Below are 125,572 nucleotides of genomic sequence, written 5' to 3'. Positions count from 1 at the left end.
ACTATATTTGATAAAATAGAAATAGTAAATAAACAATAAATCCAGCTAAACCCAGGTTCTGCCAAGTTGGAAATAGTCTTCCAGTCGTTCTGCGGCAACAACAGAGAAAATTGCAAGAAACCACAGTTGTTTGGGCTTTTGTTCCTGAAGCATCTCTCACAGGAAAGATTGGGGAAACAAAAAGGGGCCCAGCATCATCTTAGCCACTTCATGATATCAGTGATTAAATTCCTGTCAGCCAGCAGACTAAATGCTTCTTCAGAGGGTGGAGTGCCGCTGATAACCATGATGATGGAGCTTCAGGGTCTGATCGGGGCTCCTGAGAGCTTCACCACAACAGAGCGTAGTCCCAGAGCTCTGACAACATCGTCCTCAGGCAGACTCATCAGTCAGCCAAGTGTCTCTCAGGCAGTGCCCAGCCCCAGGCACAGCCGCTCCTCCTTACTCAAGGAGACGTCCAGTATTTGATAGACTCTGCACTTGACTGAGGAGAAACCTGATGAGCAAACTTGGTTCTGTTTGTTTCTCTTTTTTGTTGTCAATATCACAGAAGCAAAAGTGGAACATTAAACAAAACAAAGGAACATATTTACCAATTCAAATGCAATCAAACTGTTAACCATAAACCCAAATAAAAAACAGCAAAACAAAATCAAATGTTCTCTGCTCTACAGTTTAAAACAGTTAACTTTTTTTTTTTAAATATATAAACAAGGTCAATAATACATCATACAAACATGTCTCTGGGCACGTCGGCATAAATTGTTGAACAGAAAATGTGCCACACAAACACAACAAACAAACATTTAACACCTGGTTAATTTATGCTGATGGTAAACAGCTCAATTTTCTGTTTGAAAAATAAGAGGTGAATTGCCGTGGTGTACAGAGAGTAAAAGAACACTCTTTGTATCACATTAGACATCACAAACACAGGCTGCTAGATCACAACATTACTTATGTTGATCTCCTGCCATGCTTTTGATTAATGAAAAGGTCCTGCTGGTTCTGACAAGTGAGTTAACAGTTCACAGCCTCACATGTCTGAGTGTGTATAGAGCGAGTCCAGTTTTAGCAAGTAAACGTCTCATTCAGTTTCACTAGAGATGGGTCAATGAGGCCTCATGAAACATTTTCATAGTGAAGCCACTGTGTCATGAAACAGTGTCTTACCTTTAAAAGGCCACTAGATGGCAGTCTAAGTTTGAAAATGATGCCAAGTTTCATTGACTTAGTAGATCAGAGCCAAAGATTTTAAAGCAGAGAGTGACATCTGGTGGCCTTTTAAAATGAAGACACTGTTTCATGACACAGTGGCTTCACCGCCAAACTGTTTCATGAGATCAGCGCATCCATCACTAAGTATCACTGAAGTAAACTTGCACTTTAGTATTTTTTATTTAACCACATCCCGGCTTCACCAAGCAACACGTACAAACATATTGTGATTTGTGTGGGGGTGTAAGATCTGTGATTGCATATGCTGATTGTTTCAAAGGAGGCCGACCCACTGATTGCAAGTTCAATTTAAAAGAGTTCCAAAGTTTTGTATACAAACCTATTTAAAATCCCAGATTGATCAAGAAGTTTCAGCACAGAGCCTTTGTTAAGACTTGAATTGAAGGAAGTATACTTAATAAAACCATATTTTATGACGCAGAAACATTTTACATTTTGTATTTCTTCATATTTCATAATTAGATTTTGCTTTTTATTTTTATTTCATCTGGGCGAGCCGAGCAGAGAGTCTGGGAGTGTCATGTGACCACCAAACTACTTTACAGCAGTGAGTCAGAGAGAGTCTTTATATATGAAGAACTAAGGTTATGAGTGGATGAAGAAATTGAAAGAAAAAAAGTATTTATTTTGTTTGATAAACAAATGTTCATTCATGCAAAAAGGAGATAATTTACGGAATTTAAGGTCAACTGTTCCGACTAAAAAAGGGACCAAAAACATTCACAGTCATAAAAGAGAAGTAGTCGCCATTGTGCTGACATGATATATATATTTATCAACCATTTTCACATATATTTGTCACTTTAGCAAAACATCCGTGCAACCATCAGCAGGAATGCAAGGACTCAGAGGTAGTTTAATCACGCTGTGACGCACACCAGAGACCAAGAGTCCAGTGCTGCGCTGGTGCTCTCTACCCCTGTCTTTTGTGTTCCTACCAGCTGAGCTGAATCGCTTCCAAATATATAGCCATGCGAACTGAACATTGCAGCAGTTTTCTCAAGAAAATTGTTGGTTATTGTCATGTTTTAATAATTAATCACAGAAATACCTGAGAAGAATGTCCCTCTGTGTCAAGTCTGCTGTTCAGTGTCTAATTGACTCCCATGAGGTGCAACTGTCCTGTGATGGCGGCCCCCACCACATCCACCCCCTCATTTATCCCTCCAATAAACAAAGCAGATGCGCTCAGGTCCCCAATCAACTGGTGTATTTTCCACCGCGCCTGTGATCAGGGCACCACCAAGGTGAACCTTATTATTTTTAATAATCGCCTATTTTGAATGTTTCCTCAGCCCCGGACGGCTCAGTCCTCTGTCGCATTTTAGGATGATTGGCGACAGCAACGCAGGAGAAAAGACATTTTGATATAAACTCAGATGTACACCACAGACAATAATGAAGCTCTTATAATGATCATTTGTATCTTCAACCCACTCGTTTATTCCGTCGTCTTGCAAGGTTCCACTGATCATCCAGCTTTATTGTTCCACTGAGATCAGTGCTTTTTTGTCATTAAGCATAAAGATTTACACACACACACACACACACACACAGACAAGTGATTCAATAAACACAATTTTCAATTAACATTTTGAAATGTTGTCATGGTTATGTTGATCTTCTTGATTTTACAATGCTTTCAATTTCTCTTCCTTTTTACTAATTAACTTTGTCTTTGTTCTTCATTTAATTTCCTCTCAAACAGAGCTTATATCTACTCTACACACCAAAATCCCCATCTTTAATTATATTTTACCTGCATCATAGTTGCGGCAAATATGTCGATGTCAACATTTTTTCTTGAATAAGTTTGTGAAAAGTGAACTGATGAGTTGTTTAGTCTACTCTCTCTCTCCCTGGATGTCATAACATAGATTTCCTAATGCTCTCAAAACCTCATTACTCCCAGAAATTCTTCTTAACTTACAGAAGCTCACTGGTCTACTTTATCCACCTGGGTTATTACGTATGGACGAGAAGATGCAGTCATTCATAAGAACTGATTTAAATGTACTTTTAAGCCTCGTCACGCCCTCAATGTGAATATCAGCTTTACTATTAAGTCTAAAATGATAGTGAACCATTTGCAATTAAGAAAGCTCAAAGAATCTACTTGTCTACCCCGACATCTAGTAACAGTTGCAAACCTGAAGTTGATTTTTTTTACTTAAACTCCAACACCAACTCCACCCAAAGCAAAACAACATCCATATTTTCATGATCTCTAGATTAAATACAATAATATCCATTATAACATTTGTACATTTTGGCCAAGCCTCTTAAAATTTTACCCTAGTGTTGTCTCAAGGTGACCTGGAGGAAACACAAGGGATACATCAAACACATTTGTTTTTGGGCCATCAGGTCACCTTGACCCAGAGCCAACACAAGGGTTAAAAGTAACAAGTGGCATCTTTAAGCACCATTTTTCTAAAAAATTTTCTCTCTTTCTTTATAGTTATATTTTATTAAACATGCATTGTTTTAACTGTGCAACTGATCATGGAGGAAAGAATGACAAGCCTGCTGAGCCGGATAAAAAAAGTGTATGTGAAGAAAAAGGATGACACGCGAAGCATGCAGATGACTCCTGGGTGGAGGTAAAGGCATTAAATAATCAATAGAGCAGTAAGTGGGTGAAGGCAGATGAGTGCAACATAAATTGAAGCTAACGCTCACCTTCTTGTGTGAAGGTGAAACTCATGTCCAGAGAAAACAAGCCAAGGTGGGTTTCATTCCCAAAGAGGGAACGAAAGTCACCTCTGTCCAAAACTACATGCACGGAGAATTACCTTTTCTTTTGTACCCTCGCTGTGTGAACTGAAAAAGTCACTTGCTCACGGTTTGCGAGGCGTAAATGTGCAGCACGAATCTAAGTACATATTGTACTGGACAGAAGACCATAAAAAGAAAACTTTCAGAACATATTGGTTCACCTAAAAATCACAGGGAAATCAATACAAACACTATTTTGTGAGAAAGGATGTGGATCTGTGTTAGACTCTTTATTAGACAACACATCCCATCATTCAGATGCACTGATTGGTCTGGCAAGACATCCACTGAGATGGTGAGTCATGTGACAGGGGGCTCCTTTGCCTGTAAATAACCTGTCTTACCCACAAAACTGACTTCAACATTCAAGCCATGAATAGAAGTTAAATACTATATCAATAAAATAAAGAAGCAAACAAAGATGAAACTCAAATAAGTGTCTGTGCTCCAGAACAACTGGAAAAGGTTTTGTCTGTTAACATAAGGACAACCATTTTAATGAAGCGATGACATTAAAAGCAGTACGAGAAAGAAAACAATCCACCTGTTGTGTTTGAGCAACATTTATTTACATCACAAATCAGCATCAGTGTTAACGTGCACTGAAGACCCACAAACCACCTGCAGTCCACACTCATTACAAATCTGCTATATTCACTTGATTTGAGGCAGGAAATAAGTCATGTAATATTTATCTACTCTATTCCTTCAGAGTAAATCATAGTAATGTGGAAAACAAGCAATTAGATTCCGAGATTGACGCCGCTGAACTTTCTTGGCATTTGCTCGCCTGTGGATGATTAGATTCTACGTCAGTGTATTACAGTCTGAAACGCTGTTCACTGTGACAAACAGCCTCAGTTATTTGAAATAAAACATATTAAATATTATAACAGCAATAACCTCATCCTTGATAGGAAATATCGAGAATTTGTACAGAATGAGAAAAGCCATATTTGTTCGACAGCTTTCCTCCAGCCGTGGTTCAGTTTAACTGACACTGAAGAGAATACGGTTGCATGAAAGTCTGATTTATATTTCATTATTGAATTTTCATTATATATTCATGCTGTTTTTTCTCTGTAACAATCGAAACTGCCTGAAAGTGTTGCATTCATCACTGCTGTGAAGTTTGCAGAGCGATACACGAGAAGAAGAAATGACAGGATGAAGAGTTTATAATATTTAATGTAACAGCTGTTGGGAGTGACACGCAGGAGTAGCTGGAGAAAACTCTTACCTGTTGCATTTTTTAAGCTATATTTTTTCTAGTAGAAGTGTGTTGACAATGCACTCAATGTGGCAGCGATAAAATACATATTTTTTATTTTGGAGGGCTACTTCCTGTTTAGTAAAATCTGCTGACACCACTGATCATCAGTCATCAAATCAAATCATCAGTGAATGAATTCTGTGACCTAGTTCTGCTTGATCAGCATTTATTTTCAGCTTAAGAGTGGGCTACAGAGAAGGATAGCGGAGACATACCCCACTATCTATGTGTTTTTGTTTAACAATAAATGAGTACTATTTTACAGGGCACCGGGGCTGATTGTGTTTAAGCCTTAGGGTGTACATTGAATCTAGCACACAGTAAATGAGCCTTGTTTCTGCTGGGTGACGACAAAAAACAAACAACAAAAGCAAAATGAAGTCATCAGTTTTCCTGTCATACATCTGGTACGGTGAAGTCCTTGCACTCTTAGTTGAGCTTGAGCCGAGCGGTCCAGTTTTGAAATCCCAAACAGATATCTCAGCTGGTCATGAGGAACCTAGTGACAAGAAAAAATATATATATATATATTGTATGAAAGAGTCTTATAAAAGATTAAATAATGATTTCTTAAAAAGGAAACAATGGGGTTTTTTTTCACTTTTGAAGCAATAATAATAATTTGATCAAAAGATGACGCACAAAAAGATGACGCTAAAAAGACGCACATAAACACATGAGACACACATAAAGAAATATGCTTGTGTATAATGCAATTTGTGCGTCACATTTGTGTGTAAACATGGTCAAGTATCTATAAAACAAGCAGAAACACATATGTCAATAAAATAATAATCTAAGGCTCATTCTGGGAATATTCTGGGATGTTTTACTTTTTTCAGTGCACCTAAAAAACATAATCAGAGTGGTCAATTCTGCAAAATAAAAACACATTTACGTGAGCATTGGCAGGAGCAGGTTTAGCAGCAGGAGAAGAAGCTGCTGCTTCTGCAGGAAGGACTTGGCTGCTGACGGGACAGGTCTCTTCCTTTTGGGACCGTTACACAGTGGCGTGTTACAGCAGGAAATGCAGACAGAGTTGAGCCTTCCAGTGCAGAACTGCTGGTAGCCGGAGGAGGCGATGAGACAAGCCCCGGAGGACGCACACGACTTCCTGTAGTGTATTCCTGTGTAGAAACAAACACGATTCCCTGTTTTTTTTTATTGGTCTGTCCATTAAAAACAATTCCTTGTTCACAGATTAAAATCTATTTATATATATATATACATATATACATAAATATATACATCAAAACACAAAACTAGATACACAGATATAATTATAAACATAAAAATAGACAAACGCTTAACCACTGTATGATCCACTAATCAAGTTATTCCAAGTCATATCACTTTCTCAGTCATATGTTACTTTCTGAGGCCTATTTTTCTCTCACCATCTCTTTTTCTGCGTGAATAAAATAAAGACATACATTCAGAGGTTTGTAAAAAGCTATAAGCACTTTCTAAGGCCATGAGAGCTGAACTGTAGAGGGAAACTTATTGTGTTGACTCCTGATGTTTGAATGTGTGAATGCAGCCTTTCTTTTAAAAAAAATTTGCATGAAGAAATTAAATAATACAGAAAATGTTCTTTTATACCATTCAAATTGCCCAGAACTCTGGCGTGACTACATAACAAATCTATATTATTATATTAAGTCAAAATTATTTAATAAAAACACCTTCATACTTAATGCTGTTGTAGTTTTTATTTTATTTAAAATAAAAACCAACAGAGATACATTATGTCAACTATAAAGAACACATGAGATTACAAAAAAAAAAATGCATTAATAATAAACAAATATTCATCAAACACATGAAGAAAATGGAAACATTGTAACTATATTTGCTATATAAGTCATGCTCCTTCTCTCCACACCTCCAGCACAAGAATATGTTTTATCAATTAAATCTAAATAAGATTAACTTCAAACTGCCAAATGATTATCTGTCCAATTATAATCAAACATCCCTGCTTTCAACTTCAAATTTAACTTCCTGGATATGAAGTCATTTGCTAATTATGTCATTTTCAGGATATTAAAAGTAGACTTAATTACTTGTCTGGATTCGTTTTTTATCTTCCTGCCCATTTATTAAATTGTACCAAACTACATCTCCACAGATAAGAGAATATTGAGCTATATATCAGTGATGTTCATCAATTTTTTTTTTGATTTTGACTCATATAGAGACTCTCAGTAACTACCTCTACAAGACATATATACATTTCAGAATCAGAATCAGAATCAGAAATCCTTTATTTGTCCCGCGAGGGAAAATTCAGTTTAAACAACAGCAAGCGCAATACCTCAAATAAAACATAAAAAACACCCAGAAATAGAATAATAAAATGAAAAGAAAGATCTAAATAGAATATAATAAACATCTGCCCTATATTATATATACACTATCATATTTACAAAAATAACAAGAAGAAAATAACAAGAAGAAAAGGTGCTGTTAAATATTTATCTGGCTGAGTTCTTATTGTGGAGATCTTATTTAACCCCCAACCTAACAAAACAAATGAATCCATTTTACCACAGATTTCAATGTTTTATCAGTGAAGAATCAGTTATATAGTTTAAATCATTGCTCACTATATGTTTGCTTATTTGTGTGATCTACTTTAGAGAAAAGGAAATATTGACAATGGGAGAACGAGCAGATACTATTTTGTTGTAATGTGTTTTCATCTGGTTCCAGGAAGGCTTTGAAGGATTCATTAACAAACACCTTCTTACAACTTCTTTTATAAAATATGACTTAAAACATTATAAAACATTGATTCATTAAATTGTTCAAGACGGGCACATGATCATGTAACTACAGCATCTCAACCCTAGATATTTCCTGAGTAATCTATTTTAACTGTAGCACTATTTTTTAACACTAGATAACAGTTATACAAAACAGTTTACATACTTATTTGTGACTTTTACAAGAATAGTTTCCTTATATACTCATATGTTGCATTACTTTCACTGTGTAAACACACATGTAAGTACTTTATTTTTAGCAGAATGTTTAATAATTAAAGTGAATTGTGTCTTTGAACATGATTAATGTTTTTTATAATAATTGAAAACTGTTTGTATGCTGTTTGCATCTCATTGGAAACATTTATTTTAATTATTTACATTTATTGAATCCTTTTAGAGAAAATAGTCAATAAAGGTTTACCCTCCTATCAATAAAAATAGTTTTAAATAGTACATTCACAAATCTGAGCGTGCGTGCATGCGTGTGTGTGTGTATGTGTGTGTGTGTGTGTGGGTGTGTGTGTGTGTGTGTGTATGTGTGTGTGTGTGTGTGTGTGTGTGTGTGTGTGTGTGTGTGTGTGTGTGTGTGTCTCTGACCATGGTAATTACTGCTTGATTACTGTTTTGTAATTAAATTACACTACAGGTAGCCATTACTTTCAATTTCAACTATTATTTATCACTGTTTTTGTTTTGAATGTGTGCTTTATGAATGTATTGTTTAGCATTTCCAGTCATCTGACATCACATTCTAGTTACTGCAGAAATCATTTGTCATCTTTTATAATTTAATTCTCAATGATCCCAGACAGTATATGATCACACATGAAATCATTTACTCCAGAATGTTTATATTGTTTTTTCCAACTCTCAATATCAATCATATTTATTCACATTATGTTAAGAGAAATGTTTTAGTCTGTGTCAAAAAATCTGTCACCAGCGAGAATATTAGTGTGTCGGTTTTTGTTTGCATGCATTTGTGTGTGTGTGTGTTTGGTACATGCTTGTGTGTGTTTGTGCTTGTGCATGTGTGTTTTTGCCCAGGACTGGCCAATATGGTTCCCATATCAATGTTACACGTGCATGTGGGGTAACAAAGTACAGATACTCCAACGACCCCCAAAGTCGCAGAGGTAGTGGTACTGGATGTAGAGGCTTGGCAGCCTCGGTACAAAGACTGTAAGAAGAAGGAAAGGTGCAAACGGATCCAGGAGGAGATCAGGGCAAGCGTGAAAGTGGAGGAAGGAAGGTCAAGCAGAGTAGCCGGTCTGACAGGGTCTCGCTACTTTGGTCATGTCAGGAAGAACAAGGAACAGAGCCATCACGGACACCTCAGATGCAGCTAAGAAAGCCTCGAGATGGCTCTGGCTTCGGAGAGGGGAACCATGGGCCACCTGAACACAAGGCCCAGCCTGATCAGCCAGTCGAAACAATCAAAATACCCTCAGTCTATAGATGTGTCTGTAGATGTCTTTAACTAATGTTAAACTATGACACAGACAAAAAGCAATGTAGGATTTGACAGAGCTGAAGGTGCTCAGCTCTCATTCTCATCTCTGGTTCTTGTGACTAGGATGAACAAGATAAAAACACTTTTTTTTTTCTATTTTCCTGCTAAATTCCTTCTGGTTTTAAATGTTAATAAACATTTGTAGTAAACAACATCCATAGTTTATTGTGCCGATTGCCCTGAAGCTAAACTCAAGCAGACCACTACATATCCTTACTGGAAAGCATTCCTGCTCTCAACAACAATAAACCTGGTTTAATAACAACACCTCAGACTCGACCTTCCAGATCCAATTTCAGTGAGTGATATTTTATCAAAGCTCTAGTCAAGGGAACATTTTTGTTTGTTTTATTAACCTGTCACAACCCTTCCTCTTACCTCACCATGTCCATCTGCCAATGCTTACCTGAGTGTACAAAAATCAGCGCAGAAGTCCTTGCCTAACAGCTGAACGATAAAGATTTGTCACCAATTGGCTGAACCTGACATCGGCGTGGAGGACGCCATCATCTTCCTTCTCCACCGAGCACTTTCTTACCTGGAGTCGCCTGGAGGCACTGTGAGGATCCTTTCCTGGATCTAAGCAGTGCTTTCAACACCATCAGGTCAGACATCCTGAGGGACAAGCTGGAGCTGTCTGGAGCGGACACTCACCTCACGGACTGGATTGTGGACTACCTCACCAACCGTCCACAGTTCGTGAGGACCCGGGATGGTGTTTCGAAGACTGTACTGTGCAGTGTAGGGGTCCCCCAGGGAACGGTGCTGGCACCGTTCCTTTTTTCACTGTACACTGCAGACTTCCAACACCTGTCTCCCACCAGTCACCTGCAAAAGTTCTCGGACGACTCCGCCATCGTCGGCCTCATTAAGGACGGGGATGACGGGTCGTACCGGGGACTTGTCCAGGACTTTGTTGACTGGTGCCTGGAAAACCACCTCAAGATCAACTCCAGCAAAACTAAGGAGTTGATTGTGGATTTCCGGCGGTGTCCCTCCATCTCCCCCTCACCACTGAACATCCAGGGACAGGACATTGAGATTGTCACGTCTTACAAGTTCCTGGGTGTTCACCTCAACAACCGCCTGGACTGGGTGGATAACACTGCTGCTCTTTATAAAAAAGGGCGGCGTAGACTCTACCTGCTCCGGAGGTTGAGGTCGTTTGGTGTCCGGGGGCCACTCCTGAAGTCATTCTATGACTCAGTAGTGGCCTCTGCCATCTTCAACGGTGTGGTCTGCTGGGGGAGCAGCATGACAGCAAAGGATAGGGCTAAACTGGACAGCCTTATTAAGAAGGCCGGTTACGTCCTAGGGCGCCCCCTGGATCCTGTGGAGGAAGTGTCTGGGAGGAGGATACGGAGCAAGCTGGGCTCCATGAGGAAGAACTCACCCTCTCCAGCACACACTGAGGGCATTGAGGAGCTCCTTCAGTGATAGGATGCTCCATCTCCGGTGTGTGAGGGAGAGGTACCGCAGGTCCTTCCTCCCTGCTGCCATCAGACTCCTCAATAAGAACACACCAAGATAAATATTTAACTGCACCTTTCTTGTTATTTTTGTAAATATGATTGTGAATATATAATATAGTGCAGATTTATTTTCTATTCTATTTAGATTTTATTTCTTTTTCTTTTTATTATTTTTTATTTCTGGGTGTTTTATTTTCTTGGTACATTGCTCTGGCTGTTGTTGAACCGAATTTCCCCTCGCGGGACAAATAAAGGATTCTGATTCTGATTCTGATTCTGAACCTGCACGCTCTGTCCAACACGACTTGTTGTCTAACTATGCCCAACTTTATTTCAGGATCAACTGCCTGACACCACCTCCAGCATTTGTGCACCAGTCCTAACCATCCATCAGTGATAGAAAATCACATCTGCATCTCACCCTTGTCACCTGAACAACTTTGTTCTCACCTTTGATTAAAAACTTGCTTTCTCACAAGATTGTCTTGTGGTCTGCCATTGAGTTCTTGTTTCAATGTTTGTATTTATCTATACATCTATCCAGCCATCTATCCATCCATACATCCACCCACATATACAATTATATGATATTCCCATTAATTATCAGTCATCAATTCTGCATTATACAGTCAATTATAGATGACCAGAATTGATATTGTGTTTTGTATTGTTTTTGTCAGGATGAAGGTTAGTTGATGCCAATATTATGACAGGACTTAATAAAAGTTTGCAGGAAATAATATAGACATGAAACCTGCCAAAGTTAATGAACATTGGCAACAAACTGGAGTTGATTTAATGACATTATGTTTGTTGATTTCTAGGCAGAGCGGGTGGTTAAGGGCCACATCATCTCCAAACTGCCACCATCTTTCGACCCGTTCCAGTTTGCGTACCAGCCTAAGCGCTCCACTAAGGATGCCATCTCCACTGGTCTCCACCGTAGCGAATGCTGTTCCTGGACTTCAGGTCAGCATTCAACACAATTATCCCCCAGGACCTGGTGACCCTCTGGGCCTCAACACCCCCCTGAGTACCCAGTCTTACCGTGTGGGTAACAAAACCTCAAGTGTCATCTCTCTAAACACTGGTTCCCCACAAGGCTGCATCTTGAGACCGCTGCTATCCACCCATGACTGTTGTCCCAGGTACAACACAGACCACATCCAGCAATATGCTGACGACACAACAGTCGTGGGCCTCATTCAGGACAACAGCAAACTGGCCTAAAGAGAGGAGGTGCAACATCTGGTGGACTGGTGTATGGTGTACAACCTGCTCCTGAACGTTGACGAGAAAAAAGAGATCATCATCGACTTCAGAAGATCCCTACACAGCCACACACCACTCCTCATCAATGGCACCGTCAGCGGCACCAAGTACTTGGGTGCACATCACAAATGACCTCAGCCGGACACTTCACACCACCTCCCTCGTGAGGAATTATCAGTGGTGCCTGCACTTCCTGCGACTTACGAGACGGTTTCTCTTCCCCATCCTCTCCACTTTCTACAGTGGGGCCATTGAGAACCTGCTGACCACCAGCATCTCCGTCTGATCAGGGAGCTGCAAGGCCTCCGACTGGAAGTCTCTACAGAGAGTGGTGAGGACAGCAGAGATCTGGTGTCCCAGAGATTATTGGGACACCACTCCCCCCCATCGAAGAAATTGCATAATCAAGCTGCCTAAATGAAGCTCACAGCAGCTGACCACACCCACCCCCACCCCCCACCATGGACTGTTCTCCCTCCTGTTGTCTGCTAGGAGGTTCTGCAGTATCCGCTGCAGAGCAAAAAGATTCAGCAACTGCTACTTCCCTCCGGCCATCAGACTGCTAAACGCAATATAACGATCTGTGCAATATATAAACTGTTATTTATTTTTCAAAATGTTGTCTATATCCGTCTATAGCTTTCATTTTCACCACAAAATCATTATTTTAACTGCACTACTTTTAATTTATCTATATTTATATTTGTATATACATTCACTCAATGCTGTGCATTTTAACGGTTGCCAAGGAACAACATTTTGTTGCCAGCTTCATTGCTGTGTTTTCTGTGCAATGACAATAAAAGGAAGTCTAAGTCTAAGTAGGCTGTAAAAAGGTGTGTCAATAAAGGTATCAATATAAGTATTTCAAGACCACTATAACGACACAAGACCTGGTGAGATGAAGGGAACCTGTGATCAAGACTAACGACTGTCATCGCCAAGACAAGAAAGAGACCACGAATAAGTGGTCTCGAGGCCAGTCTGAAGAACTACAACACTAGTGTACAATATTTTTATTTCTCTTTGTGTGCAGTCACGGTAGAGTGCGTTGCAGCAAACAATCTTTCTGCATAATATAAATCACATAATGAGAGTCAGCATCTGTGTCAGCAAAATCAAAACAGCAGCAAGGGAATCTATACAGTATATATAAACAGGGTGTGTGTTCCCAAATGAAAAGCCAGTTAAAGAGATGTTTATCTAGTTTACTTTGATTGTTTATTTACAGTTCAGCATAGGCCTTGGAGAAGCATGCATTTCTCTTGTGTTTTTGAGATCGTGTTTTCCTGTGCAACGTCTCATATGTGTGAAGTGAACTGAGAGCCTCAGCAATGGTCGTAGAGTTGTTATTCATGAGTAGACATCTCTACAGATCTATGCTACCTACAGATCTGCTCTTTCAACACCTTACTCTTGAATCCCAACAGCATCTGTAGTGACACATCCATTTATGCCAGGACAGTGGTTGAGCGGAGATTTTAACTGAGATTTTAGGGCATGTGTTTCCTTCTGGCACAAAATTATTAACGCTCTAACTTTGATTTACATCCTGAGCTCCAGTACAACACATGTTCTACAGTGAGAGAGCCTTCACAGGAGAGTCATTATTAGTTTAAAGATGAGACTGCGTTTATGTTCCTGAGCAGTTCCCTGATGTACTCTGTGTGTCCCTCTCATATCCCTAACTTTTCTGCTGACTCTTCCTACCTCAGCATCCTGAACAAATCTTTCTCAGCTAACTTGTCAATGTAGTCTCTTGTAGAACTAGCTGCAGGCCTTGGTCTTGGCTATCTATCCTTGCTTTGTGTGTACACTCCTAAGTATTCTTCTCTCCTTTCTTTGTTATTCTAATACTTTGTCCCTTTTTCTTTTCTAGTATTACACACCTAAGACCTTCCTCCCGGTCTCCATCAGCACTTTTGTTGTACCACCAACGTTTGATTACCAGCCAACGTCCAAGTCAACTTCTCCCTGAACTTTTCCTTTCTCAACTTCCACCAATTGATCTTGATCTCTGCTTTTATTGTATTTCTCTTTTTAGTCACTTACCTCATCGTACAGATCCGTGTACTATACAGCAACACTTTCTGGTACCTCCTTGTTATGTACTGAATACATTAAATTCAATCCACATGCGTAGACAATATTATTTCACTCCTTTTGAAATTCTATGTTCTATCATGGATCCTTGGTTCAACGATGATGTCACATACACAACTGGTTACACACCAATTTAACTATCTTCCCACAATGTACCAGGGTGAAATATTTTATAACACTTGACTTTTGATCATGTTCCTGGTCTGACGATGGATCAAGGATTGGCTTCAAAACTATGTCACGTCAAAAATACTTTGTCTATGGTCCTCACTCACACAGAACTACATTAGTCTGGTTGAGAAGGGGAAATTGACTTCATCTTGGTTTATAATCAATTTTCAAATAGTCAAAATGTCATCCTGTGAGAGTCTTCTCTATATGATTTATAAGAAGCAACTCAGACACAATGTTGCTGTTGTATTATGAGTCAACATAACACAGAGTTGCCTCATATGGAAATTAAAACACTTGGAGCTGTTATTTATTGACGGCGTTATACAATGTGAAGGTTTTACACTGCAGGGAAACATTGGCGTGGGACCGTTCATGCCGAGCGGGTCCATCCACATATTTTTCTTTCTTTGAAGCAGAACGCAGGACTAAAATAACAGAAATCACAGGAGATCTGTTTGACCAGAGACACCTCTTCAGAAGGGGCAGACGGCCAGACGTGTGAGGATTTGAAATAATTTGGGAGGATTGTTGGCAGAGATCAACAACACATTAAACATAAACGGTTACACAAACTCTAATGTTACACAGTTTTGCCGCTGCAGAAGTTTTTTTGCATTTATATCAGCATCTTGATTATAACTACTGCTACACAAACTACACTTTATTCATGTGAAATAAAATAACAAATATATATTTATACACATGTAAATAAAACAGTACAACTACATTTTAGACTGAACAAGAAAAGACAATTCAACATTGTATTGGATATTCAATATTGAATTTCATGCCTGATTCACAGCAAACATTCATTTTTAATGTGTCTCTTCTAACACTTACCATCTGATTTGACCAGCACCTCCTTCTGGCACATGTCCTGAACGTTGACAGTGCAGTTGACGATGTATTCCGGTGTGGAGCAGTCATTGTGCTTCATCTCCTCACACTGGAAGCACTGAATCTGAAGAGCATCTCCTGCAGGTCACAGAACAGCAGAATTCACATGACATGTCTTCAACCTTTATTTCTATGAAGACTTACAGAGCTGTGAGGGACAAGAATGTTTTAGATGACACTGTAACTGCAGAATGTACAATATCAATCTCTGCAGACTATTACTTTATAGCACAAGCTTTACACTCTAGTCTACATCTGACAGCTAATAAGCAGAGTCTTGTTAAGTTGTTATGGTTTCACGGTGCCAACGTAAGAACTAGTAATAAAGAAAAACAACTCACTCAGACAAAGTGGTCGTAATACCTTTAAAAGACATTTAAAAGGTGATGAAGATGGCTTTAGAGATGCTTTTGCAAAGTGTCCCAATGAATCCAATAAACATTCTGTGTTATGGTGTGAATAAAGGCGTCAAAAAAGCAAGTATGCCCCAATAAATACATGCTGTATAAGTAAAGAGGAAGTCACGTCTTGGCCAAATGAAGGATTTATTTGTTTCTTCTTATCCACAGATGAACCAAAAAATATTTGTTCCAACAACGATGCATTTTATAGTTCGCTGAAGCCTGTAAACACATCTTTCTTTCTAAAGCTACACCATTTGGTCCGTCTGTCCATCACTATGACAACAGCAGCAGCCTCAGATTACATCCTTTAAAAAATGCTCATTCTGGTAAATATTTTACTTCAATGTAGTCTGATTTTTTGTTTAACCGACAGATAGTTTAAGAAAATGGGGTGATCACAGCAAAATAAATTTAGAAAGAGATACATTTAATAGATAAACAGTTTTCACTGATGGAGACTTTAATGAATGTGATGTCTAGTCTAAAGCCATAAAAGACTAAATCATTAACATGTTATTTTTATATTATAGTTGTGGAATTAATTTGTATCTGTTATCTAAAGGGTGAAGATGAAAGCTTAGCTTTGTTCAGAGCTCAGTGGGTGGCACTGTAAATGTTGGGGGAATTGAAAATTTAAAAAAAATCTTTGAACCTTCTAGATTTTCATTGAATTAAAGGTTGAGAGCTAAAGATTATAGAGCAGAGACCGCCATCTAGTGGCTTTTAAAAATAAGAACACTGTTTCATGATACCTCATCAACCCATCACTACTAGACGGTGTAACATTTGGATTTATTATCTTCTGGGTTTGTGGAGACAACGCGCCGCACACAAGACTGATGTAGTGTCAACAGAAGGTCCACCAGGTGCGTGTGGACAAGGTCTTCAAAGCCTTCAATACTTTAACATTATCAAAAGCACTCACTTACATTTATATTACAAATTTCTGCCCAATGAAACTGCATTAATTGATATTCTCTTCATTGTGCGGTAAATCAAATTGAGCCTCTAGGTGTCGCTCTGCCTGGACATTCTAACATGACCAGCATAAGAGAATTTCCGGCAAACATAGATAGCCCAAACGCAGGAGTACAATGAGGTCATTGTTTCTGCCCTCTGATTGGATGATTACTGCTTAAGGTCACATCTACAAACATGTGTTTTGGATGAATTATTAATGGCCTCAGTGTCTGGTTGAGAAGAGAACATTTTCAATTTTGAACAAATAGTTGACATTGTTCAAAATGAGAATAGCATCCCTTAATGCTAACAAAATATATAAGTCACTTCCAATCCAGTGGCTACAAGTGGCACTATTGAAAAAAAGAACCATTTTAAGGTTTTCATTTTGTTGTTCTGTGTTTTGAAAATACATTCTGACATTTCAATCATCAACTGGATAAAGTGCCTTCTGTCTGTGAGTGTTTACCAAACACACAATTGTATTCAGATGCCAACCGTGAAATAACTTGTTGGTTCCTGAACACAATTTGGAAAAAAACAAACAAACCATGAAAGCTTTTTTTTTTAGCATTAACAAATGGGAATGATCACTATTGTGTTATAAAGTAATAATGTCTCTATTAAAATAAATTAGATTCATTATAACTGTTAGCTGCTTATGGTTGCGGCTGACATTATGTTGAATCTAGTCATCTATGTCCTTTAGTCATGAGGTACGTAGATGCTTCTGCTGGTTTATCAGAAGCTGTAGAATAAGTTCAAATCTTGACACATGTTGGTTTTTTATATTGAATTATATTTTATTTTGTGTTGTTGGTTTCCATGATAGGAACTGTACTAAAAGGTTGATCGGGTCTGGTACGTCCTTGATGAAGTCCCAGGTACCAATAGCACCGGCTGTCCAATAATGTACACAATTTCTAAAGCAAATATTATAAACTGGAATTACACCGGCGCACTCGAATCGCTAGCCGAACAATAGCTTCAAGTTACTGTTGTGTCATGGTGAAAAGACTGACGATCCAAAGATGTTCTAGACAAACATCTGATTTGATAAATTGTTTTACACATTCTTGTCAATTTTACGGTTTGTGAAAAAATATGTTTTAAAAGTTGAAATACTGCTTTGATGCAAATTTGGGCAGATTTGCAAAAAAAATTCTTGGTTTAAATGGACAGCAATATATGTTTTAAATCAACATTTATACTTAAAATAAATGTTTATTTATACACTTAATAGTCTTCTGCCTTTTTAATTCGCTTCAACTATACTTCTATGTTTTATGAATTCATACATAATAAATTGGGTGATCAAGTGCATCACGCAGTTCTTTAAACAAACGCCTTAAAAAACACCAGGCAATAGATTCTTCAACACTCGCTGTGGACTATTCATCCCTGCGGACAGATATTACCGGTGTAATTATTAAAATGGCACCGCTCATTAATCTCAGCTTGGGCAGAGCCATCAAACACCGCTGATAAAGGTACAACATTACAAGCTCATTACTTAAAACCAGTCAAACGCCTCAAATCTTCATCCATCATTTGAGTAAAGATGCTGGGCTCAAATACATCTCAGCCTGACAAATAATAATAATAAATGCAGCAAAAGAATGGATTTGCTTTGAAAGTTAAGCAAGCCATTTAAGTGATGTTATTATTTAAATAATTGTTCAATTTGTTGATTAATCATTGAAATAAATGGATTCATCATGGGTCGCCGGAGACGTTCCCACTCGAGTGTGCGATGACGATCTTGATTTGTTTCAAGGAGGCTCTTGCTGTTCAGCTGCGGCAATAAACTACTGCACATTCAATTAAGTGCATCATAATGATCACTTAAAATTACTTTTGTAACATCCAGGTATACTTAATATATAATAACATTAACATATATACGACTTTGTTTACAGAATACAAAAGTGTTGGGTTACTTCTTAGATATAATGTTAATAAAAACACATTTAATAATAATAATAATAATAAATTATTGCAATAAAACTTTATTGAACACCTTTTGGAACACCGTTCACAAAGTGCTTCTCAGGCGACATTAAACATATTTTTAAATATAAATATACCAAATGCAAATTCTATTTATTCATTTGCTATAATAATAATACTTAATACATAATATAATAATATAATATAACAATTAAATTAAATAAAAAAACGTTCCTTGATTATATTAGTGCCTAAGGCAGAAAGAAACATGTTCTTATTGTTTGTTATGTTTCATATTGTTGTCTAAATCTAATTGTTTAAATGGGGATGATAGACGACAAATCATAAAATCATAAACCATCTGTGTGGGGAACAATAATAGTCTGGCACCTTTATCTGAGGATCACGATCCGCTTGGATCATTGGACGTGGAGACGTTGTTGGAAATAAGATAATATAAATAAAATAAATAAATAAATAAAATATTCTTTCTATGCTCGGTCGGCGCTCAATTTGAAAACGAATTAAGATGAGCTGTCGTGGATTTGATCAACTTTGGGGAGTCTGAAACTGTTTTCTTTCTTTGCTTTTAAAAAACGTCTCTGTTTAATTGCGTTTAATAATAAATAAAAATAAGTTGCACATACCTGCGTCGAGAAGGACTCCAAATAAAGTCGCAAAAACAAAAAGACGCATCCTGTCTTAATCGACACTCGTTGGGGAAACATCCGACCCTGTGCGCCCGTTCATGCGGTTGACCCGAGGAGGCGCCGGCGCGGAGGAGTCCTGTTGCCGCTCATGATGCTGTGCGTGTCGGCGGCTGAGGTGCGACTCTCCGCTGGAGCTGCGAGCGCTTTTGGAGCGCGCCAGCGCGAGAGGGCTGTCACGTGACCGCGGCGTGTACTTTCCAACATGTGAGTCAGTGATGGCCTCATCGTCACCAGCGTGGAGGACAAATTACTCAGTGTTGTCCACGCATGATTCATGCGAGCGTAAACACAGATTTAGAGCATTTTAGTAGGAATATTTATATTGTATAGTCTTTTATTTGATTTGGAGTCAATACAATGTGTTTCTCCTCTCAGTGATGTGATATATTTTCATTGTCTATTTAACTTGAATCACTTTTTTAGTTCATAAGCGTGTTATCCTTGTGTTGTTGGAAGCTTCATAGCTCAACCATCTCCTCAGTAAACCATAAGATAATTCAGGTAATGAAGGAAAAGAAGGTACCAGTAGATTGACCATTATATGAATCCCCAAAAATTGGGACACTTCCAATAGCTGGAATGGCTTTGTAAGTTGCAAAATGTTGAGGGTTTTTGGGGTAAGGTCGAGTGTTTTTTCTTTGCTTCTGACTCAAATAAATGTTACATTTATATTCTGAATTCCTAAAAATACACTTAACCTGGCCTCTTGGAGGACATACATTTGTTTAGGAACTATATGTCCATTTATCCGAAGCATTTCACAAAATTATGAGGTAAAAATATATTTTTTAAAAGGAGTAGTTCTCTTTAAATATCCAGATTGATATGATTAAACTGTATACAAATGAACTGTGGTAGTGAATTCTTCAGAATAACTTATCTAATATACAAAAAAAAAAGATTTAGTCTATTTAAAAACATTTTTTTTGTAGAAGCCATTCTCTGCTTTAAAGTGAGGATGTAGGCTTGAAGTGGTTATTCAATCGATGTAAGGATACATGATGCAGTATAAAAAGACATTATGGAGTTGGTACACAAGTTGTGTAACCGGAATGATACTTTACTAAATAAAGAAAGAATCACGGCGAACGGTTGTCCAACTTCAGCCGCAAAACCCATCACACATTACCTTTCAATGCCGATTACAGAGGATCAAACCCACATCCGGAGTTTTCTATCAATTAAGCTATCCTGGCGAGTGACGAAACAAAAGTATATTGCAAGATATCAACAAAAAAAACCAGGACATCTGAAAGACTTTATAAAAGAGGAACAGTCGCCCAAAAGAGGACATGTCGTGGTAAAAGACGACCTATGGTCAACCTTGGTACCAGGTTCTAAGGGCACTCAGGAGGTCGATTGCTGGCTTAACTGTTCACAGGTGAGAGTTAACAGTGAAGATCGATAAGAAGTGAAGGACGCTAACACAAATCCTACTCACCTCTGATCTTAATTAGATGGAGTGCTGCTTAGAAAGAACATGTCACAGAGTTTGATGGAGCTGCTGACGTGACAGAGAGAGTTTGATAACCAGGTGACTTTTCACAGCATCGTCAATGACATTCATGGATATTTTTCTTCCGAGAAATCGATTGAAAGTCCTTACTTTACTTTATTAGTAAACTTGACTTAAATGAGTGTGTGACATGTTAAGATTCACAGGATAATGTTATTTCAGAGAAAATAGAAAATACCATTAAAAAAACACTTTTCAGACAGTTATAATCAATAAAACAAAGGTTGTATAAAGATTTTTTTCTTTCCGTGCAACCTGATAAGAAATACCTCACAGACAGGTACCCTACACTGTTGGTTGAGAATCACTGATTTACGTGACTGTATTGCATTAAAATTTTCATAAATTGTGAATTACATTGTATAAGATCAAAACAGCCAAAGATTTTTAAACGGGAACAGTATAAAATGCAGGTGTACATTCGTGATTTCGCTTGAAAAAATATCTTGTGCATGAATATAATAAAAAAATATATAAATGTTTATACAAGCCAGTGATACATCTAAATCCGTTTACAACACTAGCAATAAAAGCTTCTGATTCTGACTCTTCTGACTAAGAAGCCATCAATGAATAATGGTGTAAATAATTTCAGTCACTTAAAAAAACACAAACACACACACTTGACTTATTTATATATTTATTTAGGAAATAGATACATAAAATAGAGCATTAAGGTTTAATGTAACAGACAAAATTGCACACTGTAATAATAATAATAATAATATTAATAATATAATAGTAATAATTACCAAAGTAACACTGCTGGTAACCATTTCTCTTGACAAAGGAAGCAGGAAGATTTGAGGAAGGAGGTGAAGCAGGACAACCACACTACAGTTCGACAGTACAAAATGTGGGTATAAATACTGCACATCTAGAAAAATACGCAAGTTTCTCTTCAGACTTTCTTCATACAGTATTAACAATTTCATAGAAAAGAAAAAAGAAAAATAATCAAAAACAGTCGGCCCTTTTGATTAGCACCAGCCGGTCAAATTCCAGGTAGACAGTTTGGCATAATTCACCTAAAAACTCCTCTTTACTAAAAATAAAGCGATTAAATATTTCTATTTGCTCTCAGCCATCAAAATAAAGATCTCTTTTAAAAACAAAAATACCCAAAAGAAAAAGACATCATGTTTAAGCAGTTGACTTAAAACCCGCAGTTGAATTATTTGCAAATTTACAAGATGTTGTCTGACTTTTTCTTTAATGGCATTTGCCAAATCAGCAATGCCCATAATCTGATATTAACATATAGCACATCCATATACACAATAATCATAGAGGAATGAGGTTTGGAGAGGTTCTGTGTCGTTTTGCAGCAATTTGACTATCATGAAATCAGAAAAATGGATGAAACTAAACAAGTGTTCTCATTGCTAAGGACACTGACTCAACTGTAAGGAACCTTAGACACTTTTTTACTAAAGGAAAAGATCTCAGTTCAGACTGTGAGGAGCTCAAGCTCCTTAGAAGTAGGAGGAGAACAGAACGAACACTGAAAAAACCTCAGACCCCCCTTTTTTTACCCTTGTCAGACACTGTTGGAGTGTGGGACATACTTTGTTGAATTATATTCTATATTGAAATCAAAAGGCTGCAAAAAGCGCACAGAAGAAAGGTATGCTAAGACAAAAAAAAGTCGAGACTGTGGAGGAAACACTCAACTATTTCTCTTCTTACAATCGCTATTAGTTCAGCACATTCCCTGAGCTAAAGAGGTGATGAACTAGAAACCACTGAAAACCAAAAGTGAATTAACAAAACTGATATTTTTGAATTCCTTGGCCACCTGTCAATAAATTAATAAATATGAATGATAAATACAACACACGTGGCCACCGTTATTTTTTTTGCAGACATTTCAAATACAGCTTCATAGAAGTGCTGATCCTTTGTTTCATTATTGTTCCAGCAGTGCTACTCAGCATCACTCGTCCCTCCAGGTTTAATTGGCTCCAATAACATAAACACACACAGAAAGGCAAAAGCTGCTTGGAAAATTGGCGCCGGTGTACGTCGTATTGTGATTCCACATGGGTGTCTTTGATAGCAAACATCATTTAGCAGCGACACATTAGCAAGACCTCGGGTTCTTTTCGCAAGTGAAGAAAGTCGCTCACATTCTGTACAGTATTTCTTACAGATGCTCCACAGCAGGAGAGAGAATCTCCACAAAGTGCCTCACCTCATCGAGAGCTGGTCCGGTCCTTCTCTCCGCCACAGAACGGCTGTGATTCAGGGTTTCTTGTCCAGCTTGTCTAAGTGCTTTTGTTGATTAGTCCAAAGCCTCGCTTGAGGGCAACAGAGTTGAGAGTCAAGTCTGGGTCCAAAGTTTGAATTTGATGAAGGTAAAATCAAAACCCAATAAATGAATGAGGTTAAGAGATAAAACAGCGTCGTACAGCAACAGTCCTGCTTCATCCTTGTGTTTAAATATGTTTGGTAAAAATATTACCGGACCACATCCCAGACTAAGAAATGACATTTGAGTGATCACATGATAATTGCTTTTTCTTTCACTTCCCACATGCAATCTATTTAGAGTCTCATCCTCCGATCTGGAGCCAAGTTGCCAAGCAACAGTTTTAGAGGGGACAAGAATTAATACCTGTGACTGTTCCCATAGATTTTCAAAGTATAAACCAAAATCTGAAATGTTTGCACGAATAAAAAAGAAAGTGTCGCTCAAGCAAACTTTCATTTCTAGTTTCTTGACTCTATTGTGACCAAGACTTTCTCTTGGCTTTATTATTGACCTCCAGAGAGCTTCCTGGCTGTCAATCAAGACCCCAAACACTGATGTCCCTGGACTACCAAGCGAGCTTCCTGTGCCCATGGTTGTCTAACTCAAAATGACTAAAACTATTATTATTTCATCATAAGGGGCTACCTTACTGGAGTTGGCTAGGAAGTCCAAAGCTCTTGAAGTTCCCTCAGACCACAGATGTTACTGTAAAGCAGCGTCAAGCTGCTGGTAGATATCCAGAACTGGGTCCAACACACTTTTTTCATCAAATGAGTTTGATGTTGGAATCGAAGCTAATATTTTAGATTGTCTCAAGCAACGCATCAGGGGTATTGGGAGGAGAAAGGATCCCTGGTGTGTTAGGGTTGTTTATCTTAGTGTAAGTGTGGAACAATATTGAAAACATTATTCAGATGAAGCATTCATCTTCTTCTTCAAAATAATTCGGAAAAGGAAAGTGCCCACAGAGCCTTATGGATGCAAATTCAAACCAGTTCACAAAACTCCAGAGTAGAGAGTATCATCTGCATTTCTCTCTCCTTATCTTGACTAAAAGATCACTTTTAAAAACCAGACTTGACTCTCTTGCCCCGGCACATCGGTCCCCCTACACATCGTTGGAGACTTGGCTGGTGCAGGACGAAAAGCTGTCATACAGAGAGTCACTCAGGGAGCCCACAGGATTGACCCCAGGCTTCCTGGAGAAGGTGGACGAGGCTTCATCCATCTTGTAGCAGCCCTCACGGCTCTTCCCTGTGTCCGAGAGGCATTCACTGCGCCGGTTTACTGACACGTTCTCCGGGTAGATGCTGCTGGAGCTGCTGTGGTTCAACTGGTTCAGGGACTCCAGAGAGAAGTTGAGCGGCTGGTTTGTGATCACGTTCTTATCAAGAGGATTGTCCACCTGCAACCACAACAGAACGCGTTCTTAGTTACAATTTCTCCGGACACTGGTATAAAAATGCCTTTTTTTTTGTTCATGTTCCAAACAATGACCTTTCCTGTGAGGCATTTTTTTATATCATGAGCTAACTTTTAAGTTAGAGAAAATTCAAATTTCAAGACTGACAAATTAGTTCAGAACTATTTAGCTGGAGGAGACATTTGTTGTTCCAGATGACTTGAATTGTTGAGCAGCAAAGCAATTACATGGACGCCACTTGAGATGACATGAAACCATATTGAGACTTTAATCACGCTCAAGGACCGAATGTACATCTCGGGTGTGTGTAAGCCAGGAGCTCTGAGGTGCAAGATGGCCACTAACACCTCTCTGACGCTTCCACAGTAGCATAATCAGGAACTCATGGGGGACGTAACATCTGAAAAAGCGGTGCTGCGTTGACACAACTTCGTTGAGCAGGTGTCTTTCAGAGGGTCGGGGTGATTTCATCTGGACCTTTTGAGTGTTTCACAGTGCTGACTGCAACGCAGCAGTGATTAGACTCCACATAAAAGTGCAACACTCTGCATTTGCCTCCTGCTACTTTAGTGCAGCAGGATGACGCTATGATACATCTTCACTAATGTATGCAGAGCAGAGAGCTGTATGGCCTAAAGCAGACAATCAACCTTTATCCTAGTGGCCCTAAATGGAATTCTCATGGTATTTCAGCCTTATCATCTTCATCCAAGATTATTCAGAAGATCACACAATCCCAGTTAGTTGGGATGAGAACCGAGTGACACGAAAATGTAGAAGTATATAGTGTCAACTAGTAAAATGTACAACTTTGTATACACATGTATGTCGAAGCGTGTCCTAGATCAGAAGCTAATTTCTTACTCACGTAAGAATAATGATGCAGCAGATGAAATAAACCAAATCATTGCAGGAGCCAATACCTCAGACGGGCAGGTTCCTACTCTATTTAATATGTTAAAAAACGCGTTTCTTCTGTGGTTAGGTAGAGCATGTTAACCAACCAATAACATAAAAGCTGGTGATGGTATTTTTCAACCAATGCAAAATGAAGAAAACCAATACTAAAAGGTCTACTTGCTAGCTTAACACATTGACAACAGTATTAGCTCAGGTCAGTGAGAAGTCAAGTGTTTATTCCTATAGTTTAACAGGGCATTACAATTACTTTGTACACAAAATTATATTAATAAACAGTGCTTTACGTCTGAGTGGGAAACGTTTTCCAGCATGTCTTCCACATTGTCAGTGACTTGAAAAAAGGTTTTTTTTCCGAGCTCAAAAAAGATGAGCACCAATTGTTTTTATTTAGATTCAACATAACATCCATGTACTCCTTGGACAACCTTTGAGGACAGATGATAGAAACGACCAGCATCAGATCAATGGTGTTCTGCTGGTGGTCATTACTGCTGGGTGAAAGGAGTTATATCAAGAGCTCGAACAATTCCTCCTACACTTGCCTTCATCGCTCTCCCAGGGCAGATCATAAGTTGAGATCGCTTCACATTATTTCCCAAACTTGGACTAATGGAAATACATTTTTAATTGGCCGCCGTCTAAAGACGGTGACGCGCACTCATCTCAACCCCTTGTGGCTTGTTGACAGCGCTGCTGGAAATGAAAACCCAATTGGTTTTTATCTCTGACTGAATCAGATTGTTAAGGGAGGACAATTACGAGCAGATGAGAATGACCAGATGAGGGTCATCTCCTAATGACTGTATTACACACTGCCTGGCTTCCTTTCACCTTTGACTGCAATGCTGCCTGACCCAGGTCTACCTGATACTACCTGCGAGATGGAGCAAGTTAAGAAGTTGAACTTGAACAGGTTGTTCCACCATATATTTGGAGCACCTTACAATAGTTTAAAGTTGTGGTCTGAATTATTCCTGAAAATATTACTATAGACTTCCAGCTGATAAGAGGGAACCTATATTCTCAAAGGTTAATAACATAAGCTGATTTTTTAAAACTGACATCTGATCTAAATGTGTTATAGCCTTTTTCTTGTAGACCACTGTTAAAACATATTTAATGTAGGGTTCGGTTATATGGGTTATGTACATGCATTAACGTGTGAGTAAAAAATAATCCCCATTTAAAAAAAAAAAAATACATATGGGAGGTTTTTTTTTCACCTTCTTTTTTATCTGTGACTTCTCTGCAATCAATAACTTTTAACAAGGAAAGTTGAACTATTACTATTATGATGACTTAAGGATAAATCAAATTGAAAAGGGAAATTTAAACATTTTTAAATTTAAAAAGCCTATGATAACATTATTAAGTTTTGCCTTTTTGAACATGAACAACCGACATTAACATCATGTGACAACCACCTATAAATACTGTATAAATACATGTTGGATATGCCAGGTTAGTATCATGTTGGGCATCAATACTTTATTCAAACCTAATTGGCAACCTGAATTTAGGAGATACTTCCAAATTCATCTTACAAGGAAAAATAATTACTGAGAGGGCAACTGATGTGTGGATTAAAGTGTCTTACATTGATCTTGGACCTCTATTGTACTCATCTGTGTCTGTTTGAACAAATCTCTCTTTTAATTGAAATATTTACATTAGAAAATTAGCCCTAGCCCACCCACTGAAAACAGTTGTTTTTCTGGGGATGAATTCTTGTTTACCATAATCACATAATCAGCGTCATTAATCATCAATAAAGTCTCCACCTCCAAGGGACTCGTGTGAACAAAGCGGGGTACATATTGTCAGTTTCCACCGAAAGCTTTGTCTGGTGTGCATCAATACGACAACCGCCGCCCATATATTGCGGTGTCACCTTTCCTCCACCGTGTAATCACAGCTCCAAGTAAAATCCAGCTTCACGCTTTAAGACGCTGCTTTATTCTTCGACTCCAGGGAAAACTGCAGGAGTCTCCCGCTTTCTCTCGTTTCAAGCTAGCAAGCTCTCTCAGCCACATGCGGAATAGGGTAAAGAAAAATCAAGAAAAAAACTGTGACATTGGTCTGGAAAGGCAAATGAAGGAGGGAAAATACATAGAGAGGAGTCAACAAGTGGAAGCGATGGAAACGGAGAGCAGCATAACTGAAAGGGAAAAGAGGATGGAAGTAGAAGGGGGCGGTGGGCGCCGTTAGCAGGCCTGTCAGCCGCTGTCAGAATGATGAATGGGAGGCCAGCGCGGCCACTGAGGGCTCTGATGGGAGCCGCTGAGCTTTACATCACTCTCTTGAGTGTTTGTGAAAGGTTATTAAAGGTGCTTAAATCACAAGAGTCTGACACCGGCCTGCAACCAGCTGCCAAACTTCTCAAAACTACCTGCAATGACATTGTCACGAGAAGAACGCAGTGAGAACAGGTGCCAGAGTTGACACTTTGGAGGGCGCTTTATCTTTAGAGAACCTTTTTTTTATTTAGTATTTCTCTTACCACTTGACTAACAATGTTTTTCTTTAGAGATTAATGTTCACAATCTAGTTAATTAACATTATATTTGAATTATATTAGGTTTCAAGACCTCAATTCCAGAGGAGATCAAACATGAAACAGGCTGTTGCCCATCATATATTTCACGCACATTAATGTGTCTGAGCCAAACAAAACTTGCGTAAGAGCACAGTCCCATATTTGCAGGATTACACTTTCTTCTAATTGTCTTCCATTCTAAAAATTTATTTGCACAAAAATAACCTGCTATTTCTGTTTTCTACATTTTCTTCCATCCACCTTATGTATTCTGCCAAACAATTGCGTGATTCTCTCTTCTGCTGTTTTCTTCAAAATTGATGGAAAATTGAGACACAGAAGCTTCTCTGGGTTGACACATCAAAAAGCAGACAGAACGTCTGGAGGCTAGAGTGCATATCCACTCACAATTTAGTTGCTTTTGGTCATGGTAAAGTGAGATATATATATTGGATGGAATAGTGGATATATTTCCCACTCTGCAAGACAGAGACCAAGACCAAACTAAGACTTGATCTTTTTTTTTTGTCATTAAATGTAAAAAAAACCCTGAAAAATGATAAACAATACTTTCTGTATTAAGAAGCACATCGTTTTTTTTTGTGGCAACTTTCTGTCTCTCTTGATCTCTGTGGAACAGGCTGTAATGAGGAGTGTCAATGTTTGTGTCATGTATATCATTAAAAGGTGTGATATCAATTACCGAGCTAGAGTGTGTTATCACATCTACAACAACCATCACATATTATCCTGTTCAATCATTGCTTTTGTTTAAATCAATGCTTGGTTTGAGCAGGAATCAAGGACACTAACCATCCTGTCCTCCATCTAAAACCAGCTTTAATTCATTCTAGTCTGGGTTTTTTCGGTTGAGACCTTTGTCTCCCGGACCTACCAATTAAATGTCACAGTTCCAAGTATGAGAAGGACTGAGCTTTGTAGTGCATGGGATGCAGTGGAGTTCATAGTTTGGCTGCACAACTATGATTGTGCTTCATCAATCTCCTTCGGGACTCAAATCCCCCTAAAAAAATCATACTTCATTTCGGGGTGAAATAAATAATGTAAATTCCTCCTCTATTTTTCAACATTGTCGAGCCTGATTCTTCACTATTTTATTGTGGAGATGGATTTTTGTGTCAGAGACCGGGGAGGCAGCAGAGGTCATTCTAGCTGTCCGGCTGAGCTGGAGCATTGCCGGCTGGAGGCCATTTCATGCTCCGTGATTCTCATTTGTCATTCAGCAGCGTTAAATACTCGTAGGCAAATGCCCGCCGACACACTGGGGTGAGCCGATCGAAAGCAATTAGGGAAACTTTTTTTTTTTTTTCCAGGGAAAATCTCCAACCAATCTTTCACCATGGAAAGCAAAAACCTTCAGTTCTGGATTTATGGAGATACCAGGAATGTCACAAGGGTGATAAAGTCTTCTGCTTGCATCTACACTTTTCAATACATTGTAAAAAATGTATGAATGTCAAACCAAATGCTGGGCATTCACATTGAGATCACGTTTGTTTTCTTATCACTCACAACAGTCAATTATTGAGTACTGAAGTCCGTCACACAACATGTCCTTCACAGCTGCAGAAAATACCCCAGCATTAACCTTACTAAATTGCAACTTTGATAGATTGAGGCTGCAGCTCAATATATTTATCATCCTGAATTAATATGGTGAATTTTCTCAGTGAAGTAAAACCAGAATTGTTTATCACACTTTGTTGAAGCACCCAATGTTAAAGGACATCTTAAGGTTAATTACATGTTTGTTTTCTTTCCCAAAAAAGGTTTATTCAACATAAGACAATTCCAAATATTAGGCTGTGTATGGGTGATAATCTAAAACTATATTTTTTTCAGGAGTTTTACTGGTTCTGTTTTTAAAGATAAATGTTGACATGCACAGATTAATATATATAGAACCAGTGTCTGCATACTCACACTGAGACCAGCTTTGCCATCCAAGCCTGATTTGTACTGATGGATCCTCCCACTGTCGGTGTCCAGTTTAGCGTACATGTCATGTTGGTAGAAGTCCATTATGGACAAGGCTTTCTCCGAACTATGTCTCTCCAGAGTCTTTTCATCGGAATCCACTGCATGTCATTAGAAAAACAGTGAGTATATAAACACATCACATCACATGTGTCTTCACAAACAAAGAAACACTACTCATCAAAAGCTGACCTGAATATTGCTTTCTGATCAGAGTGTTTGGTGATGAATCCACATCGGTTGCATCAATTTCAGTCTCAGTTCGACCGCTGCCTGAATACCTGCACATTCTCAGAGCTCTCTCATGCTAAAAGACAAACAAAAAGAAGAAAATAGGTTAAAATTTGTGTTGGTTAGACCAGCAGACAAAATATCCTTAAGTGAGATCAAATAGATATAAAACGAAATGTGACATAAAATAATACAGTATTTATGATATAATTTGAAAACTCTTAATTTATGAAACAATTATAACTGAAGAAAAAAAATTGTATGGAGGACAAAATACAAAATTTAAAAAAAGGGTATTTAAAATAAGTAATAGATAACACAAGACAGGTTGACAAAAATACACCTGATGAAAATGTTTTTCATGGAATCTTTTTACCTATTGTTTAACAATTTCATTTATTGGTGGCTTCTTCTTTTAAATGTTGCTACCATTCACTATTTTATTCACTCTTTTTTACATTTTTTTTGAGTAAAAAATGTTTACGTCTTTGCCATTAAAAGGTCCATGTTCTATGCTGAAGTGAGAGTGTTAGTTTGGGGGAATCTATTTGTGTACAGAACTTAGACGGACTTAACATTTAATATTTAACAAAACCAAAGTTAAATGGGGATTTTGTGGTTATGAAATATATTATTTCTTGAATATATAAACCCTAAATACATATTTGGTCGATATACTAGCTACACATAAAACACGTACATTTATTTTTCAGAATAACATGTTTTATTATCTTGTATTGAACTTCAAATGTACATATATTGTTTACTATTGCGTACATGAATGTTGTGTTGCAGCTGCAGTCTTGAAAAGTTGAGGTTGACCTCAGCAGCAAAACTACCTTACACAAAATGCATTCAAAATGCATACTTACTGCAGGTAAATCACTGTCTTTAGCCTTCATCTTGTTTTCGCTCCCCTCTAGCCTGTCCTCAGTTGAAGTGGATATGTTGCTACATGGAGCACAAAAACTCAAACGCGCTGTCCTCATTGCATCTGGAGGACAAACAAGATTTAACAGGATTAGCATAGACACAAAAAGGAGTTTTTTTTCCATCAAACATGTGCCCCTGCATGGTCAAACATGTCAAACCTGTCAGTTTCATCTCGTCGGTTGAGCAGGAGAAGCTGATTGTTGTTACACATCAGTCGGCTTGTTTGAACAACATCAAGAGACACTTTGTACATTTTGGCTTTTTAATCAAACACATAGATCCGTCTCTTCCCATAAATAAATGGGTTTGATCATTTGTCTACTTGGCCTCTAATCAGCCATCGCATGCACTTTGTCATCTTTGTTTAATTACTTTCATCCGTTCGCTTTACGCCCTCCACAGCCATTTTACAACAAACTTTGTCTGCCGAAATATACTGCTGCCAAACATGCGGGAGATATATACGGAGCTATTTGGATTTTATGGCCTTGATTAAAAAAAAGTGAAACATCAACTATGATAAAAAATACGACTGGATGACATTTGGTAGTGAACATGTCAACAAGTCCAATAAATCTAGAACAACTAAAATCCCCAAAACAGTGCTAAAGTGACTTTACACACCCGGTTTAACAGAACTCAAGACAAAATACCTCACAGGCCAAAATAAAAGTGACAATAAAATCAAGAAAGCTTCAGAGAAATGTAATGTTCTAAAAGTCAATACACGGGTACGTCAATGTAGGCTGATCATAATTACGCACAACCACAGGCTCTAATCTCACTCATCATAAACCAGTTATACAATTATCAGGTCATCGGTGGAACAGTAGGAAGGGTTACTTTTTTGGTCTGCCTTTTATTTGCACATCTCAAATGTAGGGGAGATGGAAATCAGTATTTCGGACATGAATAGGATTATGATATTCTAGGACCGCACCTGCTTCTTGATGCTAAATAAATCATGACATTCCTAAATAAAGGAGTATTATTGTGTCATTGTTGCACCTGTTTAAAAAAAAAACATGAAACAATGTCACCAACATTTTGCACTTCATTTCATCTGCTCACACCCTTTAAGTCGACCATTGAGTGATAAATCACACCGTGAACTGGAGTGTGTTGTTGAGAGAGGTACTTTGAGAAGAATGGTCCTGTTGTCGACTCTCACCTTTACGTGGAAGTTGTGGATGTTGGCTGTGGGGGTCCTGGATGCTGCTGCAGGACGTCAAAGCAGGGTCAGACAGGGAGTGTCCAAGGCTGTTGCGAGCATGCAGGTGGGATTTTTCAAGGGAAGGCACTTTGACACTGGGTTGGGAGTGGACTGGAAGAGATAAGGCAAGCTCTGGATCCACCTCGGACAAGCTGGTGGTCACCCCATCAGGGCTGGATTCAGATTTGGAAATGTGGCGACCACCGGTGCGGGTGACAGAATCAGGGAGAGGGAAAGTGCCGATCCCACTGTCCAGGGTTCTCATCTGACAGGTTGAGCCTGGAGTGACAGGGAGAGGAGGGTGATGAAGGAGAGAGCAAGGATCACGACAGACGGAAAAGACGGGGCTCAGATATTCACATGCAACGAAAGGGGTGGTGAGTAAAAAGGACATCTGTGGCGGGTGAAGTCACACAAGGCCGGTGAAGAGAGAAGAAATAAACAGTTCGATTACACACAATTCAAGTCATTGCTTGTTGTGACAGACACACAATTCCACGCCAACCATTTCTTTCATACAATTGTCCACCTGCTGTGAGCACTGTTCGGCAAATTGAGAGACATCCACAGGAGCACGGTTCCAAGATTCACCAGAGATCATGCTGGGTTGTAATCATGAGGAAGCAGAGCCAACAACAACAGATGGATGTCATTTAGTCAGAGCAGTGTGCCGAGCTTTGACTCAGAATACAGCAGATGGACTGATGAGTGGTACAGACTTGGTCATTGAAGCTGTGATAGGCAGCGGCCAAACAAATAAAAAACAAATATAATTTGCATTTTATGCAAGTTTCTGACAGATAACGGTGTATTTAGATTGTATTAACATCTGCACGTCCATATCCAATGAGACATAAGGTGGTTACAAAAGCAACCGCAGGAATCCAGAAACACCTCTTTCTCTGGCACTGTTAGCTCAACACTTGAGTGTCCCTTGGCGACGCAAGTCCTTCAACCCTCAGTTATTAAACCAGCCTTATTTGGTTCACGCAAGCAAGCAGACCACATCTCCACTCTCACAGACGACTAGCCTCCTTGTTTGAAGTTTAAATGTGTTGTCATTAAAAACATTGTAGTTGAGAAATAGCTTAATTTCTAGTAAACGTTGTTATTGTAATATAGATATATTTTTTAATAAAAATATAAATAATAATTTGAATGGTGCAGGAGAGTAGCAGATTTTGATTTTGTTTTAATTTTTTTGTTTATTGGTATTTAGATGCTAAATAACATATAAGTATGTTGTGAAGATGAATCACATAACAAGCCACTTTACTGACATCCGGTTGCTACTGCAGAGATGTCCCTTTAATTCCAACACACATTGGCTGTATATCACTTAAGATGCTTCATAAGGCTTTTTTAAAATATATACATACATGGTTGCGTATGTGACTTTGTGCATGTGTGCACACCTGTGTGTGTCTATGATAGAAAGACAGAACCATAGCTTACACTGCTGTATAATTGAATGCCAAGGCTGAAAGTTCAGTAATTCTACCCAGAGGCGGCCACAGCAGGACTTAATCTATTTTTTCATGAGCTCCATATAACTTCAGTATACAACCTCCAGGGTTTGAAGGGAGAAAACAGGTTTGTTGATACCTCCACAGTGGAAAATTGGCTAGCGCAATAAGGAGGCATCAAAGAGAAGAGAGAGACAACAGCAATGCTCTTTTGGGATTTCATTCTTTGCCAAATTAAAGGGCCCAAATAATACATCTTCAAATTTTTGAAAAAAATTAAGCATTACAGAGACAATCCTGTAATTCAAAAATGTGTGTTACAAAAGCGCAGATTGGGAAAACCAGCATATGACTTGGTAACCAGAATGGTAAAACATACTCACTCATCATTCAAGTCAACCACGCCTCTTATAGTGTAAAAAACAGGAATATAGTCAAAGCAAAACGAGGGGCAAATGTATGTTGCCCTTTGGTTTGAATTTAAATCAAAGGGCAAAATACACTCTCACCAAGTCTCAAACCTGTATTATCACCAAATCAACCACACAAATTCAAAAGCATTAAGATGATATCAAGCTAATGAGCTAAAGATGTGATCATCTTTGAGATAAACCTAACCTTGAAGATCCAGCACTTTAAGTAAGAGCGGTCCAATATTGTGAGAACATTAGGTCAAACTATGATAGGCACCTATAAATTTGATCATTTAATCAAAATGGAAATTCAGTTTTAGAAACTTTTGAGGAAACATTGAAAAGCTTAAAGTTTATGTTCATAACCCAGAATTGTGCGGGAGCGGCTGCATCATAAAATAACTAGATGTAAGCTATTTGTGTGATTGATGTGCTTGTCTGGAGTTGGGCCGTTGAAGGCTGCCGTTCTCAGTGACGTGAAATTAAAGCACTGACGAGAGAACCAAGAACCTTTAGGAAACATTTTATTAATTCTCTTGGGAAAAGGGCTTCATTTTGCAAAGTAATGAAAATCTAATCTTATTCTTGTATCAGAACATTGTACCAATTATGTGGTTTGTCTTTAGGGCAGTAGCGTCAAAATAGAACCATGTAATAACTGGATCGACGCAGTTGTTAAAGTTAATAATATTGTTCGACATCAACTATAATTGACTATACTGGCCAAAAAATCAGTGGTGTGTTTTGTTTTACATTACTAATACAGATGAAAAGACTATTTCTGTAGAGACAATGAAGTTCAATTGAAATGTATTTCAAAATCCTTAGTTAGACTATACAGTTAAACACACTTTGGTTATAATAAAAACCTGACAATAACAGCATTGATCTTAATAAATCTTAATAAACATTGTTAATCGGAAGAAGCATTTCAGCTGCCATACAGACATATACTTACTTTGACTGGGAGACATTAAACACTAAAACTAGTCAGAGAAATGTCACTATATGTTGTTAACTATAACAAAACAATTATTATTTGGACTGACAAGAAGGATCAAGTTAATAATGACAGCAACAAACAGTGATGTCTATCCTCTTTTTTGACATTTTACTACATATTTAAAAAGTGTGAGTTAAGCAGAGTCTGGCAGGAGATGAAAATGTCACTTTATTGCAATTGTAACTCTTTGTTGGATTTTTTAAATAAAAAAAAAACATTACATGAGGCGCTAACATCCTCCCAGAATGACAACTTCATAATCCACGCTCTGTATCTATGCTGACTCATCACCGTCACAACGCCGACTGATCTTAATTTCCTTTATTTAGCTGCTCAGTAAAGTACACACTCATCAATCTACCAACTCCTCTGACAACGTGCTGATCAAAATCTACAGTAATGTGTGTTGGCTAATCGCTGTGCTGTCGTTCGACAGTGACGATGCTCTGTTGCTCTGATTGACTTCCCAGTGACAGCGCAGGCACGGGTGGACTACCTCATCCGCGATGGTTAAAACTCAGCATACTCTGAATCAATCTATATGAAGGATGAACTACATCAGCTTACCCATCATGTGATCTTGACAAGCATCTGGAATGTGTGTCTCTTTGTTGTCAGATTTAAAGTTGATCTTCTGGGTCATCAGGAGAGTCTATGTTGAAAGAGGACAATGATTTTAACAAATATTAACCTGAAGATCACAACAGAATCTTAAAAACAGTTTTAAATGTCTTTCATTGACATAGTTGAATCACAAGATATGAACCTGCATGTGTTCGCAGTCCTAAGCTGTTTGTCACCAGTTAACACCAGCTGAGATCAAAGATGAAACAAAATGTTTCATCCGATTAATCCATTTTTTAGTTGATCATTTAGACAATCGAGCTGATCGTTGTTAAAAACAAACAGAAAAACTAACAAATACATTATATTCACTTATATAACCCAGTAAACACATCTCACTTGTAAATAATTGAATACTAGAATAAACTTAATGTTAAAAAGTAAAATATGAATGCCTCTCTAAGTCAATGGTTTAGTGTTTTTGGGAAATATGTATAATGTATATTGTCTATATTCCTAATTGGACTATTACAAAATTCATAAAATAATAAACAACATTTTGGTTACTAAAAAGTCAGCTCTTAGTCATAGGTCATGGAGTGACAGTCTTTTGTTGCACTCTGTAGGGAGAAGATAAAAAGGGAAGGTATTAAATAGCCTTTTAGTCAAATAGAGATAAGAGCCCCCTCTGTGTTATCAGAATTCTACATCGTCTGGATTACAATTCCTATACTGTCTCTTCCTTTCTGGTTCCTTCCCTCAATCATACTGCTGCAGTTTCCAAATTCTATCTTGATTATACAGCCATTGTTTTTAAGGTCAGCCATTACAATCACCCGTTTTCATTAAATGACCTTTTGATGACTTTTTAGTGGGACTCATAAATAAAACAAGCACACTGAGTAGTGGAATTTAAATGTTAGTTGAGGTTGAATATTTGCAAAAGAGCAGCGAATAAATACCCTGAACCTTGATAATACAAGCAAGGTTGCAGGTTCAATTATTTTCTGTGACTACTCAGTCAAGTATTGTTTTGGCCTCCAGGGATGCAGGTACACTACGCCCCGACCAATATTCTGGACAATAGCATCAGCAAAACACCCAATTTGGGGATTTTCCATTTTTAAATGTTCACTGTCAAAAGTTATGTTGTTGGTAGCTGTCTATAAATAAACTTTTGATGTTGATGTTCCTTAATTCTTGCTTTTATGATAAAAAATATAAAAACTACTGTCGTTTTTAACTCTTGTCAGAGACTGAGATAAAATTAAATCATAACCATTCATATGAGATGCTGTGAACGTCTGATATCAAAATCCTCAACAGCTTGTAAGCAAGTGGATAGTAAAAGGTAGGCGCTAGCTTGTTGGCGCAACATAAATCAATAGGGATCCTGCAGGGATTTTGAAACTGAAGAAGCAACCTTGTTGTGGATCTGTTTTCTGAGTATATGAAGTGTGAAAACCTATGGGAACAAATCATCCACACACACGCAAACACACACAAGCTTAAAGTTGTTGTACAGAAGCAAACTCACAGCCGTATCAGGACAGATCTCCATGTCTGTTTTTATTTCAGTGCCTTTCTTCGGCGTGGACATCCCTGGTGGCAACGCGGACATTGAGCTTGTCTTCACAGCGCTCCTGAGAGGGAAACATTGGTTTGGATTTGTTGATGTGTGAAGCAGAGAATTTAAATACAAAAATATGGTAGACGCATCACATTTGTTTCACTTCCTTTCATAGATGCCAATAGTGTTTACTTTTGAAACATATCCTCTCAGAAACACCCCATGTGACAGTGATGATTAAATTCTTAGAGGTATTGCAGCACTTCAGATTCAAGAGCCGAAAATGTCTATTTAAGTGTAATTTCATTAAATTCAAAACCAAAGTAACCTTCACTTAAGATGAATTACTTAAGAATAGATTATTTTGATCTTCGCAAAGAGGTAATGGTTCTATTAAGAGGTTTATTTAGTTAGACAAGTCTCTGCCAAAAGTCCAGGTATTAAACATACTGGCATCCACTGTAACTGTAATTAAGTTTGACTTGCAAGCGTACTTTAGAACCTCTTTTACTTAACCATTGTTCAAATTATGTTAAGAGACACTTTGGAAATTATTGGATAGTGGTAAGTTAATAAAACCCAACCACTGAGAGCCATGAAATAAAAGTAAGTGCATCAATAATGTTCAGCCTTGAAGATGATTTTGCCCTTGCCGGCAATCCTGTTGGCTGTCATTTTTCTTTTTGTCCTTATTCCACTAAGATGCATGAAATAAAATGCATCAATAATGTTCAGCCTTGAAGATGTGGTTTCAGGGTAAAATCTGGACATGAGTGTTGGACTTGATTAAAAATGCAACTTGCTCACTCTGTGTAGTGTTTATGTCAACAGAAAAATCTATGGAGATGAGATGAACACATCTGTTCAGTAAACAAAGCTCTTCATATAATTCTGTAAACAAAAGGATTTTGATAAAATGGCTCAAAGCTATATTCTGTAATCACTTCTTCGTAACATAACCACTACTGGTGGGTTGATGAGGTCTCGTGATACAGTACCAGTTGCCTCATGATACAGTGTCTTATTTTTAAAAGGCCACTAGATGTCACTTTCTGCCTTATCATTTTGGCTCTGATCTACTAATTCAATGAAAACTGGCATCATTTTCACTAAGAGTGACATCTAGTGGCCATATCTATATATAGATAAAACTATATTTAATGATACAGCATCAGTTCCCTTATGAGGCCATCACTAATAACTAAGATTATGAAATATCAAAATTAAACACAATAAGACAAATATCAGACTCTTATTTCTTTATCTTTAGTAAGTCTTATATTAACAGCGTCTTTATATTTAAGATCTATTCAGTACTACACATGTCCATATTCTATACTCGTAAAACAAATGGCATAACTATTCATATTTGGTTTTAGGATTAACACCTCACTCACCTGCCAAGAATCTCTTTCACAAACTGGTCTTTGCCGAGGAAGGCAGTCGAGCACTGGATCTGGTTTGCTATCTGTCCCATTTGGTTGTTGCAGTGGTCCATGATCGAGGTTAGCTTGTTGCTTACGTCAGACTGATTTTGCTCTTGCCGGCAATCCTTGTGTTGGCTGTCATTTTTCTTTTTGTCCTTTTTCTTGTCAGGCTTCATCTGTATGCCTCCTAGCACCGATCCGATCTTGAGCTCTCTTTTCTCTTCTTTCCCTTTGGGGGAGTCTGCTTTCTTTCCCGATAGTGCTGGAAGTTTACTCTTTTTGAGACCAAACCAGTTAGCAAGAGATGGGCCAGTTTTTTGCTTCAACTCACTAGTGGCATTCTTCTCTTGTCCTTGGGATTTTTGCAAGTTCTCCTCGATTCCCAGCATAACCTTTTCCTCTATGGTGCAGATTGTGGCGCTGATTTGTGTTTCTTGAACATCAGGGGATTTGTTATAATGATCTGTCTGAATGTTATCTTCCAGGCTTAAGCTTGGTCTGCCGGGGCTGGTGGCTTTCTCTGGGCTGTATAAACTACCTGGTGTAGCTTGAAACTGTGAATTTGGTGCAATTCTTCCTGTTTTATGGATTCTGTTTGAACCATCTCTGTCACTGATAGGGAGGTTAAATGCATCTTTCTGAGGTGAGTTGATCATCGTGTTCTTGGGAATCTCCACTCCTTGTGTATTTAATTTGGGTGTGTCAGGGGGAATGATGTGGGATGAGGACCCAGTCATTCCACCATAGTGACTCATTCTCATTCGTGGTGAATGAAGTGGACTCTCAGTCGATACAACCGAGGACACCTCCAAAGATGTTTGTCGGGATAACGAATTCCCTCTTTCACCAGAGTTGGTTATTATCTGGGTTCTTATTTTTCCAGGAACATCAAGAACATTGATTTTTGGTTTTTCAATGTAGTTTGTGCTAAAACTCTGGCTGCGGGCTTTAGCTCCGTTCATACCCAACGCTGGCTTCAAATGGGGTTTTGTTGTGACAGATATGGATCTGGAGAAGAGTTGACTTCCTCTTTTGTCTTTACTGCAAACTTCCTCTTGCAAGTGGCAAACACTTATTTCCTCTTCCACTAATCTGTCCTGGACTTCACCTTTCCCTCCATTGCCCAACATCTTAGGTGGTGAATCAATACTCAGCACAGGCTCTGAACTGTCACACTGGGTGGAGACATTTAAGGTCACTGTCTCCTTTGAGACCAAGTTGATATGATCTTTCTCTAGTTTGCCTGGAATTGATGTTAGATGTTTGTGGCTAGGAGGAGATTTTAAAAATGCTTTGAAACCCATTGGGATTCGAGTCTTTGCCGCTTTATCACCCATGTTAGGTGAAAGCAAACCTGGGCTTTTTAGAGGGCTTAATGAATCTTTACCATTTTGTGGCTCTGCTTTTACCGGAGTTGCATCTTGAAGTGTCAAAGGTAAACTAACAGAAATCTTTTGCACTGATTGGTGGCCATTTGCATGGGGAGTTCCTCTCTTGTTTGCAAATGAGTTCTGAGCTAATGACCCACTTACGGAACTGTATGGAGGTGGGACATTCTTTGAACTTTTAGATGCATTTTCATGTTCATGGCCAGACCCTGAGATTGCAGTAGGAAGGTAGTCTTTTGTGGTTGTCCGCTTAAAAGTTCCTTTATTTGGAGTATGACTCATTGCAGGGGACTTGAGAAGGTGCTGACTAGTTTGTGAAACCAGTTTTTGAGGTGCAAGTGCAGTCCCATATCCTGCATCATGTTCCTTGTCAAATTGATCTTTATCTTTAATGGGTAATGTAGCTTGTAAATTGTGTGTATGTGAGTTGTGGTAACTAGGAGGAGGTCCCCTCATAGTTACAGGCTGGGCTTGTTGAGTCCCCCCAAATTTCTGAGCCTGAGGTGATGCTTCATAATTTGGTCTAATAAGTAAAGAGGTGGTGCGACCAGGGGGCAGGGGAGGAGAAGGGGACCTGAGTTTTTTAATGGATTCACAGTGTTTGTCCCTGATCGGCTGTTCAGTTTTGTCAGCGAAATCCAACTGCTTCCTTGTGAGATGAGAAGAATTGGAAGGTGGGTTCCTGTTTGAAACCTTGGAGTTCACAGCCTTTACACTATGTGAGGTCTTACTAAATCTGGAAACTTTGGCTGTTGGGGATAATGGAGATCTTTCCTGCCCAGAAGGTCCTGACATACCATTGTTACTATGTTCAGTGTTGGAGCCCTTTGATACCCTGAGGGGAGACGGAGAATGTTTACTCCGCCCTGGTATTTTTGATCCCCCAGGTTTTGAACTAGCAGAATCAATCATTGGAGGGATGGAATGTCCTCGACTGGTTTGACTGATCGGAGGTTTAACCAGCTTTCTCTGTGGGGTGGATTGCATTGACAATCTTTCTGTGCTGTCCCCTCGTCTATTGCTTGCCTTGCTAATGCTACACTGATATTCACATGGCTTTTCTGGAGATTCAAGAACAGTGTAGTTCCTTGAAGACCTCTGACGTGATGGTCTTTCATGGTGTACCACTTCAGTGTAGTCATCGGCTACATTGCACCCTGCAATACTTTTTTGAGATCCTTGCATCATAGTTGTCATTTGAGAACAGAGTTCAATTGGTTCTCCCTCTGCATCAAATATTGCTAAGACACTTTCTTCAGACTGAGTGTGTGTTCTTCCTTTAGGTTCCTTAATCAGACTGAAGGGTCTCCCATCCTCTGAAAGTGTGCGTACTTGCTCCCTTTGCAAACACCTTTCTGCAGGATGCTTGGTTGGATCTCTGGACAGTCTCTGAAATGGCTTTTCTGGCTGGTTAAAGGACAGTCGATTATTGGTCTCCGAGTTGAGTTTTTCTGTATCCCCCTGTTTCTGAGTGGAAGATTCTAGTTTAGAAGCAGTAATCCTTTGAGTTGGTTTAGAAAAAGCAGATTTATGCTCTCCCATGGGGAGAAAACTATTAACGAAACTCATGAGTTTCTCGGGATGCTCCTTGGGGTCATATGCAGGAGGTTGTTTTGTAGCCGGTGAGCCTGAGCTGCTGTCACCATCAGTCACATTTTCCTGAGTCCCCTCCCAGCTACATAAACTATCTGAGATGCTTCGAGAAAGTCTCTTACAGTAAAACCAATTGTCTTTCGTTGGAATTTTATCTGAATGACGAGAATGTGCAAGTTCATCATCTGCATCATCAGACTCATCCGACAACCTCCTACTTCCATGAAGCAAATTCCTTGTCAAATGGGTGGGTTTGGAAACTCCTTTACTGCTACTTTTGATTCCGAGGGAATATATTCCCTCGTTGGAGTTCATACAGTCCTTGGACCCCATCTTGGAGATCTTGGATACCGATGACGATCTGTGTCTCCTCCTTTGCAGCTTACGCAGTCCCTCGAGGATGTTGCTCTCCTTGCGCCTTGTCCTCTGGTCCTCGGGTAGAGCACAAATGTTACTGGGGGCTGATGAACCCAAGCTCAGCCGGGTCTCCCAGTTCAGCGTTGCCTAAGGGAGAAAAAAGAAAGGACATTTTCAGAACTAAGTTTCGCTAAACCCTTTTCAAAGTGCTATGGATGAATTACCATTTTGCTACAGGAGCGTCCATCATTCCAGGTGTATGAACCACTGGAGTATTCACTGCAAGCACTTGACAAAGACAGTTCGCTGCTGCTACAACTGCTCCGCTGGTACAAAGGTGCTGGCACCGTAAGACTCAACTGGCTGAGACACTTTGTCAAATGGAAGCTCGGCTTTCCACATCCCTGGACCTCCTTTGTCATAAAGCAAATTTCATAATATTATTGGTTAGTTTTAGATGAAAAATCAAGATAGATCCCTCTCAACTATTGTTTTTCTCATTTTTTAAAAAATGTATAAATACTCACAAGAGTAACAAGGTTCAACAATATTTAGTAAATATTTATCATCACACCTTGTAAACCACATAAAAAATGTAAAATCTTAATGCTATATTTATTTTCTTAGGCATTATCAAATTAAAATAACTATTCTATAGCCTTTTATACTGAAACACAACCAAACATGTTCTAGTCTCTCAGACACAAGTTCAGATATGATGATACCTGAATCATATTACCACTTTTTAAGTCATGTTCTATTGAGGGAAAAGGGATTCTGCAATCCATAATGCATAAGATGACTAATGTATTGCACTGTCGTGTGGAGTCGTGTTTACTGACTACCACTTTCAATCGATGGTTTTCTGGTAATATGACAAGGATTTAGTTCTCAAGGAGCCAAGTGATACTGCCAACCTTCCCTGCTCAGAGCGGATGAGGGGTCACGGCATCACATATTTTGGTCTGTATTTTAATATCTGTTAATGATTTCTAGAGTGAGTGAGGGCAGTTGAGGTCCTGTCATTTTGACGACTTGTGGAAATCACATTTGGTCAAAGTAGGGCTCCACTTACAGCAGGAGGAGACTCAGTGTTCCTGGAAAGTAAAAACGCTTTGCTCTTCTCTGGCTCCAGAAGCAAGTCAGCTGCAGACAAATCCATTATTCTAGAGTGAAGTTTCTAGAAGAAGAAAAAAGAAAGAAAATGATTGTGGTAAATAATAGACAATCAAAAATTATACTAGAATACAAACAGAACTAGCACAAAAAAATCGACTGCTAAATCAATGTTAGCTTTATTAAATAGGGGAGTATATCATGATTTCAATAGTTACTATGTTAGTAAATATTTTACTTTGTTTCCAAATAGTTTATTATTTTTAATCAACATCTCCTGATTTCTATGAATATACTAAATTCAGATGGATTTACATTAGGGTTAGATATAATGAACAACTGTCAGGTGCTTGCACAACATAACACAACATGTAAGGATCAGGATGAAGGATCTAAATCCATTCTGTGTTTGGTACACGCACAAACTGAGACATCGCAAGCTTTACCCACGATGCACAATTAAATGTTCCCCATCTGAGAATCCAATTTTGTTTGACTTTGTTCTTTCTGATGGCAACAAATCTATTCTCTATTTCTTGTAATTCATTCTGTGTAAGAATCCCTCGTAATGCATGCTACTGTTTGATGTGGTCTGCTAACCAAAGTCTGAGCCACTAAAGGTACCCAGCACAGTCCCTCCACTATTGCCGCCGGAGTCCTGATTCGCACTCCGGCTCAAAGTCATTAAAGTCATCAGCTGAAGGAAATGGAACCAGTGTGAATAAGAAATAATTGCGTCAGGGACTGTGGGATTCCTTTGATTTCTCTTTCAATTCATCCACTCATCCGTTATTTAGCTTCCACGCATAAGGGCAACCGAGACAAACCCAAATACACTTCCTCCTATTAATGTCTGGACTCAATTATGCCTTCTACCTGCTGCTGCACCAGGATTATTCTTTGGAGAAGAGTTGATCTTCCATCTTTTGAGATTTTATTCTGATATCTCTGTGTAACGTTTTATCCGACAAGGTGAACCTGTGTTAGTAGGTGCCGAACATTTTATTACTTTTTGAAATACAAATGAAAAACATTTTCATGGCTTGACTATGAATCACCGGTGTCAACTTTAAGGGGTTTAGACAAGGACAAGATCATCTCTACAAGGATAGAGGGATGATGTGACAGTTGCTTCTAAACCAGAAAAGGCTGACGGACACCTGTGTGAGGATTAAGATATAAGATATAGCAGTAAAGAAAATAATTTGGACTTCAGCAGTTAAAGGAAAAAAAAACCCTCCCCAATTTAAGCCAAAAAAATACTTTTTACATTTACAAATACTTTTTGGGTAAATAAAAAGTAATAAGGATTAAACAAAGGTTAAAACCTTTTGAAACAGGAATAACGACTTTAAAGGTTAAAAAATACCTTCACCAAGACATAGAACGTCAAGATATAGAAATATTTTTCTTGTCGCACAGTAAAAATGTGGGCCGAGGGTTGAAAATATTAACAGAATAAAGACACTCTTTAACGTAGGAGCTAACAATAGATGGAGGAAGAGGCACAGCAGGGTGAAATAAACCCACAGGAGAGAAACTAAAGGAGCCACAGAGGAGGACTTTTCATGAGGTATAGTAGCTGCTGAGTCTCGGGAGTAAAGGCGTACAGCTGTTTATCTCCTATCCTGATCGGTTTTGTGTGTCCTTCGGCTGCATTTCAGCTTCATGATCTCACTATCATGAGCCACAGATTTGAACGGAAGGTCCCAAATTATAGTTTCAAGGGCTTGTAATTTGAGAAAAATTAAGCATATTATTATTACTTGTTTTTTTTTAAATAGGTTCCTTAAGTTATTTTAGTGAGTGCAGGATCCTTCTTTAAACCACAAAGAGATTTAAGCTGGAACCTATGATATAATCATTATCAATCATATTTATTACTTAACATGATATTCAAGATATTTTCTCCGCATTATTGTTTGTGTACTTTAAAATAAGATTTGCTTGGGTGGCACTATTCAATCTTAGAAAATTGTTAAAAAAAAGAAAACGAAAAGATGCTTAAGAAAGACACAATATAAGCCAAATCAGAAAAGTTATTTTTGCGCTCTATGGGCCCTTTAAGTACTTGGGCGCCTCGGTGCACGCAGGTTGGGAGTGGCCTTACTCTGATCTTATCATAAGGGTGCAGAATTTCACCTCCTCAGCATCCTCATCAAGCATTCAGTCAATACTGTCACAGGGTCACAGGGGGGTGGAAAGAGAGAGCAGGAGATGACAAGTATGGATTTTGGACTGTTTTAAAGGGTTCAAGGCCAAAGTCAAATATGTAAATAGAGATTATATATTTATTTATTTTTATGTTTTTGAAGTATTACGTATGATGCTTTGGTTTTCGGCAAAGGGTGGAGCTCAGTGACAGAGAAAAATATTCCAGTTATTATCAGGGTAACTGAAATGTTCCTGAAGGAAATAGAGAACATTTAATTACTGATAAGGAAAAGGGTTCAGCGCGAGATTGGAAACTGAAAACCCATGGGTGATGGAGATTCCCTCGGCTTCGGGCCGAACGCAGAAAGAGAAAGAGAGGGAAATGGTCTGTTCGGCTTCTTATGTTGGATGTAATGCAAAGACAGTCTTTATGTAATCATCTCTCCAATTTTAAGCTTCTATATAATTTTTTATTGGTATTAATCTGGTTGCAAACAAATAATATTTCAATAACAAAAACTAATATAAGACTGACATAAGTGGGAAAAGTGAGTTTTAGCAGATGATGACACTTAAAAAAATGTAAACAAATCATTAGACCATGAGTGCATCTTAAATGTTTTTTTCCTATATTTTCCTATATTTTCTATTTGGTTTAGAATTAAAAACTGAACGGTAGGTATGGAATTAACTATAATAATACAATTATTCTCTGTTTTATAGCAAAGGTCTGATGTAAGTAAATTGTATCCTTTGAAATCAATATTATTAAATAATAACACATGGTCTATAAGCTATAAGTTCAGATAGAAGTTTGTTATGTCTATTTTTGTGTTTGATAAAATGTATTTTTACACTTCTTTTTGCATGTCCAGGACAAACAAAACAAGCTAGTTAGCACAGCCTTTCATACGCAAAATAATGTGGATAATTAAGGAAATAATTTTCTTTTCTTTGAGTCAAATCGTGACATCCTACCAAGATATAAATATCCTCCTCCTACAAGCTTAAAAATAGATATTTATCACTGTTCAACTGAGAGCTGTAATAAATTAATTTAACATCGTGAACCATGTGACCACAGTGAGTCACTCTCATAATGAATCACTTGTTGCTGTTTGAGGACACCATTAATAATAGAATAAGCAATAAACTTTTATAATTAGCTCTCTGAGAAGAACCTGCAGGAGGGAAGATGTCACGTATTTTGCGTCAGCAGTACGACGTGTCAGAAATTCTCCTTTCGTATAATCCGACTACATCACACAACCCAACTGGAGCCGACTGATAAATTCCCTACTGCATCACACTCATCGATTACACCACCAACGGTTGTAGACCTGAGATGTGCAGGATCATATGTAACACCCAGCTGGGTCAATGAAACACATCATATTTCTAAGTGGCTTAATTCACATCTCCAGCAGATTGCAGCTCCTGGTCCCTGCAGCGGTGTCATCAATATCCCTCTTCTGGCCTTTTATAACACACTTGTGCTTGACAGTGTCTGATAATGGCTGCAGCTGAAGCTTTACAACACACCCGCAGCAATGTGGCCTTCTGTTTTTATTATCCATCTCCTGATGGACTTTTCTTTCTTTTTTTTTTTTAAAATCAATCTTTGCTCTAAGCTTACTGTGATGTCTATTTTTAAGCGTATAGGTCCTTCAATATTTTTGAAAAGGCAACTAAAGTGAGGATTACAACTCTCCCACTCTCTCACTCAAATTCAAAGTCTTCCCCATTATTTTATGAAGATCTCCCCCGGCTGAAATCTTGGCGAATGAGAGGTTACGAGTGTGAAGCCCATTATGGCTTAATAATGGTCTTCTCCCCTAACCATCTGTAATCACACCCTGCTTTGTTTATAGAACGAGTCTCTTGGAAGTGGAGACTTCGATCATGGAAGTCTCCACATCCAGTGATAAACCTCAGTGTTTGACCAATCACAGCAGAGTGGGTGTGGCTATGGTAAACAAGATGTGAGCTGTAAGCTAAGTGGACAGGGACTAAGCACATTTTCCAATGTAAATATTTTGAATCATGTGAGATGTGAGTTTTGTACGATACTGATATATACTAAAAACGCATACTGATAAGTACAATAGAGGTCTAAGATCCATTTAAGATACACTTATATCAACACATTAGTTGCTCTTTAACTTAACAAACAAAATACCTCACACACTTACATATTCAGTCTAAATTGTACATCACAATAGTTTATTTCACATTATTGTAAAAAAAATCATGACAAAATTATAAATTGAATATCATGAAAATGTCAAGGTAAAGGTTTTTATTTTGTTGGAGAGTTCTACTGTTGTGTTAAGTCGTTGCTCAGTCCAGAGCTTTTTTAAAGTCTTGGCCACAAGGGGAGCTGCAGTTTTTTCCGAAGACTTAGATGAAAATTTGTCTTAATGTTTTGATTTATCTCGCTCACTAACCTGAAGGAGCAGGTCTGAGGCCGGCTTTATCTTCTGCTGGAACAAAATCCCCAACGCCCGATTCTGCTGCTCCAAGTCGAACACCCGGGTCCGCAGTTTCAGACATTCCTCTCTGAGATCCTGAGGGGCAACCAGAAAACATATTTCACATTGAAACAAATAGAACATTGTTTTTATTTTACTGTCTTATATTGAGATACAAACCTTCTGGGTGAGAAGCGCCTGCACCACTTGATTGGCAACCTTAAGGACGAGGAAGCAGAAGAGAAATGAATGATCCCAATACGTCTTTTAGGCTCAGTGAAGACCCTTATAAGTATGAGAACCCTGCACTTAACAAGACCTCAATTCAAAACCCAGCACATGATTAGACAGGCAAACAGTGAGAATATAGATTTTTCCAGCGTTATGTGTATTTTCCACCCACTCTCAACTCCCACATGGTAATGTTGTGTATTGACAGCTGGAGGTGGCTGTCAAAGCAGAGGTGCACGCTTCTTAAGTGTTGTTGATCCTGCGCTAACACACCGACCGCAACGCCGATGCAGAAGCGCCTTGTATTACAGCGCATTGATTGCTCATTAATAGCGTGTTAAGCCACAATGGCTCCTCTGGAGTTCACTTGCCCTGGATTATTGAGCGAGCGGAGATGTGAGTAAATATGGTGAAATGAGCCTCTGCAACCAGCCAACACAGTCAGAGGATCAAACACAAGCACGATTGCTGGTCGTGAACTCAAGGATCTCAACTGATTTACTGGCTTTCTATAAAAAAAACTCCAGGGTTTGGTCTGTTTAAAACATAAGCTCACAGAGTACTTTAGGGACCTGATCCTGCAGGTCAGCTCAAATCGCAGTTCTTCTTTTAACAAGACTGATTAGGGATAAAATATCTTTATTGTCAGTGTTGATCATTATACTACAAATAAACATCACACGTTGATAGAAGAAGTCGACGGCATCGTGTCAGGCGTCCTACTCACCTCATCGAGACAAAGTTCGTACTGCTCCCTCTGGTTCTCATTCTCAGAGGCCAAGACAAGATTCTTCTCCTGCGTAACAACAAACACATTCACTTAGATGATCAATCTCAATGTTTAACATCCAAGAATTAAAGCAGCAATCACGGCAAATCACCAGGAAGTGGAGCCTCTCAAAGGTCACATGTCATCGCCAGACCCTGGACGGCCAATCAAAAGCACGGCTGAGAGAAAAAGGTCAAGTGGGTAAAAGCTATGATGCTGAACTTTGGCATGGCAGATATCCATTTCCAAGTCGGCCTCTAATAGGAATATCTTGCCCAGGAGTACGGCGACCCCCTTATTGATCAGCCAAAGATTCCAATTTGTCAAATACAAGCAGCACATTAGGAACTTCTATTCTCAGCCTTTGACCTTTGAGAGAAGCTTCCAATCAGATCAGATCAAATAATTACCCACTCAAACAGTCTGACTTCATAGATCCAAGGAAGTCCTCAATGCAGATGGATTACAAGACTTCGATTCTACATGTGAAAAAATTTGTGCCACAAAACATCTCCAAGATGGTACTACATTTTCCAATTAAGAGCTCAATGAAAAATATCAGCATGTGATGTAACTTGTACATGTATTTCCATCAATATAACAGGACAAGCAAGTACAAGGATGCCTGTCATGGACAAACAATAATATGGTTTTAAAAATAGTGTTAAAAGTCACTATAATCCCAGGATAATATGGAAAAGAGATTTCTGTTCAAATATCTATTCCCTGTTCTATGCAGCTCTGAATTATAAATGACATTATAAATGGTTTCTTGTGATTGTAGTATTTCCATTTTAATTCTATAATTAAAATGTCATTCTTTGACACTACTGCAGTGCTCACGGGCCAAATGAAGACAGCCAAGCTACAGAAGTAAACGCTGGACGGAGGAGAGGAAAGCTAATATAGACCAGTGATGCATCACCACTCACTGCATCAGCCTGCCCTGCATTAATCACAGCCCAGCTAAAATGGAATTAAAGCAAAATACCTATTGATAATGCCGCTTTGAAAGTAAGTTCCAACTAATGTGCCTCATGAGATGGATCACCTGGACGAGGTCCACCAAAAACACCTGCTTGTCTTTAATACGAGGGTCAAAGCAACAGGTAAACCCCTACTTCTTGATAAGTGATGAGTTAATCACAGAGTGTACTATTTAATCACAGAGTTTACAGAGTTTGTTTGTAAAACATGTCCTTCTTGAATTTTTTTTAAACCAGCCTGAGAGATGATGACATACTGCTTAGCGCCAAGAATTGCAGCTATTAAAGCTAAGCAGAACAGTAATATTGTAAGGGATTTAAAACATCTAATAACCCAATGAGTGATTGAGCATAAATGCATTTTTTGGAAACCATAAGGCCCCTGCTGACTCCAGCCACCCTTAAACTCCTTGCTAGTTTAATCTTCCTTAGATGATCAGCAGTCTGAGCATCTTATGTACACGTAACTCACTCACATATTGCAGGATTTCCAGAAGACCAACCTCTTGTTGAATATTCTGGCGTTGATAATCCTATAGATTGAATGATTTAATAACTTTAATTTCCTTTACCATCTTCAACAAATAACTAATTAGTCGACATGGAGTTTTTATTCATAAATATGTGACTTTTCATGAGGTTGTCCGACTTCAATATGGAGAGAAATAACAATGTAGTGAGGTCATATTTTCATAGCTTTACTTGGCACAAGACAAAAGGTTGTAAATGACAGATTGACTTGTGATAAAAGTTTGAATAAAAGAATAGAATTGTCTGTATTGGCATTTTACCAATACAACAAAGTTAACCGTACAATCACTTAAAGTGCAGTAATAAATAGGAAATTAAAAAGCATGAGACCTTTAAATGACATTAAAAAAATAAAAAAATTAGGAGCCTTTCTTTTATTATTCTCATTCTTTAAATGTGACCTTTCAATTTTTGTCCAAGTCTCTCTATAATATAATTTCATCAACTGATTTTAAGCAATACTTTATAACAGTTGCCTGCGTTATTTACGATATGATTACAACTTCAAAAGCACTACGACAGCACCTCCCTCCCTAATAGACCTAATTTTAGATTTTCAAATAACTACCTGAAGAATCATGACAGTACCTGCGTATGATAGCAAACATTTTGTCATTATAAAAACATAATTATTTTCTTTTGTGATTTTAATTGTATTTTGTCATTTTTGAGCTAAGTTTCCATTTTTTTTTCTCCTAGAGGGCCATTATTGTTCTTACTAGCACCAGTGATAGAAAAGCCATTCAAGTAAATTTTTAAACATGTGTTAATCCAAATGGAAAATACACAACTCAACCCAAGTTTAATCATTTGTTCCCTGAACCACTAAACATTGAATTGAAATATCTATTTTGCTAACTTAGACAGCTTTAGGCAGAAAAATACCTCCTTGGTGGAGGATGTTGAAATTGAAAGGATGTGAGTGTGGTGAAAATATGTTCATAACATGATTGAGTAAACATGCATCACGGCTGACAGTACACAGCTTACAGGGGCGATTTATTAAAGAGCCATCAGCTGTGAATATGGAGGGTTTCTAGATGTGCTGTAATCTCAGTAGACTTATGTTTAGGCGATCCAGAGTTTTGCTGGGCTCATAGTGAACAGGGACTCTGGTCACAGAGGTAAACAAAGCTGCAATACAGCCTGAGGCATTCTCTACTCTCAGAGGACAGTTTTTTTTTCTCCAAACAGGAAAGCGTTTGAAGATGTGTCATGCTTATGGACAGAGGGCCGCTGACGGAAGAAAGGTGGGAAATGAGGTTGGAAGCGATGACTAGGTGGAATCCAAGCACACTGTGAATGTAGTTACCTCCAGAGCCTTGAGGCGTTCCAGAAGACTCTCGGCTTTGCCTTGTTCCTCTTCTGCCAGGCAGCCATCTTGATCTGAAGACGCCAGCAGCCCCAACTCCAGCGCAGTCGGAGGACCGGTCTCTTCGGACACGGTGTGCTGTTTCTGCCCTTCCTCTGACAGTTTATCCTGACACGGTCACAATGGAAGAGGGTTAGCAGACCAAATTGAGAGTTGCCAAGGAAACAATAGTTGGAAGAAGAATTCTCTGAACGATAGAGAGGGCAATATTTACAAAATAAATGATAGAAAGAGGCAGATGGGACAATATGGTGGCTATCTTAACAACAAAAACATCCCGAAATCCCTAATCCAGTCTGCTCGTTTCCCAATGACCTTGGTTACTTCGCCACTTACTGTCTCACTACATGAGTATCTTCACTTCCTCCTGCTTCTACTCAAGTGGTGAGCCCTACCATCTGCCATGCCAAATGTTCATCTCTACTAGCCTCGTAACTGCCGGAAATCAACCAGAAGCATCTTGACGATGTTGCCACCTTTTTCTCTGGAATACATGAACCCTCTTTCAGACCCACACAGTAATGTCACTGTAGGGCTCTAACAAATATTCTTGTATTCGGCCGTAACATATTTGTGATAGAAAATGAATCAAAGAAACAGACCTATTTTAAGATAATTAAAGATAAGAGCAGTAAAAACACGTATTTTTCTTAGACTTTTACAGTTTTAGTTTACAACACAAATAAATACAGAAACACACACACACACAATGAAAGAATACATTCAAATGAACACAAACACCAGAAGGCTTTTAAAAGAGACTTTAAAAAAAGACTGTCTGCTCACATGAAAAGACTAGTGTGTAATGTTTAGTACAGACTAGTCTTAGACTAAAGATTTTACAAAGACTTAAACTTTTAAGGTCACAAGTTACAAGACTACAACTAGATTATGTTTGCCCCAAAATAACTCAACAAATTCAAATACAAGACATGTTTTGTTTTTTTTGTTCATTTTTATTAATATATTTTTAAACTGACACTGTAAAAGACACTGTTTCATGAGACCTCATCACTAGTTGATATCACAGCTGCTCGGCCCACAATGCCATCATTTGTGTGTTATCTTATTTAAAATGTACTTTATTCTGTACTCACAACACAAATGAATCCTATCTTGTGTTCACTGGCGCTAAAAGTTTCTTTGCTTGCCGGCATTCGACTTTACATCTTGTTATACAGACAGTCAGGTTTCCCGTTTCCGCTTTCGTCAGTACTTATATATTGTTTACAGGATGACATTGGTTTGTTTGGATTATTCCATTGGTACAGGCACCACAAGTAAGACTCAGTACTTTGATGTCTCAGCATCTTAAAGTCAATGGGTGCAATTAAAATGGACTGTGGACGTTGACCACAGGCGAGCGTCTGGGTTTAATTAAAAGTTGCGTAGAAGCCCATGTGGTGAAGTAGAAATCCTCCCAAACGTCCCTCTGCGGGGTCCTTTCATCGTTCCATTTTGACAGTAGGTATTATTTTATGAGCTCATATTCACAGCAAGAGTGAGACTAACTTTTAAACGGGCTATTCTTTAGACAGAGAGGTATTCAACTTTCCGTGCGTGATATATCACAGCGTCCATGTGCGACATTTTTCATTTCTATCCAAGCTCTGACAGATAATTGTCAAACCTGACGATGCCTAGAGTTAATGTGGTGGACAAAGGCAGCTCTGATGGATTGCTGCAGCTCTCCTTTCATACCCAAATGCAGTGAAGGAACGAGCTGCCGCTCACTCGGAAATTCTTCACAGCGCCTTGTTTTTCTGCTTGATCCAATCTCCTCTAAACATATATTAGGTTTTCAATCTTGTTTGATTCCATCAGACAATTGTGTTAGAGCCAATACTTTGTGGTCACGCGTTTCAGCGAGCTTTTGTTTGTGAAGTCCGCGGCCGGTTTTGAGTGAGCGCTCATCAGACGCTGTTTAAGGGGCTCGTAATAACTTCCGCTGAGGAAAAGGGGGACCGGACGGCATAGAGGTGGGAACCTTGTCACTCTCGCTGCCCTTTCAAGTTATTAAGTTTATCTGCTGAATTCACAGAACGCGCTGTGAATGGATGGTTCACTTAAGTTAAACACAGCAGCTCAGAGTCAATACCGCCCCCTTTGACAGCCTCCACCCACCACTGATCACACCAGTCTATAGATGTGCTCGCACACACTGACTCATCTCATCAAGAACTGACAGGAACTCAACATGCAAGTACATCATCAGGTATGTTAGCATGTTGATTACATCTGAACATTAAAGACAACATCTTTTCTGAACATCCTGCCACTACAATAAAAACCTACACACTACAACTAAAATTGTATGTACTAGTTATTGGTTGATGAGGCCTCATGATGCAGTGTCTAAATGTTGAAAGGCCACTAGATTACATTCTCTGCTTTATAATCTTTGGCTTTCTACCAATAAAACCTGGCATCATTTTCAAACTGAAAGTGCCATCTAGTGGTCTTTCAAACTGTATCATGATACAGCATCAGCAGCTTTATGAGGCCTCATTAACGCATTTGATTTTTCCTGCAAGAGACACATGATGATGTCACATCCTGCAATTTTGAATAGGTTATCAAAAATATTTTACAACTCAATGATTATTGTCCACATTTTGTTTTGTTGCTTTTTTGTCTGTTGATGCTTCAGGATTGGCTAACATTGTTTTATATGTAATAAATTCACTCAGTTTCGCTTTGACTTTGGCGTTGTATTCTGTAAATACAGTACATTTCAAACTTTATTGACACTACACAAAACATAGGTTAAGCTTTGATTGCACTAAGTTGAATGAACCAATGGGTCGCTTTCGTTATCACAATACATTTCATTTGGATCAGTCAATTGTCCATTAAAACTGGTGCTTCGGCAAACATCGCTGGATTTAACTAATAAAATGTTCAGATTCCATCCAGCCAAACCGGTGAAATGCCGGGAGTACTAAATACCAGTTCAGCCTTGATGTCATACAAGTCAAGTAAATGAACAAACATGTTCATGGAGGGATGTGTGTGCGCATGCACTTCGGTCAAGTACCATTTGGGTCCAGGCCCTTCCTACGTCATTATGTCACATGCTGCAATCACCAGTGACTTAAAACATTTTCTAGCTGAATGATTGGAGGGTACTCTGTACCCTGAAAGAGCTATTAAAAAGTTGTTTTCAGCGTGTGACTTCAACATGTAGGAATAACATGGGAAATGTTAAGGGAGACTTAAATGGTACTTTGAACTGATGTTTGAGTTTCAAAGTTAAACGATATTTGATGTCTTTAAATGTAACTTTAAGTGTTACTTTGTAAACAAACTAGATTTACTTTACTTTAATGGACTGATTTCCTACATGAACGATCTCCAGCTTGACACGACACCGTACTAAAAGGAAATTATGTTTAGTGGGTCATAAAGTTTCATCTTAAAGACAATCAAGTCGATCCCTCTTTTGACCCAAGGATACCACAGAATTTATGTTCTTTCTCGACCAGTGTTTTCTTCACTCTTTTGGACCAAGTGCTTGCAGGACCACTAGAGGGTTTTTCAATGGTGTGTGTTAAGACACTTCTTCTTCATACTGTCCTTCAAAACTTAATAGTTCCTCATCTCCGTACATCCACTGTCCTCCATCAATGACATGAATAACAAGAATAATCCGGCAAATAATGGTTTAGTGCCACCACGGCAACACTTATCTCTTCTCTTTATCAACATCGACCCTTCGTCTCAATGCTTCAGAGTTTTGTGGAACAGAGGCCGGATTAGTGAGACAGTATTTGCATACGAAGACACTGTATCTATTTCACATAGATTCCTCTTCATATTTTCATGATGAGGCCTGAGCACCCGAGGGCAGCTTTAAGCCGGAGACCCACATCATCATGGCCGCTAATCTCACATTTCAATTCCATTTATGCTCGCAGGGACACATAAGCCTGCACACATCTCTGCCTCCTTTTATACTGCTGCTAATTTTATTGTTTTTATGCACAATGACGTGAGGATCTCTTTATTGTGCCTGTGTAGGATTTTCCCCATTTTCACTATAACACAGAAATATTTAGGACAAGTTGAACCCATCAAGAGCTTTTTTAAGCCACGATTATATGTTTGCTTTTGAACAATGCAAAAATATAAAGAAAACATTGTTTGTGTTTGACTGAAACCTTCAGAAATAAACGTAATGATTGGATAACCCAAGTTGCAAATTATTCTTTTTTATAAAATAAAAAAAACCATTGCATGATGAGCTCTGTAAGAAATATCACTACAATTACTATAGACAACTAAATTTAGACTTTGATAAATGAGAATGTATAAGTCATTAAAAACTGGAATTACTTTGTAGGCCTTCATGATGTCCACCGTGTCCACAGCAGTCTGTTCCAGGACATCCTGGTTCTGCAGCAGCGAGCGCACCGTCTCTTCCATCCTGCGAAGAAGAAAAAAAGATTTAATACTTGAATGCTGTTTATTCTTCTCACAGTTCTGTTATGTCTTTTTTTTTATCCTGACACAAAAAAAGTATCTGTCAAAATGCTTGACAAATATAAGTATGCCTTGAGAGTGTTTTTAAAAAAAAAAAAGGAAAACATAATTTATGTGTCAGACAATATTTTCCAAAGGTAGTTTTGTCAAAAATGAATATCTGACAAGTTGCTGAGGTCATTATGTAAATGTCTGGTGAATTAAGGGAGGCGGTCCTGGATCTTGTCCTAATAACAGCCTACAGGAGCTGCATGTGAAAGATGCTCATATTTATATTTGAATAAGCCATTAATGCGCTGTCTTTATCCCACAGGCTAGTAAGGAACTCTGACCCAGCTTGTATCAACTCAGACAGCTGATATGCATCACTATCATTTTCTTGAAATACAATTGGATTCCACAAAAGTGATGGGTTAGGTGTGAGAATGAAAGGTTAGTTTAGGGATTAAAGAATGGACAATAGACAGTCGGACAGACCATGAAAGCAACATTTGGTGGTGAGCTGAGCCACCAGGGAGAGAGGAGAGAGAGAGAGAGGGGTGTGGGGGGGCAAACCACAACACTGGTGTTCCTCTAAACAAGCAGCAACTCACTGCGCAGAGGAATAAACAAAGACTGCCCCCTGCTGACACCAAGTCATCAGTGAAAAAGAGTAAGTAAGTAAGTAATATTTGTAGAGCGTCGAAGTTGAGTCTAATTTTCACTTTGAAATCACAATTAATGAGAAAAAAATTCAATTTAGGTTCAGTCATTTATTAGCATGTGAGTTGTGAAAAGAGTTTGGCAGTTTCACTCTTGGTGTTCTAGCAGCATAACCAGCAAACACTCACTGCCGTGGGTGAGTGCTGGACGATGTCCAGAATTTCTCAAGGGGGTTTGTTTAAAGCAGGACAGTAGATTTCACAGACGAAGGTTGACATCAACACATGTTTTCAAATTTTCTTAATTTCTTACGTTATATTTTTAAGAATATGTTGCTACAAAATATCTGTAGGAGAACTAGATTTCATGAATCTCGTAAAAAAAAGCTAAATTTTTTGTTTTATATATGAGTAAGTATAAAACACTATTTACATTGACAAAACGCAGCATCCCCAAAAAAATGTGCAAACAATTGTTTGAATATGATTAGAATGTAGTTGTGTTTTTTTATTATTGAAATTTTATGCAAGTTCATATAAACTTATTGATACATTCATCAAAATGATTTGCATTCTATTTATTCATTTGTGTCTTTAATGTCATCTCAACTTGAAGCATTTTATCCCTTGTGTCGCTCCTGGGTTGAAGTGAACGACCTTCCTGGCCTCCATAAATTCATATGCAGTGGTGGGGTGCTTTTATAAAAATTTAAAAACCAAAGATAAATAATGTATAATCACACGACACATAGTTATTTAGATAGAAAATCTAAACTTTTTCAGCCACAACATCTATTTCCCACCTACGGAGAGGACAGAGAACTAGGGAATGGAATTTGCTGCATACAGGAAAAAAGCTTTTGCCATTAAACTGTCTTCAATCAAAGTGATAATTAATCAAAGTTTAATTTAATAGGGAGGACATTAAAAAAAATCAATCCAAATGTGTGTTTCATAATATCGATTTAACGTCACGATAAATTCTGCCATCTGAAGCCCATTTGTTTGAGAAAATGTCACCAGAATTCTTAAAAAATGCACTTTTCCTGAGTGAGCAGTAAGCTGCTTATTGGAAGCATCACTGGGTGAAGGAGATTGAGTAGAAAGGGCAACTGTGTGTGTGTGTCTGTGTGTGTGTCGGGGAGTACGCGGTGGTATAAGGAAATTGTGACCCTCACGACCCTTGTGGTTCTGGCGCTGAATTTCAAACGCTGCCGTCCTCGGCAGTCCAGGAAACACAATTAAGGGCCCAATCAATTTTCCTGTGCCCCGCCCGCCCTACCTCGTACCCCATCCCTCTCTCTGTTTTTCTGTTTTTGTAGCACCATGCACTACGCACCATGAGAGGCAGCGAGCTCTGATGTGCCGAGGTAAACAAAGTGATGCATCAACACAACTCAGCAGGGCAATTAAAGCTCAAGTCTAGTCTCAAGGTGACTGTTTTCTTCAAATCAATATCTTCTGTGGCAGTTCTCGTCTCATGTGTGATGTGGCTGTCAAGAACCTGCTCAAGCTAGGCTGAATTATAAAAGAAAAAAACATTTGACATAAACAGTGACTCAGCGGTGACAAACCTGGGACCGCTTTCAATTGATTCACATAAAAGCATATACAGTATATACATATACGGTATATAGCTGTGAACAATTGAATGAAAACAGATAAAGTAAAAAAGGTTCTCATGTTTAAAATACAGTTTTAAAAAAGCAGTATAACTAGAAAAGTGAAGTGCTAATGTGGAAATAAGAGAGTGAAAGTTGTATTGGTTACTCTGTTAATGTGCTTTCTCTTGCTGGATCCTCTCGGAAACTATGAAAAGTTTGATCAGTTGGACCTTGAATAGTTTGGACATCCAGGGACGACTACAAAATCACATCGCAAAAAGTCCCCTCAGACTATTTTTTCAAAACCACACACACTCATCTCAGCCCATCTTGAGCTTCTGTTCATGCTTAACTTCCACACTGTTGTAATAAAAAAAGCCCATGAAAAGTGCACAGACATCCTTTATCTCCAGATGCAGCGACATCTGAGCGATGGTGATGCACTCAGTGTTCTGACCCAGACTCAGTGGCTGAAATGTAGGTCTCTGGGTGGAAAGAGGTCATGCAGACATATAAGCCAGAGTGCACTTTTTTTCTCACTCAACCAGCAATGAATGTGGTCAGCTTCACGACAGGCCGGCCAGAAAGTGCCACTCATCTTCTCATTTCTACTCGCAGCATCTGCTGTGTGTCATCATCCACCACTAGCTTTGCAGAGATCGACCAGGCGGAGTCTTTTCCATGTGTCCCAAGAATAAGTGTCTGCCACGGAGCTGCACTCCAGTCCGTATGTAGTGTAGGGTCAGACGGTGACTAGGAGTGTCTTGTAGGGATCAAGTGCCTCTCTGTGTAAAGATCATCCTCTGTATTGCCAGTATCCCTGTACACCTGTGAAGATTCTCTAAATCGATGCTTTAACACTCCCTTCAAAAAAATAAGACATGGGCAAAGAGCAGGCGCAAGAAAAGGCCTTTTGACTGTATCTATGCGGCCTTCAAGTCAGAGTAGAACATGAAGAAAATATGTATGACCCGTAATTTTATTTTGGCATTTATTATATTAACTCTAAATACAGCTTTCTGTATTTCCTTTATTTTTGTCCTTTTAAAATATTTTTTGTGCACCCACCCCAAATAATTTAAGTAAATATTGAGATCATATTTATCAAAAAGTATTTATTTTCACCTTACACAAGGTTTATTAATTTTTTTTAACCTATTTAGGGATGATGATTGAGCAGAACTCATGTCTGCTGCTTGAGCTGTTTCTAAGTAGTGCCTTTGCCTAGTGAAGTATGTATTGGTTGTGTTTTTCCCATTTACATTATTTATAAATTATAAATCTTTGTTTTTTTTCAAAAGCTTTTGATAAAACTACAAGGTAGTTTCAATATCGAAAAAAACACCACGTATTGAGAGTCAAAGTGCAAAAGATGTACCTCATTGTTGCCTGAGGTCAGTCCTTGGCTGCCACATGACTGTTTGACCGCACTAGCCAGGCGTTACCCCGACGTGCCCCCTGATGCAAATGTAGATCTTGGCTCCGGCATAGTTTCATTCTTCCCTCCGCGCTGCCTCTCAGCAAATCACTCATGTTCTCCTGCTCGATGATTGCCTGGCTTAACCCATTGCTAAGCCACTCTTATCCTCTTAGAGCAGAAAACATGCATGGGGACTCTTTCTTCAATTGTGACCTAAATAAGGGTGTTATTTCAGTAAGAACTACAGCCTCCTTTCAATCCCCTGGGACAATTCAGAGCTGTAAAAGTCAAACACATCAGTCATGCACGTTACAGATGGGTTGCCTTTCAAAAGGTCATCTGCCTTTTGACCACTCATTCTTTTCTCGAGGACCTTTGACATTACCAACAAGACAGAAATGCTGGAGAGAGGAGATCAAGAGGCCAACATCTTTAGTTTGCCCTCGCACCCATATTTCACTGCTCTGAAGACTTTTTTCCCAATGCGTTGAAAAACTACTCTGACAGGCGTAACCTCGCACAAGATGGGAAGTATCAGTGAGTAGAGGCGGCAGTGGTGTTGACACTCTGCGCAAGAGCCACAGGGTGCAATCGAGAGATCCTCTTTAGAAGGAGTAAATTAAAAGAGACACATGGAGGGAACCAGATTTCGGTTTCCCCTCCAGCTGCAACATTTGGAAGGATTTAGTGTGCAAATGTGCCACATGTGTACTGGTAGCCAGAGGAAGCAGTTTGCAACTAAGTTACTATCAAGACTTTAAACGTTTGGAATTTGGCGCCCAGTCAACTATTTTGTTGAAAACACCAGTTAACTTGCCCAAAAGAATACACTCTTTCTGCACAAATATACTTCCAGTTTGAGGCTCTTTAAACCATTACAAATACTGTTTTTACTTTGTTCAGTGACTCTCATGAAAACTTTTTTCAGTTATGTGTGCATTATAATCATTTCTTTTCAGTTATACTTCAATTCTGTTCAGCCTTTCTGTGTGGATGCAGGACATGTTTTGGCATTTGACCTCGCCAATATTGTTGTGTGATATTATTCAGTGTGCAAGAGAGTCTCGACATCCAGGGTCATCTAACTTTTTGTTTGTATGAACTAACAGACGGAAGGTGTCAACGCCGTTGTTGAAAATGGTCACAGTGAGGTTCAAAGAAACTTTTCTTTATGATACAAAAACCTATCATGAAGGCTGTTTCGATGCTCTTGGCTGACCCCCAGCAGCTGTCCGTCAAACAAATCCATACAGCAATCATGAGGTCAGCTAAATGACGTGCTGTTTGGCTTCAGGCACAGATCTGTGCTTCATAAGCCAGCGGAAACCGTTCAACTACTGCTGTGTATATGCCCTTCAGCAAGAGCCTGTTATCTGACCTCTTTTGATGTGACATTTGTCTAATCTGAGTTTAAAGTTGGGACTGCTGGTGATTTTAGAACACAGTTGGAGTCACAATACGACCTAAGAACCCAGCTGGGTGCCAAGTCTGCGATCTATGATTTAAGAAGGGCGACTGCCACCTAAGCTCTCTGGTTGGTTACTAATCTAACTGGTTTGCTTCCACCAGATGTAAAGAGGCAAATGAAATGTTAATTTACTTTCTAAATCGAATGTTTCCCCAAATATATTCCAGGTCCAAATTATCTACTTAACACTCATTGTCCCTGTTGGGCAAGTGTAAGAACTTCAAAAAGGACTTTTATCTGGGTAATGACCCCAGATGTTTCATTTAAAACAGGGGTCTGATTGATCTGGTATGGTCCTGCAGTCGCCAGTGCCTGGTGGGGGTCCAAATTAACACACTCGGTCCAGGCCTAGCAGGATGTATGGGTGATTAAAAGAGGGGGCATGGATCTGCAAACGCGGGGTTTACTCTCTCAGCAGCTGTTGCATTAGCTAACCATAAGAATCTCTGCCATGTAAATTCATAGAGTGAACATCAGGCTGGTTTAGAGCGACAGCTTCAGCCAAACTCACGTGACAGGACTTTTCGTGACTCAAAGAATGCTGAATAAAATGACAATAGCGTTTCAGCCTGACTAACAGCACAACACGTCTGGGCTTAAACAACATTACCATTCTTGTCTGTTTGCGTCACCCGTCGTCCTCCCTGTCTCCCATGCTGACTAATGCTTCGCTGTAAGCACAGACATCTGCTCTTGTCGTCACCAGTGCTGATAAGTCACTACTCTGTGAGACTGAGATGATTCAAGTGAACCAGGTCAACCCTAAACACAAAAGTTTTACACAACCAAATACCCATCAAACCATCACTTAAATCACTAAATATAACATAGTACACTTCAAAGAGTCTATAAGGAACCTTAGTTACTCCTGAAACTCTCTGCAAATGGAGGCGTAAGACAGAAGTAGTTAATTAAAAAGTCATAATTTAGTCTTTATTCATTAAATTTAGGCCTGACACACAAGGTTTCAGTCATAGAGTTTGAGTTGTATGTAACAAAACAAACTATATAATGATAAGACAATTTTTAGATATATCATTACATTAACCAGAATTCATTTTTATTTATGTAGCACTGATTACTAACGATTACGGAAGAAGGTGGTGGGCATACCATCATGGTGGGAGGGTCACCCACCTACCACCTAAATGTTCAATTGGTTGCATACGTTTACCCTTCAGAGCTAAAAGAACCATGCTAGTATCATTCACACTGAATAATGGTTAAAATATAAGTTTACACTTAACTGACAAATACAGAAAGATCAAAGTTTATGAATACAATAATAATGGGTGCAAATGCTATCTTAGTATCAACTAAGAGCGTGTTTTGATTTACAAATACATACTTTCCTTGTCACATCTCTCTGATCTTGCACATAAGGTTATAAACAAGAAAAGACAAAATAGTAAAGTAAAAATCTTGACCAAACAATAGAGCAACACATATCAAAAATGCCACTGAATTAGTCAGTCACAGCATAATTGTTTAAACCATTACCTGCAGAATTCCTCTCTGTTATTCTCAAGAAGTTTTAGGTTTGAGTGTTCCCCATCTTATAGTCTGCTCACGGGTCGTCCCGTCTGCATGTGGTGGAGAAGGCAGAAGAAGGGGTATGCAACAGGCCTTGCGACGGCTGCTTCTCGTTTCCATCCATGTCCACCTCCCTGGTCTTTCCTTGAAATGCCATACACATATGGAGTGGTGGGCTGTCCTTGGTGGGCTAAGAGAGCCTGCTGGGACTCTGGGCTCTAGCCTCCCACTAATCCCTTGTATTTCTAATGACCGTAGCTCTACGCCAAGTGTTGGTGAAGCCCTGGGGTGGTGGGGTAGGGGGCTGACCTGAGTCAGGAGGGGCTGGGCATGTGACCCATAACGGGCTTGATTGAGGAAGGCAGTGTTTGGGTATTGGCATGCATGTGTACCCTTATGTCTGGAGCTAAGTGGGCAGTCGCTGTAGTACTGTAGACACTTTTTCAATCAAAAGCACAAAAACAAGCAAATTAGAGTTTTTTTCCCTGGTATCTGAGAATAAAAGGCAGTTGTTCCAGTTTTGGCTGCCTCCCAGTCAACCCCTAATAAGAAAAAAATAAGCACTCCACATAAGAAACACACACGTGGACTGCTGGCTGCTGAGTTCACAACCAAATATTTTGACCAGAGTCTGCGAGTGAAATTAAGCGGCTCCGAGGTATTCTAACACAAAAGCCAACTTATGTTCAGTAATTTGTGTGGCGAAAAAAAACAAATACCAAGAATCAAGTGATGTGATGGTTTCTTAAACCCCTTTGATAAATGTTTAAAAATGTGTCAGCAGCTCAAGCACAACTAATTTCTAAAAGGCCAATCAATTGCTGCATGAGGTCAGTGACGCCGCTTTCTATTCAAAGACTCAACATCCACGCCACCTGATTTGCTGGTGAGTTCTTTAACCACACATTGAGTTTATTCCCACAGACAACCAGGAACGAAGGACAAAGAGAGGATTGTGCACAGGGGCTGAAATGAAGTGTAAAATGGTGGGAGCTGTAGTGATAAGCCAATAAGTGAAAGCAGCAGTTTCAGGTTAAGGTCCATGAGAAGACGCTTAGCAATAGCCTGGTGACCGAGTTTCTGTTTTTTCCACCAGCTTCTAAGTCGCTAATTAAAGGGACCACACTCCCATCTGCCACAGGAACACCGCACTGCAGATTATGGGTTTCCATATAAGCGGTGTAATCCACTGATGAGCCAGGTACATGTAAACACAATCCAAAGACTCTTTGGCAACAGTCCACCAACTCACATACAGACAACACTCATACGAAGATTAGAACTTGGACGGTGAAATCCTGTTAGCTTGTTTGTTTAGGTGAAGGTTTCTTGGCATGTTGAAAGACATGTTCACTCAGTGTCCAGACTGATTCAAAGAAATGTAGAAATCGACCGAGGTGAGGCTAAGTAAACACACTAAAGGCTTTTTTTTCATTGTCAATCGTAGGGAAAGAGTAAGAAAGCCTTCACTGCAACACCTAAGTCAGATTTGATAGATTTGATCCTAAGACAATTGGGATATTTATATTAAGCAGATGTCATTCAAGAGTAAATAAGGACAATAAAATATTTTCTTATTTTGGTTATCCTGGCTAGCTGGCTATTTTGTAGAGATCGGTCTATGAGGCTTCATGAAACAGTTTCATAGTGAAACCACTGTGTCATGAAACTGTGTCTTACCTTTAAAAGGCCACTAGATGGCAGTCTAAGTTTAAAAATGATGCCAAGTTACATTGACTTAGCAGGTTTTAAAGCCACAGCTAGTGGCCTTTCAAAATGAAGACACTGTTTCCTGACACAGTGGCTTCGACTCCAAACTCTTTCATGAGACATCATGAGCCCATCACTACTATTTTGACTATCTTTACGTCTAATTGGCTAACAACATGTTACAATCATACATTTTTATTGAATTACTTAAAAAAAACTTTTTTTTGGATAATTATTTAGCTAAAGCATGTCTTTTTTACACTCAAAAAACTCAAATTATAATTCACATATATCTTCAAAATGTCTGTGATGTTGAATCTACGTGTTTTCAAATGGTGAGGGTGTATCTGTTGGGTTTCTGTAAACTTTCAAAGACATCTAAACTTTCAAATGGAGGGTTTTTTTTAGAAATTGAAGAAGGCTTTTAAAATAAATCTATTATGTATCCAAGGTAACTGAGGATAGCAAATTTTAAAAGTTTCAACATCTTAAGGAAGGCACTTAACCTCACTAGCAGGTAAACTCTGCTATCACGCACATTTCAACTCTCCATTTCTGTCTGAGAACAAGAGTTTGTTTTTCACCAAAATGGGTGTGAGTCAGCGGTGAAGAAATGAAGAACACGATCACGCTTAATCCTGTAGCCTCAATGGAGCGTTTTAAATGTGATAAATCTTTGGAATAGCTCTTAAATATTTCATTCCTCCCTGGGCAGTGGATATGCCCCCATCTGCCGTGAAACACCAGGATCATTAAAATGTGAAGGGCTTTCTCCGCCAACTTAATGAGAAGATAAGCAGTCAATGTGGGATCGGCTGGACCTTTTCTTCTGCTTAAGTAAAGTACTGCGTGTCTATCTCCTAATTATGGCCTCAATTCAGCTGGAATACTAAAGTTGCTGTCCAACACTCAAAGTCATCTAGAGGACACCTTGAAGGACAGAAAAGTTGATGTCTAAGCATAAAAAATATACATGCAACACATTGCACAACAGCTTGAAATTAACAAGTGACAAATGTTGACTGGATTACTATTACTGAGGCATTTAACTACACAGATACGAGATCGAACTATCAGAGAACAAAAGCCGACATTAACATCACTTAGCCTTGGATATTATTAGCTGAAATCGCTGTTCCATTCATTGAGTTGATCTTTACAGTTTGATTGAATTCAACAAAGTATGTTCTTAAAGCAACAATATGTAACATTTAATTTGTTCCTAATTTTCTGTAATGATTGGTTTTATGTTGAAAAGTCATGACTCATGACTTTCTAGTTGTTATTTTAACAACGTCCTTCTCGCTTTGTGACCCTGGTCTGGAAATGCGCTATATAAATAAATATTACTTACTTACTTACTTACTAAGCGAGTGTCATGTGACCACCAAACTGTCAGAGACAGTGTTTTAATTTGAAATATTGACTGATAAACTGACACAACAAGAGTATCTATCTTGTTTTAATGTAAAGTCTACATGTGGTTTGTGATAAATGCTGAATAAGGGAGAAACAACACTGCAATCCCACAGTTCTGACACATGGGGGAACCAAAAACAATATTTTACGTTATAGAAAACAAGCTGTCCACACAAACACGAGAACTGACATGTTAACCAGTGAAGATACAGTATGTGTGCATTTTTAAATACAATTGTATAAAAAAAAAAACATGAGTTCTCAAGATACCTGATGAATTGCTGCTGCAGCGAGAGCATCTGGGCCCGTCCCTGCTCCGACTCCTCTGTTACTTCCCGGAGACGCTTCTCGCTCTCCAGTCGCAGGCGTCGCTCTTCCTCTAGCTCGTGGATCAGCTTTTCTCGCTGTGAGGACAAAAAGAAAGACAAGAAATATATGAATAATTGAGGCGTTCACTAACTTAAGAAGCTATCAAAGGCCTGAAGCAACTAGATTGAATTAGGTTTTAATCACTATATCAGATCAAAGATTATGGAGCAGAGAGTGACATCTAAATAATGACAAATCAACCCATCACTAGTTCAAACACTTAAACCTAACCTTTGTGTAAATGGTTACTCGGCACCTGTAACCGGTCTCGGCCATTTCAAAGACTCAACATAACAGCATTAAAATAAATTGCTACAAAACGTAAAACGTTCTATGCACAGTGTACTTAATGACACAAATTACAGTTTTCAGTTTGAATAGCAAAATAGTTCTGTTGGATCATTTAAAAAATGAACTCTGTTTCCGTCCCTCTGCAACTACACAAGTTGGAGCTTGTACAAAAGTTGCCAAATAGCTGCTGACAGTATTGCTGGCACTAAGACTGCTTCAGTCTTTATCTGGTTTTAAAGATCTGTCATCACAGCAATCAACTAAAATCACTTGGGGCTGTTTAATTTGGTGTGAGCGACATAAAAACTAAGTATGCTTCAATGGAAAAGTCATTTGGTCATAGCAGGAAATGGAGGGATTTAAGTGTGAGTCAGGAAAGAAAGTGTCTTGGAGGCACAGACGTTCCAGCAGTCGCCATGCTCAGGCACACGGCTGTTACATTTGACAGTAAAAATAGATATTTCTTCAAAAGTGATTAAAATCCCGGATTATTCCCTCAGTTTTGGACTATAGTTTATCCTTTGGCGTGACGGATGAGATCGGAAACAACCGTATGAGTTTCCAGAGTCCTTTCAACAAGCACTTGGACGACATCTAGTGGCAGGTGACATGTTAGTCTGTAACATCATAAACATGGAAAGTCACTGTTTCTCCTGCTCGTGAATATATCTAAACCCAACACTTGCTGTGTTTCTTACATTCAAACAGCTTCAATAAACACTTGACAATATTGTCCAATCCTCTCATGGAGGTTTTGTTTCTATCAGACTGGCTGCAGGAGGAGAGAACATTAAACCCTGCACCATTAAAACCAGCGCTTGTCCAGCGACCATAAATCCATGGATAGTATGTGGAGCGGCTCTTTAGCACAACAGGGAGTCTCCGGCTGTGGAGGAGAGCGGCTGCTGTAAATCCAGCTGTACAGAAGCATAAAGCAGAAGAGCCTCTGCCAGGAGCTGCAGCCATATATCCGGGCACAAAGCAACTCACTCTCACTCACACCCGCGTTGCAGACTTCCAGTCCTTGAACATAAAGTTGTTTTTTATGTTCGTCAGACACCTCACACAAACACAAAGGCCTTTTGATGCAATGTACTATATTGTTGGTCCACTTTTTGCCCAACAGCAGGGACTTATTCTGTGGCCTCCTTGGCTCAACTAACACCCCCCAGCACAATAAACCACCAAGCACATACACAGTCTGGCCAAGAATCTTAATAACAATGCCAGATTTATAGTCTGTGTTGCAGTGAAAAGCCTTTATTGTTCGATACATTACACACGATTCAATGAAGACTGCCAGGCTATTAAATAAAGCATTAAAATAATACTACCCTTATCTGTTCTTACAGATATATTTACTTTCTCTGCATTGTTTGATGAACATTCCATTTTCTGGGCTTGTGAAAGAGTGACAGCACACCTTCAGTAACGCCCTGGGAATACATATGAGTCACGCAAACACACGCGATGCGTTCTTCTGTGAGAATATTTGCTGAATAGCAAGAGATAATCCTTCCCCCCCCCCCCCCCCCCCCCCCCCCCCCCAAATCATCGAGTTGCACTACTCATTCTCCCCTGTAGAGGTCAGCCTCTCCCTGAATAACAGCCAACAGTAACATTTCCACTCAGTCAAAATGACTAAAAAAAAAGAGAGCAAATGGGAAAGGCTTTGTAATCTATAACAAACGATCCAGCTGTGATGGTGGAGGACATCTTACCTCTGTCATGGTCAACTGCCGTAATGTCCTCTTTGATAAAAGCATCCATACCACTGGATTTATCACCCGCAACATATGAGATTGGATTAACTGCAGGATGCAATCGATTTCAAAATGTATTAAATAAATGGATAAGACGGATCCGGGGGTCTTATCGCAGCCCCTGGTGGAGAGCAAGGTTCCACTAGAAGCCTGTCAGTGTAATTGGACAGCATTATATGGTAATGATATTCACTTGAGCTGCACTACTAGAAGACCTGGACCCCCTTGATACCAGCGAGGACTCTAAATTAATTAAGCTTTCTGTTGTCGAGACTGCCCCTGCATGTAGGAAAAACTGGTTATCAACTTGAGTGCACAAGAGCGACCTCTGGTTCTACACAAGGACGAGCCAACAAGTCTACACGTGTACTAGGGAGGTTTGATATGAAGAAAAAGGAGACTAATGTTCAATACTAACCCCCACACTGAACCCCTCCTCGCAGTAGGAGCTCTTTCCCTAATCAAAGCTCTGGGAGCGAATCCTGGGCTCAGCTCTACCACGGGGAAGACAATACACGCATGCAGTCTCTCATTAATAAATAAAACATGGCTGTGGGTGTTTGTGCGCCTATCAGCGGAGAGAAGAAAGTGTAACATGAGCAGGATTTGGCTTCCTGGCAGGCGTGATGTTTGTTTTGGAAGCCTCACAGTAACAGCGATTTTAAGACAGGTATTCAGGTTATGGTCAAAACAATCTTTTTGGGCGTGACATATCTGTAAAGTGATAAGAATTGAAAAGTACCTCATAAAAACTCTGCAGCGAGAATTCTGACCCGCTCTAGTAGAAGACCTCACATTTCCCTGATCCTTAATATCTAGTTTCACAGCGATTCATGGTCAGGCTCCACCTTACATCAGTGACCTGATCCAACGTGTTCATTTCAAGTATTAAGAGATGAAATTTTATTAGGCGTTATATATCCTCAAAATCTTGCTGTATCAAAGTTTTTTCTCACATGCCACTTAACATGTATCCAAACTCAAAAAACAAAAACATATGTGATGAAGGTATGAAAAATTATGACCAGATATCTTAAACTTCCATTCATTAATATTTAACTTCTTTGTGAACCAAACCTTGAATATGATTCATAATGGAATAAATTCTAGATAAAGAAAACATGACAGTTGTTTGGATACATTTATATCATAGCAGATCATTTTTTATAAATACCTTCATTTAAAGGGATTTTTAATTGCTAATATTCCCAATGGAAACAAAACCTAACTTAGCTAAATATAAACAAGCTGTAGTTATTTGTACAAGCAACAATGTTAAGTGTAACTTAAGCAGAAGTAGTTGCTTGAGGGTAGAAATGAACTCTCTCACTGTGAACATTCAGTGTCAACAAAGAGTTTAGACAGCTGGGACATGACTAAAAACTAAATGGTTCCATAAATAGCCAGCGCTATTGAAGGGTTCCTCAAAGAGCAAATAAACTATAACCTAGGTGTTGACGGTATAACGTATGAACGAGGAAAGTAAATGCATCAATGTAATGAACAAGCTGATGACAAGCTAGCTGTGTAGCATACTATAGGTGCTGAGTGTGAAGTGTGAAGGGCAGACAGGTTTAGCTGCATTACTATTGCTAGTGCAAAGCTGTAAACAACTCACATGGACTTGGTGGAAAGAAGAAGATTTGATATTGATTTTAACTCATGTCTAAAGCATTGTGTGGATGCTTTATTATTATTTCCAATGCTAAGTGTGTGAGGAACAGTATTGTATTGGTCCCGACGCAAACTCTATATTTATATTAGCTTCAGGTTACCACTTGTCTGGCCTGCTACCATTGTTGATGTAACAAAAGGCCTGTGTCCAAGTTGCTCTTGGGCCAGTTATTAAAATATGAGAGAGTCTATGAAGCCGAACAATGGCACATATGTTTTATGGTGTGACTTATTAAAGAACCAAGGTGATTGTTATTCACTTAATATCTACGTCCCTTGTCCCCCAGGGACACATCAATTCAATTACCATGCAGAGCCACTACATTCAGTGAAGCACTCGCCGACAACGCCGCAGGCACTAAAAGCAAATAATACAAGCACCCCAGGAGTATGCTAACTTATACTATAGAGCATTTATCATTGCCACGAAGGACCCGTCCACCTCCACCACCGCCACCCTCACTCTGAAGTGGCTGAAGGCCGGGGTGTGAAGATGCGATTTGTGCCTGGCTGTCAGCGCTCATCACTGCTCAATATGCAGAGCACTGTGGGGACCCCCAGCCCCTGGCCCCTGTCTGCCTGTGATAAGCCCAATCTGCAGGGACAGCACCTGAGTCCCTCTTGGTTACCCCCCAAAACACTTCCATGCTGTCACTCCACAAAACAACAGCTGTCATGACCACTAAAGAAAGGTTCCTTCTCTCTTGAAGTTGAGAGTGGTGAATGCATTCTGAGGAAACTTTTTCTTGGTTGAAAGTAGCTGTAATGTTGCTAACATTGGATAGTTTGTGTAAAAACAGCAGTTTTTTAATGACTATATATTAGTGATATGACGATATCTTCTATCATTTTAATCCCCATTTTATTCATTCAAGTGAGTGAAAGCTAGTGTAACCAACACTTTGATACCAATGTGTTAAACATATGCAAAAATACAGCTCTTTTCAGCACCTCCAGTACCAGATACATCAGTCCATTGTTGGCAGAAGTGACTTTCTTTGAATCTTTGTTAAAGAAAACAAACAATACCATCATCACTCTTTGAATGTAAAATGATTGATTGTTGGTACGGTTCCTTAATAAAGTTGTGTACTTAAAAGTACAAGGTGTTTTCTTCAAATCACAGTATAGAAAGGTTAGTGTCGACAAATTTACTAGTAATGGTAACCACTACTGAATTTTTGGTTTTGTGACAGCATACAGGTAGTTACAATATACAGCAAGAGCAAGCATCATCTATAGTATGGTTTCATGTTATTCTATTAAAATATATATCGTGGTATATCGGTATCATAATCATCTATAAAATCATCTATATTGTGATAATGTTTTTTTTTTAATATCGCCCATCCCTACTAAACAAATCTAAGATATAATGCTCCCAAAGTCAATGCTCTCCATAAATGAACATAGGCTATCAAACAGTCTTCTCTTCCCACCCCAAAACTAAACAAATACATACCAACCAGCCACACAGACAGGCTTGTTTTACTGCAGCTACAGATGCCGTTATTAGAATAGCAACAGAGAAATCCCCATTAATTATAGGTCTGGATATTACTCTTGTTTCCCTGCACAAAATCTAATGTTTGTTTTTCATATGATGAAAAGGATGGACGGTTATAACATTGTCGTCGCTCAAAGTAAATAATAAATATAATGAAAGCATTGGCAAGTAATAAAGTCAATGCGTTATGGTCTCTTACTGGCCAAGGACCGCTAATAATGCAGTGGTACAATTCTCTGTCTGGTAGGAAAAAAGTATAAAAATATTCTGTTATCATAGACGAAAATAGCAGATTTATTATCTCGGCTCAAGGGCATGTTTCAACGTTTTATGCCACCTACTTAATATTCACGCTGGCTACCATCTTTTTCTGGATCAGCAACATGAAAGCTGCTGATATTAAATAAGAATAGTGTAACGGATCGACAGAGGGGAAGGAAAGTTCAAGTTGGTGGTACCGCCAAGTTAGGCAGTGGCATGAAACACGGGTGGGAATGTGTATGTTGTGTGTTTGTGTGTGTTTGTTCACAGCTCGTATCTGTTAAAGCTCAGATATCACAGAGTGTCTGACTAGCTCAAAGACAAATAAAGCAAGCCTCTCTAAAACCAGAGTGTTTGCTTTCACATGTTGTTTAGACAGCCGTCTCCAGCACTCATAATCTTACCAAACGGGTTTATATGCCCTTTTTAAACATCCCCCCCGCTCCTCTCACAGAGCGGTCTTTACGAGTCAAAACGTGGCTTGTGTGTTACGGTGCCTCTACAGGAAACTCTGCATCCTGCCCCTGATGGACTACAGAGTGGCATCAAAAGAAAGTGGCAGACTGAGTGCGGTCCCGCCCGGTACCACGCCTCAGTGTTGGGGGTGTGAGGAATTCCAGAGAGAACCTACAGCAGCGACAAGGTCGCGAATTAGCGGTTGGACTGGAGACAGCCTTGCTGGCAAAATAAGTGTTTTAACTGGGATTTTAAAGGCCACATGCACACAGCGGTCAGATCTCATTGGACCGTATCTCTTCATACTTAATGCATCTTGTGTGGCCGGCCTGGATTTCATCTCTCCCAGCTGATCCATAACCAGAAGTGTTGCGACCTTACACTGCCAGTAGCGCTTATTTCCCAACAGGGGATCCAATTAAAACACACAGCCAGCAGTAAACTGGGCTGTTAATACAGTTTCATTCAGACCCACGGCTGTGTAAACCCTGCTGAGGAGACGAGCGGTTTTCAATCCTGCCAGTCAACTGAAACATACGTATGACAACGTACTCATTGTCAAGCCCCTATATGACTGAACGATAAGGGATTAAACAGCCAAGAGTATGCCAGTTCAGATATCAGGAACTTGAGATGTTTACAAATTATATTTTTCACCACTAACCTTGTTAAGATGAATGATTTATTACACCTTAAGCAAGATAAGTTTTTTTAATTAGAGGCAAGCACATTTTTTAAATACTTTAAAATTGTATATATTTAGTTACAATCAAAACAAAACTCAATAAAATATGTACTTAAAAGGTCAAGATAACACTTAGAACAACACAGGAGTTCCAGAAAATCAAGGAAAAGCCTGAATAAATAAAAATGTCTTAAGATGTTTCTTGAAGGAGTCAGTAGATTGTTTAAGCGGTTTGTGACCCTGATCTACAAAAGCGCTCTATTAATATAAATTACTTACTTACTTACTTACTTACGATTTAAAGTATTACTGCGTTCAATTATGGCTAATATTTCTGTTCAAATTTTGCTGCCTCAAGATATTGATGGTTTTTCTGGATACTCCACCAGATTGCTCGATTAAATGTTTAATTCATCATTATTTTTGGCTTCATAAACTTTGGCCAAATGCAAGGTTTACAGGGTTTAAACGATGAATGCTACTTCCTACCTACAAATTGATCTTGGAGGATCAGTTTTTGGAGCTTCTCCAACAAGTAAAGATGTTGTCATTGCAGCAAAACCTTGTCTGACAAGATAAGTGAGGGAGTGGAAACACAAAGACCTGAAGAAGAGTTCCGTAAGTTTGTGAAAATGTAGAAATGTTGATGAATCATATGTACTATTGAGCAATCGAGAACGTGTGATGAAACCTTTTTGTGTCTTTATGAAATGATGTGCACGTAATGTATCAGGGTTAATCTGTTCCAAAACTTGTTGTCATAGAAGTACAAGAGTGTTATATATTTCTGTACAACAACAAAAAGGCATGGATTGAAACTGGTGACGGGAGAAAGGTAAGGAAATATCTACGTAAGTCTAAGTAGAAAGACAAATAGGAACGAGTACAATAACAATTATTATTACTATGATTATTACTTTAACAGTTTTCTAGTATATATTTTTTAAATCATTAAACCCAGAGAAAAACAGTGGAAAAAACAATTTCCAAGTGCAAATTGAAAGTGTGTATGACCATTCAGTATTTTATTAATCCAACTCCTACAATTACAAGTCTGTCTTGTCTAGTCAAAGTAATGAAATAAATAACTATAATAAATGGAATCAGTGAAGCCACATAGTTTAATTGTTCATGACATCATGTTGCAGTGGCAGGAACAGTAAATGTAGAGCAGCTAGATGGAAAGTTCATAATATCACTAGGTTTGTGCCTTGGCATGCAGAGATGGGGGCTGGGATGGCGTGTGGGTATATGAAAAAGGAATGGGGGTACGAGGCCGTCTGTCCCAGCCAGCAATTTGACAATTATCTTCTTGATGCAGCAGTCTCTTTTTCACTTCTATTGAGGAGCAGTAGCGAAGCTTCGGAGCCTCCCAGGAATGCCATGATAGTTAGAGAGTGCAAGGGGGACTCCAATGAGGATAATCCCAATTTCAAATGGAGCTTAGTGATATCCCCTCCTCCCATTCCACCTCCATTCACCCTCCTCCTGTCTGACACAGATAACTCATCCCAGCTTTCTGAAACCCGTACAGGCACAGACACCGGCGTTTTGCCCACCCCTTGAAAGTCATAATTAGCATGTCATCCAATCGCGTGAGGAAGAGAACTGACTCGGGTCAGGACCCAGGATGAGGGATGTGTTTTCCTATGGTGTAGGTTGAAAGATGCTGAGGTCAGCAGAGATAAGAAGACAGGGAGAGGCCGATTGACATTTCTATACATTACCAGGATGCCTGTGAAGACGTTGCTCTTTATTTTGGTTCAAAAATAGAATATTAAAACAGGGAAAGAGATTAAGATCAAGGGGATGTATGCTAAGGTAGGATATTGATTGAAAATAATTTGATAATTGTAATGATATCTATACCTTTACTTCGATATTAGTTTCTGAATGATGCTTTGTTTCCTGACCAATTTCATTAGATCCATTCTAACAAAAATTAAATTACGTTACACAGTCTTAGATTGTTCAGCTTCAGTTAATTTCCACTCCAAGCGGTTTTCTTACAGATAAAATAAATGTAAAACATTTTTTGAGCAAATGAACACTTGCTGACAGGTAACAAACTAATCTGAAGTTCAGTGCTTTAGTCACTTTTCAGTTTCTATCACACTTGCGTACAGAAACTCGACACAAGATGACGCATGTTTCGATATAAAGCATTTCGGTCGGTACAAGTTTTTTACCCAGCACAGTTTTTCCGGCTTTTTGCTGAGCTTGCATATTTATCTTTGCGATGACTGTTCCCTCCCTGAACTATTTTATTTCTGAACACTTTCTGAACATCATAAAACTTACTAGGGCTGCACATAATCTACATGACCATCTCTCTAACTGATTTGGTGGATCACCTGAAACCAGTTTTGGCACATTTGCAGCAAGTAAACTAATTGAAATCAAAATGGGGTCTACTATAGTCTCTAGTAGACTCTGTGAAGACTTTCAAATGGGAACATGCTTTCAAATGGCCTTCAGCTATACACAAACTTCCTCATCACCACTTGATTTCTTTAAAAGATTGGTTAATCACAAGGGCATGTCTGATGTTGCTCTAGGCCCACTGCAAGTAAGTGTTGATGGTGTGGTGGAGCAGCTGCTGCCTCCGGTCGGATTTCTGGCTCCGCGGCTAGAATCAGCTGAGACGGGTTTCTTCCTGTGCCTCATCTACACTTCTCACTGTCTGACCCTCTGTTAGCAAGCAAGCACGGAAGATCAACACCAGAGCACAACACACATTTCTGATCTGCTCAAAGGCTGCTCATGGAATTGTATTGTGTTCTATATACACTGGGTTGTACCAAAATGGTACTTCATTGTGATTCATTGTTTTGGGACTGGATTAGGTGAACGATGACATTAGCGCTTACCATTGTTCCTTCACTCTTGCTCCGTGTGACTTCCCTCTGCAGACGAGCCACGGCCAGCTTTTCCCTGGTGAAAGAACAGAAGTCAATAAGAGTCATTTGCACACACACACATGCATGCGCGCACACTATAACAATACAAGGCAACAACGCCGTCCGTGAACTATACAAAACCTTGAGCTTGTCGTCGTGTCCAGACAAAAATAGCCTAGTCCAAAAAAAGCAGCCTGCATCAGCCAGATCCTCTCAAGCTCGCTCGAAGCACACACAAGCAAACAAGACCAATCAAAGAAACAGAGTGTGCATGTCCAATCCCATGTGGGGGCATTCCAGACGTTAATGGGATAAAACTTGGCGAGCTCCCCTGAATAATGAAACAATGTTTTACTGCCTCTGCAGAAGAGTCACAACAACCACTTCAGGAGACAACACGCATGACTGGAGGGGATGTGAATTGCCTGTTGATTTAGTGTTTTCCTCCAAGTCTTTGCCAAACGTGTCCATAAAAAGTCATGCTTACTGGAGATCGGATTTAAGAAAGGCATGTATTTTTGATCACAAATAAAGAGGTAGGTTAAGTTGTTTGTTGTTGGCTCAGGTTTAAGCACTGGAGGATCATCGATGTAGCAGCAAAACAACAAACAAACAAAAATATTATCATAATGATTAACTTAAGACTGGATTGTTTATCGATTATCATTTTCTTGTCATATCGTATCTTGTTCTTATAGAAAATCTTGCAAATTCAGCATATTATATTCCAACTTAAACTGTATGAAACAATTTAGCATTGGACCAGGAACTCCGGAACAAGCACAGGTTGGCTAATTTAGTAGATAAAATACTATAAATATAAAGTGATGGTTTTAAGAGGTCTCATGAGGCAGTTGATACAGTTTGAAACGCAACTAGATGTCATTCTCAGGGAAAATGATGCCAAGTTCAACGAATTAGTAGATCAGAGCCATAGATTATAATGCAGAGAGTGCCATCTAGTGGCCTTTCAAACTATAGACACTGTATCACAAGGCCTCAGCAACGTATCACTAATGTTTCTACAGTCGACAGTTTTTAATTCTGTAGAGATCATGTCACAGCACTTTGCCATATGTTTTAAGAGATTGTGTTCCAGGAGCACTACTTGTTTTCTAATATGTAATACTGTGGTAAAGTTCAGGGTGTTGAAAAAGGGAACACATTCTGATGAAGTACAGGGTCATAATATTAAAATCGAAATGAAGAACTTCTTATTTAGGAATTAGCATCCACACAACTCAGCAGTCAAGTCATAAACTAACTAATAAACTACTAAAGTCCTGGTATCAGATACAAACACACCACCACGCTCGCACAGCTAGTAAACAACAGTACACAACAGCAATGACAGCACTTCACATTACTGCTGCATACCTAAATTCACTGTCTTTGAACTCGATCATCCTCCTGCTAAAAGGAAAACAAAAAGGTATGACTAGCGTCTCGTTAAAGTCTATTACAAGACATTCTTATTTCTTACCTCTTGGGGGGAATTCCCAGCTTTTTAGCAGACGCAATGTTGATTGAATCATCTGTCTAGACCAAAAAATGATCTATTAAAGAGCCAAGAAGGCTCCTGCCACCTAGACTGCCAGTTGTGTTAATGACGGCGACAGACTACAAAGAAGGTGAGCACATGAGAAAAGGTGTGTGCGACTGTCATGAGTGAGGGTGAGGCAGAATAAAAAAAAAAAAAAGATCATGCAATGCCTCGTGTAAAAGTGTGACTACCGTTCTCATGTTCCAGTAACACGATGTGTCACTTCCTATTAGCACATGTCTCGTCTACGTCATTACACTACCTGGATGAAAAAAAGTGTTTCTGGAATTTCTCCGAGCAGATAATGTTTTTGTTAAACCGCACCAGGCCTGGGATTCCTCCAGTCTGTGTTATGGCTGAGCGTCAAGCTTGGAAGGGGTTAAGTTTCAGGGCACTTATGCACAGGCATGTTCCAGAAGCAGCCGAGCATGAGGCAACTGCAAAAATCATCTCCAAATATAGATCAATTCCACGGCGTTAAACATAATTATAGTAATTGGCACAAGTGTTTGCCTCCAGAAATGCTCACTGGTGACATTTGCATTCCTGACAATGAGGCATGATCCAGAAATGAAAATACATGCAATTTTAGTTTAGTTTACTTTTTTTTAAATAGATTAGGTTAGTTTAGGCTACTTAAAGCTCTGTGCGATTTGAAGTCGAGCAATGCCAGTGGACTAAAGTGGTAGTGTTTACCCTGACGGGAGACCACATTTCCCATGAGCACTCGCTAAATGTCGCAAAAGTTGCCATGTCCCGGTTTGCAGCAGTTAAATGAAGGATGGATATCGATGAGGATAATGAATCAGATCATGGATAATGAAATATGATATACGTTATGACGGCTTTGTAAATAACATCATTTTAACCACCTCATCCAGCGCGATATGTTGCATGTTCACACCATCCCCAAGAACTTTTACTGTGAAAATAAAAAGCTCACAAAACACCTCAAGTCACGGTATACAAGCCATTCAACTAGTTTTAAGTTCATGTGTATTTTAAGTTATTTTAGTACATAAATATGAAGGTACCCAAAACTACCCAGAGCTGCTTTAAGATTGTTGTTTTTTTTAAATAATCTAAACTTGATAAAGATAAAGGAATCTAAATGAGTTAGAGTAAACAGAAGTACAAAAAGTGATCTGCACATATTGGAAGATTAGGTAAAAAAGAGACCATTAAATCTTAATTAAATCTTAAAATATTCACTATTCTTAAAGTTGGTGCCAGTTCGTATTTTTTCTGCCAATCAAACATGAAATTGTGAGCAGCTGCACAAACTTTCTTAAGATTATGTTGGAATGTCTTTTTTATGTTTTCTGCTGATTCAAAAAACCTTTTTTGTACAATTTTCAGTCTCAGTTTATCAGTCAGTTGATCAATCTTACTGTTGAATAAATGAAAACTAGCACAAGAGCTTCTGAACAGCCAAAATCGGTTGATGTCAAGTGTCTCCTGTGACAACAAAGATGGCTTCTGAAGTGGTTTCTGTCAACCAGACAAATGTAATTTCTAATTCTTGACAGTCAATGAAAAGGAATACAAGTGGTGTTTCCAAGCATATTTTCCCAGATAAAATCAGGTTATTGTTTAAAGCAGCAAGTAAGCATGTCTCAGATACTATGTCTTCTTTAGTCATTTTTTACTTTATTCTTGACAGTCTGTCAGATATTATGTTAATTATTTACCGGACATGCCACGGTAAGTTTGTCATGCTATTGAACTTTGGTCATTTATCTTTACTGACACTGACCTGTAAACAAATTAAAGATTGATGAATGATGATGATTTTAATGAATGGAAACTTTTTTCAATGTATGATACAAAGTAGACTTAATGAGTAGATGCAGAGAAGCCCAACCTCAGTAAATCAAGCTTTTCAAACACTATCTTCTAGGTGAAATACTCGCCGACAGCATCCGGTCCCATGAGACACCCACTGTGCTGGAGTCACAATGAATCAACCCCTCATTCTCCCTGCTCAGGAGCTGTGGAAGCCTCATCCTCCTCCTTCACTGTTTCCTTCAACAGCGATGTCTGTCAGGGCAGAGGGGGGATCAATCACAATGAGGGAGCTCGCCAACCTGAGCTGACATGTTTCCACCGCCTGCTCCTTGAAGTGCGTTGTGGTGGGTGCAGGTACATTTTCATCACTGTCATCAGTCAAGCATTCACCTTTATCTACTCTGCCTGTGTGATGAATTAAGAAAAGAGTCTTTAGTGTTTTTTTTACCTCCTACGGGGACATCGGCTCGATTTGTGGTTAATCTCTGCACTTACACTTGCTCTGAAACTTGAAACAACAAATCTAAAGCACCAATAAGACTGTGTCCCAGAGCTAACATAAATTCTCAATCAGGACAGGACAGAGACGGATTTGCACCAGGAGGGTCAGCAGTTTGGAGATCTTCCAGCTTTCTTTGTGAAAATGCAGGTTGACATAGTAGGTGCCTGCACAGAGGAAATTGGTTCACAGTTTGGCAAACTTCTGGACCATTTATTCATAACCCTTATCCCTCACACTAGTTATGTAACTTTCTTCTCTGGTCCAAAACCCTTTCCCCTCAGAACAATGTGCTCAGCGGGGCATTTGGACATTGGCACAGCCAAACCAAACCGACAAAGATTCTGAGCTCAGATAGCAAATCCTTTCCCATTTTACCATTAATTGATCAGAGTCTACTTTTCTGCTGTGTGCTGCAGTGCCACAGGAAGATGGTGCATAGTTGAAACTTATGTTTGATCTATGCTGTCAAAGCCACCATCATTCAGGTAAAGCAGAATTTTATATTACTAGGCTATCTGAGCAACAAGGACATATTTGAGTGTAAACTAGCAATTGCCTCGATATTCATCAGGTGGACCTCTGTGGGTTATTAACTACCCAGGATACACATTTACGTTGGCAAGTCCAGGCAGGTTCTAGGACTGTAATCATCAAGCTACATCTGAGGTTTTTTATTTGGTCACTAAACACGAGGAGAAGTAGATCTGATAGAAAACTGGTAAGCATAGGTTACTTCAGCTTTAAATTGACTGACTTCTTTTTTTATTACCTACTCTTTATTCATTATTTCTGCAGATTAAAAAAGCTATTATCGTGGTGAACTACTGTGGGCATTGAGCATTTACAGCTGCTTCAAACATCAGAGACTGTATTCCCAATATCTGTGACCAGTCCTTTGGTCCCAACAGAGGGAGAAGCAATCAATCACAGAGAAGTCGTAGTATCCTGGCTGACCACCACACACTCTGACCTGTTCCTTGCACCAGCCACAGCTGGTTTCTGACCTCCTGTCTTCATCTGTAGACGCCGTCTGTACTGGCAGGCTGGTGGAAAAACCGGGAGCCGCATGTCAGCGCCTCGCTTACTCCTTCACCGCCAGCCTTACCTCACCAGGGCAGACCATTAATTATTGACAAGGTGAAATGTGATGAGGGGTGCCTGCCAGCACACAAAGAACACACGCCTTTCCATCCCACTGTGTGGCCCTGTGATGCCGTCGATTTACAAAAGAAGAACACCAGAAAACTAGTTTTCCTTAAAAATGTTTCATAATCAAAGCATAAAAATCCAAATCAGAGTTTATTATTTTAAAATCTAAAACCCTGGCATCAATAACAGCAGATTACAAAAGATGGATAACAAATCAAAACAAAAAAGAACACTGTGGAATACCACAAGGCTCAGTGTCCTAGACAGGAAGACTTTGCCAGGAGCCTATCGTCTAAAGAAATGCAGTTAAAAGTGTTTCTCAATTAAAAGAGCTTTATGTGTTGTGACAGATGGACAAACAAACTTAAACAAAGACAGATTTCTCTCTAAGAATCATTTATATTGTGGTTACAGAGATCATGATATCAGGACTACTCAAGTCACAAGATCCTGAAGAAAAACAGACACTGTTAGTCATATCAAAGTCCAAAAATAGTGCAATTCCAAAAGATGTTTCGAACAATCCCCAGAGTCAAACAAATTTAAACATTTATTTCTTTAAATTCCACTCTGGTTTCATGATGTATTTTCCACAAAACAACGCTTTGAAGCCTTCCAGATCCACGCTTATCAATACTTATCAGACTACAGGCCTTGTAGATTGAATTATCGCCATCAGATCTAATATTGCTTAGGCTGGCATTGATCTCTGCAGAATCTTAACATGATGGTTTGAAATTCAGGAAATACTTTTAGTTTAAATTTAAATTGTGGAACTTATCATGCAGTTCTGCTGGGGTTTTTTTAAGCTACTAAATGCAAAAAGAATATTTAAATCAAGTTCAAGAAGAACCTCTGTAAAGGTGGAAGCTACAAATTAAGACATTACCGTCACCCTTCCGTCTTTCAAACTTTTTTGATAAGCACTACTAGCTTTGGATCAGGTTAATAATCATGGCTACAGCATTGTCCAACATAAAAGGAGCCCTCATGCTGATACTATCATGCTCTTCCTAACAATGCTTTCAACTCCAGACAAAGGTAAACAAATTGTGCGTGATCGGGGGGAGACAGGGAATATCTTCAGAGATGAATCACAGACAAGCAGTTCAAACAAAACAAAGAAACAAATCAGACGTGAGGAGTCGTTGGAGATTCCAAGGAATGCTGGGATCGCCCCACCCTGTCTGTTCCGTTACATGTTTTCTTTTTCTGTGTGATCCACATTCCTGAAACTAAACATCGCATGTGAGCAGATGTGTTTTAAAGATGGCTGCTGTAGCCTCCAACACACCCGTCTTACTGTCTGTCTGTCTGCCATGAAAACAGCATGAGACACTTGCCGATCAGCACATGCATGACTTCACATGTGCAAACACACATTAAATAATCTGACGAGCTCACACTCACTTAAAGTCACTTTTTATTATATCATATCCAACCTCTACACAGAGCATCAAATACAAAATACACCTAATGATAATATTAATCAAGTTCATATTGTGGTAGAACAAGGTTGTCGTCCAACAGCCTTCACCTGTCAACTCTGCAGAATGAGGTCTTGACCTTCAGAATCAGCTGACTGGGATCAGTGATGAAATTAAAGTGCTTGCCTGGCATCTAGAAGCATGTACATTGCAGTGAGGACTGGAGTCACACTTTCCACACATTGTGCAGTGATTCACACACCAGGTCGGGCTGCTTTGAATTAATTTGGAAAACTCTCATTTACAACTGGACTGTAATACTAGAACATTCTGCTGAGTCAGGGAAACTGCATTGGAGTAAAGGGTGTTTTACAGTGGCTGTCAACGTGCTGTTCTTTCGAGAGGTGAACAAACACACGGCCTTTTGCCTAGCAAGACAAATGACTGGCGGACATACAATAAAAACAAAGGTGGGTAAGCAGCCATACTTGAGCATTGTCTCTGTTGTCTGTTGCTCTGAAAGGTTCACATGAAAAAGCCCATTTGAGCTGTATTTTGCTGTAGCACTCTCAGTGTGGAGCATCATGCTACTGATAAAAACTGATTAAAAAACACATTCAGTGTTTGGAAAAGAGTTTAACTACACAAGGATGAGCTTTTCCAGCTGTGCCAACACCTTCAGCTTCTAGACGTGGTCCTGCATGTTTCTCTAACTATTATCCAGTGATTTACAGCCCAGAAAGCCAGAGGGGGTGAAGTGTGTTGACATTCCCTAACCCTCACAACTTCACTTATAACACTGATGCCCTTTCCTGCCTCAAACATCCTTCCCGTTAAATGTGTCACTGTGGCAGGAAAGTAACAATATGAGCTAATCTGCTTTATGATATTTCGCTATTTAACTTTTGCACAGTCTGTGGAAGCTTCTGTGACGATGCACAGTAGCAATTCCTTTTTACTTGGAATGTGGTGTGACCTACAAAACAAATCCAATTAGGCAGATTTTATTATGATAGAAACTGAGAGGCAGACTTTTCAGAGTGACTGAAAGCCGCTTTCACAAGAGGTGAAGGACGAAAAAGGCCAAAACAAGTAAGACCTGATATAGAATTGATTGTTAAGTGCAAAACAAAACAAAGTTTTAAAGAGATTATCTGACACGAGGCAAACCTGTCCGATGTGTCATCACGCTCCCACATTCAACATTAATATAATGTTGTTCTACTTGTACGTATAAAAATTAAAAAAAATAAAGCTTCCTTTGACAACCTGTGCTTCCTAAAAATATATTCTAATGCCACACTTGTTAAAATGTTATTGAAACTTTTTCAGTTAAGCTTACATTTCCATCTGGCAGCTTCCATATGGTGACCTATAAAAGGGATTATAAAAACAAAATGGAAATAATCCATCAGAGAATTTGAGAAAATTATTATTTAAAACCAACAAGCAAATCAGCAATGGTTGATAATTTTACTTTTCTATAGAGTGTCATGCAATAATAAATAATACAATCCCTAAGAGCCTCCACAAGACTGAATCTTACTCGATAATTGGCATAAGGAAGACTGTTCAGCTTAAAAGGAATGATAATAGCCAGTACAACAAGACAATCACTGACATGGTCGCATGCATTATACCCTTCTGTTTCACTGCCTTAGGGTTGGACACCATAGTTGTATCTTTGTTAGACATCAAAGAGACGCAGAGCTCAATTAATGGGCGAGGAACTGTCGACAAGAATTCAGCAATAATAATGGCAGTGCCTGTTCTTTGTGTATTCTGTGCAATAATTGAACTAAACTCTACAATATGAAGTTGTATATTGAATTGCTTCAACTTCTATAAATAATATCTATTTCCACTGTATTGAACAAGTTCAGGGAAAATGTGTCACTTGGCAGATTATTCTAAGCGCAGGACAATATATAATATAAGAATCATATCACCCTTCTGAAAGTGTTCGATAACCAGGTGACTTGCTTTTACAAATAGAGCTATTGTCACGAAAGCACAGCTAAGTGACACACAAAAATTTGTATGAGCGTGAACTATCTTGGTGGTGGGTTCAAAGGTTTTCTTAAAAACAAAAAAAAAACACCACAGAAGATAAGCAAGTCAGGACAGCTGCCAAAATACACTATAATATGTTATCTATCCAAGAAATCTTTGTTCCGGAAGACCATCTCCTGTAGAGCAACTGCAAATCATAAACCACAAAAGTTTATATTAATAGCATAGTTGGTGACAGCATGTGACTTTCAAACCTTCAGTCGTTGATAGTATTTGAGAATACTAACTTAACGAATACTTCGGTTATGGTTTGTATTTAAAGTTCCCACTTTCTGTTGATGTGGAAGATGAATGTGGGGGTAACAGGGGGAATGTGTTCAGCCTTAATTGAGGTACATGGCCTGCAGTCATAGAACTAGTGCGTCTTAACAAGGCTCCGGCTGATGAAAGTTGCCTTACGCGTACACATCGTTAAACTAGCTGCTTTGCCCATGGCTCCGCCAGGCCTGCTCAGGCAGTTTGAATTATATGGGAAAGTTGGAAGACCCCCCACCCCCTTCTTTTCCTTAAAATGAAAACTGTCAATGAAGGGGAAGTGCCTCCATGCTGAGGCCAACCAGGCTGACCATTGAACACAGGAACATTCCTGAGTAATTCAGTTTGACCTGAACCCAACATGTGAGTAGAAGACCCTTTAATACCAAATAGGGGGAGGACGAACTGTGAGGCAACAAATAACAAAAATAGAAAGTTACTATAAAAAAAAGTGGTTATGAAGCTAATAAAAAGCATTCCTCTTTTTAAACCCAAGATCTTTAGCCTCATCTAATGAAGTTTCTCATTCAGTGTCATAGCAACATGGAAATCATGACGGTTCCATGTACTTCCAATCAAAACTCATTGAATGTAGGACATGAACCAGCAGGAGGAAAAAATGTAATGTGGTAAATGGCATCACTTTGGCGTGTCCTGGACGGAGAGAATTACAGTTTTAACTCTATAAAATCAAATCCTTGGCAATCCTCTTATCAACTAATCCCCAGGTACGTTTCAGAGGGTGGCAGGCTCAACTGCCCACCGCCGCAACACATCTGCGCTGGTGGTGGGATGATATCCGTTGCTGCAACCTCACTACTGGACGAACATCATCTACAGTCAACAGCATCTGGAGCAGGTGACTGAACAACAGCCTTTGGTTTGAGTGTGGTGAATGGCCTGAGGTCAGTGACACACAGACAAGAGCCAATACACAATATGTGAAAAGGATTAAATTGTAAGTTTTTGAAAAGTCAGTGTGAGGGGAGCTTGTTAATATGTGAACTCATGCTATTATGATGGCATTAAAATAAATAAATATTGAAAACGCGTAGGTGTTGATTCTATAAACCACATGATTCATCCCCGCTGTGCACAAGACAATAAATAAATATTCCCTTTTTGAGTTTGGATAAAGAATTTTTCAGGATCAAAACACCAGCACGGTTATAATGTGTTTTAAATATAGTAGCAACTTCATTGTAGAGCTGTTACAAATGTTCCTTTCCGTTAAATATTCTGATCAAAAAACAATTCAAATGTAGAATACAAAAAAAAGAAGTAATAAAAACATTTTGATATAAATCTCTGCCTGGCATGAACAGACCGACTACAAGATTCTTGCATTCACTTCTGTATTGAGAGTAAACAAACCCTGTGAGAAAAGGAGAACTGCTGCTTTGGTTGTAAACTGTGGGTTTAAATATAGCCACGTGCCGGGGAAACTGCTGATATGTTTTGACTTTGACAAAAGGACGCTTGTACTGCAGCACTTAAGGAGAGATTATGAAGAAGCTGCAGCACAACTGCCCATATATCCAACAGAATCTCTTTTCAATTGGATTCACACCCAAGTCCACAGCAGTCACTTCAGCCTGGGATTAGTGGGCTGGTCTGAAAAACTATTAATCTGCTGTGGAGAGTTAAACAAGTGGTGGGAAGGAAATTGAGCATTCCTGCTCCATTAAACATCGCCTGTAATAATGCCTTGAAATCCAAAACAAGAGTGGTACAACACAGCACCCAACTACAACATGCGGTTGCCACTAGCAACAGGGCACACGAGTGCCTCTTTGAACTAATGTGTGCCACGAAATGATGAGCTTGTTGGACAAAACTTCTTCCACCAGACGTCGATATAAGTGACAAAAAATGGAGTAGTGTCTGTGGCACCGCGGGGGATGAGGATCCGCGCTGTGGATGTTGAGGCTCACCCTGATGGAGACGCAGCATCCTGGTGCGTTCAGAGGACACACATGGTGATCCACCGGCTCCTCCTGCTCAGCAGCTGCTGCCCTCCGATCCCGCAGATGATAAAGTTTACATCCACAACGCACTCTACTCCTTTCCCCTCCTGTCCCTCAAGCCCTCCACAACATCCCCGTCGCTCCTTCTAGATTCTTGACAACATACGCTGACTCTCGACCTCCCTCTTCTTCTCTCTACTGACGTGCTCTCCCCCCTCAGACCTCTGCTCACTAACACGAGCTCAGAGGCTCCTCTCCACGCACTGAACGCCTCTCCTAGCACCGCCTCCTGGCTCTGCCGTCCTCCATAGTAACTCTCCCTCCTCCCTCCCTCTCTCTCTCTCTCTCTCTCTCCCTCCCTCTTTGCAGGACATTAAACATGTGTTCACTGCGAGGACTGCCACATCTCTGAACGTGGCTCTATCCTCCAGGGAATAAGACAAGCCAGGGTCAAAGTAGGGGTTGGTTCACAGGAGGAGGAGGTTTTTTTTAGGGTGTTGAAAGGGGGGGAAGCAAACTCCAGTGGAAGGTTTCCTAACCAGTACCCATCAGCTTGTGATGTTCAACTAACTAGGACATTTTAGAGACAGATATGGGGCAACAGATCAATTGTTAACATCAATGGAACAAAAGAAAGAATGATTGTTTGCTTCCACATGTTTCGATTTCGGGATTTGTTTGTTTTGTTTCCTGGGGGTTGTCTTTAGAGCTTTAGAGATAGGGTTTTATTTTTTGTGTGTTGAATGTTCTTCTTGAGGTGGTGCATTACCTTGATCTTTATTTTATTACGACCTTGCTTTACTGCACAAAAAGCTGTTTTATCTTTGGTATGTCTTATTATTTCCTGACTGTGCTTTTTATATTGGGGTCTTGTGTATGTGTCAATGTTATTATTTGTTGCATTCACTTTTAATTACTTTTTGTCAAATGAAAGCTGGGCTTACTAGTCTAGGGCTGGTGTTTTCTCTATGTAGTACCCCTTTATTGTACTTCTGACTAGAATTTAAATTCCAGACAACTATTTCTCAGTTACAGATTTAGACATAAAGCTACACATGTAGATAGAAACTATATGTCAGTGGACACTAGGGGTGAATATTGCCAAGTATCTGGGCAATATGATAAGTATGACAATAAAGGAGCAATGATACGATATATTGCGATACTGTAGGAACAACAGATTTGTAGTATTGTCCGCGTACTTAACTCTAAGTAATTTACAGACCATATGACTCTCGATGATGTAGTAACTGCTTTCATTAGTCTTGAAACCAAAATATGTCCAAACATCAGCTTTAAAATCTGCTGGAGATTACTGTATCCTCTCAACCTAAGTTATTGCTGGAACCTCGAGGAACTTTTTTTTTAGCTGCGATGGACATAATGGCTGCTGCCATCTAGATGCTGGAATTGTAATTTCAACACTATAATAATTCAAATGCTGTAAATATTTGCATGGTAATTATAATTTAAAAAAAACATTCAACTTTAACTAATCATTTCACACGTTTCACACGTTTTGAAATACAAGCCATAAAAAAACTTTGATTAAAATTGACACAGTGCTGTGTAATATTGATACAGTATTGTGTAAAAAAAAAAATACAGTGATGTATCGATGTATCAATATTTTATAACACACTAAGTGGCCACAAAGGTATTCCTTAGGCAACATTGTGTTCTGGGAAAAGAGAGCAAACATTTTGTAAGATGTCGTCATCTTCTTATTGTACACATATTTTCTTTGTAATGAACAGACCAGTACGCTCAAGGCCCAATATCCTTTAAGTACTTAAGTACAGCTTTCTCGTTTTAATCCTGAAAAATGTCCATCCTGTTGTTGTAGAGGCCATTTCATGCCAATTCAGGATTCTTGCTCGTAGACTTTGGATGATGCAAAATAACATTTTTAACAACAACCAGGGAAGAGCTGGAGACTAAGCAGGGACCGCAAGTTAAAGCCAGTCAGGAGAAAAGAGTGAGCAAAAAAAGAACTCTGGTAAGAACAGTCCAAGTGAGGCTCCTGGTTTCAGCCCATCTGCTGCAATCACAATCAGTCTCAGCTGAACGGCTGTGACAAACTGCAGCCTAGAGCCCACATCCTCGACCAGCCAGGACGCTTCTGAGCAAGAGGGAGATGGAAGAGGGGGATGAGGAGGCAGAGAAAAGGAGGGGGACCCCATCTATTGTCTGCTCCCCAATAGGACCAGTGCAAACTGGAGGGAATGCACTGGGTGAGGGTGAAAGGGGGAATTCAAAGGGTTCAGTGACAGGACGGCTCAGTTAAAAAGGAAAAAAGAAAAGGCCAACGTGACTTAGAGCCGGAGCCATCGTTGCCACTTTGCTCCACATTCACTGTTGCTAATGTGCTAAATGATGGCTAGAGAAGAGGGGAGGCAACTTGTGAAGTTGTAACAGCTTTAAAAAAAAAAACAAGTTGTCATTCTTTTGTAATCCTATATTCCGCAAATACACAACATTGTTGTCTACTTTTGTCTCAGTGGACAAGGGGATTTTTTACTTGACAAACATTATTCCCTACTTGTGTGAACGTATGAAAACGCATTCTGAAGCAATACAGGAAATGACAAAAATAATTCTACTAATGAATTGCTTTTATTATTATTTAAAGTAGGGAAGATCTAAACAATAGTCCTTTTAACACTATAATGACATGCATTTAATAAAACATGTCCAAAGCTAATTCCAAACTGGGATTGCTGCAATAAATGTATTTCCATCCCCCGCGCATGATTCTAGATAGTAAAAAATAAATAAATGCAAACTATGAGTAAAGTAGATTTGCGCCTCAATATCAGCTGTTCACCAAGCTGTCCTACAAACTCCATAAAACCAGGCAGAGGCCAAAGAAAAGCATGATAATTGTTTAATCATAACTGCAGCTGCCTCATATTCTAACGTGCAAGTGTGATTCGATTCCTAGAGCAGGTGGCCACCAATTTGAAGCCATTGTCCTGGCTGGGTAAAAAAGACAAATGGACTGCTGAGTCAGCACTAATGCACACATATGTAGAGTAATCTGGAAATATTGAAGGCAGGGTAACGTTCTTATTTACTTAACAGTTGGTAGATCGTTCAGCTGTCACTCCTGGCGTCTGTGTTTATTCAAATGTGTTTCTTTATCACGTTAGTGGTCATTGATCATCGCCTAATTATTTTATAAATGAAAAATAAATTACATTTAAATGACTTAAAACAAATATAACACGGCTTGAACGATTTCTATTTTTATTAACTTTAATTTTATTGTATATAATTGTAATTTTAAATCATTTTATTTAAATAAAAAATGACAAAGAACTATGTAAATATGGTATAAAGGCATTATTTCCTTTTTTTTGTAAACTTTGATTCATTTCAAGGCAGCACAAATGTTCAGATGGTAAAATAAAAAGAGAAGAACTTCTAAAAACAAATTTCTTTCACAAGTTACATTCAGAACTATTGATGAATAACAAAATAAAGCATTTTCCAAAAATATTTAAGTCTGACCCCAATGCAATAAACTTTGCCTAAGTCCGACTTGGATTAATTGTTTGACATTAAGGTTCTCAGAATAATGAGGTATATTTTGATAAAGATACAATTGATTGTTGTGCATTATATATTGTCAATTTATTTGAATATAATTCACCCCTTTTTTTGCGATGTCAATGTCCTATCCATTATTTCATTAAGGATAAAATAAGGCATAATTTCAAAATCTTTCTCAAATGTATTTTGCACACATCTCCGCCTCATTAAATGTACGTACTGTGCATACTGTAAAATAATATAATCATATTATGCATATGCATGAACTTACTTTGCATGAACTTACCAGTGGTTTTTGATTTGTGTTAATGAAATTGAATTTAATTGAAGAGTGAATTTAACCCAGCCAGCCTTGCTCCACCACAGTCACACGTACTTCCAGGTTAGGAGTCCATGGACTGTGTCTATATTGGGGTTCATGATGGGGCGCAGGGTGGTCCAGGAGTAGGGATGTGTGTGATTAGGCATGCTTGTGGTCATGTGACCACTCGTCATAGACGCAATCTTTAATTGTGGTGAAGAAGCAAAGAGTAGCAATTAGAAATATCTCTCTAATTTCAGGACTGTTTCCAATAATGAGCATGTGTAGTGTATAAGTAAACACAGCTGTTCTGTGGATCTTCATCTAAGCATCTGTAATATAAATTCTACTTTTCAGAAAGAAAGTGCCATAGCTTCATATTGATCTATCAAAATATTCTGATTATTTCATATTTAAATGTTAAGAACTGTTCATTAGTGTGAAATAGCAGTGATCAGGACAGTTAAGTACCTGAAAGCATCTTTGTGCATTCTCACCGTAGGTGTAAACCATGTGTAAATGCAGTAATTGTTGCGAGTGAAAAGACAATAAAGGAAGACACTGTGAGCAAATACGATAGTGTTTCTTCACGCCTTGAGCTACATCTGAGTTGTTAGACTAGTGACTGGACGTGGATAAGACACCTGTGTGGAACTTTCTAACCCTGTGTTTACTTTGTCGTAGTAGTAACTGTCAGGTAACGTTTATCTTGTACTGCACATTACCTTGCCGCCCTTACAATACAAAAGTCCAAAATAAACCCTTGTGTTATCTCAGGGTAAAGGAGACACAAATGCCTGAAAACAAATGTGTTTGTGGTATCCCTTGTCTTTTGGTCAATGTGAATGACCTCCCTGGCTTCCAGTAATACATATGTAGTGGTGGAGGTCGTCAAAATACTTGACAAGTGCACGCCAACAGTTTCCCACCACTGCATTAATCCCTATCAGTTTAATCTCCAGTGACTGACCAGGGTCTTGCACGGGAGACCAACTCACATCGCATGAGCTCATTATCCAACCCCTGGACTCCACCAGCTAGGTGTGTGTTCCCAGACAGACATTTATCACACGATGGAAGACGAAAAAGGTTGTTTCCCTCACGTGTCTCCAGCCCTGCAAAGGCGATTAGCGCGTACGTAGTGTTTAAGCTTAGCGTTGCCCCCAGAAACAGCTACTTATTGTCTGACACCACTGGAGAAAAGTAAGGGGAGTAAAATCATTTGGAAACACATCAGAGGTACCAGGGCTGGTAGCAATCCATCAAGGAGATGTTTAGCTGTCAACAAGTCCAGATTCTTTGGGGGGGAAAGGGAGGAGTTTGGTGTTTTCAACAGGGATGTGAGCAAAGGAAATTCCGAGCTGTAGACAAGAGAGCTTGTTTGTTTGGCCAACACGAGACTGTTCAGGATCAAACTCAAACTCCCAGACTGATGCGAATCACATTACAGGTCATACGGGAATACTTACCAGTTAGCAGATGATGGCAAGCTTGTTGTGTAGTGGATTGATGAAGTGTGTAACACAATATAAGTGATAATGCATCTCAGTTTTGTTCCATTAGGCAGCAGGATTGGGGGTGGAACGAGACGCCCCGGGTGGGGGTTCAGAGAGACTTTATATTTGGCAGGGATTTACTTTCTCAGGAAATGCTTGGAATGAGCCACGATTAGGGCTGATTGAGATCATCTTTAATTACACGTGTGTTTGTTTTTTAGATGAGTTTGACATTTCACATGACGTTATAGTAAACAACTAGGACTCTGCGGTCCTCATAATGACTGTTAGTGGAAGTGTTGGACCAATTTAAGGTTTAGTCACAGAACCCTGTTGAAATGTCTTTTGCGTAATCACTTGCAGAACAGCAACAGCAACAGTAGCTTTGGTAAGTTAGCAAATAATGACTTCGTTATCAGTGTTTTATAGAAACTTCTATATTTTTTCAATCCTATAGGAAAGACCAGCCGGACCAATGATTCCAGTTGCTGTAATCAGTCAGGTTCACTGAGGCGTGTGACTGGAATGTGTCATGAATGCTGAACGATGAGGTCAGGAAATAATCAGCTTAATAATTATGTAATATTTTCAGTCTTTTAGAGAAAGAGATTCAAAGATCATTGTTAGAAATATCATTGTTGTGTTATTATTTATTTGATTTCTGGGGGAAAAGAAAAAGACACAGGATGGATCAACTACTGTTATTACTGTCAGTTAGTCAATATAAGGTAAAGTCACCAGTTTCAAAATTGTTCTTTGGTTTGTGGAGTAGTAGGCACAGGCCTTTTTTGCCAGAAATGACTTCCTTTTTATGTGAAATCCAATACAGGTAGACACTGGCATTTATAACTTGGCTGGTGAAGACTTAGATTGAATAAAAAAAAGAAAAGAGTAATTCTTATTGGGGCATGTGTCTAATATGGTGCTATTAAAACATAAAGAGCTTCCCTGTCTATATGAAAATACAACAGTAGTACAAAGAGTAAAAGTAAAATCTCAAAGAATTAGAACTGCCGTAGTAGTATGTTGCTTAATAAACGTAAATCCTTTATTTTTGAATTTCTTGTACTGGCTTAATTCAAAGGTTACTGTATTGAGTGATTGATCGACTGACTATGAGTTTTCAGACACTTTAAAAGAGATAAAATAAGAAATTAGATATTTACCTTCAAGAGAATAACCTGATTAAATAGGTGTAGCTACTGTACACCCTGAATGAGCTGGTGATCACTAAGAAAGTTTCAGTAGCTAGTAACATGTATTCCCAAAATAGAAGTCCTCCTACCAGATCTATGTCACATATTCTTTCTATAAATTAAAGTTTCAACATGATGCTTTTTCTACTCTGGTTCAAGAGGGTTTGGGAATAATAGAGCTCTTAATCCTCTCTATGCTTAAATTTAAGAGTCAGCAATGGAAAAAGGGGCTGGTTCAGCTGGTTTCTAGGAATTTTAAGCAGAATAGTGGAGGAAAAATGGTTTTATTCAGGCTTAGCTTTTAAATGTAGACAGTTAAACAATGGTCCCAAGCCACCAGCATTTAGGAGACTGGCATCTACTACTGATTTAATCTGTGGTCATGTTAACATGCTGGTTAATTGGCTGCGGCTAATTAGCTGCCTAGCATGCAAACTGTTCCTGCAATGTTCTCTACTTGCTGACTCAAGTGGAGGCTTTCTTCCAGCACGACACTTCATGGATTTATGTGTTTAGTGTTTTAAATCCATCCTTGTGGGAGGGCCATGGAAATGAAGAATATGAAGAAATGAAGAAATGAAGAAATCCAATAAAAAGTTAATTTTAGCGATGATATAATTCTGCTAATTGCTCCGAGGATCGAGGGATGAGCGAGACCTCATTCATTGAAAATGAATGGGATGTATGCAAATAGAAAGAATGCTGGTAAACATTTCCATCTCCGGGATTGAATTGTCTCTGCTGGGAAACATAGGTATCCATTATGTTTCGCATGCCTCTCTCCTTAAGAGCAACTGTTATTAGGATGAGTGCAGTACAGTGTCTACGACGTAAGAGTCTGTAGAACAAATCTTTTTCACTGATTGGATCGACCTATTTATGAATGTCATGCTGCTGGACTTTTTTGTAGGTGTGAGGTTGAGCGTTAAGCAGTTACAGACAAGGGGAGAAAAACACGTCTGTGAGTAAATCTTTAAGATTAACTGGCAAGTGTTGACCTGTGTTCAACCACAAGTAATGTCGCGTTCCTCCGTTTAATGCTTCAGGGAGTTCATAATTTCAGTGTATCGGGGGGGCTATAGGAAAATCAACACAGGCATGTGTCTCTTTTAACTTAAACTTGCTTCTCTGGCTTTTTTTTTCATTAGTCTTTGTAAACAGAAAACAATCATTAGGGTTTAGACCAGGCTGGTCCTAAATAAATTACAGTGGTGAGTTCCAGGTCTTTTTTTTTATAAACCTAAAATGTCCCTGGGATATTTTGAAGTCTGGACTGTGAAGTGATCCCTAGTGGATGGATTAGACCAAGTCATTCAGTTCTGAGGCCACTCGAAAATACTTTGAGGGTGTCTTAGATCTTTGGAGCTTTGCATGATCAAATTGTTACCCTGGATGGGTCAACTTATCCCATTAAAAGAGCAAAATACATGGTCTGTAAGGCAGATCCTTTGGGTGCTCCGGAGTCTGTGGAAGCCTGAGTCATTTCCACCTCCTCGTCGACCACATACTTGGCAGAGGGATTATGGTCTTTCATCTTTCACAGACTGCCGCCAGCACAGTCTTTAGGGCTTCATGTGTCTCATAGTCAAATCACAGAGAAACACATTTGCTTTGCTGTTATCAAAGTGCAGCAAGACGTGATCCTAAAGTAAAAAGCAATGTCATTCAATTGATAAATCTATACTGTATATACTCTCTAAAGCCAAACTCGGTGGAGGTTTTTCAATGTCACAAAGAGAACTTAATGCTTTGACTGAAACTTATGTTGGACAGACATTTGTTCGTCTTTTTTTCTATTTAAAGATCAGTAAAAATACTTTGACACGTAAAACCAATCAGGACAAAGTTTGTTGTGTGATGAGTTTCTAGTCTAGATTGTTTAACTAGAAGGGCTGGAAGAGTCTCTGAAAGTTTGTTTCTCACCTAATACCTTTCTAACTGGAAACATGGTTTGACTTTAATACATACAGTTTTATAATCGACTGCATGGTATGGTTAAAACCTATGCGTACATTTAGTTTGTGTCAAGGTATCAATGCGCTAGCATACATCTCAGCATTGGTCATTATTTAAATTTTATTTAAGTTTATGACTATTTTTTTGGCGTAAAAACTATTAACATTCTAGTGAAGTTCAGAAATGGATAAAGAAAGTAATTTGTTGTTTGTAATGAATCCACTGTTATAATTAATTTGATTGATGGTTGATTGGGAACTTTAAGAAATTGTCTGTAGGTATGAGTGTGTGTGTGTAAGCACTCATACCTACAGCATAAGCTTAGATGAATGGAAATGGAATGAATGATTGAACAGAAAAGTAATACAGTTATACATTTGCATTCTATTTACACCTTTTATGAATAGCTGCAAGTGACTTCCATTCAAAGTGACACTGATGAAGGTAGGTTTACAGGCCACTGCATCAGGTCAGGTAGAGTTGGTTTGTAGACAAGATTGCCAATTTCAATTACCTACAGGAAACTCTCACCCTCGCAGAATTGCTTTCCCTATAATCCTCTAAGCATGGATCCCTACGACCCCCACCTTCAGCCCAGTTGCTCTATGAACATGACAAATGGTTTATTGATCAGCAGATGTCGTTTGCTAATGTCACCTCAGCATGGCTGCAGCTGCTGCAACGGCCTCCACACGAACCAGTGGACCTCCAGCTAAGTCACTAGTAGCCCTCCTCTTGTGAGCCCTCTCTTCCCTAAGGTGTTGGCAGCAGCAGAGACCATCTGCTCCAGGCAGGAGAGAAGTGCCAGGTGAGGTTTTTCTCCAAAAAACCTATGCTACCCTTCAATAATGTAAACAACCTATTAAAGCCAAGATCAAAATATGATTTGAAAAACCTGAAATCAGGACAGATGTAGTGGCTCAAACCCAAAGAACAGAAAAAAAAAACTCTGATCTACATTGTTTTAATCCATAGAGAAGATTACACAGTGAAAGTCTCTTGACACAGCAGCAGTCAGAAAGAGGTCACGCAAACAGGCTCTCTTTGTGTCACACTTTCTTTGCACTGCAAGTCATCAATGTGTTCTATCTAGGGATGAGCATCTTTTGGATTTGAACCATTCCGTTGACTCTGTATTTATTCTGATTTTCAATAAATCTCTTTAACAATACCTTATGGGATTTTCAATCATTTAAAACTTCACAGAAAACTCGCATTTTGAACACCTTCACATTTCAAATATAACTGAACTGCAAAAATGTCAAAGTCATTCAGAGTTTAATGTGGATTCAGCAATCGTACAATTAAAGGATTGTTGTATTTGGTAATTAAAGTCAAATCGTTTTTTGTCTGGAGTAGAATTTTAATATTGTTTTTTCAATAGAAGCTAATTATACCAAAACCACAATAGCCTTCAGTGGGTTATTTGAGACAAGTGACAATCAGTTTGGATGTAGAACTTGTGCTGATTCAAACATCCGGGTGTTTCAAAACAAGTCACTATGCAATAGTTTCATTCGAGTCCGACTGAATATAAGCAACAATGAGAGGTATGTTTGGGTCACTAGGTTGTGATATGAGGAAGCAGAAAAGTAAAAGAATCACTTAATAATATTTTGTATAATATTTTTTGGCCAATACAATTCTTTAATCATGGAAGTTGTTTTGTTTTGTTCATTCTCTGATTTTTATTATCAATTCTTACTTTTACGTACACAAATAGATTGCTAAAGCCAACCAATGTGTCCCTGTTTTCTCCTCCAGGTTTTCTGAGCACTTGTTTTGACAGGTCACACTCTAGTTTTGACACCAGTCTAAGTCAGTCTAATAAAGCTTTAGCTATAAAATGAGACAATAGTCAAGACTTCATTGTTGTTGTAATGAGAAAGAGTTTTTACAAGTTCATGGCTTAGATAGCACTTTGTCTTGTGTGGTCAGTCTCTCGCCTCTTTCCACAGTTGGTAGGTCACACAGGGTGAAGCTGAGGATGCGTCTTGTGACTTATAAAGAGGGGCGTGGCCGAACTGGACAGGGGGGGTCATTCCTTTACACAGCACCTTCTTTATTAAAGAGCAGCCCAGACTAGTAAAGGGGGTGGTCAGTGGTCATCCATCCCCCAACCATCCACCCCTAGACCCCAATGGCCTATGTCTAACCCCCCACCCAGGCCTTCACTGCTCAATCAGGGAGAAAATTACTTTTGAGCCAGGGGAATACTGCTCCATTGAGATGGAGAGAAGGCTGAATAAAAGGGGTAAAGTTAAAAAAATTGTCTCCCTTTTGTACAGAAGCGGTGCATCACTCGATTGGAGAGGATGATCGGTGCATCGAGAGGACAAGGTCGTAAGATTGGCATCTCCATCAGTGTTTCATTCCCATTGTCCGGGCAAATCCGTTCCAATGGACTTTCATGAGAAATTCCCGCGGTCAACCACACACTGGGCTCAGACACTGCGCTTTTGTCTGGCACTTTTCAATGTTCTTCCAACGCAAAACACATTTCTCAAGAGGAAACAAAGCTTGTCTTGGACTTAAAACCAAACAACATTGTCCTTTTGCCTCTGATTGCAAATGGATCGGAGCCATCTGCTGATATCAGTGTTTTTAAAGAGTTACCTCCTCACATTCCGTCGTTCATCCTCCAGCTGTTTGAGCAGCTCGTCGATGCATTTGTTGGCATCCATATATTCCTGCAGGTAAACGGAAAGAGATGAGGGTGAGTGTCAGACATGAGAGGGTGATCAAATCTACATGAGAGAAAACAAACCCCATGTAAGACATAGAACAAAATCCTTCCTGGCCAATGTTTTGTTTTCAACCTGTGGTCCCAAGAGTGTGGAGAGCAGTGAGCTAGAACTGCATGTGTAACCCCAGAAGCACCTCCTCAAGGTTGGCCCACCACCAAGCCAGCTGTGTAATGTCAGCTGGCAATAGGCCACACTTGAAAACGAACATTACCTAGTTGCGGCAGACAAAATAAGACGAGAAACAGAACAGAAAGAAACCGAAGTAACAGATGTCAGGATATCTGGGCAAAGGTTTACCTTCTACACAAGGAAAATGAATCTAATGTAAACAAATTTACAACTTGGGTATTAAAGCTTTTGTCCCGACCGATTTATCTAAGCACAAAGGTTTAAGATTAATTAAAATTACGTTGCCTCGCTAGATCATGACACATGTCTTAGGGAAATGGTTATCTCCGTGGGACAGATGTTTCACATCGATCCTCACACACTGTGGTCACCCATGCAAAGCATGAAGGGATAAAAAAGACAGATGATGAAAGATTGGAGAGAGGAGGGAAAGGGGCTAAGAGGTGTTGATCACACCACGATGCTTCAGCAAAACAACTCTGAGGTACTAATGAATTATAGCGATAGTTATTCATTGATACAGTTTTAAGACAAAAATGATGGCCAATTATATTCTGAACCATGTCTACCCCTCCTCACATAGTCTCTGCAGACTTTAACAATCTTTGGGATCAATAGCTTTTACAAGTTCAAGCATGGTTTGAAACCCAGGAGTTTTATGGGAACTAAACATTATATTTTTCAAACAATTCCTGATCAACATCTGTAACTACCATTTAGAGGCATGGCAGCTGGCACAGATGCCAGAAGAGTGTAGCCCCAGTTCAGGTCCCCTGCTGTGCTGAAAATGATGGGTACATGGCAGAACCAAATAACAGATCGATGACGAGCAGCATGGTGCCATATTTGTTGGATTCAGTATTTTGCACCAGAATGAAAATGTAGAACTTCTTGATAAATATCCATATTACAACGTTTCATTTTGAAGTTTTAATTACTTGAAATACTAAAGAAAATTGTCAATTCAACCTTACAGTTCAGTTCTTCACAGAGAAACATTTGATGGCGATATTATTTGAAAGGAGGAATATTAAACCCAACACAATGTCTGCTTAACAATGTAATAAAGGTAAGTGTTTTAAAAAGAAATTAATCTGTTGTCAATTGTCTCTGTCCGACTGATCAATGGAACACAATCTCATAACAAGTATGGCATCAACACAAAATTGGTCCTTCTTTGTGGAAGCAACATGTCACAGGAAATATTTACAGGCCACATCAAACATGAAGTTAAGCCGTCTTAGTCTGTGCTGTCATCACATAGGTCTATCTAAATGACAGGGCACAGAAACAATCCTCAGCACTCATAAAGGAATGCATGGAATGCTGCATGCATGCTGTCATGTGAACCAGGAGGGTATTTAACGCCAGATTTAAAGCCTGACTAATGCATGTAATGTTGTGTTATAGCTTCAGCCAGGCATTATTGCTGATGGTTTTAGAGCAGGATTGAAACAGCACTTTTCCCACGAGGCATCAGGTCTCATGTGTCAGGAAAAAAAATCTAACTCCGAGAGTATATTGTGTTTCTACAGCGTGCTCAGGTTAGTTCAACAGTTTCTAAGATATCCAGAGTTTTCATGAGATCTTTCATGACATCAAAAGGGAAACCTACTGTCTGCTACTGAGATAATTTAATTTAATTTAATTACAAGAGTCTCTAAGGAAAAAGGAGGTTATGTTTCTGTCAGCGTTTAGCTGTCATTTTGGTTTACTTTGGTTTGTTTTTCCCCAATCGCCTTTTCAAGAACTACTTCTAAACCTGGAAGAGAGGGAAAAAAAGAAAATACCACTAAAAAACTTGACTTTCATGTGACTGTGATGACAAAATGTGTATTTTTTAAAAATTCAGAATACCAAGCATAAGGACTTCAGAGTGCGACAGAACCAACAGTTGCTGCTGGCATAATAAGACCTTCTGTTCTAGACCCTGGAGTCCCTATTGAAATGTGAATGCTGAGACCAAATTTTCCTGGCTATGAGACAATTCAATTCTGTTATCATGGAAGTTGTTTTGTTTATTTGATTGTATGTTGTGTTTTTTCTTAAACTTGATTTGAGGGGGGAAAAAAACAACATGTTAGTAATGTAGAGCAGAGGTACCCAACCTTTTTTTTTTTCGCATTCCGGTTTAATCTGGGTTTTATATTCAAGGGCTGACATTCATATACAAATATTTTTCCACTAGATAACTTGACTGTAACGAGCGTTTTGACGTGTCAAGAGTTACAGACTAAAGTTACTTCAAAGAAAATACTTAAAGAAAATCAAAATGCCTTTAGGAAGTAATAATCAATCAACAGAAATTATAACAATTATTTTTTGGTTCTGTGCAGCCTGGTTACAAATGCCTCAGGGACAGGTACTGGTCCTCGGTCCAGGTAGGCGACGTAGAGCGATATAGGTCAAACCCTTGTTGGAAGAAAGTAGTACGCAACCTCGTGGGAATTTACACGAAGGACCATAGACATTTAAATGTGTTTTTCTTGTTAAATAGTCAACTGGAATAATAAACCTTGCTGCTTATTTCCTGTGTCAACAAACATTGAGTTTTTGCGTTTAACCGTTGGTAATATGAGTAGCTACTTATACAGGAAATGTTAGAACGATCAAAACAAACGTAAACAAATTGCTTTCCTGTCTGCTCCAATGCTTCATGTCTACATACAGCCTCTTTGTGTGCTTGTAAATTTTTAAAACGTGCCACTGAGACTCTGAGGAGTCAAGCCGGGAGAGAAAAAACATCTCTTTGTGTGAAGCCACAAACATGCAAACAGTAAAGCTGACTGACACTCAATCCAACTAGGTTCTGTTTCAGATTTTTCACCCATAAAACATCAAATATATTTCAGACCCGAGTGAACCGTCCAAGCACGCTCTGCTCTTTCACACATTCTTGGAGATTAGTTGGAAGGGAATCGCTTCCTGGAAGAGTGTCTGGTTCTTAAACCGGCCTCTCTGGAGCTGACTGGAAGAAATAAATAAAGCACATGTTGGACAAAACTTTGACCTTGTAGCCACAAAGGTCAGGTTCCTTGAAGTCTTCACAGCAATTTCCTTCGCCACCTCAAATCAGCGGCTCAGGCTGCGGTTGGAGATAAGGCACGCGTAGCGCTCTGGGAATGAGCCCTCTCCAAAGACAAGGTCACAACCTTTTCTTTCCACTTATCCCGTCACGCTGACCTCCCTCTGCTCGCCGCAACATTTTCTCCGAGCTGATGACATGTAGAATGACGTTTGGGGGGAAAACTTTCATTTGAAGATTTAAGGGACTGGTCTCCAAATTGGCAACTTGAAGCAAAATGTTAGAATTATGATACATGTTGATATTATTCTCAAACTTATCCCCCCTGTGTACCCATAATGTACGACTGTGATGCTATCATTTTGAGGTTACGGACTAATGAAAGATCGCCTCGTCAGACCTCTCAGCAAGAGGCACGTTCTTATCAGCCGGCTGGAGGCTCTCTGCAAATGATCCGCCGCCCACAGGTCATTATTCACATCCCAATAAAGGGGTGTCATATTATCACACCAACAATCGGACTCCCATATCCTGAGATGACAGCCGATTATCCCCAAGAAGGGCATCTACGCAGGCTCATTTCTGGTGCCAGATATCTGAGCTTTGTGAAGATCCAACTATCAGGGATGATTTAGGGACGACAATTGATTTCAGCGACATTCAATAGGAAGACATTTGTGATGTGATACAATTAAATAGGAAATTGCTTCGTGTTCTCCTTTGCTCGCAATATCAGGGTCCAAAAAGGCATTTGACTGTCGTTGTGGATTTCTAAACTAATGAAAAGCTGTACAGCAATCGTTCTTGGATCTACTAGATGAACATCCATTGGGAATAAAAGCTGTTAAGGGAACACTTGACCAGGGAATGGAAGGGACAGCAGTGAATTTGTGACAAGACAGCTCACTTTTGACGCACCCTGCATTGAGTTGCCGACATAAAACATGACAAATAAGCTTTTTAATTGTGGTTTGTAATATTTCAACATTGACCCTTCAATGTACATACAGTACAGTATATAACTATTTTTTGTGCATGTAAGCTCATGCAACCATGTGACCTACAGTACACTCACCAAGACTTTACTAATATTGATCTTCTATCATGTTTATTTAATTATAATTTCTACACATCTAAAATCTATTGGTTTTGCCAACTACATGTAATTTTAACAAATACTGTATATAAATGGGAAAATTGCATTTTTATTTGTTTTATCATCAATTGTAAACAATTAGAAATATGTGTATTTAAATATAGATGAGTCAACAGAGCTCATTTTGTATGTCATGCAGACAAACATTTCAAGTTCCAAATATTCAACATTTGACGTTCTTCCATCCATCCAATTTCTACCAGTTATTCCCTTATGGGGACAGTTTCCACAAGTTTTCAATCAACCTCTGTTTGTTTTTGGACCGTAAGATGAAACCGGAGTGCCCAGAGTAAACCTACACAGCACTGGGAGAACATACAAACACAAACGTTGCATGTTGACTCCCTCCTGACCAGGAAGCAAAGGCAACCTTCTTGCTGTGAGGCGATCACTACGCCACCAAAAAACAAAAAAAATACTAATTTAATAAAAAATGGCTAAAACATATATAAAGGTATAGTTTATTTTTCTCCACAATTTCACAAGTTGTTTTTTTATAATCCAAACCTTGGCAAAATGAGTTTGTTACCATGAATAATTGATGACACTTGGAAAAGAAAATCAGACAATGAAATATTTAAGAATCACTTGGGGTATAATAGCTTTGCATGCCAGCAGTCCTCGATGGTTGTTTTTGTCTGTGCTTCACTCGTGGTGGTTCATAGAAGCTGGTGACCTTTAAAAATGATCTATACAAACCTAGTTACCAAGTTGCCTGCTTTTCCAGTCTGTTTCTTCCAAACCATCGAGTTTCATGCATTGGTGCTTGACTCATATCAGCGTAAACATTGCAGTCCAGCCGATGACCCAAAAGCCACCTCTGACAACGGCACCTATTGTTGAGAAAATGAGCCGACCCTGATTTGCTGCCAAGTTCAGATCTAAAACTGACTGATACATTTCTGGAACCAAATAAAATAAAATTTTCATTATTATTTCATTATTTCAAATAATTCAAGTTCCCAGTTCATTAAGTCCCCATTATAGATGAACAAGTCTCTGTACTGCTGGATTTTCCCAAAGGCTCCAGTGTAAAGGTGGGGAGGCCACACAGTAGCCTTATTGAGCGCCCAACATTCATGTAAGGAAGCAGGATATTCTTCATCTGCCTGCCTTCCTGCATGGAACAGAGTCAGGTAATATGGATTACCAGAGATACAGAGGAGACCTTGTTCAACATCTCGACTAAGTTTCACAAGTTTGGGTTATCAGATGTTCCTCCTCTCGTAAGACCCAGAGTTTGGCTCAGCCCAAACATCAACACCCACCACTGTCAGGTATTCAAGTCCCAGTGGATTATCTTTCCAAACATTAAGATGGGTCCACCTCCATGAGACTGCCTGCCTGTCTGAGCTGGGCCACTATGTGGGGTGTGACAAATTGGGCCATTCATGCATTTTTGGAACAGTGGCAAAGCTGTTCGTGGTGTAAATCTCACAGGGTCAAGTTGAAAAAGCAACTGTAAAATGAGGTCCCTATGACCTGGCGTTGCTGTTTGATCACCTTCACAAAGTAACCTGTGTAGACGAGTAGCAGGTCGATGCCATTATGTACAAGCTGTAGCAGTGTAGCTCAACATACATATATTTGTTTGGCCAAAGGTTCAATCATGCACTATGAATACACTCACTGCAACTTCTTTGAATACATTGCATTCTGGATAAACGTCTCTTATAGTTGTACTTTTTTACACAATTATTTTCTTTTTAGGTGTTATAGTCAAAAATATCCATTTTAATGAGGCTCAATTTTCATCGCCTTTATCTTCTTCCAAAATGATGCACTTAAAAACATCAAAATAACTCTGTGGTGCTCGTCTGTAATGTCTATCTTGTATTAAAGTCTCAACATGAGGAATTATTTCAAGCTTGTGTTTAGCAGACGCGCTGCTAAGCCAACTATCTAAATCTTGCGCACTGACCCTTCTTCACTGACAATCCTCTTTTAATCATTTACATTTTGTAGGTAAAAACTAGTCTTAGAGCAGTGTTATCACAACCCCTGTAAAGTCACTTGCTCACTCACAAAGCCAACCTCAACGTTGACCTCCTGTACCTTGGTGACCTCCTGAACATCATCACACCTGTCTGCACACTCTTTTATCACTTAACGTCCTATTGAAATCTAGTACCACCCAACGTAGTGGCTCCAAAAACAAAATTTGGAAAACATGAAACAAAAAAATGGAGCTGAAGAAAAATAAATAAATAAAAACGTGACTGTGTAGAGTGCAGGGTAGATGCAAAAGAGATGTTGGCTGGTTCTCAGGGTCACTATGGGCTTCTGTTTATGCAGTCTTTGGCAAAAAAGCCTGAAGACCTAACAAAACTGAACTGTCACATGGGCAGGACTCGATCAGGTGGACTCAACTGTATCATCACAAGAAGACACAGTAGTATTCCCCACTTCTTTATGCCGCTAACACCAACTCTTGAAGGTGACCACAGGCAAAAAACACAGCTTCAATGTTAGCATGTCCCTACAAATCATGTTTTATGGGCTTGACTGATGACACCAAGTGACAGACCTGAGCTAAAAGTAATGTAAAAATAATTGCCTATTTTACAAAGTTCCTCTTGGTTGACAGGGAGTCATTGATGTCAGCTAACAAATCAGAAACCACAAACACAGAAAGAAGCAGCAAGCGTATGACCTCCAAGTGTGTGTTTTTGCACAGATATGTCTTGGCCTAGACATTCGTCAGATTCCTTGACATTTCACGTGCATTAGCTTGAGGCCTCAGCTTTATCACGGCGCGTTTAATCCAGAAGCAGATTTATTAACTTGGCTTTGCGCGCAAGTCGACCTGAACCAGGTGCCGGACAGATGTGGTGGCGAACAAGTCTGAGAGAGCTGCTGACGGCTATTCCTGCCTTTGGTCAGAGAGCACAGATCAGAAACGAAAAGCTTCATTAGCATGTAAAATGAACAATGCAACCAAAAGATTAACCCCTGGGTTCACCTGTGCCATATATCACATGCTTCTCAGACCAGATGGACAGACAAGAGCTGCGCTCAATTTCATAAGAGGAAGATAATGATTATAATAGTGATGAAAAAGTATCACTAAATTGTTTTGTGGTGTCTTTCAACTTTTGCTGACTGCACTTGAAGAATTAAAGCTATAAAGTAACAACATATTAACTTCTAACTGTCAATATTCTAACTATCAATTTTAGGGTTAAATATTCCAGCATGTCATATTCCAAGCATTTCAAGCAGTAGATGTGAATAATATTGGATCAAATAAATTCTTTAAAACACCTTAAGACGGAGACTTTGTATAATGAAATGCAATTCTCTATTATTTATATTCGGATTAGTCAGTTTTTTATCTGAAAGTGGAGAAGAACCTCCTCTCTATTTTGCTGTTTCACTGGCTAATGCAAACAAGACCTTTCAGTGCTGGAGCTGAAGACACTCCATCAAATGATCTAAAGAGCACTGATGGTCGAGCAATTCCACAGCATAAAATATTAAAAGGGACTATCAAAGACTTTGAAGTGCTTATTTCAGGAAGGGGCCATGTTCCAGTCAGGGCTCATCCAGGTCGGCGTGGAATTTCAATATAAATCTGGGGTGAACCGCAGGCTGTATTTACACAGTTAATGGTTCTAAATCCTGTTATCATCTCAAGCAGAGTCTTATTTTTAGCAGCCATATTTGTTTTATTTCTTCCAGATGGAAGCGCAGGGGAGGAATTTGACATCAGTGCTGTTTCTCATTAAGCAGCTCAGACAGAATGACATCAGCGAGTTGGCTCTTGTGTTGACGGAGAAAACACTGTTGGACACACTTGAACTATGAATGTCAAAGGTCCATCAGATAACTGGAATCCATCACAAATACCCATGTTCTCTAGATTTAAGATAAATCTAGAGAAGATTGTAAAACCTCACAACTAGATAGAACAGACCATTTTCTCACCGATGTGGGAGCATTTTTGTTTCCATTAGCCAGCAACTTGCTCTTACAATAACAACACTGTGGGATAATTATACTTTGTTTACTCAGCTAACCCTTTTTATCTGGAGCAACAGATTCTCTGAAACCTCGGGAAGCCATTTCCCAACCTTGAGCTCATCAATGGACTGATTGCTGTCTAGAAACAGTGTCATTCATGCTGATAGCTCCCTCATCTGATGCCTCCAGCACTTAAAGTATTAGCTTCAGCATGAGCTTTTAACAATTACGGAGCTGAGGAAAAAAGAAATGTTCTATGTTCCCCCCTCATTGTAGGTCGGGATCTGAATGATTATTAACAGAGTTTACACGATAAACTACAATGGGATTGTTATTTGGTGTCATTATATCTATGTGGATCACACCAAATAAAATGACAAGAAACTACAAACATTTCTGTCTCATGCCTCTTTTGCAAAAGTTCAATCTTTGTTTACATCATCAATTTTGAATCGTGAAATACATATATATTAACACTGTCAGATAAAGTACTTTATCGACTTACCAGGAAAATAAAACCAAAAACTGATACAACAAAAGCTTTTATCTTGTTTTGTCTAATACTAAGCAAATAATGGGTCTGGAAAAGCGCTATACAAATAAAAATTACTTACCTACTTACTTACAAAAAAAGAAACACTGCAGTATTTTTAAATTGTCATAGTATTACATGAATAATAACAGGTATAATTAGACATCCATGGCTATGAATAATAATGATTTATTTAAGAGTATTGTGATTATCGAATACTTTCATGGACCCCAGCTTGATGACACGTATTATGGTTTTGAGTTTATAATGACATTCACACATAATCTGTTATAATTGCATTGTATTTATTTTCATTTTTATTTCACTAATATTTAAAAAAAAAATGGGCTTGATGTGACTGCTCATTGCCAATAAAGGAAATGAAGGAAATGGAAAAAAAAACTTCATTCAAGACTTCTTTTTTAATTCTATGGATTTGGCCTTTAAAAGTACCTAATAGCACCATCAACATCCTTTGAGAACTGATCCAGTTGTGCAACATCACCTGAAGCTTATGGAATAACTTGAAGATTAAGGCCTGGGAAAGATAAACTCCATACATGTTCATGTCGACAGATGAATGTTAATTGGAAATAATGAGCGGCTTTCAGCGGCATATCATCCTTTCGGGACATGAAAGATCCTTTTTAAGTTCAATGTGTCCCGTGATGATTCAATTGCAGCACAGTTCCCCGCGTACATCGACACCATGTTGGAATAAAGCCATTTCGGTGGGGGGGTTGGGTCGAGTGCTTTATAATGCATTACTTCAACTGGTTTAACTTGAGTCACATATCCACCACAAACCAACCCCTTTTCAAGAGCAAAATAAAGGAAGGCAGAGCGTGAATAAACAAACTTGAGCAGAAAAAGAAGGCTTGTCTGTATTTACACTTTTTTAAATAATTTTTTGAAAGAATCTAGGATTACTAATTCAAAAATGTATGCCTAGCTGGATTTTGGGTAGTGTCTGGATGGCCTGCTGACTGCAGGCTCCTCCTAAAGCACCCCCATTCATGACCACTGTGACCGCTAACAAAGGTGACCATTGACCAATGACACCCCAAGACGCTCCCAAGGGCCATTCCGCCCGGCTGGACGCTCCAGTCTTTCAATCTGGTTCACCTGAGGCCCGGCTTGCCTCATAAAACCACAATCACCGCGCAGATGTCTGGCAAGAGGCAGGAGGATCCCAGGAAAATCATTGAGCGCCACGAGCCCATCACCATAAAGTTGAGTTATGGTCCCATGAAAGCTATACAGATCATATTATCCATTTAAAGTGACAGAGGCTCAATAACGTGAGCGGCTCCAAGTAGTCGGGTGACTCACACGAACAAATGTTACTATATGCAGATGATATTGATTTGCCGTTGTGAGTAGAAGACTCAGAGTTCACAAACACATAATATGATTTGTTGCGCTGTTTTTGTGTGACCGCATATATTACTTATAGCTCAATATGACACCCTTGTATATAAATCAACGTTTATTGTCATTCATCAAGCATGGGAGAGAATAATAATGTAGTACATTTTGTGTAAAATCACAGTTAAACGCCTTCTATTCTTCCAGCTAAAACAGACGTTGCCAGCTGCCCTGCATCCTGTTAAATTTAAAATAAAAAGACTAGAAACTGTCCTTCTTCCCTTGGATGTTACACAATGGCCACACACTGGGTAATCACAAAATTCTATGAAAGAGATTTTGTCTTGTAAATATCTAACAATCGTTTTCTTAAAGGACCAAAAAGACTTCAAAGGGAGTTTTCATGTTCGACCAAACAAATAATCAATATGTGCTCTTGTTTCTTCATCAATCCCATCAAGTCAAGCCCAGTGTTTTCTCAAAGATTAATTATACCGTACTATTGGATTTTGTGACTGTCCAAGTACTCTATAACCTTTTTCAAAGACAGCAACTGGAAGACAAGTGGGTTCTTAATTGTATTTAAACGTTTTCAATGCTGTTGCCATCTGCACGACACTAGTGCTGTGTCTCAAATCGCACACTTCTTTAAGTGCACTGCTTTACAGTACATGCTTGACAGTGCACTTACTCGCTCACTGAGCAAATTTCGACAGGGTGGTACCGTCTCAAACCAAACACTGCCCACTACACCTCACCGGAAATTATGCGACAGCTTCTTCTAATTCTTCTTAAATCTGATTTGCAACCAGCTGTTGGAACCATATCACAGACACAGCGCTTTGCGCCAATAGAAACCAGTTATTGTCTTTTATTTTGTTATTGTTATTGTTGTGTTGTTTTGTGGTAAAATGAGAGTTTTTCTCGACACATTTACGTCATTCACCGCGGCAAAAAAAGTAGTGATGTATCCTTTGTTTAGCGACGTGGCTCAAAACGCACTTCATTTTTCTTACACTGCTCAGTGTGAACGCACTTGTGTACAATTTGTGACACGCCATTAAAAAAAAGGAAGAAAGAAAACTGTAGACAAGCCACATGCAGGTCGATGCACATCAGGACCTACTTTCAGGAACAGAAAATATGTATTATAATGCAATGCAGTGCAGCAGTTTGAGAAAAGGCAGATCACATGCACGGTACCATAAAACACTTGACCATAGGCCTCATGTCAAATGCCATTTTCTAACGTAGCAACAATGGCTTCGATTATCTCAGGGTAAAAGGAAGCAGACGTACCTAAAGGCCGGGGTTTACACACTAAAATCCATGAATGGTGCGTTAAATAGGTCACTCTTGATCCAAGTAGGGAAAAAGTTTGTCATAAGCCTCATGATTCCCCCTCGGGTGCTATAGCATCCCAGCAGCAGCATGTGATCTTTTGTTCACTCCCTATATGTTGGAGAGAGGGTTCTTGAATGAGAGAAAGAAAACAGAATTGAAAGACAGCCACAGTCCCAGGTGTAAAGGCTGTTGCATTGTCTGGTTCTGCTGTTGAGCGCTGACAGGCGTTAACGCAGCAGAGCAGCCTGTCCTCAGTGGTTGCCATCAATGAGAAAGCGCAGGAGACCCGCGGTCAGGGCCGGGACACCCCTGTGACGCTACACAGTCGCACAAACACAGGCACACATGCACAAGCAGTGTACATGTGAGTCGACCGCAGCCTCCAGGGCAATTGTGAGCATGAACGTGACAGATATTATAACCATATGTACAGACTACACAAAGGATAGTCAATATATTCAACACATGTGCTTTTGGTTCACAACAAAAAGATTCATTATACAGTATAAAAAAGACACACAAAGAAAAGTACCAATGTTACAAATGAATAGCTGTTGGCTTCATCTTTTCCAATTTAATCTAAAACAGGATGAAGTACTGATGTTTCGAGGATTGAACCTTTGACCTGAAGTCTGAACCAAATATATAATGTTCAAACAAATTTAATTTATGTTGAACTCACAATTAAATAAAATAAATAATAAATAGGAAGAGAACCCATAGAGGTGATTTAGATTTTAAAATGATGCCCATCAACCAGTCGTCTTGTGGCCACTGTGTGCGAATACTTCAGAAGGAGTCTTCTGATATACACTATCACTGTACTGTCTGCTTAGTCTGTGCTTGATGTCTGACACAATACAATTAAATATTTTCTCTAGACATATTTCTCTAAGCTTGGTCTTTGTGCCGTGATTTCTGCCATCACCCTCAAAACTTGTGTCAGCCTCAGAAGCTTAAAAGTGCTGTTTGAAAATGGTATATTTTTACATGTTAAAGCCTCAACTCTGAACCCTCCAGACACCAATGTTGGAGGATCCACTGTAGTATAAGTAACATGACCTCAATATTTTCGGAAAACTGTTTGTGTGTCTGCTTCTTCAGTGGGAGGGTAATATATGCTAAGCTCTGAAGCTGGAATTTGGCTCTTGAAAGCCAATAAGGCGGAATCAAAATGAGGGCAGAGTTAATTAATCATCTCGGCATCCTCTTTGCGGCCCTCCCGCTACTGTCCCAGGGGCCTGTGTGAGCGCGTTTTTGTGTATCTGTGGGTGTGTGTTTGTGTGCCGGGAAGTCTGGGAGGCAGGAGGTGGTGCAGGTTGCATCCGCGGGATATTAGCATAAACTAATGTGAGCCAGAAAACTGCACTCTCAATGCGAGGAGGGGGTGAATGACAGCCGCTTTGTCCACTGACCACAGGAAACACATTTGTCCAGGACAATATTGACTGTTTACACCCTTTACAGACATGTTATGTTCACAAATAATGCATTAAAGGTCGTGTAACTTCCTTTTTTTTCTCCAAATTACAGAGCAGGCCAAATATACACTTACACCAGCAGGTATGCACTTAAAAAAAAGATAAAATCACTTTATTTAATATGAATTTGTTGATGTTTCTTTTTAAAAATACATATCAGGTTAAAAGAGACCAATTTGGATGCCCTATTATATTATTAGATGGTAATCTCTAGATGTTAAAAGTTCGTAGTGGTTATTAGTAGTTTTCTAAAACATGCAGGGGATTGTAAATCACCTCATGTTTTTTGTAATATATTTTTCTTTTCTTGTTTTAATTAGCTTTCTTCAGTTCATAACACTCGCACATGGCTGTAATTATAACCAGATGCAGACACTCATTAATGTAAATATTGGTAGAACTTGGCAAAAAACACATAAAATTAAGTGTTCATGAATCATTTATTGTTTTCCCTCCAGATGTAAGAACAAACAGTAAAAAAAGGCATAATAACTATAAACATCCAAGCAAAAAGCACAGTTTCAATTGTGTAGCAACAGGTCAGTCAAGGCTCAGAAGCATCTGCACCTCAAAACAATACAGCGGCAGCGCATTCATAACGACAATTTGAAAGGTTGTCCTCCTGTGTCAGGTTTTGTAAGTGATATAAAATATGTGGGGCAGGTGGAACTATATTTTAAAAACATATTTGAATATTGTCAGGGGACCTCCCTTCTGTAGTTTCTATTTTAATGACAGTCTTGAGACTAACCAAGGCCCCTCCTCCTTGTCTGTTTTCTTTCGCTGCCAGTCACACTTTTCCCCAGAGTTCTGTCTGCCTTTATTTTCTGCACCAACAAGATGTTTCTGCTCAGCTGCAGAGTTTCGAGTAAACTTGATGTGTCTGGCTTGTTGAATATTGAGACGATGGTTTTAGTACAGCCATCGTACTGTAAAATCAAACAATGGCTACATTTCTTTTCTGCGATTCTGCCACAACGTTGTGAGAAATGGGAAATTAATGACCCCTTCATTTCTTTTCAGGTTTAAAAAGAAATAAACAAGAATACCTTTGTGGAAGTAAACCAGTCAATCTTTTGGAAAACATCTCTAAAACACATTTGCTGTAGTTAGTGTCAGTTATGTAAAGACATTACATTTTACAGACAGAAGGATGATAAATAATTAAATGTATTATCCAAGGTTTTACTATATATTGTTTATTAGGATTTAAATATTTCAACAGCTGACACAAGTACTCTAAAGTTTTATTAAAAACATTTGTTTTACATTTATTTTGGATTCAAAGTAATCGAGCTATATATATTTTTCAACATTTCTTATTTTCTGTAACCTTAGCTTACCACTTCCTTGTTAAACATGCAGCTTTGGCTGATTAGTTTTGAAGTAAATCTTTTTTATTTTTTTTGTAAAGCGTCTTTCACCGATTAGGGTCACATGGGCACTATATAATATCCCCCAATTGGATGTGGATATTATACAGATTGGACTGTCGGACCATGAGAAACAACAAGACAAACATTGATCTCCATTGAGTGAATGCCAGGCGTCATGTTTTGAGGAACCCAGGCACCACTCCCAACCAGGTCAATACCATTACAGTGATCATGCTATGGATATGTTTTTCAGCACCAGGAACTGGAAGACCAGTCAATATAGGGGGAAATGAATGCAGCGATGTACGGACACATCCTGGATGAAACATTGCTCCGGAGTGCTCTTGACCTCAGATTAGGACAATTGATTTTTCAACGGTACAACGACCCGCAGCACACAGCCAAGATATCGAAGGAATGACTTCTAGACATCCTGACGTGGCTCAGACAGAATCCAGGTTCAAAATAAATAAATAAAACATTTCAAAAATCGTTTTTGACATTGCCAAAAAGGGGGTTTAGTATGTAGAGGGGAAATAGATCAATTTAATATAATTTTAAATAAGGTTGTAACGTAACAAAATGTGTAAAAAGGGGAATATTTTCCAGATGCACTGTATATATAGATTTTATAAGGAATATCATTCATGGTGTTTTCCATTCCATATATTCATTGTTTATCTTCGGCATATGGTGTTTTTTATTGCAGAGATAAATATTGACCTGGTACCCTTCAAAAGTAAAGGTGAGACTACTAAATAAACTTTCTTTAGTTTTTGTTTTTACAATAAGTGTGTGTTCATCTTATATGAGACCGACTTAAAAAGCTAAATTTCCATTTCTCAACCCTGACGCACAAATGAAAAAGTAAATATAACAGATGTCTTGGTCTTGGGAGATAAGACTTTTCATTTGGTCTATATTGTCCGTTCCTTCGCCAAGGGCAGTTTGAAATGCCTTTTATTTTGAAGGCTCAGGTAATCTGAAGGGGATACTAAAAGTGCTTTCATGTGGTTTGGATGCAAAACGGACAACAGAAGGAAATTCTATTGTGTCAAATAACGCTGACTTTTCATTTCTAGTAATTGGGAAATGCTACGGCTAAATCAAACCTGCAGTAATACACTTTGGAAGCCATTCTAACTGGAGAATAAAAGCCACAGTGGGTCAGTGTGTGTGTGGGATGAGTTTGGGGGGGTTATTTCCAAACAGAGCACAAGAGTGAGAGAGTGTAACAGGATGGAAAAATGCAATCATGCATCTCAGGCCTCTATTGCTCTGAGCTCCAACCTCTGCTGCCGACTCCACGAGCCATTAGTCACTGCACTGCTCCTGTTAATGTAATTAGATCAAGGATATATCGAGACTCAGAGCCCGGCACACAGATTTGTCAGATGAAAAGGACTGCAATTTCTTATCAAGGCCTTTAAGTGGATTAGTAAACGACAATATTTAGAATGAAAAATATTACTTAAGATTCTATCAACATATACATTTTTGAATGATCAGCTGTTCATTTTAGAAAAATCTAACACGTACAGCAAAGTTAAAAGAAAGATGTGAACAAAAACAAAAGAGACCAGGACTGGATGTTTACTGAGATGTTGAGTGATTGAATCAACGTGGTAATACCAAACCAACTTCTCAAAACACCATGAAGTCTTGAGTAAAGAACAGTATTGGGACTGGGAGGCAGGGAAATGGTCAAGGGTCCATTGTGATCTTATCTATAAACAACCTTTAAATTTGGGAACATATCAGTCTATCAACAGGATGTTTACCACGTTTGCCCTTTTAAGTGGTCCGGCCCATTGTTCTGTACAAAACGTATAGTTTCATAAAAGTAACTGCAGATAAGCAGGTTTTGCAGCGCCGAGATCAGACCAGATAAAAATACTGAATGATTGCCAAATGATCTGTTTATATCTTTATTAAACAATTAATTTGGTGAAATTCCATGGTAGAAATTCAGTGTATGTATTAGGTCAGTCAGTCATGTTATATCAACCCATGCGTTTAACAAGAAAAGTGACCATTTGATCAAAACAGATCATGTCTGCCTGCAAATGATCTACATTACCATAGCGTGGATGGATATCTGGCTTTTTCCGCGCAGCAATACATCAGGCAAGATGTCAGAGACAGTCTTTACTCTGCTGGACTGCGAGTTCAATCATAAAAATCTTCCACAATAATGTGGTATTTTTAGATATCTGTGCTTATTACGGTTCGTACTCAATCTGATCAAGAGGGGATTGATTGAGAAACAGACTTATTCTAATTTAAAAGTAGATAATAAACAACATTTTTCATAAAAGAAAGTTGTATCAGTCATGATCTGTGGCGCACCTAATATATACTATATACACTGCTGGTTTTATAATGAAATGAGACCACAACTCAAGCTTAGTATTCCTCTGCTATTTTTAGTTTCCGTTCCACACATCCTGGCGGCACATAGACCATCATCCCCCCTCAACATACACACTTGCAATGGTGCAGTTAATAAATTGTCAAAATCCATTTCACACATACCCAGGCTGCGGGTCGGGAAAGCAGAACCAACCCTCCTGGAGATGTATGGCAGATGTGAGAGGAGCAGCAGTCTGGCATATAATTAGTGACACTCACAGCTTGTCGGCCACTGACCTACATATGGAACATGACGATGTACACTGGAGATGCGGCGCACATGCTTGGAAACTTCAGCTCCGCAAATGCACGATGTGTTGGAGCATAGAAAAAAAAATCCTATGAGCAAAGGAAAATAGTTGAATATTGAGCAAATGGTTTTACAAACTTCTTAAATATTTTTGCTTCTGTTTGAATATACTTTATGTTTATCATGATCTAAACCTTTGCGCACAGTTTCTTGGGATTAAAGTTTGTTTTCTACTAAAGCCTGAATCTCTATTCCAGGACAAATACTATCATACGGTTGAATGCATTTTAGGTAGTTTGGAAAAATTTGGTAAAAACATCAGTCGGATTTCTGCTCCGTCTCACCTATTTCCAGCATCAGAGCAGTAAGCTTCATGCCCTAGATTTCTCCGGACGGATGGAAGACAGAACGGGACTCACCGATAGAAGCTCCAACAGGGAAACATTTCGCAGCATTCCGCAAAGTGAGACGACCCCATCGTCGTCCAACTGGCTCATCCTGGCTCGGCCTACCGCTTCTGGTGCTCGCTTCCTTCCAATGTTCCCATTCCCCTCTCCTGCCCTGGCTGCCTTTCTAGATCTCAGCTGCTGCCTGCTACTGTACGCTTGCTTGCGTTCTGCCGTGCGTGTGAGTTGGAATGATGATGCAGCAGGCAGTGGTTCAGCCACGACAGCCAAGCGTCTGGAATCCAATCTCTCTTCAGTGAAGTCACAGCATCTTGTGTTCAATTTAACCACTAAGTAATGCTTGATGAAATCTTACAAAACTGACACAAAATGTATTATCTTGGGTCAAAGACGTCAAATGAAAAAGTATCATCAGTATTTGTTACTATCCCAGGATATAACCACTCATCCCTCTTTCATTTCATAAGAACTAGTTTATTTTACTATTTTAAAAAAAACACATTTCAATCTCAAACCATGGCTTTCACCAAAAATAGCCAATGTTTAGGAATTAATCAGCAACATTTTTTTTCTATAGCTGAACCTAGTCGCTCAAGGTTTAGACCTTTATTGTTCTTAGCCATACCCAACTAACACATTTTTATTTTATTCATTTTAGTACGAAACTGATTAGAATCAAGTTTTATCATATCAAATAACCAAAATACAGAAAATGTATTTACAAAAAATTGGAAAAGATAAGATTCTGAGTTAGAGTTAGTTACTTATTGAGTGCAATTCACTTCTTCCTGATCATATATCATTCATTGAAAAACTACATTTTAGAAAGTGTTGACTCTGTTTATATTGTAGGACAATGTTGAACAATTTGTTACAGAATTAGGTAACTATCTTAGAAATATAACAGACACAAAAGGAGGTGAGGTTTCACTTTGGACTTCTAGTATCATCTTGGAGCTGATTATTTTCTGTATGTATTGAAGAAAGCAACCAAAAATTGTTTGTGAATTTTTAGTGAATTGAGACAACAACTCTTGGTGTTGTCGTGCTTTTATTAGTGACTATCCAAAACATGACTAATACACTTATGAACGTATATACACGAGCTGGCAGTGGAAACAGTCAACAATCATGTTATTTTGCAGTTTAAATTAATTAAACGACATAGTCTTGTGCATTATGTGCTCTTTGGTGTATTCTTTGTCTTTAATTGTTTGTTTAAAATGCGACTATTTTGCACTTTCAAAAATAAAAAGTTTGACACGAGTGCAGCAGTTTCACATGATGGATGAATACATGTAACTGCCGATGTATTTAAAAAAGTGACGCATAACTTTTGAACATTCATCATGCACTGCAAGGACGAGCAAGGACTAAGCTACTGCTCTCACTGTGCCTGAGGTAAAACGACTGGCAGGTGGTGTTTAGGTTTGAAATGTTTTTTTACGAAGTCATCAGTCAGCAGGCGCCAGGACAAGCCTCGCTGAGGAATTTATGACATCAGAAGTGTCAAATCAGATAAGTTGTTTGAGACAGGTGTAAAAGCAGGAAGGCAGTGTGCAAAGTGGAACCATTAACAATTAGATTCAGCAAAGATATGGCAGTCAGTTAAACTATTGTGGAAAACAACTGTCTTGGGGTGAATCTGTTATGAATTGACACTTAAAATAAAGTTGAACTGAGTTCAAGAAATTGACCATAGTTGTTCTTCATAATGCATTCAGATGAAAATAACACAACAATAAAAACTATTAAAGATAATTCATGATTATGCTTTAAGCTGCTCTAAAAAATGAGTATCAAATAATGTGACTTTTGTAATACAGGTAGTTACAAATGCTTGGAAATGGGATTTCTCAATGCTTAAGCATATATAGCGGACACTATTTTGTAATTACAAGGTAAAAGTGGCAGGAGTTCAGTCATGGCTATAGTCAATGGGCAGAACCATATGTAAAATTCCTGTCCGCCCCTTTTACCTGTAAACCTTTTTTAAATAAGGGTCACCAGGTGATAGGAAGTGACACTCCTCCCTTTGAACACCTGCGAAACTCATCGGACAGGTTCAACCGGTATGAACTCAAAAGATTTAAACCTAAAAGCTATTTAAACCTCTTGTAAATTTCCCAAAGCTTTCCTTATGAACTTGCTTTAAGGTGGCCGTTAAAAATCCAAATCCACAGTGTCAGTAAATGTTGACACACCGTTCTGTTTGGTCAAAGTCAAACAGAAGACGCTCAATAACATCTGACAGGATTTGTATATCGTTAGTTTTATAAATGTTTGCAACGCACGCGAACCAGCAGGAGGATTCAGTCGGTACTGCTGGACCAATAACACAAAATATACAATGAAACAGCTCTTTCTCACAAACAGTTGACCCTTCTTATCTCAGGGTCAAGGTCAATAGATACTTACACAATATTTAATTACATTAAAAATCTTCTCATGATTCTTTTTGAGAGAAAAGCTAACCCTGCTTCTGAGCATCTGTGGAGGTTGTGGAAATTAAAAAATGCCTAAAATGATGTTTGTCATTTTTGGAAATGCACATTTTAATTCATATTGCTATTTGTTATGCGAGCAATACACGAATGCATTTTAAGATGAATTTGAACGTTGAAAAACAAACACATTTTGTTAAATAAGTTGCCAATTAGCAGGTTTAAAATCTAGATTTTGTTCTTGATTGTGAATAATCGATGTAAATCCATTCATAGACTACACATTCTATCTACTTGATGAACGTTTATTAAATAATAAATAAAAAAGTAAGAATATAGGCTTATAATAGGCTACAATAACATAATCCAAAATAACAGTATGCTCAACTGAAGTGACTGGAGTGTTTCTTTTGTGCATTCATGTGTCAAATCATTTACGTTTCACCTTTGATTCGTTCTCTGTCATACACAGGTAAGATTAACAGACCGCGGTAAACTTAGTTTGATGTTGAATATTTGCTCTGGAACCAGCCAAGTCTTTGTCCAATACATGCCTAAAGTTAGATCAATGATTACGGCCAGTCGAACCTCCAAAAGCCTCTTTAGCTACAGCGGTTCAGCTGTTGAGATCTCATAAGATCATACATACATTTATTTTAGCGTGGTGGTATGACAGCTATGTTAGGATGATTAACAGCATCATCAATGAGTGCTTTATGAATCTGTTGTAGGTTTTTTGTACAAACCTTTATGTGAAAATCTGGGCAGAGATATAGTTGCACTTTGTGAATGAGACCCAATGTTTTTAACAATACTGTATCTTAGGGAATTTACAAAACTCTATACATTCCAGTTGCCTCACTTTGAAACCCTCTGGTTAATGTCACAATTGCTTTTAAACAGCTGTAATAATGGAACCATCTACTCTACAGATCTCATATAATTAGGTTCATCTAAGAGCCGAGTGTTTGGCTCACATGTCTGCCAGGGATAAGTGATCACAAGACACTGACATCAACTGGATTCTCCCATCCTTGTCCCACCCCTTATGCAAATGAGGAGCAAGCCTTTCTTCCTAAAAACAGATGCAGCCCCTCCTCTTTATGTACACTGGGACCCTAATCTGCACATCAAATCTTGTTAGTCCTGTTGGCTACTTTTCTGGGGTTCACTGGTGGGACTCATCTGTAGGTGATAAACAGACATGGCAACAGATGGACACTGACATGTGGTAGAGGTTTACACCCCAAACACATCAATTATGGAGGCTTACATGGATTTGATAAGGTGCAACATCTGAAATACAGTTCACAATTTATACTCGGAAAAGGATTAGTTAGTCAAGAGGGTGCAGTGTGTGTTGTTGTTGTAAATGTTGGCAAGTGTGCAGTCCAAAGCAAACTGTCAACACTTCCAAAGGCACCGATACATGATTAAAATGCTGGTTCATCATGCCAAAGCATGGTGTGGCTCTTCTTCCTGCTGTGTTTGGCCCGAACTCAACTCAACTGTATCAGTTTAGACTCCACATCATATTAATAGTTTTTATTTAAACAAAGTGGATTAGTTGCTTGTGGAATATTAAATATATTTGTGTTTTGTCAATTTTGATTTTGGTAACACAATTGACGGGTTTCATGAAACTGATGATTAAGTTTCATGATGTCTCATCCTCATTTTCCTACAACACTAGATGGAACTCCGTGAGCCACTATTTCAATGAAACCCTCCACGGTTTGAAAACAGATATGGTCGACTTCTGGCCTTTGAAAATCATGACTCTGTACCAGTCAACCTCTTTCTTTAGAAAACCGTATCAACCCATCACTGAGCAGCATGTGTTAGAGTTATTTAACACCTATTAGAAAGTGATATGGTGTTTATGAATGATCAGGATTATGTTAGTAGAGGATGAGTGTAGACAGTAGAACTGGAGCTGTATGTTAAGGTCAAATTCATAGGCTGACAGTGGATTGTGAGGAAGAATGATCCACACAGGATAGCCACACAGAGAGCAGTATGAGCAGGTAAGATTGATCAAGGATGGGATGGCAAGAAAACAAGAGTTCTAGGAAATGATAAATGGAGAGAATGAGTAAAGGAAGATTTATAGGAGTATTAACCAGTTGCCCCTGATAGACAACTGATGCCAGTTGAGGCGTGGAAGTGTTAGGGGAGGACATTTAACACAACATTAAAGACTTGATGAGTAAAGTAAAAGAAATCTATATTTCAGAATAAGGGTGACGCTAAGAGCGTCAAAGACTATAGAGGGATTAATATGATTCGCACTGTCATATTTAATTGTTTGTTCCTTGTGTCTTTGTCCTGTGATCAGTAGTTACAAATATTCAGGATACAAACAAAAGGACAAAAGAAATAGGTTATGACTCATAATCCCTTTTTTCACGGCAGAGATATCTCTTTGAGGTGTTATCCTTATAGAGTCATTGAAGCACACACATGGATATTGTCAAACCAACTACTTAAAGAACTGATTAAATCTTCTTCTTGGCACAGGAACACCTTGTCTGGATCTTCTTCTACTGTTAAGAAAAGTGTTTAATAAATACACATATTAGCTCCGCTGTGTATGTTTGTTAAGTAGACGCCTATATTTTTGTAAATTTTTATTAATTCTGTTGCTGTAATGCTCATTTGAAATCTGAAAACAAGAGCTCTCCTTTTTGTGGAAGTTTTTGTAAAGGTAAGCAACAGAGAAATTGCTAAAGTAAAATCAAGGGGTCCAACTATATACTTAAGTATGTGTACTTCAGTGTGATGGTTGGTTTAGGACACATTTATTTTAATTCAAGAGTAAAATAATTACTGTCCTTGATAAAAACTAGTACAACTTTTAAAGGTAAAAATATAAAGCAGCTTTGTACAGGTAAGATGGGTCTCAACTGTATGACTATGAGCTCAACAAGTACACACTTAAGCTCACAATACTGTTTAGTCTTTTGGACAGATAACATCAGCAGATAGAGGTGGGACTTCTTTCTTTTGGCCCAGGCTGAGTGGAGGTCCCTCAAAGGGCTTTTGTGCTCCTGGCAGGGAGTTATTTGAGGGAAACCACAATGTCAATACAGTTTGGTTCAGGCACTAATGTGTAGGAATGGTCACATGTGAGCCCAACTGCATGCAGCTTCTGTATCATCTTTGATCTGCTCCATGGTTGGAGAACAAGGGTCTATAATTGTCCCGTCCCAGCGTAAAGAGTACAAAGGAGACTCTCACTGGATGACATGAAAATGGACATCCAATTATACGGGCTGGCATAATGACCCGAATACTGACATACTTTGACAGCAGAAAGATTTGCATCATAGAACAAACTTTTGTGACTTGGAGGCTGACTTGCATGGAATAACAACAAAGTACAAGTTTTTTAGAACCTCCTGGCAGTGTTGGTGTCATAATGGGGGAAAATAAATCAAACAATCAAACAATCAACTTATTTCTAGGACTGCAGTTTTCCACACTTTCACTTTCACTGAAAGATAGTTTGTACACACACAGTGTGATTTTACATCCACTGTGCACATGAAATCATCAAATGGTGTTTTTGGAAAGTTGCCGAAAGTCTAATAAATCTGTAATAAATAAACAAAAGCATTTACCTTGACCTAGTAATGTATCTCAAGAGATTGAGCTTTTCTACTTATGGGTCCCTCAGCTGCAGTGGCAGGGACTGAGTTTTGAACACGTTAAATCAAAGTGCATTGCCACATTATTAAAAACTGTTATTAAAACTGTTGAACAGCAGTTGAGACTCTTGTGCGCACACACTAGCAAACTAAAACAGTTCGGGAGTATTTTCTGAAGTTAAACTGTAAAGGCAAGAGTGGCACATATGGAGGTTTTAACAGTTTAAATAGATTTAATACCAAAAGTTCCCGTGCGAAGTTGAATCAACCATTAATCCAAAAGGTGTATTTACGCTTGTAAATGCTTGAAGTTTATGCACTGGCAAGACATTTGTGCAAGGTAACAAACCAATATGTGTTATAGCTATTTCAAGCAATTAGGTCCAGAGAGCAGTAAAATATTGTATAATTGCTCCAATAAAAATGGAGAGGCATTTTATTTTGACGATGGGAAAAACAGACAGCTCTTGTCTCAACAGGTCTGACAATTATCAGAACAATTTTACAAGTTGATGTTGGCGGCTTATTCTACAGCAGTAGGTTTGTCTGCCACAGGCATAATGCATCAGGTATTCTAGTGTTTACGCCAAATGTTTTACTCGCAAAACGTAAACAGATATGTTTTGCGTGTGATCTTCACAAAAGGAGGCTGATACGAACGGAACTGTGAGCTCTACCAAAGATGTTTTTTAGGAGTTAGAATAAGTCTGGCATCGTTCTTTTAAATCTCCAAAATGACCGAGCAAGATAAGAACATAGAGGTGCACTGGAAACGATGACCTGTCAGATAATCATCATGATAACCTGGTGGTATTGAGTTTTAAACTTATAATCAGATCTTGCACTTTCTTTGATCAAAGATTCGGATATGATGCCATCTACATCAATAATATGTATAAACGTATGTTTTTACTAGAGACTTTCCCACAATCAGTTAAAGTGAAAACTCACTTCAGTTGTTTGTCGTCTGGTTTCTTCGAGAGATATACATTTCTAGACTCTCTGAAGGAAACATCATGGCAGCGGGACAGCAGGTAGCTTTGATAGGAAGCCTGACAAAAAGCAACTGGGATTTAGCAAAGCCCAAAGTACGTTGTTGATAAACAGGAAGAACAACCGCACGACAGTTCAGTGCAAAGCTCAGCCATGCAGCAAGCGTTTAATCACTTATATGAAGCCCTTGATTATTAACCCTCCCTTGTGAGTGTTTTCAATTAAGCCTTCTTTGACATCAATTATCTCGGCCCTGTGATTGCACCGCCACATATTCAAAATGTCAACAGGAAATGGGGTGTGGATGAGAAAACACGGATGTGTTCTGACTGATGATAATCCTTGGGTCGGTGCTCAACACGAGAAAAGGAAGAGGAATGTGAGATAGCTCTAGCCCTTTACCAGTCTCTCAACCTGGAACGGAAAACAAGTCAAAAGGAGAGAGTAACATCCATTGCAGTCTTAATGATCATTGCGTCATCACTACAACTATGAAAACTTGTGGGCCGTCATTGGTCACGATTTTAGATTTATTTTATATTAGCAAACTTGGCTAAGAGAAAATAGGACTTCCAATATCTGCTCTACTCATTCTCTGTGAGCTTGTATGATATTCAAACCAGTATGTGTGAAGGGTTTGGAGATAGTTTTGTTAGCATGAAAAGCCTTAAAACAGGATTAAATTATAATCCTATACTACCCACTGGTGAATTTCCCATCCAAACTCAAATACATATTCTGACATATTTGTGGTGACACAGATTACCACAGGCTTGAATAACAGTATTGATCTGCATAATCAATCGTCTGTTGATCCATCTTCATTAGATGGAGCTGCAGAGGTTGCAGTTGCACACTGACCTAGTTAAGCGTTCTCACCAACGGACCGTCCCCGGCCATTGGGCTCACCATGCAAGTCTCTGCATGACGAAGAGAATATCAACCGGAGGCGGCCATCAAATGATAAAAATAAATAGAGGCACAAAATCAACCCAGCAACACTGGCGTTATGTAATGCTTTGCTGCCCCAGTTAGAAGTATCTGCTGCTGCCTGCGAGAGCGGCATAACCCGGTGAAATTGGACAGCCCAGTTGTTCAGCTGTACGCACACATCTGTAGTGCTGACTAAGTCTCTGCTATCACCATCTGGTTAGTTTGATGACTTAACATACATGCTTTTTAGAGCAATTGCATTGCACAGCCATGAGGCAAATGATGATGTTTTCTATAGACTCTGAAGACGGAAGTACTGTATGACCATGTAGGCGTTTGTGTTCTCGTTACATGTAAAAGCTAAATACATTTTTATTTTCTGAATCTTCGACCACCAAAATCTTTCCTTGGAAAGACAAGGAAGTATTTATGGGCTATTTTTAAGACTTTAATCACCAAAAGAACATGGCCTAAACAGGATGTTGTTATGACACAAATGCTGATGGCCCAACATGTCTGACAACACATGCCTCACCCAGATTTATTTGGATTCTTCGCGCTTCAATGCAACCGTTCTTGATCCAAGTTCTAAAGTTCCTTATTCGTATGAGGAAATAAAGGAACGTGCACAAGAAACGATCCAGGACGTTATGGATGCAAACAGCCTGTGTGGAGAAGGAAGAAAACTGTCCCTCAAAACATTCCCATATGTCAGGCAGAAGAGAAGCTCATTATATGGTTATCTATCTGAGCCCCATCCCCAGAATTACTGCAGAAAATATTCTTTTTTTTAGTAATTCTACAAGTACACTTTATCTAAACTCACTGTTTTTTTGTGAAAATGTTTTCCAATTTATAATGGCAATAATCTTTCAGCAGGATAGTCCATTACTGGCCTGAACATTAGTCACAAGTATGGTTCAGTTTGACAACAAAATGTGGTTTTAAATTTCATTTAAATTTATATTGTGCATTGTTGAATTTTCAGTGCCATTTTTTGTAATTAAGACATTACACTGCCTTTATTTTACTGATGAAGCACACAGAAATATTTATGGAAGTAAGTACCAGCATCATTTTTGGCATTGGTATCTGAATTTCGGTTTTCAGTTTCAGGCAAGAATTTTCATTTTGGTGCATCCTTATTATATATTGGAAATGAAAAAATAAATATATAGAAAAATAAATCTTCATCTATACTTGGTTGAGTACATTAGAGTAATGAAAATGTTGGTGTGTGACCAAATTGAATTATATAGGCCTGTGCTGCTGTTCACTTCTCATTTTAAACAAGTATGCTACTGCACATCTGTAAGCAGTTCAGGGTCATTTTTGTCCCTTTGTCAAGTTACCTAAAAACGAGCATGATATAGGTTTCACACAAAAACTGCTAATCGCATTTCAAGTCAAGAGAAAGTTGATCAATTTATCTTAATCCTTGCGTTATCTCAGGGTCAATATGACCCAAAGGCACTAAAATAAATGTGTTTGTGGTATTCCTTGTGTTGCTTCTGGGTCTAGTGAGAAATGCATATGCAGTGGCTGAAGTTGTTCATTTTGACTCATAAGCTCAAACACATTTGTATTTGGCCTTCAGGTCACCTTGACCCTGAGATAACTTGAGGGTCAAAGGAAATAATGACCTGCTTATTCATTATATTTGATATCCTTGACAACTTGCTGCAATCCTCATCAATGTTATTGACCTCCTTTATCCACCAGATCTAGCGTGAGGTTAGCTTTGGAAGAATGACGTCCACAGCTCAAAGACTCCCCCAAACCTCGCCTCAAGACTGGAATAAACATATGCTGTGTCCATATATTATACATGTGCTGGCCCAGAACATTACATGTATAATAAAGCCCTATCGTGTTCTGACCCAAATTAGCCATCAAAGAAGCATTGATGACTTGGGTTCGCCCCTTTTAACTGGTAATCGGTCAAACAGAAGTCTACTAAGACAGTGACAAGCAATCTTTTAGATAGTCATGTGACAACATTTAAAGGCCAGATATTCT

The 125,572-nt window shown here is 38.9% G+C and overlaps 2 protein-coding genes across 7 annotated transcripts; both read right to left on the bottom strand.

Annotated features, from left to right (window-relative positions):
• Positions 1–4,612: 4,612 nt before the first annotated feature.
• Positions 4,613–19,615, bottom strand: LOC148080352 (ly6/PLAUR domain-containing protein 1-like). Of its 2 annotated transcripts, none has more exons than XM_087792034.1 (4): positions 19,454–19,615; positions 15,436–15,570; positions 6,189–6,441; positions 4,613–5,789 (listed from the first exon to the last, which is right to left on the bottom strand). In XM_087792034.1, exons 1-4 carry the CDS (start codon positions 19,500–19,502, stop codon positions 5,771–5,773), a joined length of 456 nt encoding a protein of 151 aa, XP_087648160.1. In that variant the 5' UTR covers positions 19,503–19,615; the 3' UTR covers positions 4,613–5,770. The 2 variants fall into 2 exon arrangements, with proteins under 2 accessions (XP_087648160.1, XP_087648161.1); XM_087792035.1 differs by having other exon boundaries at positions 6,189–6,417.
• A 2,040-nt stretch (positions 19,616–21,655) lies between these two features.
• LOC148080351 (nck-associated protein 5-like) lies at positions 21,656–115,624 on the bottom strand. 5 transcript variants are annotated; one of them, XM_087792027.1, is made up of 19 exons: positions 115,546–115,624; positions 97,960–98,033; positions 76,106–76,169; positions 66,500–66,633; positions 56,288–56,378; positions 51,893–52,060; positions 49,022–49,090; positions 48,244–48,282; positions 48,040–48,159; positions 43,398–43,502; positions 42,547–42,735; positions 38,955–42,469; positions 37,525–37,630; positions 35,991–36,075; positions 32,500–32,820; positions 31,268–31,389; positions 30,357–30,471; positions 30,111–30,265; positions 21,656–24,691 (listed from the first exon to the last, which is right to left on the bottom strand). In XM_087792027.1, the coding sequence occupies exons 1-19, from the start codon at positions 115,621–115,623 to the stop codon at positions 24,395–24,397; spliced, it is 5,847 nt and encodes a 1,948-aa protein (XP_087648153.1). In that variant the 5' UTR covers position 115,624; the 3' UTR covers positions 21,656–24,394. The 5 variants fall into 5 exon arrangements, with proteins under 5 accessions (XP_087648153.1, XP_087648154.1, XP_087648155.1 ...); XM_087792028.1 differs by lacking the exons at positions 97,960–98,033; positions 115,546–115,624 and adding exons at positions 77,513–77,548; positions 77,619–77,721; XM_087792029.1 differs by lacking the exons at positions 97,960–98,033; positions 115,546–115,624 and adding an exon at positions 86,807–87,032.
• Between the last annotated feature and the right edge of the window lie 9,948 nt (positions 115,625–125,572).

Source organism: Callionymus lyra, chromosome 5, assembly GCF_982586985.1.
Source record: "Callionymus lyra chromosome 5, fCalLyr1.hap1.1, whole genome shotgun sequence".
NCBI lineage: Eukaryota > Metazoa > Chordata > Actinopteri > Syngnathiformes > Callionymidae > Callionymus > Callionymus lyra.
This window is presented reverse-complemented; position numbering and strand designations above follow the sequence as displayed.

Bases quoted from the DNA above. Each gene is read 5' to 3' on its own strand.
- LOC148080352 (XM_087792034.1), bottom strand. From the start codon at position 19,502: ATGCGTCTTTTTGTTTTTGCGACTTTATTTGGAGTCCTTCTCGACGCA. The intron at 15,571-19,453 runs GTATGTGCAACT...TGTGACCTGCAG, and splicing joins TGGAGTCCTTCTCGACGCAG to GAGATGCTCTTCAGATTCAG. The intron at 6,442-15,435 runs GTAAGTGTTAGA...AAAAAAAAACAG, and splicing joins GGTGCTGGTCAAATCAGATG to GGAATCGTGTTTGTTTCTAC.
- LOC148080351 (XM_087792027.1), bottom strand. From the start codon at position 115,623: ATGAGCCAGTTGGACGACGATGGGGTCGTCTCACTTTGCGGAATGCTG. The intron at 30,472-31,267 runs GTAAGTATGCAT...TTTGTCTTTTAG, and splicing joins AAGACAGTGATTTACCTGCA to CATGAGAGAGCTCTGAGAAT. The intron at 24,692-30,110 runs GTGAGTATGCAG...TTGTGGTTGCAG, and splicing joins ATGGCAAAGCTGGTCTCAGT to GTGGACAATCCTCTTGATAA.